General features: G+C 47.3%; 4 protein-coding genes across 4 annotated transcripts; 3 read left to right on the plus strand and 1 right to left on the minus strand.

Moving 5' to 3' along the window:
* The first annotated feature begins 4,889 nt into the window (after positions 1 to 4,889).
* On the plus strand, positions 4,890 to 6,038 carry LOC125758873 (plexin-A4-like). The gene has a single exon (XM_049416575.1). The coding sequence runs from the start codon at positions 4,890 to 4,892 to the stop codon at positions 6,036 to 6,038; it is 1,149 nt and encodes a 382-aa protein (XP_049272532.1).
* A 1,964-nt stretch (positions 6,039 to 8,002) lies between these two features.
* On the plus strand, positions 8,003 to 45,843 carry LOC119397461 (hepatocyte growth factor receptor). The gene is made up of 21 exons (XM_049416576.1): positions 8,003 to 8,062; positions 9,291 to 9,419; positions 10,690 to 10,863; positions 13,432 to 13,580; positions 15,588 to 15,726; positions 16,243 to 16,379; positions 24,144 to 24,332; positions 25,639 to 25,750; positions 26,724 to 26,983; positions 31,086 to 31,280; positions 31,575 to 31,686; positions 32,786 to 33,055; positions 33,610 to 33,765; positions 36,928 to 37,183; positions 40,789 to 40,935; positions 42,236 to 42,322; positions 43,253 to 43,437; positions 44,015 to 44,124; positions 44,457 to 44,619; positions 44,711 to 44,847; positions 45,371 to 45,843. The coding sequence occupies exons 1-21, from the start codon at positions 8,003 to 8,005 to the stop codon at positions 45,576 to 45,578; spliced, it is 3,375 nt and encodes a 1,124-aa protein (XP_049272533.1). The 3' UTR covers positions 45,579 to 45,843.
* Positions 45,844 to 50,599: 4,756 nt separating this feature from the next.
* LOC119398002 (uncharacterized) lies at positions 50,600 to 69,170 on the minus strand. The gene is made up of 5 exons (XM_037665276.2): positions 69,112 to 69,170; positions 57,762 to 57,829; positions 55,565 to 55,794; positions 54,006 to 54,074; positions 50,600 to 50,846 (listed from the first exon to the last, which is right to left on the minus strand). The coding sequence occupies exons 2-5, from the start codon at positions 57,820 to 57,822 to the stop codon at positions 50,754 to 50,756; spliced, it is 453 nt and encodes a 150-aa protein (XP_037521204.1). The 5' UTR covers positions 57,823 to 57,829; positions 69,112 to 69,170; the 3' UTR covers positions 50,600 to 50,753.
* A 14,813-nt stretch (positions 69,171 to 83,983) lies between these two features.
* On the plus strand, positions 83,984 to 109,611 carry LOC119396117 (acetyl-CoA acetyltransferase A, mitochondrial-like). Its single transcript, XM_037663209.2, has 12 exons — positions 83,984 to 84,049; positions 84,658 to 84,775; positions 84,933 to 85,028; positions 88,160 to 88,260; positions 96,313 to 96,405; positions 96,893 to 96,943; positions 97,515 to 97,616; positions 101,307 to 101,451; positions 102,255 to 102,371; positions 103,167 to 103,231; positions 104,607 to 104,764; positions 109,397 to 109,611. Exons 1-12 carry the CDS (start codon positions 84,014 to 84,016, stop codon positions 109,515 to 109,517), a joined length of 1,203 nt encoding a protein of 400 aa, XP_037519137.1. The 5' UTR covers positions 83,984 to 84,013; the 3' UTR covers positions 109,518 to 109,611.
* Positions 109,612 to 124,465: the final 14,854 nt, after the last annotated feature.

A 124,465-nucleotide genomic window follows, 5' to 3' on the forward strand; every position in this document is an offset into this window, starting at 1 on the left:
ACAGAGTAGAAGCTGAGTAAACCCGCGTGCGGAATCCTATAGAAGACATCGTTCTTTATGATAAGTTGAACACGCACGCGGAGTTTCTTGAGGAGTACGAATATGGAACTGCTTGTACTGATGATACGGGATTATGTTTCGTTCTGTAGGGCCCTTCGCCCCTCATTTACCTGTCAAAACTATATAGCATAGTCAGACACACGTGCAGCATGCGAATGCTGCACGTGCCGGATCACAGCGGCATGTCTCACTCGTGTGGTTTTCGGTTTTCTTCAACAAAGAAGCCAGCCACGGGAGTTCGCGCACGCAATGTCCAGATATGTGGTGATAATAATAATTCTTCCGGTATTGCGTCCCAAAACCCCGATATGATTATGAGGGATGCCGTAGTGGAGGGCTCCGGAAATTTTGACCGTTTGGTGTTCTTTAGCGTGCACCTAAACGTAAGTACACGCGCCTCTAGCATCTCGCCTCCATCGAAATGCCGGCGCCGTGGCCGGGATTCGATCCGACGACCTTCGGGTAAGCAGTCGAACAACATGACCCCTACACCACCACGGCGTTTGCTATCTGGCGAGTCGATGGAGTTATGACGATAATATATAGATGAAAAAAGAAGCGCTTAATAAAATCGCGCTATACGAACGACACAGTATAGGATCTGTTCGGGCCATTGTTTTCTTTATATTTCGAAATTTTCTGCTGTCAAGAATGTTCGTGAGATAGTGTCGATTTCGCCCGATATACTTTGTGTAGATACCCGTGCTGTCGTCTTGTTTTCTTTCTATGTCTTTCCTGTCTTCGTTTCTTTTTTCTGCACTGCAACAAATCATGTATTTGTCTGTCGTGGACGAATATGGATAGTCCATGCTGGCTTCGTGCTTTCGACAGGATGCAACGACACTTAGAGCTTCCGAGGAAAGTTCCTCAGACCGAGGCGATAAGAACTGTCCGCTTTCTAGTGAGACGCCGCCGGTCCGCATCCTGTCACTTATGTCTGGAAAGGCGGAACTGACACGACGTGACGAATCTTTAGCATCCAGATGCGCCGCCTTGCTTATTTCATAGCCGTTGGCAATACGCTTATCGCCCCCTCAAGTCGGTCGCTCGATTTGTTTGATGTTTGTGCAAGCGCGTGCTGCACGCATGTATGCGTGCCGTCTAACCTTTCGTGTTTATTTGACGCGGTGTGGGCGTCCTAACGTTCTAATGTTCAAAACCTGAAAACATGATGGAATGTGTGATTCCGATGGGGTCGCAAACTTGCAACACAAAAGAAGGCCGTATCGCAGGTCTCGAACCTCTTTGAAGGGAATCAATGTTGCCCAGTACATTGGTTTAATCTGAGAATTAATTCTTTGACAACACTATTATCCGGACACGTAGGTTTCACATTTGCAGAGGGGATCAGGGAACTAGACTGCGTCGCCGCGGGGGACAGCTCAAGAAATTGTTCTTGCTGAGCAAAATAATAGCAATATAGCAAAATCAATCAATCAATCAATCAATCAATCAATCAATCAATCAATCAATCAATCAGTCAATCAATCATTTATTTATTTAACGTGCCCAGGAACAACCGTGAGGTCTTTGTGCAGGCGCACGCAAAAAAAAACAATAAAAATAAACAATACAATACAGACAGTCTTCAGAAATAAAAAGAGCAAAAACACGAAGACAAAGAGAAATGAACACAAAAGGGGAGGAGTAAAATAAGACAATATGAGAAATATTGAAGGGGAATAAAAAAATTAGATTGCACATATACAACTATGCGGAAAGACGGAGAAGGGAAGACTGTACATTGTGCCATACTATGTCAAAACAGTGCAAAGCTCGGATAAAAACAATAATTGTGGACTATGAAAAACGTCAAGATCAAGAAAATTAATATTATAAAGACTTTGTATTCTGTGAACGGTAGAGTGTTGGAAGAAGCAGGCGGGTACATGAAACGGTCTGTTCTCTCTGGTTAACTTACGCGGAATTGAAAAAATAATAATAATAATAATAATAATAATAATAATAATAATAATAATAATAATAATAATAATAATAATAATAATAATAATAATAATAATAATAACAATAATAAATATCTTTGTTGTGACCTACATTTGGAAGTGTATATCTGCGCATGGTTCATACCAGTAGTGTAATTACATGTCTGGAACAAAATCCATCTTTCAATATGTGACATGAGTGCACGCAATACCCATCCCCAAGAACATATATAGAAGGGGGGGCACCCTTTTAACTACAGTTTCTTCTTTGATCGTTATATTCTGTAATTATATAATGCCTCACGAGACCCTTAGAGCATTCAACTGAACAAAACCAACAAATACGACTCGCCGTATCACATGTTCATTATTACAAGGGAAAATAAAGTTCGAATACCCATTGTTTTCAATTACGCACCGAAACTTTAGCCCCTGAATGTGAGTGACATTACGGACTTCAAACACTTTAATCGTATTTTGCGCACAATGCATGAACCAAATTTTCCGAAACGTATGATGTTCAATCTCTCGCCCCCCTAGCTACGACACAATGTTATTCATTTTTACCAATGAGGAATTATGCAGGCAGGAACAGATGCTGTCAAGACCTATGGCACCATGGCGAGATTGTACGGGAACATCACTGTGGCGTCGCCGCCTGTTTTTTCTGTTTGCCTGCTTTCGCGCTTTTCAAGCAATTTCTTGCGGCAAGATCTGTGCTTTTTTTTCGCAATACGAAATGCTAATTTACTAATGCGATGTAAATAGTTTTTCTTTGTGGTGTCGTCCCGGCAAAACATGACTCAAGTTACCCAGACCACCTCCAATAGAGTGTTACCCAAATACGAGGTCTATCTTTGGTACTGAAATCTTAATGAATTATGATTACTATTCATCTTGCATATTCTGGACAGCAGTCCTTAGGCTCCGCAGTAACATGCATCCTTCACTTTTATGTCACCCCCTTCGCGCATGTGCTTCTTCCGACTTGATCACGCGTGAAAATAAAATTACCGGAATGAAAATCGATTACTACCATCGGTACCTTCTCTCGCTGTACCGATGTCGAGTGCGCGAACGAACAACTAAAGTGTCGTCTTTACTAAAAACGAAAGCTCGCGCTATCGGTTTATTATCTCGCACGAAGGAAGTAAGGGGTATGTTATCTGCCTGCTAAAAAAAGTTCTTCTCCGATAAAATAGGATATATCATGCCTCTTCGGGGCGACAGCCACTCGACAAGCAGACGTGCGTCGAATGCACCGCTATTTCAATGGAGGCGACAACGTTTGAGGCCCGTGTAGTTAGATTTAGGTGAACGTTAAGTGGCCCCAGGTTGTTGAAGTTTCCAGAGCCCTCCACTACGGCGTCCCTCATAGTCACATCGTGGGACGTTAGACCCCAACAATTATTATTAGTGCACCGCTCGATGAGACGATCGCTGAGCATGTACTAAACGTGCAGATGGTCGAAAAATGGCGTACGTTGGAGTAAGATGTAGTATGCCGCTGAAAGATGGCACCCGCAGGTGTCATACTCCCGACAAATTTCGGTGTGCTAACCGAGCGGTTTCCTCTGCGACGCGGTTATTATTGTGCATTCGAGGATATATGATGCTTTCAACAAATCTTGCACTGTGAGTAACAATTCATTTTACTTTATTCAAAGCGCCGACATTGTGTTTTGTGAAATGGCGGCAATCGCTGCGCCAAGATAACAGGGCTTCTGTGTTACCTCTGCTTCTGCGTAATTTCCGTTATTCATGCGCTAGCGCAGTCACCATATGCGCGTGTTGGCTATGTTTATCCTGAACATAGGCGTGTACAGTGGGGAAACCAGTTGGCCTTTGTAAGCCGGGAGTGGATGGAAGTGAGGGGAGGGACGTGCACGAACGTTTAGGTGTTGGGCAAGTTTTGTCTTGTAACCGGTGCTTTGCAAGGAGCGCATAAAATTCAGCTGAAATGACGTCGAAGAACTCTGAAGACGTTTTGAATAAACAGCACAAATGACACTGTTGGAGGAAAACCTAGGTACTACATGCTGTGTCCTTTAGTAAAACTATTTAACTGCTCTCTACGCCAACCAGCTTAGTAAATCACTTGGCGGTAGCTTCTGTGTACAACGGTGTACAAAGTCATGCGTCACTGGAAGTAAATAGCGCAGTTTCTGATAGAAAGTCCTTGTGTGTGTGTGTGTGTGTGTGTGTGTGTGTGTGTGTGTGTGTGTGGTGTGTGTGTGTGTGTGTGGTGTGTGTGTGTGTGGGTGTGTGTGTGTGTGTGTGGTGTGTGTGTGTGTGTGGTGTGTGTGTGTGTGTGTGTGTGTGTGTGTGTGTGTGTGGTGTGTGTGTGTGTGTGTGTTGTGTGTGTGTGTGTGGTGTGTGTGTGTGTGTGGTGTGTGTGTGTGTGTGTGTGTGTGTGTGTGTGTGTGTGTGTGTGTGTGTGTGTGTGTGTGTGTGTGTGTGTGTGTGTGTGTGTGTGACGGCCACCAAAGGCAGAAGGGGCGGGGGCCATCAGATTGTGGTGCGCACCCTGATGATCTATGGCATTCAATTTCATTAGCCGCTTGTCCAACCGTCGCAACAGTGAAGTGGCAGCTTAATTCTTCAAGGTTGTGGCCAAGGTGGTTCATCTTTAGAGGACAGCTAACTGTCCCTTGTATGGTGTTCTTTCACTGTCCCTTGTTTTGGCAGAGTACAACACTGCCAGAACGAAAGGGAAAGAAAGGAAGGGTGTAAAACTGTGTCGGTTTTGTTCTTGTATTTCACACCATTCTAACTTTCGATGTTGTTGTTGCCTTCTCCAGGATCGCCTGATTCAAATGTAATATGTTCGCTGCGACCGGCCACAACCAGGGCAGACGTGGGACGCACGATAATCGAAAGAGGTCAATGGAGCGAAGAAGGAACGGTGGACAGCTCTTGGCTGTAACGTTGCTGGCGCTGACTCTTCATACCGTGTTGGCTGTCAAAGCTGGTATTTCCATCAAGGCGTTTCAATCTCTCCTAGGACCCGCACAAAATGTCCTGTACCTCAAGCTTTCAAGACACGACGGTGTCGTCGTCGTAAGCGTCCGAAACGCCCTCTACGCGCTGTCACCCGACGACCTGTCGGTCCGGGCGGTTTATAGGACGGGCCCCGAAAACGACAGCTTGCTGTGTCCACCCTATCCTCTATCCTGCATCCACAGCCGTAACGTGACGGACAACTACAACCGCATCCTGCTGCAAGTCGGCAACGAGCCACTCGTTCTGGCCTGCGGGGCCACGTCTCAGGGCATGTGCTCGATTCACGACCCTCTACGCGGCCTGAACGTCACGGCGTCCATGGACAAGAACCTGACGGACAACTACGTCGCTTCGAAGCGGAGCACCGTGGCCTTTTTCAGAACCAGAAGCGACGGAAGGCACGTCCTTTTTTCCGCAACAGTTTCGGACGAACGCCCTCCGGAGTACCGTCTCTTCCCCTTGTCTTCAAGAGGGCTCGACCCGACGAGCTCCTTCACACTGTTGTCTCACGCACGTGCGGCTCCTGCGGACGTCGTCAACAGGCTAAGGGCATCTGAAACACTTCGCTTCGTTTATGGGTTCAGTCACAACGGCTTAGCTTACTTCGTCGAGGTGCGGAAAGTGCAAGTGCAGTACCGATACTCCTTGGAAACGCGGCTGGTGCGAGTGTGCGAGAACGACGAGTCTTCCTTCCGCACGTACGTGGACGTACCCATCAGGTGCCCCATGCGAGAGGGCGTGCTTTCAGCGGCCACCAGCGCCCATCTAGGGCCGTCGAGGACTGCTGGCGGCGGTGGAAGTGTTCTTGCAGTGGCTTTTGGAAAGCCTACCTTCATCAGGGCGAAATATTTCGCATTTAGTTCGTCCATTTCGGTGGTCTGCTTTTTCGACATGAACCGCGTCGAGGATACATTCAGGGAGACCGTCGAAAACTGCGACAAGGGCTTGTCCAGTGCGAGACTGTCGCCCCTGTACCACGACGAGGGCGATGACCTCAAATGTTCTCCTTACGTGAGTATAGGTCTTTGGTGACTGATTCTCTATCTATCCAGCATACTTTTATGAATAACTCCCACTGCTGTCCAGTTTAACTGGCAGGAAAATCACGCAATTTCTCATCTACATTTCGATATGCATAATGACTTTAAAATGTGCCAGTGTCCTGAATACATCTCGATCGTGTTATGAATACCAGGCATAGCATTAGATGAAAAATTAGGGTTGATCCCTCTTTCACGGGAACTGTTCATAACATGAAGGTGAAGCGTGTTTTCATAGAAGCAGTTGCAGCCTGGTTTGGCGTTAAAAAATACAATTTTCGCAACGTGTATTGCTGCTCAGCTGGCATCGCTGCCTGCGATGTGAAAACATCCATGATGACAATGACACCCACCGCCGCAGCACTCTGGCATGGTGCGATGCGCTTAAATTCACGAATGCAATAGCTCGAGTTTTATAATATGAACCTGGAATGAGCAAAAGCATAGTGCTTCTTGTTGGCGTGTCTCATTGGTCAAACGCACTCATGACGTAGCCCCCCCCCCCCACCCAAAAGTTTGCGGAACGCGAAATTTTTCGAAAAAGCGATATTCCCGCTTTGTCTGAGAACATAGCCTCCAAATAGATGTTCCAGCCGGTAGTAGTCCTTGCGACCTAAGCAACTAACTGCTAGGTTAGAAGCGCCGTGCACTAACAGAGCAGGAATTCGCATTTAAAGTGGAGCTCACGTTTCGAAAACTTTTGTGGGCGGGTGTACTGCTCCGCTATGCGCCGAGACCCCGCAGCACTTCGGCGAACTTCGCTGCACAGCTCCTAGATCGCGGCACCGTACCTGCCAAGAGCAGGTGGCATTTATAACGCCTTTGCGGCGATAAACCTGTTCGTGTTCGTGGCGCAGTGGCCATTGCGTCCGGCATCTGTGATCGAAAACCGTGGAGTCGGGGATTCGAATCCTCAGTCGGGTAGCATATGCTATGTCAAGAATCAAGAATCAAGAAAATTTATTTCCAACATAAAGTTGGGGGTCACCCCAGGCGAAAGGCGGCGAAATGCAGCTTGAAGGTGCCTGCGGACCCACACACAAGGTAGCGTACACATACATTTCTAGGCAACATAGGGTACTGTCGAAATTATACGCAGTAACATTAAGGGAGCTCAGCCAACGTAAAGCATTGCATAGCAGTGTATAGAATGGTATAACAAAGGGGTTAAAGGGAAGGGAGGGTGAGGAGGAGAGTAAGGAGAAGAGGGACAGTAGGAGGGTAGAGGGCACCATTGCATCACGAATAAAGGTTCCCATGGACGCCGCTCAGGCTGCGCGTTTGGAACGCCAGCTCCCGCTTGCCCGTTAACGCTAACGTCGCCGCATGGCAGGCGAATCAATGCTTCGCACTTCCTACAGTTCTCACGTTCAGTGCAACTGCGTACATTTTAAGGCGAAAGCCTCAGATGCCTCAGGAAACGCGAAAATTGAGCGGCATCTCGCGGCGCCGGCGTTAACACGAGTGATGCAAAAAATCATCATCACGTGAAAACGTCACTATATGACGTCATCATGACGTCACAGATCGCCAGAATTCGTGACGTGACTGTTACGTCACATCAAGTCACGTCAAATGGTGACGTCATCACACGATATCGCCGCTTGGTCAAAGGTACGCCGATCACGGAGGCAGTGCAAAACTAGGTGAAGTGCAGAAAGCTTGCGACGCCTCTGATCACGGAGACAGTGCAAAACCACGTGAGGTGCGGAAAGATTTCGGTGGGTGGCGGGCAGGATCAATATATCGACTGAGAGGAAATAGAAGAGGGCTTTCGCCTTCGAGACGTCTTAGTTGAATCCATAAGCGAACCTGTGATGTTTATTTCTTTTTTAGGCGACAGAACGCCGGGACATTTGCACACCAGGACGAAATCAGTACGTGGAAGGTATGATTCCGCTCATTGGGCGGGCGACTGTAACGTTGACAAAAAGGCTCGCCACTTCCGTCACCGTTATGAGCCAAAACGGTTCCACTGTCGCGTGGATCGGCGACAGCCAAGGGATTCTGCAAAAGGTGCGTACCGAGAAGAAGAAAAAGCAAAAAGAAAAAGGACTCGCAGTATTTATTTTTTTTTTTACGCAGCAAGGCATGTGCATAATGCAAACTGTTGTGGGCCACTGCTTGGATATGTTTACGAACCCCTCGCCACCCAAAAGCGGCATTTACTCTAATATACCGAGTGACAAATGCACATACATTGTATATCTGATTACCGCGGAACTTTACCAATACTTGACTGCACAGTAGCCGAATTTTTCAGACTAGCATTTAATGGACAATGACATAAGTGAACACTGGGGCACCTAATCATATGATGTGTACGTACGAGAGCATTACGTTTAGCTGCGTGCAGATATGGCATGAAGCTCGCCGCGCTCGCTTTGCCTTTCCCGGCGGACGTTGAATCGCTACAACAGCTCCCTTCGCCCGTCTCGCTGTGTTTTATTTCCGTGTTAAGGCTTGGAGGACGCGTCAGCTTAACCTTCAGAGATGAACCCGATAGCGTTATCGGGCCCCGTTCGCATCGCCTTCTCATTCGCTTCTCATGCTTCGCATTTGCCTGGGCTCCTACGCTGTGCCGCGAAGAAAGGAACCTCTGTACGCGTTGTAAACACTCCTAGGGTGCCCTCTGCAAGTAGAGTTGCGAAGTACCCACTACGCCATCATCTGCCATTTTGCGAAGTAGCGAGGTACTCATCACTCTTGTGTAAGGCAATATGCGCGTACAATTTGGTTTGGGCTCGTGCTCCTCCACCGTGACTCTTCGTCCGCATGGCGCTTCTAAAGTTAAAATTTTCCGAAGCAGTTTCAAGTACCAGTAGGGGCGTGGCTCTGCGGCAACACTTGATTGCCACGCAGAAAGCCTGGATTCAATCTCCAGTCTGGCAACGCGGTAAAGTTTTTCTTTTGTTTTTTTTTCTTTTGTTTCTTTTACGATGGCGTTTCTTTGCGCGCGCACACACCACGACACCGATTTCACAGACGGGGCATACACGCTCGCGCGTAAACGCAACGTTTGCGCGGCGGTTAGCGCACTCGGGGGCGGAGAGGCAGCAGTGCGGTGGAGCAGGTGACCTAATCCTTACCGTGGCCGCCCTTTTTTTAGTTTTTATTTGCGTTCCGTTTTTCTGCCATGGCTTTGTGATGACGACGGGGTCAAACAGTGACATTAATTTTGTCTTCCGACACTCGCGAACGTGACCATGCCTTGACTGCGGGCGTTATTGCCCGTGTGTCGCAGGTTTTGTTGCAGGGCGACCAACCACGGTTGCTGGCACCATTGGATGTGTCGAAGTTCGGACGCGAGATTTCCAGAAGCAGTGCCCTGGACAGCGACGGCGCGTACGGTTATTTCCTCATCGGCCACAAGGTGCGACGCATTTACCCGTTACGTCTTGGGGCACGCGTACAGTCGCGTGCAAAAGTTTAGAGACCACGGCACCAACAAAAAATAAGAATTTTTTCTTAGCACAGCTCCGCATCGTGAGATTGCTGTAATGAGTTGCATGTAGGCAAAACTGCGCTACTCCATTTCAACCAACACACTCAAGCTGCAGAGAAGGAAAAATATTTGTGGAATATGCTGGTCTCTAAACTTTTGCTCGCGACCGTACATAGTTCAGCTGGGGGAAGACGAGCTGAACTTCGTGAGAGTAAAAGGGATGCGTGAAAGCATGACAGGGACTGGTCATTAGTCATGTCTTTTCCCCCAAATTTAAGCATCAGCTTGGAAAGCCCTTCGCATTTTTGTTGTTGCTATGCAACCATTCGCCATCACTGATGTTTATTCATTCTTGCGAAATTTATCTGATCGCTGACCCTCCTAAAACAACTATTGTAAACGGAGCCGAAAATCGTAAATTGCGTGATTTCTTTGATCAAGGGCTGCGCAGTTAAACGTGTTTCTGATACCGCGCATGCGCTGTCGGCTTCTTTAAAGCCTCGTACTCTTTTTCTTGTCTTCCTTTATTTTAATATGTGCCCTTCCTTTTCCCTTGCCCCGGTGCATGACAGTAAACTGCATATAGCGATGACGTCAACCATCGAACGTGTCCGTTCATTTTTTTTCTCTCTCTCGTAATCCCAAATATGGAGATACTTGTAAGTTTTAAACACCTTGCATGCATATTGCAGTAGAAACTCTGCTCGTTTTAAGTGCACGTCGACATTATTCGTGCAAGGTGGCTTTTTGAACAGAACGGCATGGCCAAAAACCTTTCATATCTTTTAGAGTGAATTGTAAAATGTAGCCTAGAGGGGAGGTGGAGAGGCGGAGGGGAGAGGGGATGTAGAGAGGGGAAAGGGGGAGAGGGGCAATGGAGAGGGGGAGGGGAGGAGGTGTGTGGAGAGGGCGTATGTGGAGAGGGTTTGTGCATGCGCAGTAAGGGTGGTCACGCCGCACACCACCACCGGTTTGAGCTCCGCTAAAGATGCTTCGCATCTAAAAGATGGTTTTCGCCTTCATCAGTCATCTTACGCGAATGCATAAGGGTCCCTGTGAGTCTTCATTGACCGTTCTCATACTGCGCCGCACATATAGAGGTCAGCACTTTGTTTTCCAGGTGGTGATGTTAAAGGGAGCTACAGCAAGAAAATAAATCACAGGTTTTAAATTGCACGTTTCGCATTTGTGTGTTCAGGTTGCACGGATTCCGGTTGGCTCGTGCAAAATATACGAAACCTGCTCTCAGTGCATAAAGAACCAGGAAGACCCGCTGCGGTGTGGATGGTGCGGAGACCGCTGTGCCCACTTCGCCGAATGTCCCGATCGAGAAAAGTTTACCGTTGAACGCTGCCCAATGGAGCTGGAGCGGGTATGTGAAAGATTATCAATATTTTTTTTTCGGAACTGCTAGACACAACTGGCGCGTTTGTACACTTAGAGATGCTTAGTAAGCTTATAGAAATTTGCCGTTATTTCGGAGCAATGTGTATTCCGATGCCAGTGTGTTTCCGATGATGACATCATCAGATCTCATAACACGACGTCATGACGAAGTCATCACTATCAAAAAGGGCAGAAATTTTTAAAATAAAAATTAAAAAGTGAACCACCTTTGTTCAAATTTCATGGAAATCTGTTAGGGACCTTTTGTGGCCACAATATGCAACACTGTTTGCAAATATTTAGCGTGTTACGTGACACAACAACAGTTCTTGACGGCGTGGTCGCAAAGTCAAAGTTGGCACTTCCGAATACAATTTATAGGGTACAAATAGGGTCTCAGTGTAATCTTAAAGATTTTGTTTATTACCTCGTTCGGGCGTCAGAAAAATCGACGCCAAGCCATTCCGTTATCTGTGATCGTGACAAATTGAAGCAACAAATTGAAGGGCGCAAATGAATTGGCATCCGAATGGTATATCGCCAAGAAACGTATAGTTAATATCTGCAGCTTGATTAGCATGTGAAAACTACCTATTTCTGAAATCCTTTGCCGAATTTCAGCTATGTCGTAATGAAATTATAATTCCTAATGCATTTTATTCATTTTAATTCTTTGCGAAATGACGCAGTTTACAACCCAAGAACGTATAGTATCATAAACAAATTGCTAAAATTTGTCTGATGTGCTCTGAAATAGGTCAATATCATACAATAATCTACTAAGGTTGAGCGTTGGGCTAGTTGGTGCAGAATAATCCAAAGGTTTCACATCGCATACAACAAGGACAAGCAAAGAAGAGAAAACTCAGCGCTGTGTGTGTCTCTTCTTTGCTCGTCCTCGTTGTATGCCCTGTGAAACCTTTGGATACAATAATCGCACTCCCAATAAAATCGCTTTTATTAAAACTTCGACGACGATTCAGTTACTCATCGCTGAGCATGACGCGCGATCGAGGAGGCCACACGTTTGATGTCTCGCAGCCATATTCGGCAACACATGTAGACGTGCATTCTATTCGGAATAACTAGAGAAGGAGAGAAAGCATGACAGAACCATATTAAGGCTTTCAGAATGTTCGTGAACATCAACGGCCGTTTCCCTCGTCTCAAAACATGAGCGATGAAGATGTTAGAAAATGAAGGGGCGCAGTCACTCGTACGTTCAGTGCCCGGGTCCTTCTGCGTTCTTTCATAGTAAGTCGCCTTAGGCTAGTGTAATTTGCAATAACACACATATGCGATGTTGCATTATAAAATACGGCATAAGAGCATTGAGGATTAATACTATGGCCTCCCTTTGCAGTGGTCTTAAACTGGTTGTACCTAGGGCTGATAGCTATTGGGGTTTTACGTCCCAAAACCACAATATAATTATTAGGGACGCTGTAGGGGAGGGCTCCGAAAATTTCGACCGTCTGTTGTTCAAGTACACCTAAATTTAGGTACACGGGCCTCGAGCATTTCATCTACATCGAAATGCGGCCGCCATTGCCGGGATTTGATCCCGCGACCTTCGGGTCAGCAGTCGAGCGTTTTTAGTTCGAGGGGTACGTTTATATATCTTCTTTAGTTTTAACGTTCAGCTGCATGAGAATCGTTCAGCTTGGTTCATAGTTAAAAATTATGCTCGCATTACCAGTATTACTTCGACAAGAATTCGTCTAGATCTCCCTTTTCTAACCTTTCTAACAGTAATAATCAGGCCCACCTTTGTCTCTTTCATAATATCCTCGAGAATTCTGAAATGAGGCGCACATTGTTCTCGTCATTTAGTTACATTTCACCCCGCGTCGATCATAACTTCAAAGTTCAAGTGACGTTCTGCCAGACCAACAAGTGATTCCACTCCTGCGTGCTAAAGACATCATCCGAATGAAATCACCTCGCTGCCTCCATTACGCAACCCTGATCATGCATTATACAAGACTGCCATCTTGAACTTGTAACAGAGATCATCTCCGTACGGCTGTGAATCCATTGACAGCTTTTAAATAAATAAACTAGTCTGCGTAATATATTACGCAGACAAGCTTAGAACTATAGTTCTAAGCTTCTTAACGTGGTGGTATCGTCATGACCCTGAATAATTACTTCAGTCATTTGACATACCATTGCAACAATGAGTAGTGAAAACCAGTTCATCTCTTCTCCAGGCAAATATGAACAGCTTTCTTCTAGAGCATTTTAATATTAACATTAAGTTCTTCCGTTCTGCATGTGAACGCCACGATGTGATTATGAGACGCTGTAGTGTGGGACCCCGGATTGACCTTGACTACCTGATGTTCCTGAACGTGCACCTAAACCTAAGTACACGGCCAGATGTTCTTGTATTTCGCCGCCATAGAAACATGACCTCGCTGCGGCCGGGAATCGAACCCGAAGCCGTGAGCTCAGCAGCGGTTCACCTTAGCCTGTAATCTATATACCATGGCTGGTTGCATAGCACGTTGGTAGCTATGAAATATTGCACGCATATTCTTTGCCATTTCAGGTATATCCGCTGAACGGACCTGTGTCCGGTGGAACTGTCATCACGATACTGGGTGACAACTTGGGCTCGCCTGAGCGCAAGCCTTACAGCAGTATCGAGATATTAATCGGCAACCGCACCTGTGACATCGTCTTCTGGGTTTCGAAACAGTGAGTAAACATTTTCGCAACATACTTTAGACTTGCGCCACTATGCAACGGCTATGAAAGGTTCGACAGCTGAAGTAAACTGTCATGGATTTCAAAGGTGCGAGTTTCTCGCAAACAAGATTTCACTAAAGAGCATGGAGAAACACCCGTGACAGTGTGTAGTCCTCGATTTCACCTCGCGCAAAGTTGGCATAATCGGTGTTGTAAATGTAATCGAAATCAGACTGTTCTTAAACAAAGGAAAACTCGAAACCGTTCCACTCTGTGAAGGCTGGTGGCCAGCGGAGCTGACGGGCTCACTCCCGTCTCTTCTCTCGTCGCCGTTCTTCATGTGCGTGGCTGCCCCATACTTCCTACGTAGGACCGTGCCAGCGCAGCGCAGCGCCTCGACTCGACTGAGAGAGAGCTCTTTATTGAAAGGCAGAGAATTTAGCCGGCGTGTATAAATTCGCTGACTTGATACTCTGCGTGAGAAAGGGAATTGGCGACTGAAAGACACAAAGAGAGAGAGAGATATATATATAGAAGAAAAATGTAAAAAGTTAAAATAGAATAAAAGAAGAGGTAAAACACAAACTGACTTTTTTGTCTCTTGGGCGGCGACGTATGCTGACGGTGACTTATTACGTGCTTTAAAGGTGCCATTAAAATTTGTCGAGTTATTCTGAATATCTGAATAGTAGTTTCATCGCTTGCCTCTGCTGCGTGGCGCAGGGTAAAGGGCCCAAGACACAGTCAATTGATAAAGTTCTTTTGGTCAGCATATGCATGCAATGTTCATAGAGCGCACGCTCTTCGGCATACGCTCGGCACTCAAACAAAATATGCTCGACAGTTTCTATGGAGCCACAGTTATTACAGTACGGATTTTCGGTTTGACCGAAGCGGTACCGTAAACTGTTTCCATAAGCACTGTTTAGTCGAAGACGATGTTACAAAGTTTCCAGATGTCGAGGAATTGTGTATGGGAGTCTTGTTCTTAGATGTGGGTCGATAGAGTAGAGGAAAGCATAATGATGAGTCGAAAGGTTCCAGAGCCTCTTGTTTTCTTTGGAAGCAAGTCTCTTAGCCAGCTCGGAAGCATCAGATTTATTGGCGAAACATGTACCGACTGGTTTTTATCGCGTTAATGCGTTAGTTATTTCACCACTCCGTAGAGGGCACCAGGGAGGTTATCAGTTTAATGCTCCAAATACACATTTGAAGCATTAAACTGATAACACCTTTATGCATTTTTGAAATGGGTAGCGCGAAAATGAGGACACTGGTTGAACCTTTTGCAACCCTTTCTAATCTTTGCAGAAGCACTGCTGTCAGTGATGTAAAAGCACGGTGTACGTTGCCATGGTTTAAATAGCGAGTGTTCTTTCTAATAAAGTTAGTTGTGAGAAGGCGCTGTGGTATGTGTTGTACTTGTTCTCGTGTCCTCCTTTTGGCGCTGCCCATTTCAAAAACGCGTAACCAATTCCAACTTGCCCAAGTGTCAATTCTTATGATAACACCCTTGTTGCCCTTTGGGGAGCGGTGAAAAAACTAACCCAGTAAAATTAGTTCTTCCACTGCTCTCACGAGGGCACTAGGGGTTTCCGAGCACACATTCTTGAATTTACGGCCGTCCCTATGCTCCTATTTTGGCTGCGTAGCGCTGGCGCTGGGCTGCAGCACCCCGTCGCTTCGTCTCTTCCACCTCAGCTGCGGACGTAGGGTTCATTTCGAGCGGATCAAACGCGTGCTTTCTCGCTGTTATGACCCGAGTTATGACCCGAGTGTAGCGGGCTCGCCTGCTAATGGCGCAGTGCTGAGATATAGTAAACGCTAACAGCGCCCCCCGGGCCGTGTTATCAAACCTCATAGGGGAGAGGTTTCTCACCTTCGAAATCCGGTTGTCTCGTTTAAACTTATTTAGTCGGCAGATATAAACCTAATCAAGTCAAAGTGGGTAGAGCCATCGCCAGAAAATGCTGTTGCATGAAGGAATATTTACGCCATGCTGCATGTGTCTTTCAGAGTGAAATGCCGAACGCCCCCCGTGCAGCGCACCTCAAAAGTAGACATTGTGATAAGCGTAAATGACATTTTCAGCAACGCCGGCAAAAGTTACCATGTTTCGCAAAATCACACGGTTCCTTCTGGCTTCGAATACAAGGTACGTATGAATAATAAAAAAACGAATGATCGATTTTCACTGATGGAGGGAATTATAGCTCTGACTCATATCACTGGGTCTTACGTGAGGCGCAGTAGCTGCAGTCATTCTTAGCGCTAACATCACCTTGTTTTTATCTTTTATTCTCCTACCCTCTTTCTTCAACACAAGGCGGCCAGGCGTATTTATCCATATATCAATAATAAACATCTCTCATTGATCTGTGCTTTGAACATTTTGCGGCGTAATGATTTTTTTCACGCGAATATTCAGGAGTGCGCGAGCCGGATGCGTCAGGCCATTTCTTTCACATAAGTAAAGGAGGGGGGGTGGAAACGTTTAACGCCTTTTGATATTTAGGGATTCACATGGCGGCACAATGTAGCTTTAGGTGTTCGTGCCATTCTATAAAGTAAATATACACTCCTGTACCACGTTACACTTAAATCGCCTTCTTGACTTCACTGTAGGCATTTAACAGTTGCACTGTGGGCGTGTTTTGTTGAACATTTCCAGGTTGTGTCGTTCGATGGAGTGGCACCTACTTATGGACCAGTAGCTGGAGGAACTAACATTTCTTTGAGCGGAGTTAACCTAGACATTGGCTTAGAGCAGGTAGTGAAAATCGGCAGAAGCTTATGCGGAATAAGAAGGTAAGTGATGAACACAGATTTCATACCTAGACGTGTATACTACTACTACTACTACTACTACTACTACTACTACTACTAAATAATAATCAATCAATCAATCAATCAATCAAACGTTTATTTAATGTGCCCAGGAACAACCGTAAGGTCTTTGTACTGGCGCACACACAAAAAAACAACAAAAAAACAAAAAAAAAAACAAAGGAAACATCATAATAAAATATCAGGGATAAAAAACGTTACAAAATTGCACATATACAACTATGCGCAGGCAGAAAAAAAATATCAACAGTGTACAAGGCTATGTAAGTACAGTGCAAAGCTCGGAGCAGAACAACGACTGGGAGCTGTGAAAAACATCGAGCTCCAAAAAGTAAGCATTGTAAAGACGTTGTATCCTGCCAATGGTCGAATGTTCACAGAGGCAGGCGGTTACATGAAAAGGTCTATTGTCTCTGGTCAGCTTACGTGGAATTCGGAAATTAAGACAGTTGAGCAGTACAGGGCAAGATATGATACCATGCACAAGCTTGTAAAGAAATAACAGATCAGCGCGATTTCGTCGGCAGCAAAGTGATGGCAATGATAATAATCCAGCAGCGTTAGAACGAGATCCAGAGTCATTTCTAGCGAAACGATGGTTGTAAATGCTTAGGAATTTTTTCTGGACTCGCTCAATGGCGTTGCTGCTGGAATTAGGAATGCCATTCCAGATCACAGATGCATACTCTAGTTGAGGAAGACATAGCGCGGTGTACAATTTTCGGAAGGGCACAGGAGAACGGAATTCTCTAGACATTCTGCAAACAGAGCCTAGGGTGCGAAGACCCCGCAAAGCAACACGCTTAGCGTGAGCAGAAAAGTGTAAGGTGCTATCAAAAAGAACACCTAGATCATTGATCTCACATACCTTACACAACGACACAGAATTGACAGAATATAAAAATGGCACACTAGATGTTTTTCGAGTGAAACTCATTACCTTGGTTTTTGAAATATTTAGCGAGAGGTTATTGCTCTTGCACCATTCAGAAAAAGAACACAAATCAGATTGCAGCAAGCGACAATCGATAACTGAATGAATTTCCTTAAATATCTTTATGTCATCGGCATACAAAAGGAAAGAAGAATTCCGAATGACAGAAGAAACATCATTAACATAAATTAAAAAGAGGAGTGGGCCCAGTACCGACCCTTGAGGAACCCCACTAGTAGCTTTATACAAAGAGGACGTTTGGCCATTAACGGCAACGTAACATAATCTATCAAGAAGATAGCTATGGAGGAGATTCACAATTGAAGAATCAACATCAAAGTGTGCAAGTTTATCCACAAGCAGCGAATGGCCGACAACATCAAAAGCTTTGCTAAGGTCACAGTAAATAGCGTCAACCTGTCCTCTCTGCGAAATAGGCGTGGAGACTTGCATCATGAAACTGGCAAGATTAGTGACAGTTGAGCGGCCAGCGAGAAACCCATGCTGATTCACAATCAATGAATTTTTTACATCAAAAGACAATATTTTGTGAAGAGCAAGCTCAAAGATTTTGGATGCGGCACAAAGAAGGGAAATAGGGCGGTAGTTCGAGACGTCACTTTTACAGCCAGACTTAAACACTGGGAAAACACGAGCAGTTTTCCACATACTAGGAAACGTTGAAGCATGCAGACACATTAAATATGGTAGTCAATACTGGGACAAGTATACTGCCATAGGCTTTAGTATGGCAGAGGGGATGCCATCTGGGCCAGCTGAAAAGGATGGTTTCAAGCGCTTAATGCATTCTGAAATGGAATCTTCATCTAGCGACACAGCATCAGCTGCGCCAACTGTCGACCGTTACTAGCTACAGAGGCTGGAGACTTATAGACAGATGAAAAATGCATGGCAAAACAGTCAGCAACGGCTTGAACTTCTACTCCATTTGGGTCCAGTATCCTGAAGGACTCGCCACTTTTGCTCGACCGTTTGCGCACATACTTCCAAAACTCAGCCGGCCTGTCAGACGCGCTTTTTTCTAAAAATGAAATATATAGACTGTGATCCCGTTTATAAAGGCGTTTACAAAGAGTACGAAAACGACAGAATTCTTCCTTCAAATGAGTTGATGCAGAACGTTTATACTTCCTGTGTGCACGATCTTTATGTTTCAGTGCACTTATAAGTTCTGATGAGAACCAGGAGGGATATTTACAATGATGAGGTGTATACTGGGGAATGAACTTGCGCATGCTGGTCAAGATAAGCTCCCTAAACTGATCGACTTGATCATCAACATTGGGTTTGTCAGTTACCAGTGACCAATCTGTGGTGGAAAAGTCACGGTACAAGCCAACGTAGTCACCTCGCTTGAAGGCAAATCTGGGCGTAATAATCAATCAATCAATCAATCAATCATTTATTTAACGTGCCCAGGAACAACCGTGAGGTCTTTGTGCAGGCGCACGCAAAAATAAAATCAATAAAAATAAACAATACAATACAGACAGTCTTCAGAAATAAAAAGAGCAAAAACACGTAGACAAAGAGAAATGAACACAAAAGGGGAGGAGTAAAATAAGACAATATGAGAAATATTGATAATCATTATAATAATAATAATAATAATAATAAATAATATATTATTATTATTATTATTATATTATTATTATTATTATTATATTATTATTATTATTATTATTATATTATTATTATTATTATTATAGGCGAGGTCACCCCTACGGGTGGTGACCTCGCCGGGCTGCGCCGCCTCCTCCTCGACGCGTTGGAGGGAATCTCGTTCCTCAGCGACGAGGTATCCCAACTACGCGAAGAAAACGAGCGCCTCCGCAAGGATCATTCCCGCGGTGTTGAACAACAAGCCCGTGTGGTCGCCTCCCTTCGTGCAGAGGTCCGCTTCCTGCGTGAGGAGCTGACGCGCCGCACGGCCGCCGTGTCAGTGAAGGCACCTGTGATCCCTCCAGAGCAGGTGACCGTTGGCCGATCTGTGACCTCCAAGCAACCTGGGTACTCTGAACAACCTCTGTCCAAAATTCTTTCATCTTCGAATTCGCCGCCATGTGACGTAGACACGTCCGAGCGTGTCAGTGTGATGCCTGCGACAGCCTCTTCTGCAGCGGTAACTGAGGGTGTAAGAAAGAAGAAACCCGCCTCGTTTGGAGCATTGAAGACATCCACTATATCTGTAGCTCAGCGGCCACAACGGCCACAACGGCCACAACGGCCACAACGGCCAAAGGCCATTTTTGTTACGAAGCTGAGCCCGGACACCACTGCTGCTGACATCAAAAAACATATTGCTTCATTCGATATGTCTCCCATTTCCTGCCGGCGACTTCAAACAAGATTCCAGTCATATTCTTCATTCTATATCGAAGTTGACGAGGAAACGCTACAACGCCTGAATGACCCTTCGATGTGGCCCCTCGGATGCCTCTTCAAGCCATTTCGTGGGGAGCTGCGCGATGACATGCTTCATCCCTCTGAGCAAGTGACTGGAAACGAAAGTGCCGTGTAACGTAGACATATTCTACCAAAATGCTCGGGGTCTGCGTACCAAGACACTGGAGTTTTTCTCTAATGTTCTTTCGTCTTGTTTTCCTATTATCGCTATTTCTGAAACCTGGCTCGGCACTGAAATTCTCTCATCGGACTTTTTTCCCCCGACTTACACCACCTTCCGCCGTGACCGAGATTTCAGTGAAACCAAACAGAAAGGCGGTGGCGTGCTGATTGCCATTGACAATTCACTGAAATCCGTTAGACGGAAAGACCTAGAAACTATCGAAGAGTCGATCTGGCTAGAAATCAACCTTGAGCGCCGTGAAAAATTGTTGATTGGATGCTTCTATTTACCGCCCAGCATTTCCCCTGCCTCGTTTCACGATGTCATGTCTTCTATTGAACTTGTGATATCTTCTCATAGTGGGCACAGAATTATTGTTCTTGGGGATTTCAATGCACCTGGAATTGACTGGAGCACGCTTACTTTTTCTCATTACAATCATTTCACAGAGAAAAAGTGCAGCCTGCTCTTGGACTTTCTGGCGTTTAATTCCCTACTGCAACATAACTCAGTCGTCAATTCCAGTGGCAACGTCTTAGACCTGTGTGTGTCAAACGATCAACCCCTTGAAGTTTCCCGCTCCGACATCTCTCTTGTACGTCCGGACAAATTCCACCCACCACTTAACGTAAGATTATCTGCATCAGCCGAAACAACGAGCTACAGCAGTTACGTAAACAAATCTCCAAGATTTCGTTCAAGCGAGGTGATTACACGGGCCTCTATCATCACTTGTCCACCGTTGAGTGGTCACAGGTTACTGACAAACCTAATGTTGATGACCAGGTTGATCGGTTTACGGAGCTTGTACTGAGCAGCATGCTTAATTTTATTCCCCAGTATACACCTAAACAACGTAAATATCCCCACTGGTTCTCATCTGAACTTATCAGTGCACTGAAGCATAAAGATCACGCACACAGGAAATCTAAATGTTCTCCATCCAGCGAGTGGAAGGAGGAGTTCAGCTTTTTTCGAACTCTCTCTAAACGCCTATATAAACGGGATCATAGTTCGTACATTCAATTCTTAGAAAAAAGCGCCTCTGACAGGCCGGCTGAGTTTTGGAAGTATGTGCGTAAACGGTCTAGCAAAAGCGGAGAGTCCTTCAGACTACTAGACTCAAATGGGGTAGAAGTGCATGCCGTCGCTGACTGTTTTGCCACACATTTCTCATCCGTTTATAAGGCCTCAGACTCCAGCACTGATATCAGACAACAGTCCAAGGCGGTTAGCTCATCCAGTGCTTTGTCGCTGGATGAAAATCTTATCAGCGAATGCATTAAGCGCTTAAAACCATCCTTATCATGTGACCCAGATGGCATCCCCTCCGCCATACTAAAAGCATATGGTACTATATTTGTCCCAGTACTGACTACGATATTTAATAACTGCCTGGACACTTCCACATTTCCTAGCATGTGGAAAACTGCTCGTGTTTTCCCAGTATTTAAGTCGGGCTCTAAGACAGATGTTTCTAATTATCGCCCGATTTCTCTACTATGTGCCACATCAAAGATCTTCGAACTGGCTCTTCACAAAATATTGTCTTTTAGTGTGAAAAACTCACTGATTCCAAATCAACATGGTTTTCTTGCTGGCCGCTCAACTACCACAAATCTTGCTAGTTTCATGACGCAGATCTCCACACCTATTTCTCAGAGAGGACAGGTTGACGTAATCTACTGTGACCTGAGCAAGGCTTTTGACGTAGTCAGCCACACACTGATTATGGTTAAACTTGCGAACTTTGACGTTGACTTGTCGATTGTGAATCTCTTGCACAGCTATCTGCTCAATAGATCTTGTTATGTTGCTGTAAATGGCCAAACCTCTTCTTTGTATAAAGTGACTAGTGGGGTCCCTCAAGGGTCGGTATTAGGCCCACTCCTATTTTTAATTTACGCTAATGATGTTTCTTTTGCCATTCGTAATTCTTCTTTCCTCTTGTATGCCGATGACATCAAGATATTTAAAGAAATTCATTCAGTTAACGACTGTCGCTTGTTGCAGTCAGATTTGTGTTCTTTTTCCGAATGGTGCAACGGCAATAACCTTTCTCTAAATACCTCAAAGACAAAATTCATGTCTATCACTCGCAAAACATCTAGCGTGTCATTTCAATACTTTGTCAATTCTGTGCCGTTATGCAAGGTTTATGAAATCAGTGATCTTGGTGTTGTTGTTGACAGCGCGTTAAACTTTTCTTCTCACCTTAAGCGTGCTGCTATGCGGGGCCTTCGTTCTCTCGGATGTGTTTGTAGAATATCTCGAGAATTCAGGTCTCCCATGGCCCTACACAAATTGTACACGGCAATATGCCTTCCGCAACTTGAGTATGCGTCCGTGATATGAAATGGCATTGCTCAATCCAGCGGTAACACCATTGAACGAGTCCAGAAAAAATTCCTCAGCATATATAACCATCGCTTTGCTAAAAATGACTCTGGATCTCGTTCAAATACTGCTAAGTCATTATCACTGCCATCACTTCACTGCCGACGAAATCGTTCTGATCTCTTATTTCTCTACAAGCTAGTCCACGGTTTCATATCCTGCCCTGTACTTCTCAATTGTGTTAATTTTCGAATTCCGCGTAAGTTAACCAGAAAGAACAGACCGTTTCATGTACCCGCCTGCTTCTTCCAACACTCTACCGTTCACAGAATACAAAGTCTTTATATTATAATTTTCTTGATCTTGACGTTTTTCATAGTCCACAATCACTGTTTTTATGCGAGCTTTGCACTGTTTTGACATAGTATGGCACAGTGTACAAAGTCTTCCCTTCTCCGTCTTTCCGCATAGTTGTATATGTGCAATCTAATTTTTTATTCCCCTTCAATATTTCTCATATTGTCTTATTTTACTCCTCCCCTTTAGTGTTCATTTCTCTTTGTCTACGTGTTTTTGCTCTTTTTATTTCTGAAGACTGTCTGTATTGTATTGTTTATTTTTATTGATTTTATTTTTGCGTGCGCCTGCACAAAGACCTCACAGTTGTTCCTGGGCACGTAATAATATAATGATTGATTGATTGATTATTATTATTATTAATCTTATTTGTGTGTGTGCACTGCATAACGAAGGCTTCTCGCGAAGACCTGCAATTACCTGTGCAATCAGCGAGTTGATTTTACCTTAGGCCTGCAAACGCATGACTATAATTCAGTAAAGTAACCGATTTTATTAAACAGATAACAGCGAAACGCAAGAGAGATTAGCGGTATAATATTTCTCTAGTCACAAGATAACGCAGGAACAATAGTGATGTGCCCAAATGGTCGGAACGTGGGATCTGCCGAATTTTTTTTAGCTCATTATTTAGGCTCAGTGGCCCGTCGGCGAAACGATGCATTAAATATCTGTGCAAATGCGTTACTACCGCTATAGTGTTCTGTCGTTTCCTTGTTCCTAATGTGTAATAATTCACAATAGGTGTAACCTCGCTAACTGGGAACGGGAGTTTTATGCAGACAAGGAAGATGATGTTTGCTCTGACAGTCTCGCTAAGCGAGACTCTGACCGAAAAAGAAGACGTGTTTTTTCATGCTCTCCAGCAACGTAATTAGGATCTTATCGTTAAATATGCGTCTGAAGTTCTTTTGAATTGAACTGACGTTTATTCGTCCTGTAATCTTACGGGATCGGGATCGGAGGCTAAACGCTATAGAGCCTCAAAGAAAACCTGTGCTCCTTATTACATATTGGCACGCAGACCATTGAACAACATAATTCAATAAAATATCATAAAATATCGTTATTTAATGACACAATTAACAAGACCTTGTTACACAATGCGAATAATACATTAACAGTTTCGTCGCGTAATGCAAACTGGCAAATAAAATTTTAAAGATGAAATACAGGAAATTTATTATGCATACTCAATATCATGGTTCGTCAGGATGGACTTGATCATGGTATTAGAAGGTATCTTATTTCAATCTATAGAGACCGTGCAAGTGATTTCGCGATGTAGGTATTTGGTGTTCGATGTGCTACTTACTATGATTCTGTTGCGGTAAATATATTTTCGTAGTATCTTTCTATATACAACGCTATTTTGACGGCACTGAGTATTATTGGCAATGAATGAATGAATGAATGAATGAATGAATGAATGAATGAATGAATGAATGAATGAATGAATGAATGAATGAATGACAGCTGAGTCCTCTTTTTCGGTCTGTTACTACAGAGTGGAAAATAAGTTTCTTCATTGTTCAACGAGCTCCGTAAGCCCTAGATCGCTTCAAAAGATGCAAGTCAGGCTGGTTATAGATGGCGCTGAGGTTCCTTTCACTACGTCGGATGGCCGACGCCCAACATTCACTTACATGCCGAACCCAGTGATCGACAACATCTCTCCATCCAATGCAACTTTCAGGTATGTAACCGTCAAGAATTGTGACTACGAACTGTTTCGTGGCTATACCAGGGTTGCCGTTGGGTAGATTTGAAAAGAAGCCAGAACTCAAGTTAAAGGTAGCCAAAAGAAACCACGCCATTGAATTTTATCCCAACATTTGTAGCCATACAGAACAGAAGTGTCATTATGAAAAGTTTTTATTAGTGAACAATAACTAATACTCTTAAAAAGAAAAAAAGGCATAAAAATAAGAGAAAGCTTTTTTTTCCCCTCTCGCTTAGTGTTCAAGCCACAAGTAAGTTGCGAATAAATCAATAAATGAGAATAAGTTTAGCGCGCTTGCATGTAGTTAATGTAGAATATGTGGAGTCCTTGTCTGAGACAGAGTAACTTCGGAACATTCAAGCGAACTTCTCATAGGAACATCAAATGCTGTAGCAGTTTTTCGTTGAAGCTGCAGATCAAAATTAATTAGCATAGTTACCATATTGAAAGTCCAGTTTTAAGTAGTGAAATATGGTTGAAGATGGACAGTCCAGTTTATTTTGTTGGGGATCTCTATTTTGTATCAAGTCGACACAAGAACACGCGCTGCGCCTCACCATTAGACTCTGGCTGGAGTAGCGTGCTAGCTATGTGTTTTCCAACATTCATACAACCTCGTCACTGAGTTTTTGCAGTGCATCGGTTGGTGGAGGCTGGTGCTCATCAGGCTGGTTTGCAGAACATAGGTTGCTGCAGACTGGCTGCGATGCGCCCGCAGGCTGGTGCGCATCAAGTCCGTCACCATAGTGATGGTGACGGGCTTGACTCTCTTGATCTGATCATACAGTAAGTATTGAGGGAGTCAAATCCGTAACAATCACTACGGTGATGCGTAAATGTTGCGCAAGCCTTCGTTGTGTCTGTCCTCCCAGTAAAATTTGCTGTGATGTGAGTCCGGAATTCTCGGTCCAGCACAAGTGTGATGCCGCTTCGGTATAACGTTGCTGAAAGTAAGCGCTCTTGTTGCCGGCATGTTCCAGTGATTGTGCGGGCTTTAAGTATACGTCATTTTGCTGCATGGTTCGTTTCTTTCCTTTTAGACAAGTTATTTCTGCGCACTGAGCTATGATCTCACAAAACTGGCGACGTGGGAAGTGACAACATTTGGTATTTATAGCGCCAAAACCCTTTTCGATAATTACAAAGAAATGGGCTTGTAATAATGGACTTATCTCTGTGAAAAGATGAGAAATCGGTGCTTATTGAGACGGTTATAGAGACAAGATCATGTGAAAATTTAGTAACAGTTTTGGTCACAGCAACAACTTACCATTTCCAGCGAGAACTTCACCCTTGTGGCGAACGGTGTCTTTCTGGACAGCGCCGCAGCTCCAAAGATAGTAGTTCGAGTGGATTCTCTCAACTTCAAGAAAAGACAGATCTTAGTGAAGGTAAGAATCCGTGCTTATTGTAAGTCGCGCGAAACGTTTAAATGCTATTCCACAAGGAAGATATGTAACCACTCCATAAATAGTCAGCCGTAAGTGCGCAAGAAATTTTGAAATCTAATGTGGCACTTAAAGGAGTCATGAACCACTTCTCTGGCTTGGTGAGAAAACACATCCTGCGGATAGCACGCACTGCTATGATTCTTGGGCAGCAAGGACGTTTACAAGCGGAGCACGCAGTTGTCATTTTCTCAGGCGCCCGTACAGGATCATGTGCTCACTCTCTGCGAAGCTGCCGGCCCCTGCTGTTTGACATCGAACAGCAGATAGCATGCTATTGGACTATAGCCGACATAAATCAAGAGCGGCATTTGTATCAGGTAGACTTCTTGCCACGGGGTTCCGCCACGTGCCGGCGCCGCACTCCGTAGTGTGCTAACATTACGCAGTGAGGCACACTCGCGAACAAGAATCACGAGAGAGAGAGAGTGTGTGTGTGATCGCGTTTCATCACGCGCGCTCAAGGTGACGAGGCACCCTGACTTAACTTCTTTCCCCCTTGCCACCACTCCGTGTGTAGCTTCCAGCGCGCTCGTCGGAACGAGAGAATAGAGAAAGCCCTTAAAGCACACGACCAACCACTGTAACTCTACTCGTTCTTGATGGATTCGAGAAATTTTTCCGGTAATGGATTCGTGGGGTAATACACTCCGACACTGAGGTCATTCGATGATTACTTGGAAAATTGGTTCATGGCCTCTTTAAAAGACTTCGAATAACATTCCAATATGTTGCTATCGCATTCATTGCTTCGTCCTTGCGGCGAAGCTGTGACTATTTTTTTTTTCGCGTTGTAGAAGGGTAAATTGCTTTGTGGCCGCCATTTTTTGCACAACTATTTGATGTGGCCTCGAGCTGTCTAGTGAATGTATAGTGACAGTGATTATTGTGTCTTATACAACTTTTTGTCTCGTAGGACTGTCGCGTGTTGATGGGAGGCCGCAAGATGCTGTGTCCCGGACCGTCTCTGCTGCAGTTCTCAGTGATCACCGGAGACGAACTGCGGAATCACCGGTTTCGCGTGCCGGCGTTGATTAGCTTCCACATGGACGGCCTACGTCTGCCACCTGACCGCCTCGGCAAAGCGGGCTACTTCAGTTTCTACTACTTGCCGACGCCCGAAATGGACAGCTACATAGAGCCGGAAGTCACGACCAGCATCTCGCTTACCACTGCGCAAACAGTTGTGCGTATTTTTTACTGTCCTTCCTCGCTTCCTGTGGCATCCGCTTGGCTGTTTGAATGAGGGGCGGTCACCTGTCATATCATAGTGGAGTGTTCAGTATTTGGGCTATCTTTGATGTGGATATGTTGTACTCCAAACTTCTATATAATAGCAAACGCACGTCATGGCCGCGGAAAATAACGAAGGGCACCGATACAATGGATAACTGAGAAAATGCTGTTGAGTGTGTTGGCACTAACTGTTCATTTCTCCTTTTTTTTTTATTACTGTTCTTTTTTCTCTATCTTATCTATTATTCCCCCTTCCTCCACCCCACGAGTAGGGTAGCCAATCGATCCAAAGCTTGGTTAACCTCCCTACCTTTACCCTTCGTTTCTCTCTCTCTTTCTCTTGTATAAAAGACAAAGTTAGGAAATCAATCACGTGTGCTAATCTACATAAGTTTTCACTTCAGCCTAATAACCGTTGTCGGTACATACACGCAAAAGAACGCATTATTATTCGATATCGACGACACAAGAGGGAATCAATTTGTTCGTACTTAACATTTGCATTCTGCGGCATTCCCATAAGCCTGGGCAGACGTCTGCTTTTTACCGTTGCTAATTGCTCATCATTAATTGAGAAGCTAAGAAGCGCTAAAGCGGTGTTCATTTTATTTAGCGATTTTGTCAAAACAATATTCTCAACTGTCTGTACTTAGATTTAGGTGCACGTTAAAGAAACCCAGGTGGTCGAAATTTCCGGAGCCCTCTACTACGGCGTCCCTCATAATGATATCGTGGTTTTGAGACGTTAAACACCAGATATTATTATTATTATTATTATTCACAATTGTCTGCTTGACTGTCACCGTCAGACCACCCATAGTAATTCCAATATAAACACATTTTAACACGAAAGTGTTTTATGCCGGGGTCCACCAAGACTCCGGTGACGTATTTCCGTCACGGAAATGACGTCGAAAAAGTGTACACGATCAGATGGCAAAGAAAAAAAAAGTCACAGTTTCGCCGCAAGGGCGAAGCAATGAATGCGATAGCAAGAAACTAATGCTATACGCAGTGAGGCTCGCCAATGGATACTCTCAGTTTGAACAGCGCTCCTGTTGCAAAGACGGCCGAAGCAGCGGAGGAAACTAGCGTGCTTCAAATGTCGAGCTGTGACACTTGATAGTTCGCGCGCATCTTCTGTTTGTTCGTTTAGCGGCGTCCCTTGAGCTCGAGTGACTTTCGTGCGCTCCGTAACATGAGCGCGGACACGATGAAAGCGTGAAACATCCCTCTTCCCCTCAGCACGAGAAAACCGTGCGAGCAGACAGCGGAAGGGCGAGGCTCTCCCTACGCAAACATAAGAAGAAGCGAGCGAGCGAGCTCGCCGACGCGCTCCTCGCGCCATCTCGCTGGTAATGAAGAAACGATTATAAGCGCCTGCCGTCTCCGAGTCCGTCCAGCGCTAAGGGGTGTGTATAAAACGCTCACCGTTAGCTACGTAGAGGATCTGCGTTACGTGGCGTAGTGGCTAGCGCCACTCGCTGCGGAGCAAGAGGTCCCTGGTTCGATTCCGCGCTTCGGAAACATTTTTCTGAATTATTTTTCTTTGGGGCTTTTATATATATATATATATGCATACTTATACATATACGGTGCATGACGACGGCGACGGCAAAATTCAGCCGAGACTGTCCATGTAATTGCTATCGCAATAAAAAGTTCCGTCAACGGGCATCGAACCCACGACCACTCGGTCCGCAACAACAGATGCCGGGCGCGCTATCCACTGCGCCACGGTCACAGACTCTGGAGGCTTTACAAACGCGCCTTTTATATCTACCACTCTCCCGGTCGGTGGGGTGGTGTTGCCCTCTGAGAGCGGCAAAGTAGAATAATTCGTCATTAATGTGGCTTTCGCGATTAGTACCTGCAACGCGTTACACGTTCGTCCCATTCGGCGCGTTTTCAATAGAAGTGCAATTTTGTCAATGCCTTAACACACCGCGAGGTGGAGACCTTAACGCAAGCGTCGTAAAAGCGTCGGCCTCGCTCATAGCATCACGCTAATCAAATCAAAAATAGCTCTGCGACGCGCGCCTGGCTCACCTGCCTGTAACACCGCGTTCCCGGCCTACGCGCTCGCCCCGAGAAAAATTGCGGCCGGGCTACCGCGGCGGCACGACGCGCTTTGCGTTTCCCTCTAGTGCGGCCGTGGTATTCAATCACAATTTAACATGCCGCAGGATGGCAACCAAGTTCTGCGTCAAATATGCGACGCTCTTCTGGCTATCACAACTCGTTCTCTGATTACGCTTTCACCGTTAACTACTACAGCTACCACAAGGGTTTGTTTAATCATTGAACATGGACGTTAAGGGCGAGACAGACGGCACGATTTTCCATGCGATGCGACGTCCGACACGGCGGTGGGGAAACCGGAATGGTGACCTTTCATAGCATCGGACAGCCACCATTCCCTCTCCCCCACCGCCGCGTCGGCCGTCGCATCGCATGGAAAATCGTACCGTCTGTCTCGCGCTTTAATCGTCGGCATGGAGATGTACCACCAAGCATCAATGTGGGTGCATCCATGTTAAACGGCGCTATAGCTGCCAGACATCAATATACATTGTGCAAACTCTCTTATATCAATGTACAGTAAACATTCAGTTACTTCTAGGGCACGTTTTACTTTCGTGTTATTCCGATTCATATGACGGAGGGATCAACCATGTTTTTTAACACGAAAGTGTTTTATGCCGGGGTCCACCAAGTACATCCGTCACGGATATGACGTTGATAAAATGGACACCAACGGGTGAAAAAGAAAAAAACAAGAAAAAGATACCCCGCTGGGAATCGAACCCACGACGTTGCGGCCGCGACGGCAAGCGCCCGACGCCCTAACCACTAAGCCATCTCGAGAGATGCTAGGCACGGCGCGAACGCGCTTTATATCTTTCACACATTCTCTTTCGCGGCGGGCGGAGCGGTGCAGTGCCGCCGTCTGTGAGAGGTGAAAAGAAGCAATGCTTCACGATCGACACTTACTAGCGCTTACTCCGAGATTGCACGCGATATCTGAGGTCATGGTTAAAGCGGTTGAAGCGTCTCGATAACAGAGAGGTAGAGTGGCCGCGCTGGCGTCGCCGAGGCACCCTCGACGCAGTTAGCCTTTGGCTTCGTGTTAGCGTGCGTGGGCTCATCGGAGTAGTGCAGCTTCCACGTGCTCCAACGGGATTTCTCCGCCGCCGACTGCTTCCATTGCGAGAGCACCGACTAACAAAACTGCTGCAATATGCGTTGCAGAAAGGACGCGATTTCGACGGGCGAATGTCGTGCCTTTGTGGAGCGAGAGCAGCGCCTGCGAGACAGAGGCCAGCGGGACGCACGCGTTTGCGGCTCAGGCTACGAACCTCTACCTCCCGTGTTGCTGAAGCGCAGTGTGTGTTATGTATGCATGAGCACAGGCGTCGGCTACCCATTACTAGAAAGCGCACACCTTTGAAGAAGTGCATACCGGGTGCCAGTGTTGATTGTGAGCTTGTTGATATCATCCTTACGCGGGATTCACGATTCGCTGTGTTCAAATATATGTTCACACCGTCAGCTACCACAACGGTTTAATCATGATCATGGGCGTTAGTCGTCGCGATAGAGACATGATGTCAACATGGGTGCATCCACGTCAAACGGTGCTATAGCTGCCAAACACGAATAGACGTTGTACAAGCTCTCGTATATCATTACACAATAAGCACTACTTCTGTGAAGACACGTTTCACTTTCGTGTTATACCGATTCCTATGACGGAGGGATAAGCCATGTTTTTTCCTTGTGTTCCTGTTAGCGGAGTGCAATATTCACCGGTCTTAAGCCACGGTATGGCCCAGCGGCTGGAGGAACGAACATCACTCTCTTTGGATCAAACCTCCACCGTGGAAGAGAACGCGGCGTGACAATGGGAGGAGGTGGATGCACTATCTACAGGTATGCACTTAAGATACGAGCCGTGTGTGAGCCAGTTTCTGAACGAACTTCAGTACCCGCTTATATTACACCTATACGAGAAGCAACTAATATATGTACATTGTGACAGGGTAAGCTCGACGTTCCTGGAGTGCTCGACGCCTGCCGTCGACAACAGAAGCATGGTGGGCCAGGAGATGCAAGTCATCCTAACTATAGACGGCAAGGAAGTTCCTTTCATTCCATCCGCCATTCCGAGCTCCAATTTCATGTACAAGCCGGATCCCGTCATCGATGACATAAAACCCAAGAGGGCTACTTTCAGGCAAGTGGCAATCATGAATTTTGGGGTGCTACAGCTAAAAATGTTCTTGGTAGTACGTACTGATGTTCGCTGACGTTCGCACGTTGAGGTTCATCTAGCCTAAAGGCAACTAAAATTATATTGTGCCAAACGAATGCAGTAGTTCAAATTCTATGCTCACAGTAATTAGATTGTTCGTTAAAATCGTCTGGCCAGACGTCACTAATGAATCTATGCAGACCAATTTGTTTTCACGGGAGCGTAATTAGTTGTGCTGATCATGATGGTTACGATCGGTACAATAACGATTTACAGTCGGAACTTCTCCGTTGAAGTGACAGGCTCACATCTGGACAGCGTTGCTCTGCCAGTCATCATCACTCAAGTGACCTCTCTGAGCCAAGAGCAGACAGAGTACATAAGAAAGGTGAGAGGCTGTTTAAGCATGTGACATTCTTCTTCGCATATAAGAAAGGCTGTTCGTGCGTATTCAAGTTGCAAGACTATATCATTAGAAGAGAGCATACAGAAGCTCACAGGCGATAGCTGATATGGCCAATAACAATTTTTTTACAGGAATTTCACATCTGTAGTTTATGAACCCGTTCTTCGAATATGCTTTGCACAGTAGCGAGGAGGCAGTGAAAAAGCATGTCACAACTAGTGATTTTTTTATTAGGCCGAGACCCTTAATTAAATGCCGCGACAGACGCTGGCCTTGGAAAACGCGGCATGCGGCACGAAAACCCCATGTGGCTTTCAGCCGATAAAGAACCCAGGTATTCTGCGTGGCGGTCAGGTATTGTACCTCATTGCCGCGCCAGTTCTTGAAACCACTTTGGGAAAAGGCCCTGTACATTCATCATGTTGGGCAATAAGTCATGTTAACAGATGTAATACTGCGTGGTAGAAGAGTAGAGTTGCATCAAGTGTCACACCATCTTAACTGCTGAACAAGTGGGGGGTTCAAAGCTGCCAACCCGTTACAAAGGGCTGAGCTTATCTTCACCATCTCATCTTCACCACCGTCAGTCATCAACAAAGACGCTGGCGGCCTAAAAAAGGTGGCGTGCGGTGCAATAGCTCACGTGGCCACTCAAGCTCCGATGATGATGGTGGTGGTGGTGGTGGTGGCTTTCGCATTCGTGACGTCTTAGGCGAATGCATTAGGGACATTGTGAGGCTTTCGTTTTCCTTTTTTTTTTTTTCCTTCAGATTTCCGAGCGAGGACACATTGAATAAAAGGGCGCGACAATATACACTGCTGAGCAGCATTCACCTCACCCGCTTTAGACGTTCTGTTTACACTGAGGCCACCTTACAGAAAAAATGTGTCCGCGCGCACTCTACGTCTTACTGAAATCTCTCGGGTACAAGCTTTGGAGGCTAAGCGAAACGTCTTCATGCAGACGTACTTTCAGGTTAAATGAGACGCATCGCGTCGATTATCGTGGCACGCGCCAAGTAGTTGCAGCCTCTGAAACTGTCAATGAAATGTTTTTTTGAACGAATGCTATGCACTGCAGGAATGTCGCGTTCTGGAGGGAGGCTCCAAGATGCTGTGCCCTGGCACTTCCCTTATGGATTCATCTGTTATGAACCCGAGTGATTTGAAAGCATTGAACGACTCTGTTCCTGTGCGGATCAGCTTCCAAATGGATGGACTGACTCTTCCACTGGCCGCAAGTGGCGACAATGGACATTTCACGTTTACCTACCAACCGGAGCCACAGTTCGAGCGATTTCCTGAAGTGGAACGTGCCATCGACCCCAGCGAACCTACAATTAGGATCACGGTGAGGGATTATAGTTCTTTTAACGCAATTTTGAAGCCAATGGTATTCTCGCAAATGTGTGCCATTAACTTGAGTTATCGTACATGAGCTGGTATTGAGTATGTCTACCGGCATCAATGCGTCGCCTTATAATCTTGCATTTGCTGTACTTCTGGTCGCTGTCATTGAATACATGCGGTCTTCGTGAATGCTCGATATCGCACTGTCGCCTTGGTAACTAAACCGACATAACCTACCGGCTAACACCGACTTGTAGCAATCTTTTTAATGGTGTTCTAAAGGGATTTTGGAGGATGAAGGGTTACCCGTCTTAGACCACTTGCTTGCGTCATTATCGATGAACACATGCTCGCTAACGTATCAGCAAACTACGGACCGTATTCCGTGATTCAATGCCTCACCTGAAGTTTTGCCCCACTTAATTATGATTACGCCTTATGACAATTAATGATATTAGTGTTTCATGAGGGCTTTTCAACTGGGGATGCTGTCAGATCGGTGATAACTTACTGGTTACCATGTGTGTATTGACAACGTGTTTTTATGTGTTTTAGGGACACCACTTCGAACTTTTTATGGACCATGAGGTGGTATTGGTCCGTGTCAATGGCTTGGACGACGCCTGCAATCTCACCAATGTGAGCTCTCGCTCAATTGTTTGTAAGGTGAAGCCTGGCATTCTGGAACAAGGTTCATCTTTGGCGTTAGAGGTGAGTAAGCACCTTTCGAATAGCTCCTCCATCATGAAACAACGACGATCTTGTTATCTAGCGATAGTGGCTTTCGTTATTGGTGTAAGTGTGATATTTGATGTGTATCTATGACACCGTATTCTGCTGTATGCCTCAGAGGAATCTTCTGAAACTAAAAAAAAAAGAAGTTAGGTATGCATTAAAGGAGCCCTGCAACACTTTTTCAGCATGGTCAGAAAACACTGCCGATCGGTAGTCGAGGCTCCTGAGAACATGTGAGCCAAACATTTTAGCGCAGCACGCGTCCTGGAATTTACGATTAAATCTCAAAGTCAGCTAGAAATGGCTCGCTCTTCTCTCAAAAATAATACCCAAATCCCCAAATGACGATGCCATAAACACAAAGTCCGCGGCCATTGGCTAATTTGATTGATTATTTGATTGATTGAAAACTTTATTGGAACATATACAATGTGCTCTCGCTTGTTGACTTCAGCACCGTGGTATAAAAAAGGGAAAGAAAAAAGAAAAAAAAGAATAAATTTTGAGCATCGTGTGCTGCACAGTTCCCGCGGCCGCCGCGGGATGGCGCAAATAAAGTGCTCAAGGTCATGACGCGCGCTAACCAACGGACGTAGTTTCTTGCCCCGTTGTCGTCCCCCTCCCTACCCTGTGTAGTTTTCAGCGCGCTCGCTTGTACGAAAGGAGAGAAAAAGCGCTTAAACCGTGCGACAAATCGCTGTAACTCAGCTCGTACTTGATGGATTCTAAATATTTTTTGCGACAGTCGATTCGTGAGTCAATAAACTCATTTGATGTACTTATTCGATGATTACTTAGGAAGAGAGAGAAAGATAAGAGGAATTCAGGGAGGTTAGCCAGAAAATAGTATCCGGTATGCTACCCTGCACTGGAGTTGGGGAATACGAGGTTGAAAGAGAGAAAGAGAGAAAATAAATAATAAGCAAAAAAACAATCACAACCACACGCGCACACGAGAGCGTTCCACTCAGAGTCGTTCTAACAGGCCAGCAGATCGCAGGAAGCCTACTAGCGCTTGTAAGGCCTTCTTCTGCGACGTTAAGTCTGAAAGTCTTGCAGGGCCCCTTTAAAGGACCCCGCAAACGAAAACTTTCAGTTGTTTTTTTTTTTTGCGTCAAATGAAAGGCCAAGCCCTCCAGAGCCTAGAAACTTGTAGGGCTAAGCGCGAGTGCACCCTGAAAAAGTAATTACAGTATGCTTTTAAAAGCTAGTTTCGGTTCCTACTGTACCCTGACGTCACGACACAGTATGAGCTTCTCGCCGCGTGCTCGCACAATATAATAGTTACATTTCCACGGCCGCTCCGCACCGAGGCTCCGTTGGTGACGCACAAGCGGCCATCTTAGAAGTTTTGGTACCTGACGTCATCACAACTAGCCAGGCTGCTGCGTGAAGTAGCCTGACGTCAAGCTAGTGTCGATGTCGGTAGGTGCGCCATGGAAAAATTGACTTTAATATCAAAATAAAATAATTTATCAGCATTTGCAGAGTTTCACACTTGCACAGAGCCATCTCTGCATACAGGAGATTTGTGTGGGAGAGTAAACTCGCCTTCGAAAAAAGGTGTGAGTACTCCTTTAAGCTAACGTTCCTAACTTGTGTTTATCAAAAAGTTCATTATATGTCTGTGGTTTCAGTGTTTGTTTGTTATCGGGTCGTTCGATCGGTAGGTGGGTAGGTCGGTTACAATGGGGGGAACTGTTGTACCTGTTGAAGCGGTGCTGGTGGGAACAAAACAGGGGTGTTGATTCATTCATGCGGTCCCTGTAGCCCCTGCAATTTTATTGCGATAGCAGTTATATGGACACACTCGGCGGATTTTCGCCGTCGCCGTCATGTCCCTGATATTTATGTTTGTATATATATGAAAATTCACAAAGAAAAATAAAGCAGAAGAAAAAATTCCGAAGCACCCGGACCGGGGATTCGAACCTTTGACCCCTCGCACACCAGCGCAGCGTTAGACAACTCAACCACGCGCTATTTTTTCTTTATTGAACTCAACCACACGCCATGCATGTGCCGGCTAAATAACGGCGAGCTCTTTATATACGCCATTTAGCGCTCGTTGTACTCAGATCTCGGAGGAGCTTAAAGGGACACTAAGGAGCAAAACTATTTTTGTCACATTAGTAAAGTACTCTTTCACGATACCAAAAACACCCCGCTTGCTGCAAGAAGAAGCTTAGTAAGCGAGAAAACGCGCAAAAACAGAATGTGGGTGGCGACGCCACCTTGAAGTTTCCGCACCATTCGCCTTGACGTCACATGTTTTGACGGCGCCTACTAGGGACTACGTAGTTCCTAATCGGTAAAAATGAAGTACATTGTCCTCTGAGGGGGCCAGAGACTTAACGTACCAAATGTGGGGTAATTTTGTTGTGCCAATGGTGCCAAAATACGATAAATACACTTTGAAATCCGTGACGTCAGGCGGGGAGATTTCGGCTCGAAATTTAAAAATGAAACTTTGAACTTAATTTTCTCCTCTATTAATAAATCTGTGATGGCGAAATTAACGACATTGGAGTTCTCAGAGCACAATTTATCGATCTAAACCGATTCATTGTTTCTCTTTAGTGTCCCTTTAAGTGTGTTTTCGATCACGCAACGCTCCGACATTTTCTTCCAATTTGAAAACTGCCCTTGAGACGCGCACGAAAAAGTGGCCCCTTTCTGTACCCAGTCGGGATGTGGAACGAAAAAAAAAAAAAAACACCGTGCACACCTTGCGTCAGACGCTCCCGTGTGGCAGGAGGCGCAGAAGGGTCACTCCACGTGCCGCAGTTTAAAAGAAAAAGAAATATCTAAGAACGTCTGATCCTCCATCGTCGACACTTGCAGCGCGTTGCTCAAGCACAAACACGGAACAACTACGACACTTCTTAGTTCATGCATGTTCTGTGTATACCTGTGCGTTCTTTTCGGACGTCCTTCTTTGTACTTCAGCGGCGCGCTGCAAGTATCGAGCTGCTTTTCGTTCTTCGTGTGAGATTCCGATTTCTTGCTCTCGCATTCACTGCTGCGCCCTTGCGGCGAAACTGTGACTTTTATTTAAAAAATCTTCTCAGTGATAACATCAAAAGTAGCTCAGAGCACAGGCTCTCCGAATGCTCAATGTGGGTTTCGTTTGAACAGGTGGTGTATGCGGGACAGAGCTACCCGGTTGGTGCCGTTAAGCTGGTGGCAGCTGAGCAGCCAGATCCTCACGTTGAGGTCATCGCTGGCTCAGCGGTGGCCGCCGTGCTCGCAGTGGTGCTTGCAGGCGTGGTGGTGTTCTTGTGCGGTCGCCGCCGCCGTCGTCAACGAGGCAAAGGCACTTGGCACACCGACTGCGTCGTTAGCCTCGAGAAGCGTCACAATAAGAGTGACTCTTCGGTCAACACATCAAATCGTGAGGGCACTTAAGCCTCTCGTACTTATGTGCTAAAAGAAGATTTTCAAGTGAGCTAGGTGTCTCACATACTTTTAAATGCGAAGCATTTCTTAGCGAACTTCTACGACTTTGAGCGTATCTATCTATCTATCTATCTATCTATCTATCTATCTATCTATCTATCTATCTATCTATCTATCTATCTATCTATCTATCTATCTATCTATCTATCTATCTATCTATCTATCTAGCCGCCTACGACTTTGTGCTCTCCTGGCCGTTTCGTTAATCGGATGTATACCAAAATTGGTGTGTCATAACATGGCCTTATTACGAACATAAATGATAAGTCATATCATGAAAATCATGACACGCATGTCATGAACGGCATGATTTACATTCCACGGCCTTTGGGCTCCCTGGCCGTTCCGTTAATCGGATGTGTACCAAAATTGGTGCGCCATACCACGGCCTTATCAAGAACATAAATGACAGGTCCTAACATGCAAAGCATGACGCGCATGTCATGTGCAGCATGATTTACATGACATGGTCTCGGGGCGCTCGCGGCCGTTTAAATGACGGGATACATACTAAAACTGGTATGACGAGACATTCTGTATGACGAACATAAATGACACGTGGTAACGTGAAAATCATGATATGCATGTCATGTATGGCATGATTTACATGCCACGCTCATGGCGCACTCGCGGCCGTTTCGCTAGATTGATATACACCAAAATTGGTACTGTGCGATGTGACTTTATGAAGAACACGAATAACAGGTGGTAGCATGAAAACCATGATATCCATGACATTATGTCATGATTTACATGCCACGCTCATGGTGCATTCGCGTCCGTTTCGCTTGAGTGATATACACCAAAATCGGTGTTACGCGACACGACAGTATGACGAACGTAAGTGAGACGTGGTAGCATGAAAATCATGACATGCAAGTCATGTACGACCTGATTTACATGCCACGCTCATGATGCGTTAGCGGCAGTTTCAGTAGATTGATATACACCAAAATTGGTATTGCGCGTTGTGACTGTATGAAGAACATGAGTGACAGTTGGTAAGATGAAAACCATGACATGCATGTCATGTATGTCTTGACTTACATTCCACGCTCATGGTGCATTCGCGGCCATTTCGCTCCTTTGATATACACCAAAATTGGTATTGCGCGATGTGACTGTATGACGAACATAAATGAGAGGTCTTAACATGCGAATCATGTTATGCATGTCATGTACGGTATGATTTACATGCCACTGCCATGGTGCGCTTCCGGCCGTTTTGTTAACGTGATATATACCAAAATTGGTATGGCATGACACGAGTGCGTGATTAACATAAACGACAGGTCATGCATTTATATACCAGAATATGCGTTTCATTGGCACGGTGTACACTAGATTGTGCATGCATGCGTGCATGGCAAACATGCGATATATGGTGGACTAGATGCCATGGCATGAATGATTTCATTTGGCTCAAAGACAAACAAGGCGATGTATGCAGCTCTTTGCTGGCTGCTTCGCATTACATCGATTCCCACAGTGCGTGGGATCTGCCGAATTTTTTTTTGTACGCGTTCCCACACCATATTATTTGTTTGGAGTTCTCTAAGGGTTACCGCCTCTTCCCTAGCCAGGCTAGTGTGAGGCGGCGGGTGAGGTCTTCTTTCAAGCCGTAGACAGAAAAAATTGGCCGCGTATCTGCGTGCTTCGCTGCAAATGTCGTCTAAAGACGATAGAAGAGACGCTGCGTGAGATATGGACGGCATCTGGCAATACGTCGGGAAGCATGAGTGCTGTGTTGCGGGCTGGTAGTCCCGGCGCAGCGGCAGGCGAGGACCGGCGGTGACCAACGCGACCGGCGGGGACGCCGGCCAGCCCGAACACGCGGTTTGGCGCGACGCGCCGAAGGAGAAGATACGTCCGAACTCATCGAGTACTCTCCACAATCTCTCTTATTTACACGTCGCCTGAGTAAAACAGGAATGCCAGAGCGGCGCCCCCTGTCATTCGTACAATGCAATACTGAACCGAAACCGAAACACAACATGAGCTTGATCACAACATGAACCGAAACACAACACAAGTTTCAGCGTAGTCGCATTTTCAGCGCAGCTTAAGAAACTAGGGTCTTTAAAATTGCGTTTCTATGTATTTTATATTAAAGGAACACACCACCTAATGTTTACCTAATGATGCTGCGCCTCAGATATGCGTAATATTAACTATTTGATCGACAACGTTCACAAGTATGAACAGCCGTACCAGTTCAAGATGGGTGGGCGGTAAGCAAGTGGTTCAACTTTGGCCGGGTGGCTGAATCGAGTGACGTGCCGACAAACAGAAAGACAGACAGACCAAAATTTCTGCGTTTAAGTTCGCCAAGAAAGACTATCGTCTTTAAAATGAAAATAAAAGCGGAGCTGTTAATCGCATGCACGAACGAGAACTTGTCTTTTAGGGGCGAAGTTCCTTATGCCGTGGGTCTGTCCTTCCTCCGTTTGTAGCGTTGTAGTAGCCACCTCTAGATCGTGAGAAGCGCGCGTTCTGGTATGCAGTAGAAGAAGAAGACGACATTGACGAGTGAGACTCTCGTGCGTGTTCGCCTGTGTGGTATTCTTTCTTCTTTACTGCACGCGTTCTGGTATGCAGTAGAAGAAGACGACGTTGACGAGTGACACTCTCGTTTTTTTTTTTGCGTGTTCGCTTGTGTGGCGTTCTTTCTTCTTTACTACGTCTCGTGTTTTCAACGACACCCGAAGACAACATTTCAGAAGTAACGCGCCATGAGGCTCCCTCTTGGCACCCTTTCTCTTTAGCTCGGAGTCGCCAGATGGAAGACAAGGCTGCGGAACGGAGGGCGCGGAAGGCGGCGGCAGCGCGCGCTCGCAAACAGAATCCTGAGGTGAGAGCCCGCGAGGCCGAAGCTGCACGTCGACGCCGCGAAGCAGATTCCGCCGTTCGAGCCCGCGAAGCCAAAGCTGCTAGACAAGCTGCACGGCTACGGCGAGAAGACCCCGCCGTTCGAGCCCGCGAGGGTGAAGCTGCTAGACAAGCTGCAGGGCTGCGGCGAGAAGACCCCGCCGTTCGAGCCCGCGAGGCCGAAGCTGCTCGACAAGCTGCACGGCTGCGGCGCGAAGACCCCGCCGTTCGAGCCCGCGAGGCCGAAGCTGCACGGCTGCGGCGTGAATCGGATCTTCAAAATGTGAAGGACCGTGAAGCGGCGAGAAAGCGTGCGTACCGGTAGGCAGAGCCCGAGGCTGTTCGAGCACGTGAAGTGGCTGCAAAACGCATCAGGCGGGCTCTGCCCGAAGGCGCCGACGCGCGCTTCCAGCAGGACTTCCTTGATAACAGTTTCGGCCATTGTTGCGGTGTGTGCAACAGATTGTGGTTCTCAAACAATCTAGTCACAATATCTCCCATCAAGAAGGACCACGCTCGCGCCAATGCCATCGCCGTGCTGCAGCGTGAGTTCGCTTCGCCCCACCCATCATCATTAACCACGTGGATATGCTGATTTTTTTTTCGTCATATTCAGTCTAAACGCCGACTATTTTACTCGTTTTTCTATTTATCATTCTTTGTTATACGCAGGCTACGTTCGAGAGGGAAACGCTGACGTCCAACAAGCACTCATGGAAGTCCCACTTGACATCGACGAAGCAACCATAGCTATGCTTGAAAGAGATAACTTACTGATTCATCGAGGCCTGCTTCATCTGGGCCCTGTTATCGGTCAAGGTATTTCATTGTGATCGTATATAGGCAGAGAGCGTCGTCTCTTATTTTCGAAGCACAAGACCGTTTCTATAAGCCATTGAGTGTAACTTATTGAATTAGGCGGGAGAAACAAAAATAATCAGGTTAGAATGGATATGCAGAAGCCTACAGACAGGAAAAAAGCGCCGTAGAATAGCCAAGTATAAACCAATAAGGTTATGCGTCCAATGCAGATTGAATTATTGCTTATGCAGGCGGGCTCATCATTGTCAAACATTGGTGGTCCTATCGAAACGTCATTCTTTCCTATTTTATTTATTTATTTATTTATTTATTTATTTACAAATACTGCAGGCCCTGTTCGGGCCCAAGCAGGAGTGGGTAACAAATGTCAGTGACAAAATCAGAATAAAAAACATAATGAAAATACAATACAAGATACGAAATTCTGAAAATTCTCAACATCAGGCAAAAATATAATTAATACATAGCAATAATGGCATTCATACAGAAATACAAAAAATCTCAGCACTTATGAGGAACATAATATATTGCAATATATTTCTTCACAATGGCTCAATATTTTATATAGTCGCAAAGCAGCACGCAACGATACAATTCGAGAATGCGTGCCGATAGACACCGTTCAGTATGTGTCTCATGGTTTTGCGAAAGTTCGCCTAAATGTTATTCGTTCACGCTTAGGCAGAGGCGTGTCATGCAGTAAGGCCAACTAACAAAAGATTTATGTTGTAGAAGACTATAGTTAGCCCACGCTGGCAAAACATTTACACTTCATTCGGGGTTGCTATCTATAAATACACGACTGATTGTCATTACACGGCTAAATGAGACTCCGTAATGTGCTATACGCACGGAGTTATGCCGATATATAAAAGTACATGTAATCTTTCGTGCTCTGTGTAATTACGCTAAGCCATGCACATAGTCTCCAAATGATTATGTGTTGATTAGTTGTCGATGTGTATAAATACATAGATTACTTCAATTTGGAACTCGTTTATTTTCCACTGTTGTTGAAGTCGTAAACAACGGACACTGACTTCACTAAAGAAAGTACTTCATTGTTTTACGTTAACAGGAAATGATATAATTAAAGAAAAACATGATACTGGGCAAGATGGTGCATAGATTTTGGAAAACCTAGGCGCAGAACAGACACTCACAAAGTCGAGAAACGCGGGACAGGCGCTAATTTTGAAATTTCACTGAAATAATTCTGACTGAGATTATTTTGAACATTCTGTGAAGCCTTGGAAGTTTGTTTTTAAAAGCACATATATTTTCTCTTCTCCGAAAGGTCACTTCGGTTGCGTCTACCTTGGTACTATGAAGCTGGAAGGCAAAGGTCAAGTTCAACCAGTAGCCGTGAAAACTCTGCATAACAGTACGTAAACCTCTCCCATTCTAAATATTATAATACATCTTGGTGGCATTTCACGTGGGCACAAGGTTCAAACACACTTGAAATACCACTGTTACATGCTGTAGCCGATAAGTTACCTTCGATATATAATATCTTTCGGCATGTCTTGCGGCTAAGGAGCCTCAGGTAAAAAACTGCATACAAACTACCTTTATAACTTCCATTCGTGTATTGATTGATATGCGAGTCAGCGCGCGCATAATCTGCCTGTGGAAACGAAGAAGCGTATCATCAATGCATACCCAGTTAATGAACATCTTCAACTGTAGAAGTACTTTGACATGATGATTTCGAGGTGTAACCCTATAAGCAGGACAAACGTGTGCAGCTAACTTTGCAATAGCGAATCCATGTCATTCTTGTGTAGATATTTTATTTTATCGCCCTCGGTTCTCGCTGGCAAAGACTGAGTGAAACATATTAAAATTCTGCTAAATGCGTGTTAACTTAATTCTGGCAGGCTTAGACTCAGTTTTTCGCTTAAGAGTAAATGTTTAATTACATTTAACCATTTTGTTTATACTCATTAGCTTCTCTTTACAGGTTTTAGTGTGTAAATTCCTTTACCGAGTATGTGTTTTTCACAGTCATTTGACTCTTTTCTTGACTGTCAAATACAGAACTTGACAGTTTTTTCCGAAACAGATCGCGATTGGCTAACTCAGCTTCCATTTCCGCTTCATAATTATGCAGCGCCATTCAGTTGCAGTTCTCACAACGCCGGTAGCGTGTTGAGTAGAGAAAGCAAGTGCGAATATGGCCCATAATTTTCCACTTCGGCTCACAGAAGTTCCTTCGATAATGGATTCATGTTTTTCTGGATCAATGAAAGAAGAGAGTACAGTCGTTTCATTTCGGCTGAACGTAATACTGTCTGGCGCGGCGCTGTAGGTTCTCGCGGTGGCGAGGTTGACTGCATGGCGTTCTTGGAGGAAGCACTCATCATGAAAGACTTTCACCATGTGAATGTTCTACCGCTCATTGGGCTGAGCATCGACAAGGCTGATGGTCTCATGGTCATCATACCCTACATGAAATACGGCGACCTGCTGTCCTACATACGGGACGAGAGAAATGTAAGGCTGTTGCAATGTTTGTTAACCCCCGTGCGGAAATGCATGCCCGTCAAAACGACGGGATTCCTCGCAGCTGCTTTTATAGGATATGATTTCATACAATTTCCTGACTACAACAAACCCTGACGTTTCCCAACGTTCCCGTTCCGGTGGAATGACTTATAATGGATGGAATTGAGTAGTGTTTGTGACATCTCAGTAGAACGCAAATTGGGCTAATTGGATGACACTGATCATGACCTTAAGTAGCGTGACTGAACGGAGCGCCAGTTCCAAGGGGGACACTTCTTGTGCCTGCGTTCTTCATTCTTGTGTGTTTCTTCAATCTTGTGTTTCGCTCAGTCAGAATACCTGAGACCATGCTTTCTGACGCGAAACATTCTTGTGGGTTTGTTAGTATACACCGTCTCGCAAGCATCCAAGCTTTCATAGCTTCAGACACACAGCGATGCAATGAGTGTTCGATTGTATGCATAATCGTTGCTTGTAGAGATTTCTTGTGATGACGTGCAGCTTACAGTGACGAATTATACATGGAACATACCTGGAGCCCTTGCATTTGTTTTTGCAATTCTAGACGCCAACAGTAAAGCAACTGATAACATTCGGAGTCCACGTGGCCCAAGGCATGAAGTACCTGGCCGACACAAAGTTCGTGCATAGGGACCTCGCGGCTCGGAACTGCATGTGAGTACGAATATTTGACGGCGCCGCGTGAGAACACAATGGTAATTTGACCTAGGCTGCAAAGAAAAGAAAACCAGCAAGCACTAACGTCGTAGAGGCAAAGGAATCGTTTTTCTACCCATCTCGTTTTCCTGCTTGTTTGTTCTTCGAACTTTTACTCTGTACAACACCCGAGTTTAAATTGGTTTGGTATGGTATATTCAAGACAAATTCAATACAAGACTGCCTTGGGGGACACGACTAAAGCCTGAGTAATTGAGTTCAGCTTTAATTATCACGCTTTACCTGCAATGGTGAAAGTCACTAGCTTTTGATTGATGTCTTGATTACAGGCTGAGTGAAGATTTTATTGTCCGTGTCGCCGACTTCGGCCTCTCTCGCGACGTTTACGAGAAGGACTACTACAGCGGGGATAACAAGAAGACTAAGCTGCCTGTCAAGTGGATGGCGCCAGAAAGCTTGGAGAAGGGAATCTACAATCACAAGACTGACGTAGTAAGTGCGGAGTATCGTAAAGGTGCAACGTACGCCGAAATCAATACTTGACAAATTTACAGACATGCCCTGCGGTCTTTCTGTTGCGCAGTGGTCATACGGCGTGCTCTTATGGGAGCTGATAACTCGAGGTGTGACGCCGTATCCTGAAGTGGACAACTGGGACATCGTAGACTTTCTCAAGCAAGGACGTCGGATGAAACAGCCAAGCTTCTGCCCTGACGAGATGTAAACGCCTTCACTTGCCTTTCAATGCATAGTTTGACAATTAGACAACTGATATAAAGCACAAAAAATGGAGACTTCTTGCTTTCCGCCTATTGCGCTGTTTAATTGGGATTAGGTTGGTACCTCGATACCACCGCCACCGCTGCCAGGTGCCTCGATGGTAGGCACTTCGATGCTGTGAAATTACGTTTTCCAACGGTCCACAACATAACGGCCAATGTGTGAAGAGAATGCGCTGCGAGATACCGATTGAATAAGTATTTCGACGTCTAATTTCTGTCGTGAGGAGTAACACTGCTTACAGAGCTGGCTCAGCTGAGCCACAACAAATATGGCGGCGCGTTTGGGGCTGGTACCGCCCCGGAATGCGGCGCTGGAATCGAGGCACTCTATAAGTGAAACGGTACCCTACTCTAGCGACACTCAGTCAGTTTTGTGTATGACATTTTGAATCGAGGCATTTTGTTCGGAAATTGTCGTCGTGCTTATCTGTAAATGTGCTGTTATTTTTGTTTTTACCCAGGTACGCCATTATGCTCAGGTGCTGGCAGGACGACCATAAAAAGAGACCTTCGTTCGCGAAGCTAGTCACGGACATCACCAATATCCTCGCTAGCCTCGAGAAGAAAAAGAGGAATAAGCGGCTTGGTTTGAATGTCACCTACATTAACTGTCCGCGCCCTGATCCGACCGACGAGGCCGGACCATCTACAGAATCTCACCCTGTATAGGCCTCGTCACACAAACATCCGTCGCGGTTGTCTAGTGGTTATGGTGCTTGACTGCTGACCCGATGGTCGCGGGATCGAATCCCGGCCATGACGGCCGCATTTAGATGGAGGCGGAATGCTGGAGGTCCGTGTACTTAGATGTAGGTGCACGTTAAAGCACCCCAGATGGTAGGAATTCCCGGAGCCCTCCACTAAGGCGTCCCTCATAATCACATCGTATTTTTCGGACGTAAACCTTAACAAGTATTATTATTATAGTCGTGATGTTCCTTCCGACATGCGTCTATGTACAAAACAGCGTTCATTTTCAACGCAGAAAGCTGTCGTCGCATATGGCCAGATAGAAAAATAACGGTGAGACAATGCGAAGTACTCTGCTGGTTTTCGGTCAGAAGAATGCGAAAGGGCTTTTCTTCAACGTGTGAACATATTTTCAGTATTTTTCTCATTGTATATTCTTCAGGGTTAATTATATGACATAGTAATAAATCATTCCTTTTGAAAAATATTCTCACACTCTTCACGCTATTTATAGCACTAACCATTAATCTGAAAAAGAATGCCAGTCGATTATGCAAATCAATCACTTTGATGGAAATTCTAAGGGTTATAATTACCTGCGCCATTGATCCCGATCTGCTGTTTCCTGTTTAAGCTGCCCCACAGCCTGCCATGAACTCTTTAGTTGAATGACACAATTGGAAGTTGCACATGCAGGAAGCTTGCTTTGCCGGATGCTTAGCCATGACATTTTTGCATTTGACTATTGTCACTGTTTCTGTGTTAATATTTCGATATTTTACCGTTTTAACATATTACCCTCTTACTATTGCTGATATTTCATGGTGTTCCATGGTGTCCTCTCACGCACTTCATTGTCTTGCTAAAATATTCATATATCTTTTTTGCAGTATGTAGGCTTTCATTTTGCACTTTATTTCCGCATCCATCGTCCAGTTTCTCACAGCTTGCCTACATTTGTGACGTATATTTTAATTTCTCGAGATCTTTCTTTTTTTTTCTTTCTTTTTCTTTTTTTTCTGCGTATTTATGTGCATGTTATACAAAGTGCATTGTTGCCCTCATTACATTGCTCGTAGGTTCAAGCCGGTCAACGCTAAACTCTAGCCATCGTGTACACGTGTGTGCGCGTGGCCTTGTTCATTTGCCAGTTTCGTTCATTTGCCAGTTTCCGTTTGTTCATTTTACAAGCGAATATTGTGGAAAGCTCGCCGTCGAAATTAGCAAAAGTTTTACAACATCATCAAATAACTCAGTCGGCCCGTCGTTTCATATGATCAGATCAGGTGCAAACATTTTTTTTTCTTTCTAAACTGCAGTTTGCAAGGGCAATTCAGAGTGTGCTCTCAGTTAGTTTCGTTAATTCGAATTGATCACAACATTGAATCCTATGGGTGCCTGACGGGGAATGGAAATTTTTTCGTTATATCGGGAACTTCGTAAAATCGGGTTTCGACAGATCGAGTTATAACTGTAGTACCTTCGTAAGCGATGGCCATTGCAGGATGCGAACGGGCTATGCCGCACACTACGTGGCTCTGCGACGCACTTATAGTCGGTTACCACTTTAGAAGACCACGGTATTTTCTCCTCAAAGGCGGATGCACGCTAGCCTGCACCAATGGGCGCGCACTCGAGATTGACGTCATGAGCAGGACGGCCGGTGACCCCGCCTTCGGAGAATATTGCCGAGTGAATGAACGGGACTACTTCTCTAGTCGCGCAGGCGATCGGCTGCCGCGCTTTGGTCGTCGGGTTCGGGGTATCTCCTGACTAAGTTGCATCCGACTATAGATACCACAAACGTGCCTTCCTCATCGGAATGGCTGTCTATGAGGAACTTGTAGGTGCAGTGAGACACTCGCACTGCTTATCTGCAGCGCTTCTTCCCGATGCAGTGTAATGGAGAAATAGTGCAAATAAACAAATTTCTTGGACGCGTGTAGTATCTTTATCTGTAGTATTGATGTCTGCTGGTCTGTATCTTGGTTCGCGCTTTGAGGATGTCGGCGCCTTGTCTGTTGGTTGGCGTATGCCTTTTTTTTTGCCTATTTATAAAGCACAGCGCTCTTGTTTTGTCGTCTTTCCTTAATACTTCAGTTTTTTTCGCGTTCAGCTAGTAAATGCGCACCTGCACCGACTTACCCAACTGGACATATCCGCTGGTTTTTTGTAGCTCAGAGAGGCGACATATGGACACATTACTGAATACGCTCAACAATCGTCCGCTTTCAGAACAAGAGAGTTTATGCTTGTGCTTCCAGAGCAGCACTGCTCGTGGCGCTGTATTTGCGCTGCTCATATTCCTTAGATCTACGAGCCGGTCACTGGCCGCAGTATTGGCCGCGAGATCGAGCGGAGTCGCCGCCTGGCGGCAACCGACTAAATCGCGCCTAGTTTGTATGGGTCCCTGCGCGGCCTGCATGCTAGCCCCGGTGTGTTTGCATGCGCGCGTTCGTTATGCACGTCCTCAAAGGGCGGTTTGTCCGTTGTGTTAGCACAATCTCAAAGAGACACTAAAGAGGAAAACGATTTTTTTTTTCGTACTAGTAGATTACTTTTTCACAATACCAAAATCGCCACGTTTACCGCGAGAAGACGCTTGGTAAGCGCGCAAAACGCGCGAAAAGAAAATGCGGGTGGGGACACTACGTTGAAATCCCTGCACCAATCGCCATGACGTCGTAGATTTTGACATCGTCTACTAGGGCCTACGTAGTTCCTAATCGGCAAAAATGAAGCAGACTGTCCTCTGAGGGGGCCAGAGACTTGACATACCAAGTTTCAGGAAATTTCGTTGAGCCGATGTAGTCAAAATACGAAAAATACACTTTGAAATCTGTTTGAAAAAGAAGTGTGGGTGATGAGGATGGAAATGAGGAGGGGGAGATGGTAATGCATCATGGCATAGCCTTGTATAGTATAGTTTATGCGCCACAGGCAGTGGGTATGCGCCAAGAAGCTCCTAGCATAGTATTGGCCGCGAGATCGAGCGGAGTCGCCGCCTAGCGGCTTCTGGCTGAACCGCGCCTAGTGTGGATTGCTCCGTGCGTCGTCTGCTAGCCCCGTTGTGTTTGCATGTGCACGTACGTCATGCAGATCCTCAAAAGGCGGTTTGTTCCGTTGCGTTAGTACAACTTTAACCGCTCGTACGTATGCCTAACACGATGTAAAGAAGCACCTGGCCTTGATCGGCTGTATATGTACTGTAATAAGATCAGAGAGTGCATTTGTCGAGAGTGCTGTGTGTGGTCGTCGTACCCTCCGTTCACGAGAGTCATATCAGTGTAGGTGCCGCTCGGTGGTTCAAGCGCATTGCAAAGTGCACTTGGCGTTGCCCTAAAGATGAGAAGTATTAAATCTCATGTGAATATAGCCTTTTAGCGGCGCGGTGGTAAAAAAGGCTCGCATGTACTTGAGCGTTGTGGTTTGGTGTTGTTTATACAATTACGCGACGAGCTTTAGTTGTGTACGGTCCTGGTCTCACTAGAGAGAAATACTTCTGTTAAGTCACGTCTGACACTTCGGTACTTGAATTGTCCCCTAAAAAGAGGAGAACATGAAATGCCACGGAAATCGCAAAACTAAGTTGCCTTGCGCAATGTTAACTTGTGGCGAAATTTATACAAAAGCACCCGTGTACTTAGATTAAGGTGCGCGTTAAAGAGCGCTGATGGTCAAAATTATTCCAAACGGCGTAGTTTACATTTATGTCGTAGTAATTTCACGCGAAGCCACATCTTTTTCTCTTTACATTATCCTGAGCGTTTGTGTTGCGTTGTTTAGATTGACAGAAGGCAGCGGTCATTAGTCGTATGGAAAAGCGTACTTCGCTCCCGTGAAATAACCGGATCTTTGTTCCATTACTGTCGTGTAAGTAATCAATCGAAGAAGTTTCCGTGCTGTACAGTTACCTTTGTGTACTGTTACTGGAACAAAAACAAGCGTGTGCGTGTTAAACGTCTCCGTAGCGCTAAAGCGCTGTCAGCCACGTAGCTTTCCTCAGTAAACCTATAAACTGTCCTACATTTCATGGAGAACTGAATAAGAAATGCGAATGAATATTCGAGCACGAAGTGCACAAAGTGCTATTTCAACTCATCGTGCAGGAATACGGGCTTTCTTTTTGTTGAGGAGCATCCAAATGAACAAGAAGTAAATAGTTAATTCAGTCGCGCGATACAGCAGTGCGTAGTAGGTGGAACACAAGCTAAACATGCATAAATAAAACAACAAGAAAACGTCACCCATTGCGAAAACGCCGACTGTTGCCGAAGGCGAGCAACCCATTCGTTGGCAGAATGCGCTTCTCTCACAAGTAATTGTCACGTTCGGCGCGCTTCGTGCATTAATTCGGGAATCAAGAGCGCACATATTACCACAAAGCTGCAGTCAACGCATTTTGATTGCCGGAAATCGGGTCACATCGCTCACAACGAAGCGCTGTTGTGCACGTTTTTGTATACGCGCCGACAACCGCCTATCCACACTAGCGCGGCGACGGTGCTGCCACCTGTAGCCCGATCTCGCGGCGAATAGCCACGCATAGTATAGCATCGCAGGGGGCTGGGGAAGGGAAGTGAGGGGAAGACAAGGAGGAGGGGAGAGGAGAAAGTATGGCATAGCCTTGCATAGTACAGTTAGGCAAGGGAATGGGAAATGGAAGAGAGGATGAGGAGGACTGATGTAAGGGCGGGGAGGAGGGAAAGAAGGAGGTGAAAGGGTGAACCATAGCATGACCATGTACAAGCAAGGGGCGGGAACGATAAGTTAGGGTGAGGAGAAGTGATGTTAGGGCTTGGAGGAGGGAAAGGAGGAGAGAGGGCAACATAGAAAGAGATAAAAAAATATGAAAGAAGAAGACGAAAATATGATGAAAGAACTCAATCTACGTTCGCCAGATGGTGGCGCTTGCTTGCTAGCTCCGCTGTATACGCAGGTTTCACATGCGTGGAACTGGCTTTAATTTCTTTTCTATCGCTATCCCGGCGCTCTCTTTTCTCTGTCCAGAGTAGGCAACTATGTCATCTACTTGCATGTATTTGTGTGCGTCATTTCTACGCCTACAACACCTAGCTCAGTGCATTTATTTACACACGGTCGTCTTCTCGTCAGTCTGGAAGTTGCCGTTGAACACAATCGGTATGTTTCCCATTAAGCTTCTTCACCAGTCAGAATTCTGTGCATGAAAATTTTGAAGGTCAGTGGCCCCATGTTCTTGAGAAACTGGACAATCCCAATGGCGAGCTAGAAAAGGGCAAAGAACATAATTTTTTCATTGCGACAGCAACCAGAAAAGACAGAAAAAGAAAGCTATTTCCGCGTGAGTCAAACAGAAATGAAGCTAACACGTTTTCGTTATTACCAGGCAGGTTAAGTTCACAGAGTCGAAATGCACGTCGTATTAAACATGTGGTATGCGCTTCGAGCTGCGTGGTTTATATATCACATTAATCAACTGTGCATGTGTAAACGTGTAAACGTCCCGATAGCCATAGCTCGAACACTTTCAATGAATACATGAGGAAGTACAGTACATAAAGAAAACTGACATAAATAAAAGAAACAACAGAAGCATGCCGTGGTAGGCATTGAACTGAAAACAGTTTACCATGCGACCGTAGTATTGACCACTGACGTAGCCAGGAGGGGGAGGGTTCAAGCTCCCCCGAAATTCTTCAGTTTTGCATGCGTATATATACACGCACACATACAAATACCGGCACGAACGTACATAATGTATAATTGATCTCCCCCCCCCCCCAACTCCGAAAAAAAATTCTGGCTACGCTACTGATAGTGACATTCAACCGAACTGAAAATTTTAGACTTTCATGTGTCATATATAGCAAGTGGTGCCCGTAGTGCATCACGACTAATGTGCACCACTTAAAGGTTATCTATTTGATGTAGGCCATTCATAACTTTAATAGAGTTGTGAAATTTTATATACTTGTCTGACAAGTATATGAAATAGTAGTGGCAAGTATATAAAAGGGAGTGGGGGGTTCAAACCTCCCCCCGAAATATTTCAATTTTGCTTGCGCATATATACACGCACACATACAAACGCACGCACGAACATACATGAAGTATGGTTACCGCCCCCCCCCCCCCCCCCCGAAAAGAATTTCTGGCTACGCCCCCTGGTGTCAGCGCATTCAGCGTTCAAAAGTGTCAGTGGTCGATGTCTGAAACGTTCTTGCTGGTATCCATTATAGTCTAGATAGAGAGAGATAATCAAGGAAATGAAGGGAGGTTAACCAGACTCAGGTACGGTTTGATACCCTGCAAGTTATTCTGCACGCCGCTGTGAATAATACATGGCGTCACGGCTTAATTCTGACTGGGCGAGGCATATAGGAGCACTCGGATTCTATAGACGTTCCCATGTTCCTTCATTCACGATCGTATGTGTACATCAAAAGAAGATGAACCGTATTATTCCTTTCTTGTTCAGTGAGTCTTGTCGAAATAGTAATGGCAAGGAATATCTGGCACAGCGAAAAAAGAAAACGAAAACCGGAACCATCTGAAGAAATCTCCGTTGCAAATCGAGAATCGGAATGAAAAAATTCGGCAGATCCCACGTACCGTGGAAGTCGATAATATGCGAAGCAGGCGGCGGGAAGGTGACTGTGGCGTATTTTTTTTACTGAGCGAAACGTTACGAAATGATGCTAAAGATTGGTATAAATTTTATACGTACATATATATGCTGAAGAGCCGCATATGTGTTATATGACCAGTTGTTTAAAGTTGGGTAACGCTGCCAACGGCAACGTGGGTATTACCAACACCAGAAGCGGTAAGCTGATATATAGTGCTTATACTTGTCCGTTATCGTGGAGAAAGCACGCACGTTTCACGAACCCGTGTGCATGTGTGGAACTGGTTCCTAACAGTTCTTGAACAAGGTCATCATCACCGTGATTACTGAGCACTAGACGCTGGTCATGACTTGTTATCGGATCCGGTCGCGATCGCGGTGGCGAGGGGTCCATGTGTAGTGAAGTATGAGGTATTGTACAGCTGTTAGAAATCGTGGATGCCTCGGTCATTTCGTCGACAAATTGTCTGTATATAGAGCCGGCGACATGTCGGAATCTGAAGTCACCTATCGCGTTGGTGAGGTTTAGACCGTTGAGGCTTGTAGGCCTGGATAGGGCTACGTAGAACAACATCAGTGGATGGCGCTTGCCGTAATCGTAGACTACCTGGGCGTATGTGACCTACGCAGCCTAGTCTACAAAGCGGCTGTCAATCAATCTGTCATCCTCGGTCAGCATGAGGCCATCACCCAACCTCGTAAGAAATGAAGAGGACACTGCGTCGTTCTGGCGGAAAAAGTGCACTTTACGCTGCGATGATGTGAATATCATATGTAACTTTTGTTAGTGTATTCCTCCGGGGTCGTGCAATGCTTCAATATAGCTTGCTGAATCATAGTAATACAAATGCAATGCTTATTAGACTGCTATAAATGCGGAGTCAACACTGGAACCACAGACGTTAATCTGATATGACGCCTGTGTCGTAGGAGTACATATGTAATGTTTATTGCTTTCTTGTATAATTATATACCCAGCACCACAACCACAATTGACGTTGCACCGACATTACGCCTGCATAGGCTGTTTTTCCAAACCAGTTTGTAGACCTGGCGTGGCTTTGTGGTAGAATACCTGATTGCCACGCAGAATGCTTGGGTTCGATTCCTGCTTGGATCCTGATTTTTATTCTTTCCATTCGTCGGGTCAACGCTGCCGATGTCGGTTTTTCTTAACGCTCTCGCATTTAAATTACTAATATCTGTTCTCGCTGTTCCTGGGTAGATATAAACTGTCAATCACCTGTGGCGCATACCCGTACACCGCGGCCGGTGGTAAACGGGTATGTGCCACACGTGTCTGGAGGAAAGGGTTTGACGACGCACGCGACAGGATTTTCACGTTATTCATGTCATGACCACACAGTCATATTCCTCAAGTCGTCTTACCCTCCCATGCTAATTTTGGTCTACACCAAGTTAAGGAGGCGATCACGACAGCACCCCGACGTAGGCGGCTAGATAGATAGATAGATAAATAGATAGATACGTAGATAGAAACGCTCAAAGTGCCAGAGGTTCGCTAAGAAATGCTTCGCATTTAAAACTGGGCACTAAAACAATAACCTCATTTTCGTACTTTCCGTCTACTTGCGTGTTCCCGCACTTTTATTCAGCGCTATTATTTACAAGAGCCTGGATTCTGCAGCACGCTGAAATTGGGCTTTGAAGCTACAACTGTGTCACGGACCATTCCAGACGTTGGACGAGCTCTCTGCTTCTGAGTGAGTGTTTTTGTGTTCGCGCTACTCTGTTCCTGAAACAACTCTATGATCGATGTAGAAAGGACTGCTTACCGATGATGCCTCTCCGAGAACTTCGTTAGTTTTCGCGATTATGTGGGCAGGCGTGATTTCTCCGGTGATCTGTAAGGCGAACAGAAAGAAACAAACACAGGTTAACTACAAGTATACATCTTCGCCAAGTGCATTTGCGCTTCCCTTTCACTCACGCACATTGACGAATTTCGTAGGCAAGCTACCGAAGGTGTGCGATGACTGCGCTTGCACTTACGGCCATGAGTCACAATGCGTATTACGTTAGCACACAGAGACATTACGGAATTTGGCCAAGCTGCTGCAATCTACTGGTTGTACTAATGATTGCCCGAAGGGCAGGCTGTCGTTCATTGAATATGACATTTTCGTGGACTTGTACATAAAGGACACGCCAGGCGACTGTCACCCCTTGATTGCAGCACTTGGCAACTGTCAGCCCTTGATTGCGGCTCGCCAGGCCTGGTCAAGGGTCGCCAATTGGCTTCCAAAGTCTAGTTTGGAGAGTCGTGCCTCCCACGACCAATTTACGAGTCTGTGTTTACTCAGCGGCGAGACGGCGCCCGCCTGATGCTGTTTGCACTGGTAGGTTATGTATTCGCATGTAGGATCTCAGGTTGACACTCACAACCATTTACTGTTTCCTTTGGTATCGATGTTTCTTTTTTTCCTAAAAAACCTTTCCTCTCCGATGCTATAAGGGATTAAATGGAGTGTAAGACTGCACAGGTATTGTTGAATGGTTTTCATCTTTAATATAAGCGTCATTAAAAAGCAGCTCGGAATAGCGTAGTGATTAATCTCTGGATAATAACGCAAGGTGAAAGAACTAGATTCGAGTGGCAACAAACGGCACTCGTTGCTGAGGTCTAGAACTCGATCGTGCTCAAGGCTTTGTAATGAGGAATTGAACGCATAAGTGTGGGTGCTTGCCAGGTAGGGTGCGAAAATCACTTGATGTAAATCCTTAAATAAAATAAGGTGAACGACACAGACCTTTTAGCCACGACAAAGATAGATAGATAGATAGATAGATAGATAGATAGATAGATAGATAGATAGATAGATAGATAGATAGATAGATAGATAGATAGATAGATAGATAGATAGATAGATAGATAGATAGATAGATAGATAGATAGATAGATAGATAGATAGATAGATAGATAGATAGATAGATAGATAGATAGATAGATAGATGTAAATCCTTAAATAAAATAAGGTGAACGACACAGACCTTTTAGCCACGACAAAGATAGATAGATAGATAGATAGATAGATAGATAGATAGATAGATAGATAGATAGATAGATAGATAGATAGATAGATAGATAGATAGATAGATAGATAGATAGATAGATAGATAGATAGATAGATAGATAGATAGATAGATAGATAGATAGATAGATAGATAGATAGATAGATAGATAGATAGATAGATAGATAGATAGATAGCAATCTTTAATGTAGCCTGCTGTGTTGCCTGGCTTGCTACTCCAGGTGTCGGGTGATGACTGTGGTCCTTTTCGTCATCATGAGCGCGCACTGAGAGGCATGCATGGTACAAACGGCGCGCGTACCGTATCGCGCATGGCGCCGACGATGGTCCGTACGTTGAGCGCGTACACGAACTTCTCGAGGAGCCTGCGGAAACGGTGCTCCTCGGTGTCGTCGCCCAGGTGGTCGGCCGACAGCTCGAGCAGCTCCTGCTGCCGACGAATCTCGTCCACCAGGCGCTCGCGGCGTGCCGCCTCTGCCACCCGTGCGTCGGCCGAGGACTTGGCGGTGCGCGGACCGTCCTTCAGCACGGCTGCAGCAGACCGAATTAGGGTCGGTATTCAAAAAATGTCACAGTTTGGCCGAAATGGCGAAGCGATGAGTGCGATTGCAGCAAATGGCAATGTTATACGAAGTAGGGCGGTCATTAAGAGTAATAAATAGACTGGATTCCAAGAGAAGGCAAATGTGCGAGATGGAGACAGATAATTAGGTGGGCAGATGAGATTAAGTTTGCGGGTGTAACGTGACCGCAGTAAGCACATGACCGGGTTGATTGGCGGTACGTGGGAGAGGCCTTTGCACTGCAGTGGGCGCAGTAAGGCTGATGATGATGATAATGACGACGACCACAGTGAAGTAAGGCTAGCAGCTCACTCCTTTAGGAAACGCGGCCGCTGCAGCGAGCGAAAAGACCTTCGTGCTGTCTAGGAATTCAACGCAAACTTTGCGATGTGAGCACGACACGTACAACGCTATGAGCCTTCTGCTGATCCTCTCGAAATATACGGGATAAGACGCGCTCGACCGCGGGCGACCACGCCTGGTCGGTAAAAGTGTACATTTCCTGTCGGACCCGAGAAACCCCCCTCTGGCTCCTATCCCTATGCATCTTTCGCGTGACTGAGAGGGCCGGCTCGTTTCATCTCTGCTTAAGCAGCGTTCGTCGGCAGCTCTCGCGTGCTTTCACTCGCACATCGAACACACGACGCGTGGGCCGATGTTATGGATTTAGAATATATACGGAACATGACGGCCACGGCAAAAATGTGCCTGGAGCGTCCATGTAATTGCTATCGCGATGAGACGCTGAAACGACAATGATAGCATGACGACGAGCACATGTGACGATGATGCAGCGTCGACGACGGATGACAGCTACGTCATGGAGGTGTATACGATGACGGCGATGTAGCTACAGCGCTGTGACTACAGAGTGTGGACGGTTGAAAGATGACGACGAAATGTCAAAGGAACGATCACAGTGACGCGAAGGCGATAATGGCAATCACATGGTGACCATGAGAATGGTGCTAGCGCTCACGTCCGCACCATGCTTGCATTTTCCTGTCGCCCCTGAACACCGCTGTTTACACTGTTTCCGGGTCGCAGTTTGCAAAGTGTTTGGTACAGTGTAATCGGACATGCCAGTCAGCGGCCAGCGCAGAAGAAATGGGTGAAGAGGCAAAGAAAGCTTCGCTTTAGAAAGATAATAGTAAAGTACAAGTGGTGGTCGAACCCACAACCTCGTCAAAGCGTGTACGGGGCTCAACTGCTTGCGCTAGGACGGTAGTTGTTATAATGATGATTGATCTGTCCGCATGAGAACACATTGAATGACATTATAGAAGAAATGTACATTTTCAAAGCTAAACGGGCTTGACACCTCACCACGCAATCACTAATCGTTTTTGTGCGTCCTGTACGAGTTAAACTGGATTTGCTGCTATCAAAATCGAGAGAAGGAGAAGAAAAGGAAATACAATAACGTTAACCAGATCGGAATATATAGTTCGCTACCCTGCGATAAGGACAGGAAAGGAGGTTAAAGCCAAAGAAGGAGAGTGCACAGGACCGGTTGGGGCTTTCAGAACAGCGCGACCGGCCAGTCTCCCCCTCTTTATCTTTAATTTATATAAGAGTGTTGTTTGATGGTACCTGCTTTCTTGATCATGTATAGTGATTGATTATGTCGATCCTAAAGGATCAGGGCACCGCCTCTCAGTGTAGTTCAGTTTTCGTTGTCCTTGCCCTGCGCATCCCGCAATCTAACGGAGTCGAGAGGAACACCACTCAGGGACGGAACCACATTCGTACCCGTTAGCTCGTGCGGCGAAGAGCTCAAGAACAATGAAGGTTAAGTATGAGTCATTGCTCTGCCAAGTGTTACTTCTGCTTATATTCGGGTTAACTCTACACTCATCTACAACTGTCACGACGCGTTGGTAGGTTAATTATCTTGCTCTGTTTCGTTTTAAACGCGACAGTCACACTACGTACCTGCCTGCACGGCCAGGACGGCGACGAAAACCGTGAGAACGAAGAGCACTGCTCGAGCCATGGTGCACCTGCACACAGCATTCGAATCTCTGTTTACTAAAGACGATAGGATTATTTTGCTATTGAACACGCAATCGTTACAGTTTGAAACTTTCGCGAATTTCCATTCGTCGACGTATATTCTTCGGCACAAAAGTGCCTGAATTTCTGGATCGTAGATCTCGGAAAATCTCGAGGGCAAAGCCATGGGGACTGCAGGAATAGCAACGTAATGACTTTTCTGACGAGAATCTTTTTTTTTTTCTAAACAAATGTTTGGGAAGCTTGCCGAGCTTTCGCGGGCATGTATCTACGTTCAAATCCAGTAGGAACAATATAGCACGGACGTTGATGAACGAATCTCGCGACTTCGAATTTCTCGTAGCACAGAGATCAGTGTATGCCATCGTCTCTTGCAAGCAATGACGGTTTTGGTGAGGAATCGGAGAGTAAGGGTTACGCATAAAACAGCTGGAAAATGGCCTCAAGGCTGATGTTATAGCCGTATATCTTCACCGCTTGTTTAGTGGACAACACGCAAAAGCTCTGAAACAGTACCTTGCGAAGACAAACGTATACGTCTTTACGAAACCGAGTTCTTGCGTCGAAACTTTGGTTCCTGGATGAGGCTTTCCGTGTTGACCTGTCGTCGATCGTGTCTCTTTCTTTCTGCGACCTTTTGGTCTTGTTTGTACGGAAGGAAACGCTGTGTGTACCTGCCAGTTATCTCGATGACAAGGGCTTCGTTTGTTTACTTGCTTGCTTTCACGTTGTTGGCTTGCCGCGAGGGAGGGTTTCCGTCTGTATGTGCATTCTGTAACGTGGCGCTTATGTGGATCCAGGAGTGCCTTCCTCCGTTTGGAACGATGTATACAGCGATCGCAACGGGCTACAGTAGCGATCGCTTGTTTGTCAGAGAAACGATAAAGGCCCGAGCAGGGGGTACTCCGTTTTTTTCTGGCCTACTTACAGGAACACAAAAACAGGGAGCACGTGGACGGGGGAAGAAATGCTGGTTAGTAGTGAAAGCTTTTTCTTAATCTTATATCAATGTGAATGTGCTTAATACGCTTGCGTTTTTTAGTGTACCTGTGCAAGATTGTCGATGAAACCGCAGTGTACTGCTGGACAAGTCCATATTAAGTGGCGAGCATCTGTTTCCTCTACTTCAGCTGTGTTGATGCGACAACAGCCATCCTAAGAACTACACAAGTCTGCACTTACTTTTTACAAAGCATCTTACGCGTAAAAATGGGATGCACGGGGAACAGATGTGTACTGGTATATATGAGAATGTGTTTCCTAGGGATGTTAACTTTTGCAGCCGCCATGTACAGTTTGAGTAGTCCAGCAGAGAATAAAGCGTAGGGATGATAGTTTGCAGTATGTGCGCATTCATTTTTTGAGTAGGAATGCTGTAGGCCTCGGTGCAGATACGTGAGCTGTGACTAAAGGTACTGATATCCGATGCTTTTTAGGGACCTTTTCAACTCACTTCGCTGTGATTTCCTGGCGGCTTCCTAAGTGGTTTTCTTACATAACTTCTTGAACACGGAGTGCACGGAGTGCAAAAGCTGCAAAGGCTGAAGAAGACAAGTCCGCTTGTCGAAACGTCGGCCACAGTGACACCCCGTGTTCAAGAATTTTAATCTCTCCAGGTTTTCATCTTCCATTGAACTTGTGCTTTTCTTACATAACATTACATTTGCTGCACTAAACGTTATATATTAAAAGGTTAGGTCGTGGCAAGGTGGCGTCGTTTGTGCATTTGACTCGTAAAACGTATGGCTCGTAGAGTAGTGAAAATTGAGTCCTGGGGCGCTACAGTTGCCTTGTGCAACGTTAAAGCGTTCCTTGGCTAGGTTTGCTCCCAACTGGCGTCCGCAAAAGCCTCGTCCGGAAAGCACGTGGCCTCTCCTACTAGAACTGCCGCCGGCGCGAACAAAGGCCGCAGCTATCATCTGCAGCCGCGGCATAGGAGAGGGTCATCTGCACAGCATAAAGGGAAGCCCCAATTCGAATGGCAGAAGGAAAGCGCACAGGAATAGTCTGCGCCCTTCGTAAGAAACGCATATCAAAAAGAATGTGCTTAAGGATCCTCTGCAAAAATTTTTAGTCGGCATCTGGTAATGGAGGCAGGGTGAACACCATGCAACAATTTGCATTACGCAACAGCCCGTTATGGTTATTTTTACAAAACAAAAACCTGAAGAAGCCAAAGCCTTATGAGAACATAACTATAGGGACAGAGGAACCAGCGGTACTGCATAAGACAGCAAGCCATGTCTTCTTTGTAATGTACCGGGCTACTTTGTAGAGAATGTACGCGCCAGAGATATGCGAAGGTAGGATACCCGTCTCCTGGAGTGGTTAGCGTATCACCTGGCGTGACTGCATTGTGCCTTGATATACCGGGCGTCCCAACTATCACGCAGCATGATTTTAAAAAAGAGGAATGGCGTTACGCGAAGCAAACCTAGCACATATAGTTCCCAGTAGACTGCAGTAGCCGTCACAAATTTTTAACACGAAAGTGTTTTATGCCGGGGTCCACCAAGTACATCCGTCACGGATATGACGTTGATAAAATGGACGCCAACGAGTGAGAAAGAAAAAAAAAACCAAGAAAGAGATACCCCGCTGGGAATCGAACCCACGACGTTGCGGCCGCGACAGCAAGCGCCCGACGCGCTACCGACTAAGCTAACTCGGGAGATGCTAGGCTCGGCGCGAACGCGCCTTATATCTTTCACACATTCTCTTTCGCGGCGGGCGGAGCGGGGCGGTGCTGCCGTCTGTGAGATGTGAAAAGAAGTAATGCTTCATGATCGACACTTACTAGCGCTTGCTCCGAGATTGCACGCGATATCGGAGGTCATGGTTAAAGCGTCTCGATACCAGAGAGGTAGACTGGCCGCGCTGCCGTCGCCGAGGCACCCTTGACGCAGTTACGTTCTTTGCCTTTGGCTTCGTGTTAGCGTGCGTCGGCTGATCAGAGTAGCGCAGCTTCCACGTGCACCAACGGGATTTCTCCGCCGCCGACTGCTTCAATTGCGAGAGCACCGACTAACAAAACGGCTGCAATATGCGTTGCAGAAAGGACGCGATTTCGACGGGCGAATGTCGTGCCTTGGTGGAGCGAGAGCAGCGTCTGCAAGACAGAGGCCAGCGGGACGCACGCGTTTGCGGCTCAGGCTACGAACCTCTACCTCCCGTGTTGCTGAAGCGCAGTGTGTGTTAGTATGCATGAGCACAGGCGTCGGCTACCCATTACTAGAAAGCGCACACCGTGCCGTTTCTCTCCTTAATTGACGACGCTTTGAAGAAGTGCATACCGGGTACCAGTGTTGATTATGAGCTTGTTGATATCATCCTTACGCGGGATTCACGATTCGCTGTGTCCACATATATGTTCACACCGTCAGCTACCACAACGGTTTAATCATGATCATGGGTGTTAGTCGTCGCGATAGAGACATGCCGTCAACATGGGTGCATCCACGTGAAAACGGTGCTGTAGCTGCCAAACACGAATAGACATTGTACAAGCTCTCATATATCACTACACAGTAAGCACTACTTCTGTGAAGACACGTTTCACTTTCGTGTTATACCGATTCCTATGACGGAGGGATCAGCCATGTTTTCGTTGATTATGTTTAATTAATAAGTCATAATTATATTTATAACTCGACAAGTACTCACGTAATCCTCAAAATGTCAGTGAGGCATATGTAGGTATGTTCAAATTACATCTAACTGCGCTATCTTCAATAACGTACAATTCCGTGTTCATTTTTTTCTGTTGCCAGACAAAGAGTGCGAAATATGAAAAATAACGCGTGACTAAAAGAAAGCAGCGCCCTCAAATAAGCTTAACGCAAGCAACCGCTTTGCCTAGCTGTTTTCCGTTGCCAGAGACAGCGTTTAGCACTTTGGCAAGGTTACAGGTCGGGCTTTTCAGATTTCGCGGGCTTGCTTTATCAACCGGAAGAAAAAAATGAGCACGCAATTAGTACGTTGTTGAAAATCGCACAGTTGTCAATTGAACATGCCTACATGTGCCTCATTGACATTTTGATAATTAGTTGAGTGCCTGTAGAGTTACAAATATAATTATGCTTAATTATTTAAACCTCATAAGCGAAAAAAAATAGTAGTGGTCGCTCCAGTGTACTAGGAACAATAGAAAGTAGGTTCGCTTTACGTAACACCGTTCCTCTTTTTTTTTTTTTTTAAATCGAGCTGCGTGATAGTTGGGACGCCCTATATATAAGCATTAAGCGTATGTGTTTGTTTCTTACGTTTCCTCTCCGTCACACCGCTAGGCGTAACTGGCAGCTCTTCAAATAAGACCCCGTCTCATCGGCTGCAAGCGTGCTTAAATCGAGTGAAAGCCGCTCCGTACAAGCGCAGGTGGTGTTATTGATGTGATGCGGTATTGTGTACCTTGGAAGCGGCGATTAATGTTGACGTATTCGTGGTTATTCTATCCTTCTCTTACACTGAAGAACCTGCCAACATGAATGCGCACGCAGAGATACCAACCACGATAGCACGACGTAGAAGGCACAGAAGCGATAAGAACGCACTCAAGACCGAAAGGAAACGCCTGTGGTCGCGCGACAGTATGGCGTCATTTATGAGACATCGCATGTTCATTCATTCATGGAGGGTGCGCGGGGCGTTCACGTTCAACCGGTATCGGTGCGTCAGTCTCAAGTTTTTCTCCGTTAGTCACAAAGATTTACAGCATATAGCAGCGACCACTTTGCCAAAGAGTGCTTCAGCAGTTGCCGAAGAATATACTCGCAGTTACTACGCACGTCACAAAACTCCTCAGGTATAACAAGCATGGCTGTCGTTCTTGACAGGCTCTTCTGATGCGTCAGAAAAATAAACTTGAATTGGGATATGCCAGGACTTTAACATTCGCAACAGGGCAAGAAGACTTATTTTGCGGTGAAATTTCCGCTTCGAGAAATCACCTCTCTCGGAGCGACCGCAGTGTTAGTATGCAAGGGCAGGCTATTGTCTTGAAATTGATATCATCTGACTAGGTGCTGCTTTGGCGAACTCTTGCTCATTCCTTGTTAGGATGGAGGACAGGGCCAAACGCAAGGTTCATGATGCGTGAAAAAAGAAATTATAAAACACGTCCTTTGTTACTGTACCGTATACAAACATAAGGGGCATTCCCTTCGAGCAGCATCGTGTCAGTTGGATGACAGGCCTTTTGTGGATCTTTGATTGTGACCATAGTCTGGCGCATTTGCAGTGTACTGTGCTACGAAAGCCTTGCTGAGCTTCTTGAGATGTGCTGGCCTGTATTACCGCCTGTAATAAACTGTACCTTGGACACTGCTTCATGTTCGTGCGTCCGCGCAAAGTGCGGACTTCTCTCTTCCTCCTCATCTCTCAGTTCTAATCAGTCTTCATCCCAGTGCAGAGTAGCCAACCGGGGCTCAGCCCGCATAACCTCCCTACCTTTTTCTTGTGATTTTTTTTTGTCTCTCTTGACACTTCACTGTACCCAAAGAATATGCCTCTACTGTGCTAGAGGGCTACTTGTTGAAATCCACTTGTCTAAGGCCGCATGTTTTGAGGACGAAATGTGATCACGCCAGTGCCTGTCACTCATTTACGATGCACCTTGTGGGTCTTTATTGTAGTAGCTGGTGCCTAACCAAACATTTCTGAATAGCATTCTCTTTATCTGGCCGTCAACCCGCCGTGGTAGCTAATCAGCTAAGGCGTTGCGCTTCAAAACTTGAGGACGCGGGTTCGATTACCCGCCTCGGCGGCCGTATTTCCCCGGGAACGAAGAAAGAGAGAGATGCGAAGAGGAAAGGCAGGGAGGTTAACCAAGCTTTGGCTCTGTTGGCTACCCTGCACTTGGGGTGGGGGAAAGGGAAATAATAGAAAGGAAAGGGTAGAGAAGAAAGAAATGGATGAACAGTTAGCTTAAAACTACACAACACGAACTCGCGCTGTTAATATCACGCGTCTACAGTGGAATACGCAGGGTTTTTCCAACGCGCGCCTGTATTCGATTGACCCAAATTTGCAACTTCGTTTGCTATCCGGCCTCTCACGACGCGATGCAACTTTGCTGTGTCGCATGTGGTTGGGTGTGGCATTTACGAATGCGTATTCGTGTCAGTAACCTGCGATTGGCTGATGACATTGCATTGATGAGTAACGCGAGAGACGAATTACAGCTCATGATTACTGGACTAAATACGGAAAGTAGAAGAGTAGGTCTGAAAATTAATATGCATAAAACTAAAGTAATGTGGAACAATCTTGGCAGAGAACAGCGCTTTGCGATAGGTGGCGAGACACTGGAAGTTGTAAAGGAGTACGTCTACTTAGGACAGGTAGTAACGGCGGAGCCGAACCATGAGAGTGAAATAACTATAGAAGACTAAGGATGGGATGGGGCTCATTCGGCAAGCATTATCAAATCATGAATGGTAGTCTACCACTATCCCTCAAGAGGAAGGTATATAACAGCTGCATCTTACCGGTACTTACCTACGGAGCAGAAACCTGGAGACTTACAAAGAGGGTTCAACTTAAATTGAGGACGACGCAGCGAGCGGTGGATAGGAAAATTATAGGTGTAACCTTAAGAGACAGGAAGAGAGTAGAGTGGGTCAGGGAACAAACGGGGGTTAAGGATATGATAGTTGAAATCAAGAAGAAGAAATGGATATGGACCGGGCGTGTAGCACGTCGGCAGGATAACCGGTGGTCATTAAGGGTAACTGGCTGTATTCCAAGAGATGGCAAACGCATGAGGGCGAGACAGAAAATTAGGTGGGTAGATGAGATTAAGAAGTTTGTAGGTATAATGTGGCAGCAGAAAGCACAGGACCGCATTGATTGGCGGAACATGGGAGTGGCCTTTGCCCTGCAGTGGGCGTAGACAGGCTGATGATGCTGATGATAATGATGATGATGATGATGATGATGATGATGATGATTCGTGTCTCATTGGAATGGCCAGCAGTGCGGCATGCAACATTTGCGCCTGCGAAGAGACGCTTGAACGCATTCTATGCCACTTCCCATCATACCAGGCTCAACGACGTAGTATGGAAGCCAAGCTCCGTCACCTCGATTTAAGACCACTGACAGAAAAGAAGATCCTGGGACCTTGGCCTACGGTCTCGCATATGCGCAAGGCCACGAAAGCTGTCTTGTGCTCCTTGAGGACCACCGGACTTCACGGGAACGAAGTGCAGAAACAACCTTGTGCTTATGTTCAGAACCACGTCAAAAAAAAAACCGATGATCAAAATTAATCAGGAGTCCTCCGCTACGGCATGCTTCATAATCATGTTGTGGTTTTGGCAAGTAAAACTGCAGTATCAATTTTCTTTTGATCTGGCCGTCGATACTTGAGGTCCTTGTTGTGTGCAGATCTGTAGCATCGGAGTAACCTGTCTGTTAACATGGTTAGTCGCGGAGAAAGACCTTCCAAATTATTATTACGTGAAGACATAATGAGGACATATCAGCGTTTGCGCTCCTCGCTTGCCCAACGCAAAGACCCAAACTTGATCAAGTGGACGTACTTAGGTTGCATGTACAGTCGCCAGCAAGCTTAACTCGAGAGCTCCAGAGTGTGTCCTGAAACACCGCGTAGCTTTGTGTTCTGTTGCCGTGATGTTGCCACTGAATGCCAACATGCTATCCAAGCATACCGAGGTATTATCTCCGCAACAGCAGCCAGCGCTTCGCGGCTGGCATCAGTCAAACCAGTCCCGAACGCTCTGCAGAGCGTTCGAGTTAAGCTTGTTGACGACTGTACAGTAAACGTACACGCTGCAGAAATTTTCTTACGTGATTTCGTAAGTACCTTCTAAGAATTACAAATTAACTCTAACCACATAAAGACGTCAATAACCAGACTGAGATGTCTGTGAATTTGTCCAGACATGGTCATCTGCTCGCCTCCTCGTTAGTTCTGATGTTGGAATCATCGCTCAGGTGAAGCTCACGTTTTGAGTCCCCGGAAAAGAACAGCTCATTCTGTTCAATTGCGGTGTATCTCGAGGTTCTTCTAGTTTTCAATTAATTTCCATCGCCTGACGACCTGCTATAGCCTTCTGGTTTTGTTCGATCGTAGAGCGACCACCCCGGAATGAAGTTTGATCCTCGTACCAAGGCAAAATTTTGTTCGATTTCGAGACTCTTTCTGAAAAGTTCGCATGCATTTTTTTCTCTAGCTTCGTACTACAGACGGGTAAATGAAAGTTGCCTTTTTCACAAAGCTTTCTTTTTTTCAAGACTTCCAGCTACAGTCTAGTCAAGTGTATTGCCGTTATCGTATGCATGGAAATGGGCTTAGGTATCATATTAGATATCAGGTATTCTTTACATATTAACTACTATGTACCGCGTAATGTGTTGCTCTATAGAGTATTACGTATTGTATATACAGCAGCATATTACATAGAAACAGCTCATTTACAAGACTGTGAAGCTAAACATGCCTATAGAATCACTGCATCATTAATTACATCACTGAATGCTATAGAAGGAGTCGAAGGTCTGTGAAATGGATCTGGAGCTTTGGCCATCGGTGAAGCGGTCGCCTTTCCTATAGACCCGCTAGAAATTCATTGTTAAGTATGTCGAAATGCATATAAAGCATGTATAGTCTTGTAATATGTCAGCAACGTCGTTAAGAGATGGGACTGTTCTGATGTTTACGAACACCAAAAAGTTAGAACAGTAGCAATATCCGACGGAGTGAAAAGAAAAGCTTACCTCTTTGATGTCTAGCACTCACGTTGGCTCGATCCACGGATATTTTTTCGGTGGGTATAGCAGAATGCAACATAATCCGGCTCATATATAGCTAGCTCTCTCTGGTCGTCAGCAGCGCTCCCTCGGAGGATTCGTCGATAAGCACGTTCCTGCTCCCCGTCACCAAAAATATCGCTTCGACTCCCCACCCGTTAAATCCCCCCGCTCCTCCCCGTGCCCAGTGTCCGCGACGCAGTTGGAAAAAAACAGCCCACGTAGGTTCCGATTCGCAGGGTCAGAGGGTGTGCAGAAACAGCACCAGTCAAAGCCCATTCATTCCAACATGTTGACTGTGGTTATGCAGCGTTTTTGTTTTCTTGGTGTTCTTTCGGCACTTATCGGATCGTGATAGGTAACCTTTTGTGGGGTTTCCCTTGTTTGGCAATCGCCGTTGTCATTATGTGCACTCGCAGACACAGACAGGCGCAAAGTGAAACACCTAGCAACTTCGCTGACCGTTTGCATTGTTTTCCAGGTTAATAATCTATACTCAGAGGACTCAAAGCTCGAGGGTTCAATGAAACTTCTGAGCGGTCACGAAACGCCTGCTTCGTGAGCGCTGCAACCGTTAAAACGAGCAAAAACGCAAAACAAATATGGAACTATATATTTGACCACGCAGTTATGAAATTTCTTACGATCATATACCACCTTATCTCGATAAAAGAAACGCGAGTAATGTTCGAGTAATGCGAGTAATGCTCGAGTAATGTGAGTGAGTACTGTTCACTGCGCACACCATTTTTGTTTCTTGGGTTCTTGATCTTGTGTGTGGCCGACTTGCCCATTGCAAAATACAAAGCGAGGAACACAGTCATCTGGTCATTTGCACGCGAAAGACGTACAACTGCGCCGTGCTCGTATCTCTTTAATGCTCGCCACATTGTAACGATGTTACGCTCGGAAGTTGCCAGGTATGGGCATTAGAAGTTGTGTGTGCTTTCTATAAGCTGTAATAATAATATCTGGGGTTTAACTTCCCAGTTTTTATAAGCTGTGCGAATAGTGCATTGAAATAAGCTGATAGAAACGCGTAATGTGGTCTATTCCTCGCGTTCTTGTCCAACATAAAGAACTGTGTGCTATGTTTTGCCGAGAAATGTCTCATTAGTTCTGTTGCCGTGCATGTCCCAAACTTTACTAGACGCGTGTTAAGCGGATTTTACGTTATAAATGTAAACCCTATTGTTTAGGAAGGCATGCACTGGCCAAGATATCCAATTACGGGAATTAGAGCCCCCACGACATTGCCGCCCGCACCGCTTCGAGCCATAGCCGTAAGTCAATGAACCATAACATAGTGTAACTTCAGCTGAATGTACGAAGCAATAACGCTATATTGTGCATTATCTCAATCAGTATTTTGCAAAGAGCATTTCTCTCTACAGATATTCCCAACAGATGGCGCGTTCTGAAGACATACACTGTGTAGTGACTGTTGCTGATCGTAACTTAAGTTATCATAAAAAATAGCGGCTTTAGTTTTTTTGTTTATGTCTGTGTTTAATTCCCCAAACAGGTCGCTTAAAAGAAAATCCATAAAGTTGAATTACAGATATGCGCATTGAAAGGTTATAGAGGCATGAAGATTCCCGAGTGCACAAGTAGGATTGCACTGAAGCGCAATCCCAGTAAACATACCACTATTGCAAACATAACAACAGTTGTAACAAGAATTACTACTATATACACAAATTAGATAAAGTCGGAGGTGGGGGAGTTGCAGAGAGAGAGAGAGAGCTCGGCACGAGATGTTCACAGCAGCAACTAGTGTTATACAGTGATTGTTGGAGGAAGATTAAGGCACTTATTTCTGTCTCCCAGTTGGGGACACGGCTCAGTGCCGACTAGTGTTCCGATATTTAAAAGAACTGCACGCCGCATAGAAGAGAGAGAGAGAAAGAGCAGAGGAAGGCAGGGAGGTTAACCAGAAGTTTGTATCCGGTATGCTACCCTGCATATTTTCTCATGACGGAGTAGCGTTTGATGGCATGGAATGGACGTAAAGTCATATTGTTTACTGCATATTTCCGCGAGCTTCATTCAAGCCTTTGAAGAAGTCCTCTTCACGTATTCTCCTAGCGTCATTTTCTCGGGTGATAGGGCTCTCGACGAAATGGTAGGCGTGTTTTCCCGCAAAAGAAACTGCTAACAGTTACAACTCAGCAGCTCACCAGCCTTTCCCGGTTCTCGTTATCGGTGGGCCTTGACGAAAATATCTCCCGCAAGTGACGGGAGAGGCCGACACGAGTTGGCTGAGGCCTATTTTCGTCTCTTGAAGGAAGGTCATAATACTGTGCAGGGACGCACCGATCTCCATATTACGTGTCATGCGATCGTTGTTATTTCAATACATAACAAGATACGTTCGGGAAGGAAGAACGCAACAAGAACGTTCGGAGTGCGTTCGGAATGTTTTTCTCAATGTGAACATCGAAAAAGCGAGCTCCGTGATAGGCAAGTAAACGTCTTGTTGTCGTCACTTGCTTACCTGTCCGGTAGAGCGCCACTGGGACGAATCTGCGATTAAGCGTCGGTTGGTTTCTCCTCCTTGGCGGTGAATATCAGCCAAGTCGACGCAAGGTCGAATCCTCCCTCCCTTTGATACTCGCCGATATCGACCTTCGTACGGACGCCGCTCGATTTCTTATCTTCAAGCATGGCTCACAAGTATGGCGTAAGACTCGATAAGGATACGCACTTCCCAGAAGCTCAATATAAGATTGCGATTGCATTGGTAACGCTCGCTACGCTGCGCCAGAGGCCCCGCAGTACGTAGATAAAAAAAAAACAGTGCGTCGACAAGTGTTCTCGGATATCTTCGCACATGGCCCATATTTTGAAGCACCTGCCCCTGTTTTGATTGAGGCACACTGACGGCGCCTTGGCCTTGTACGCTGCGGGCAGAGAGGCGCAATGACGTTTGCATGGATTACTGTTGAGTTCTCCAGAAGCGTCGCCGCAACGTATGCATGTCCGTGGGTTCAATCGCACAAACTCGTGTTAGGCGTGATCAACAGATACTGCAGCTCCATGGAACTAAATAATCACTTTCGTGTCCGAGATGGGAAAGGTACGGTGTGAAGGATAAATAAATTCGAGAAGACCTTAGGTGTCAACTACGGGGTCAAGAAACGTAAATTGTTTATCGCTGAGCGGTATAGTGTTAATTAACGTGTTATTTCAAGATTTGCATTTGGTTTTTGGTCCTGCTTGCTTTGTTACACATGCGCGATCACCCCTTTCTATTTGTACGTTTATGTTTCTGCTCCCAGTCCATAAATCTTTCGGTTGTGAGATATCGCCTTAAGCACTCATTTCCGTTTGTGCATCGCCCGTAGTTGCGCTAAAAAAAAAAAGTTGCCAAGATGCAACGCAACCAACAAGATTACATTGATATTTAGAATTGTTGGCTTATGATAAAGAGCGCTTAAAGCAAAACATTTCTTGTTTACATATTCGTTCGCAACGCTCGATTCTTGCGAGCAGTCGCCGCGACTGTGTTCGCTGAATCTTGAGGAAAACGCAAGAAACATATCACCTGCACCGTTTTCCTTTCCGCTTTTTTTTACGACTGCGGGTGCCGCAGTATCAGCACCGGCGCATCAACGCGTACTGTGGACAAAGCTGGCGTAGCGCACCTCATTATTCGAGCTAAAACGTAAAAAGTCGAGCGACGCTTTCCTAACACGTTACCTGAAAGTCAAGCAGTGACGACGCCACCTTATCATTGCCACTGGAGGTCAAAGCGTTTTAACAAGCAACGTTTAACTTGACGATTTCTCTACATTCTTATTTCAGATGCCGTACTTACTATATTCACGCACTAGTCGGCAGTGCATAGCGAATTCTGACACCAGGACAAAGTTAACCTATAGGATAGCAAAACCCATCCGTAAACAGAGTGAAACCTCACACATTTGCATTTTTGGATGAAGCATCAGTGCCTGGCTTCGCAAGGTGCCACAAAGATTGCCACTAAAAAAGGTTCTTTAAAACTAGCTTGAGCGTGTTTCGTTCACTAATTTATTGTTAAAGAAACGGTGTATACCTACTCTTCTGAGCACGGATGTGGGAAGGTTCAGAACTTTAATCTAACGAGTTGGTTATTGCTATTGCTGTTGGTTTTTGGACTCCGCATTGCTATAATTTGTAAACGTGAATTTTCGTCAAACAGTTTTCGTACCCTTCATCCGTGCTGAGGGGTAAACACATTGTGAGGAGTCTTATCGGCGGTGCGCCGCTTCGAGGACGCTGCGAGTATAACGAGGAGAAAGCATGCGGTAACGTCCGGAAAGGCTCCAGCGATCAGCAGTACGAGCAGGATCGACGCTGCGCCGGGCTCCCTGATGGGCTGCAGAAATAAGCGCCGTTTTGCCCTCTAAATCGTTACCACTACTACAAGTATAGAGCGAGCCGTGTGAGATGCACCCTTCGGCATTCCCTCCTCGCTGCCCATGGAGCTAAAGCTAACCTGCATCCCATCACATAGGCATGTCAGGCCATTACAGTCTTACCCCCCAATACAACTACCTAAAGCGCAGCAATGGGAGGAGCCGCTGGCCCATGAGAGCCTAGATGGTCTGCTGAGTCTGATTGACCCCGGGCCCGCAGAGTCGCAGCCGCAAGCGGAGCCCTGGACTGTGCCCCTCCCCCTCAACCTTTCTTCACCGCTAGGCAAGAATCTCAGACTTGCCGGAGCTTCTCCGCAGCAACATCAATGCAAATAAATAAGTTTCCACCACCAGTGCCACCGAGCGTTGGCAATGCGGCTGGACGGAGCCGCGACATCTTCATCAAAGCCTAAACTGTAAGAACTTACACGTATGATAGCAGCAGCCTGCATCTCACAGGGAACTAAACTTCGCCCAATCATATGGGTGGTCCAAGGAGTCCTCCTCCGTATATGTAAAAAGAAAGCACTCCTTTCCTTCTATGAGGTTTTAAGAACAGCGCATCTTAGTGAACAATACAATTCCATGCAGAAACCTCTCAAGGCTCTGAATAATGACGGAAGGTTGTGTTACAGTGACCGCGAGAACAGCTTTTTAATGTTATAAAGCTATCCGGAAAGTATTCGTTACTTGATGGGCTGCCCATTATGGTATCATTGCACGAAGAGTCAGGGCTTGATTATAGCGCCGTGTGCAGACAATAGCGCAAGCTTACTTATCTCTTTTATGTCAGACTACAAGTTAATGGGTCAGCTTTCAATGCAACGTGTTAATTTGTTTTACACTCGATCTCTGCACGTCTAGAGCCCTCTATTGGCAATATGCAGGCATCTTCGATCTGGCTGCACTTTGGAGTGTAGCTCATCCGTCCCGATTTGATAGCGCAGTTCGTATTCTCTGTACCGAGCTCTTCGATTCGAGCTCTTGCAAGACAGTTTCAGCGCTAGTGCACTATTCTTTTACCCTCGTTTCTTTGTAATTGCAGGAGTATAGTGTGCAAGGCTCTCTAGAACAGAAGACGTAACAAAGGCACTCGTTGAATCAAGGCCCCAAAACATACCACGCGCATTGGTTACAGTTCAGTTACACTAACTTAGTTACTCTATATTGCGTAAGAATGTGAGGTTCTAAGTTCCTATGCTGGATTGTTGTGTGTTTTCGTTTTACGGCGAGGTTCCCTAATGTAGTTATCTCAGCGAATTATTCGCCCCGTCCTGTTACGTGCTTTCAGAAGCCAAACTGTACATGACGTGCTCGATGTGTGTGTGTGTTTATTTTTTTTTTTCGAAGCCAAACGACATCGATCAGTTTCCGACCCAACTATGCGTTGTACAGATACTGCTGCTAAAACGGTGTCATATGACAGTGGAAAGCCGTGAAGAGCGCTTGCACGCCACTTCGGTTGCCCGCGGTCAGCTCTGTCACGCAATGTGCAGCGCTGTTGGTATGGCTACCGTACCCATGGCGACGGCTGTTCATAAACAGAAATTTCCACTTCCAGATATTCAAATTGGTGCAAGTCATACGGCTACCAGAAGTAATAGAGCGCGGCAAACTCGCTCTACTTATCCTTTAGACATGTAGACAAGCAAACACTTTTTGGCTAGAGGTGTCTGCATATGTGCTCGCAGCCTTCCAATAGGAGTCTTCTTGCGAAGTCCACATAGGCGTCCTCCGTTGCAAGGCGACTGACATTCATCGGCACAGTTCGCGCCATCGTCGTGATTTCTGTCGTTGCTGAAGAATCGCATTCCGAGAAAATTAGGTGATTCCTGCTTTTAGATTATCAAGATGAGCGACTCTGAGCTGATGAGACCAGAAGCCCCCAAAGAACTTTCACAACCATTCTCTGTGATCGGTGATGATTCCCTCAAAGCGCCAGAACCGAATGCGAATGAAGGAGAGAAAAATGAAGAAAATGACGTCTTGGCTACCTTCGTCCCGATATTAATCAGCATGAAGATCCTCGGGATCGGACTGTCGCTGTCAGATGGCAAAGCAAAGAGCGGCTCATGTCAGCTGACACTGGGCTGCGCCTGGAAGCTTCTAATCGCTGCTGTTATGCTCACTTACGTGGGTTACTCAGCTGTCATGGGAGTAGCGTCGTCAAGCATGGACCTAGCTAGCAACGTGATCACCACCTCGTCGGCGCTCGTTGTGTACGTCTCAATGCACAAGAGCGCGAAAAGTTTGGGCAGCACGCTTCGCAAGCTAACCGAAGACACCGAGCGCGCTCCTCCGGAGAGAGGAATCTTCATCGTCACTTTCGGGGCGTGGGCGATACAAGGTCTCACGGTTGTCTCCAAACTGGCTCGATGCTACACCGAGGCAAGCGACTCGGCGGCTGCGGACTGCCTCCGTGGGAACGACACCCTGTGCGCACACCCCGCAGTTGTCGTCAACCTGATGGAGGTCTCAGTCCGTTACGGACTCCTTCGAGGAAGCGTCTGGATGAGCATGCTGCTGGCCTATTTCATGCTTGTTCACATCGAGTCAAAACTTAAAGCCCTCAACATGGCCTTGTTTCAGCTTCACACGCCTAAATTGAGCAACGAGTCGCTTTGTACTTTCCGGCGAACGCACAATGTGCTCTGCCGGACAGTAAAAGTCGTCGATGCCTCTTTCAGCGTCTGCAGCATTGCGTGGTACACGCATTCGATCGCCGAGACACTGGCGAGCGTCGACCAGTTCATTTCTTTCGTCTCCGGAGACATCTGGTGCGTGCCGTTCCGCGTATGCGTAGCCTTCAACGCAGTCTGCCTCCTGTCGCTGATGCTGTTCACGTCCGAAGCGGCGCACTGTGCCAGCAAGCAGGCTCGGAACGCGGTCGTGCTCCTCGCACAGCGATCTGCCGAGATTCAACAGCCGGACATGTACGAACAGATCAATGCGACACTCAACTCATTCCGTCGCGGCGCCGCTACCGTGCACTGCTGTCGCGTGTGGCCGCTCTGCAGGGCCTCCGGTCTTCTGGCATTCTTCGTCGCGGTGGTCGGCGTCGGCGTTCTCGCGTTGTGCCGCCCGGTGAGCAGAGCCTTCTTGCGGCCCTACTTCACACTGTGAATTCGCTGCATGCACCTCGAACCACCACGTCTTCTCTTGCTTCGGTTTGCGACGCAATAGTCCTGCAATAATGCGTGCATGAGGAACGCTGACATTAGTGACATCATTAGGTTGACACTAAAGCAACCGACAGCAAGGGCTCGCTGACTGATTTAGTTGTCCTCATCGTTGTCGACGACGGCAACGACAAACGTTCTTGAAACGCCTGACCTCGCGTCATTTTTGAAGCACTAGCAACAGCAAAATACATTTTCTTGTGATCCTGCGACACAAAACAAGGAAAGCAAGAAGGTTCTGACGCCATTACGACAGCACCTGCATGGCCTGCGGTATAGAACCTGCTACACTCAAACACATGATCTGAAGACGTGAAGCAAATACTGAAGGCATTAATCCCGATGTTCTCTCGGCGAGGTGGGTCGATGCCCTGTACAGGTCAGAGCTCGCCGACCAAATCTGGTCGTCCAGCATGCCCGCGAAGCGGCGACTAGGCAAGGCCTTGTCGTCCCGACGTGGGAGACCTGAGACCGGGTCATGAAACTGAAGAACATTCAATAAAAGCTTTCTTTTTTTCCAACCAACCAATACGGTAATCAGGAGAAGTATAAAGACGTTTATCATTGAAAATGAGCAAGAGTAGTGCCGCGAGGATTTTTTTGGACTACTCCGCCGTCTCTATGACTGCCGAAGCAACCTCAAGTGAGAAGCGATTCGATGTTTTATTTCGTCATGGCGGATTCGCCTGCAACGTACTGAAACGCAAGGTGGTTCGTAGAAACATGTATTACACTAAATGTTGCGTTTGTTTCGACTTTTGCTATTAACTTTAAGTTAGGTAGTCAAGACCTTCATACGGCTGAAAAAAAAAAGCTACGAATAGAAAATGTCACGTAAATAGTTCTTAAAGGGGCACTTATAAGCTTAGCTTTTTCACAACTATTCTTCGAAAACTCTGCAGTCATTATTTCGCGGTCACAGGCTCATTATAGAAAGAGCAACATGAAGATCAGAGTTCAATATATATATATATTTTTATTTAGCTCCGAAACCTCTTCGCCGGGATGCGAGTATAACGCGGCGGATTCCGAAGCATTGTTTCTTTCTTCCGTGTTTTGGCAACATTGGCACAATAAAAGCTCCTGAAGCCTGCCACGTGAAGTCTGTAGCTTCCTCAGAACGCAATGCGAACCATTTTTGCCGCTAAAGATTTATGTAGGCTTTCGCAGAAACCGTCATAATCAATGACGTCACGGTGAGTTGCCGCAGGTATTTCAACACGGCGTCGCCGACCTCTCTTTTCTTATTGTGCCCTTTCTGGCTTACCAAGCGCTTTCTCAAAGCAATAGTGGTGTTTCTGGTATTGAGAAAAGGTAACTGACAAGTGCGAGTGAAATCAATTTTCTCCTCACTATCCCTTTAGGTATAATAATGACGTCGCAAGTCAACGACCTGACGATCACTTTAGTATGAAAGAGTGATTGGCCGATGTGTCTGTATAGGCATTGCTTGCACTGGCGTCAGTGAAGCTGCCATGCTGTTGCAACAGCGTGGAACAGCGTGGTAGTTATCTAGGTTCAGTGACTTCATTTGAATGTCATGAGCACAGCGCACGCGAGTCCTATCGTTATTCAGGCCCAGCTAGAGGCCAGTAGCATACTTGCCCAGTTTTTATGACAACGAAGCAAATATTTCGTGCAGCGGTTAATATACAGCCTTTACTTCATCCTAGCCGCCATCTTGTACAGTACCAGTGCGTTGAGAAGGCGGTGTCTGTAACATCACGTGAAGGCTATGTTACGCCGCCATCGCTCCACTAAATCAAGGTTACACAGTTTCGCAACGGAAGTCTGTGCCGGCTGGTCTCGTATAAGCGCACTCGCGTGTGTGTTTGTGCTGCGCTGCGTTTTTTGAACCAGTGCTGAACAGATATAGAAGACTGTTAATAGCTGATGCTCCGGATGTTCTGCACTTGCGGCGATTCCGCTGCGAGGGAATATCGGAGCGAACTTCGACAGCACACGTCCACACAAACGAGAGAAGCTCAGATTGCCGAAGCATTGTCTGTACTTGTGAAGCGTCAACCAAGAAGCTATACGAATTTTTACTGCCAGTTGCCTCCATCCAACGTGCGTTTCATTGTTTTTGTGCATGCTTCTTCGCGACGTTTTAGAGCAGATATGAAACAATTATATTCCATGACTTTCGCATGTCGCAAAACTATGGTATAATTATGGTGCGCATCGTAGTTTCGAGACTCCGGAATAATCCTTTGACTCCTGGGGTTTTTAATGGCCTGATTATTTGAAGTACGCTTTTTTTCTGTCTTTTTTTTGCATTTCCCCTTTTTCGGAATGCAGCTGCCATGTTCGGTGAACGAACCGGCGTGCTTCAGCTTATAAGATAGTGCTTGAATGCAGCTGTACAATCTTTTGTGCCGGTTGTAATTAATTGCCCGTGATTGCTGTATATCTTATAGTGCAGATTAGCCGCTCTTTATTGCTGTATCATTCTGTGCGCATAATTCTTCAAACTTTTACACGAGCACGCATATTGTCATTTGTAGAACAGGCATGTGGGCGAGTTGTTTAGGACTAATCTTAAAACAGTGCAGCAACACAATGACAAAGCGAGACACAATGGGATAGCGCCTGTATACCGTTGAGTCTCCTTTTGTCCTTGTGTAGCCGCGCTGTTTTTAAAATGATATCGGCATTATTTCACCGCAAGAGACAGCACCGCGTTCCACCATAGCGCCAGCTCGTTTTGCGCAGTGCTTTATTGTTTTTCGTTATCTAATCGGCGCCGCAAATATCCGGCTCGTATCGGAGATAATCACGTGAAAATGAAGATGGCGTCGGAAAGCCCCTGCGTGTTCCGCAGTGAACCCTGATTACTGTGAAACCACGAGGAATGATATGATACCGCATTCTTGATAATTACAGAAAGGGAACATGGCCACTCAAACAAACATTTTTGCACCAGGATGTCGGGATCAAATAATATCATCGCAGTTTATCACAAAGGAGCGGCGCATCACGAGGAGAAGCTCGAAATAATCCCGCTTTTATCTTGCAAACATCGTGTTCATTCGCATCTTCCATATATATATATACTTTATCAGCACTAGATAGCGCTGGCTAATGTAGGAAAGTTCTGGCTTGTTTTCGCTTACGCTGGTTACAGACGGTTAAAGTATTGCTAATATTAGCCAATTCTGGCTATCCGCTCTTATGGCCTCAACAGTCTTTTCATTCGATCTCAACCCAGCGATTGCGTTGTCTGCCAATTTGTTCCAGTCCTCCGGACTGATTCCCTCGCTCGACAGTTTATATTTTAGTTGCATCACTTGTCTGCTACATATACTGAGAGAAGGTGTCGTGATATGGCCCGCGAAGGGGGCATGCCGCAGGCCTGGCGGGATGTGGGTTCTTATATATTAATTAGCCCGGGCTCGCTAAAAGGCACGCAGTTTATTAGTAGGTGCGTGGCTCTTCACGCAAACATACACCTTATATATGCCACGCCATGTCCAGGGAGCTCTAGTGTGGCTTGAGTGAATCTGTGGGCGCGTGAATGGTCTTAATTCCGTACACCTAGTCTATAACATGCACTTCATATTTAAGCACCCACCCGCCACGGTAGGTCTAGTGGTTACGATGCTCGACAGCAGACCATAAGGTCGCGGGATCGAGTACCGGCCGTGGCGGACGCATTTCGATGGGGGCGAAATGCTTGAGGCCCATATACTTAGATTTAGGTGCACGTCAAAGAATACCCGATGGTCGAAATTTCCGGAGCCCTCCAGTACGGCGTCCCTCATAATCATATCGTAGTTTTGGGACGTTAAACCCCAGCAATTATTGTTATAGATTTAGGTACTCGGAGTACACCGGTTGACCAGTGTCCTCGCATTCCGCTCTCATCTGTATACGGCCGCCACGGTCGGAAGTCGAACCCGAAACCTTTTGCCCGGCAGAACTACACTGCAGCCTCTGAGTGCTTTATGCTATCGTTATCCGCTTGTAGAGCAATGTACGAGGGACCTATAACATCAAGAAACAATAACAAAACGCAGTGTTGCATTTATACTTTCTTGTACAATGTCACGCGATGGCAATGCTCGATATATTAATCCACTGCGTAGGACTTACTGGTTTTCACTTATGCAATACCAATGGTAAAGAACAGGGACATAGCCGGTGGACACAACACGACGCCTAACGTACGTCGCGTCGTGCAAAGTACCAACAATCTCCGAATGTTAAATACACGTTAGATATGCGCATAAAGATACTGTTACGGATGATATGGGTTTATTTACAATGAGGTCAATGAAGCGGCAGGCAAAAGACAAGGGACGATCCGATGATGCCGAGCACCAAATCCCTCGCGCCCGTTCTTCTTCTTCGTTCTTCTTTCGCGCTCTTCCAGCGCCGCGTTACATTTTCCTCGGGGCCAGACGAAGCTCACCGAGCAAGTCAGAGGGCTCGCTGAGTGCAGGGCTTCAGTCGTGCAACATGGACAAGTTGCGTCTTGCGTGAACGGCGGTTGCCAGCTGTCACTTTTGCGATGACGTAGGTGACGTCGCTCAAACCTTTAACGACGACGAATGGACCGGTGTACTTAGAAAGAAACTTTTGGCAAAGTCCTTGCTTTCTTAGTGGTGTCCACAACCATACGAGATCACCTGTTGCAAAGGTGACTGGCAAATGTCTTGCGTCGTAACGGGCCTTAGCACAGGAATGGGACGAGAGAGTTCTGAGCCGGGCCAGTCGACGTGCTTCTTCAGCGCGACACAATGTCTGCGCGACACCTGCGTTTTCGTTGGTCGAGAAAGGAAGCACGGTGTCTAGGAAACTTTGAGGAAGGCGAGCGTAGAGCAGAAAGAAAGGTGTATAACCTGTTACTTCGTGTTTGGCGGTGTTAAAGGCATACGTTATGAAAGGTAGTACGGCATCCCAGTTCTTATGATCCGCTGAGGCATACATTGAAAGCATGTTTATGATGGTACGATTGGTACGCTCAGTTAGCCCGTTGGTTTGCGGGTGGTAAGGCGTGGAATGCCGACAGTGGCACCCACAGAGCCGTAGTAGTTCTTCGACAACGTCAGCGGTGAACTGCCGGCCACGATCACTTATTACCACACGGGGAGCTCCGTGACGGAGGATAATCGAATGCAGTAGGAACTAGGACACACCAGATGACGTGGCTGAAGCAAGTGCCATCGTCTCAGTGTAACGTGTTAGATAATCCACGCAGACGATAATCCAGCGGCGTCCGGTGGAAGACTTCGGGAAAGGGCCGAGCAAATCTATGCCGACTTTTTCGAAAGGCGAAGTCGGTGGCGTAACTTGTTGCAGTGTACCTGCAGGAAGAGCAGTCGGTTGCTTGTGGCGTTGGCATACATCACAACTGGCGACGTAGTGCTTCGTCGTCTTCCACAGTCGAGGCCAGTAGAACCGCTGTCGGATGCGATGAAGCGTCCGAGCAAATCCAAGGTGCCCAGACGTAATGTCGTCGTGCATTGCTCGGAACACCGCAAGGCGCAAGCGTTCTGGGACGACTAGAAGCAGTGGGGCACCATTGCTTGAGTAATTCTTGCGGTACAAAACACCGTCACGAATCACAAATTGCGTTGAGTGTCGAGATCTGTTGGTGGCATCAATAATTGGTCTCAGTGATGGGTCGCGCAGCTGCTCCTGACTGAAGATGTCCATACTCGGAAAGTCCAAGGAGACCGTCGCAAGGTAATTGTCGAAATCGTCGTCATCGGTGCTTGTAGTTGGAGACGGTAGACGAGATAAACAATCGGCGTCGGCGTGGCATCGCCCACTCTTGTAGGCAACAGAAAAGTTATATTCCTGAAGCCGCAAAGACCAACGAGCCAACCGGCCCGCTGGTCACGTAATCCGACAAGCCAACATAGGGAATGATGGTCGGTTACGATCTTGAAATGTCGGCCGTACAAATAAGGTCTGAACTTGTGTATGGCGAAAACAACTGCGAGGCACTCCAGTTCTGTTACAGTATAATTGCTTTCAGCCTTTGTCAGAGCACGACTTGCATACGCAACGACGTGTTGGCGTCCGTCATGAAACTGGACGAGGACGGCACCAACGCCCACGCCACTTGCATCGGTATGCAGTTCTGTGAGTGCCTCCGGGTCGAAATGATGCAGAAGGGGCCCAGAAGTGAGCAAAAACTTCAACTGTTCGAAAGCAGCCTCGTGCTCAGCGGTCCACCGGTAGGGGGTGTCCTTTCGAAGCAAGTCTGTCGGTGGATGAGCTAGCTGGGCGAAGTTTCTAATAAACCGGCGAAAATAAGAACAAAGGCCCAGGAAGCTACGAAGGTCCTTCACCGTCTTTGGTGGCTTGAAGTTGCGGACTGCAGTGATCTTGTTGGGATCTGGTCGTATGCCGTCCTGGTCGACTAGATATCCAAGAACAACGGCTTGGCGCTCACCGAAGTGGCACTTCTTGGAGTTTAAAATAAGACCAGCTTGTTTGATACAACTGAGAACAACGCTGAGCCGCTGGTTATGCTCGTGGAAAGTCCTGCCGAAAATAATGACGTTATCGAGATAACACATACAAATCTCCCATTTGAGACCGCGAAGTATGGAGTCCATGAATCGCTCGAAGGTTGCCGGAGCGTTACATAAGCCAAACGGCATAACGTTAAACTCAAATAAGCCGTCGGGCGTAACGAAAGCAGTCTTTTCTCTGTCAGACAGATGCATTGGTATCTGCCAGTACCCAGACCTGAGGTCGACGGATGAAAAGTACGAGGCGGAGTGCAGGCAATCAACAGCATTGTCGATGCGTGGTAAAGGATACACGTCTTTCTTCGTGACGGCGTTAAGGCGGCGGTAGTCGACACAAAATCTCCATGAGTCGTCTTTCTTTTTGACAAGTATAACAGGAGCTGCCCAGGGGCTGCATGACTCCTGAATAACGCCCTTCTGCAGCATGTCGTTGACCTGTTCGGCGATCACTTTCCTTTCCGAAGGGGATACGCGGTAAGGCTTCTGGCGCATCGGTGTAGCATCTCCCGTGTTGATACGGTGGTGCATACGGGAGTTTGGCAGCGTAAAACAATGATCGCTTTGCGCAAAATCAAAGACTGGCGCGTACCTTGCGAGTACCTCTTGAAGAACATCCAGCTCATTAGAAGACAGCGACTTGTTTATCATGCGCCGCAAGTCGGCTGAGTAGTCAGGAGTAGGTGGACGGATGTCTCGGGACCCTTCAACCGTCCGGACGTTAATTGTGGTCATCTCCCTCAAACGTTCCCAATTTGAATCCGGCTGGCAGACAGACAGACTCTGCAGAAGCGTTGACTGTCCACAAGAGAGCACGTCCGTCGATAACTTGAATAAACGACCGAGGGACCAGCACATTCTTCTTAAGGGCGTTGGTATGATCTGGTTCCACTAGGCCGCTGCAGGATCCCAACAGGACACGAGAAGAGCACACGGGAATAAACATGGCTGAATGACCAGGGATCAACGCATCTTCTGACAACGAAAGAACGTCGGCGGGTTGAGCCCGAAAATCGTCAATTACGGCAGTTGGCAACGTGCTTTGGAGAATAATTTCCCCAGTCCCACAGTCAAGTGTAGCGCCACATTCTCGCAGGAGGTCTATCCCTAAGATAACACTATGAGTTGCTTGCGCCAACACAATGAATTGTGCTCTAAAACTTTGTCCTCCAATCGTTACTAAAGCCGAACAAACACCAACGGGGCGCAACATTTCTCCTCCAACTCCATGAAAAGTTTCATTGCGATCCCACACAAACATAACCTTATGTCCTAAAAAGTGATTTTTAAAATGAAGACTCATCACCGAAATAGTCGCACCAGTATCTACAAGAGCTACAGTGTTTACACCGTCTATACAGACACGCGCTTTGTTCTTCAACATCACAGCAGAAGGAGGAACTGGCGAGTGGACCGTCCCGCGACCGCACCTCCATCGGTCGCACCAGCTAGTTTCCCAGCTGGAGAGCAGAAGGCGACTGACGACCCGGGGACGGCGAACGGCGTGGTCGTCTCGAAGGCGGCGTAAGGCTTCGCTCGGATGCTGGGGACTCGTCACGCAATCTGTTAGGCCACTGCTGTCGTAGAGGGCTAACGATAGATGGAGATGTCGAGGTTTCGTGTACACGAGCCGGGTATGCCGAGAAACGTGGCGCTCGCGGCTGGCGGCGACAGAAGCGCGAGATATGCCCTCGGAGGCCGCACGTGTAGCATATTGGCACGTCACGGTTCAAATTAGTGGTAGCAGAGGCTCGCGGAGTTGGGTGGTACTCCGCAGGCGCACGTCGTGACGTCTCGTAGTAGTCTGCAGGAGGACGTTGTGGTGTCGGGGGATATTCCGCAGCAGCACGACGGGGTGGTGACATCCGGCGGCGACCGTGACTTGTCGGGAGCGATCGGAAGCTCGTGCTGGAGTGCGCTTCTTCAGATTGTGGTCGATACTCGATGCGACGCTCTCGCTTCCAGAAGGATGGTGGTTCGGGAAACTCGTCGAATGCGCATTGATAGCCAGCCTCTGCTCCCTGAAGCCGTGCTAGCTCTTCTTGAACTACTCGACGCACGATCAGAGGGAGGTCTTCGCAGGCGGCGACGTCCATACTTGCAACCGTAGGGACGTTGTCCAAGCGCCCGAACTTCGGCAAAATTCGTCGGGTCTTCAGCGCCTCGAATGCCCGACATTGCTGCCTAAACTCGGAAGGTGTGTGCAGGTTTTCCCTTGTAATTAAAAAGCTATAAACATCTTCAGTGATGCCCTTTAACAGATGTCCGACCTTGTCTTCGTCGGACATGTTCGTGTTCACAATGCCACAAAGCTTCAGTACTTCCTCAATGTACGTCGTACACGTTTCGCCGGGCAATTGTGCTCTACGTGCGAGTGTCTGTTCAGCCTTCTTTTTCTTGGAACTTGTGTCCCCAAAGCAGGCCTTCAGTTCCTCAACAAAGGTCGGCCAAGTGGTCAGCACGTGTTCATGGTTCTCAAACCAAAGCAGGGCGGTCCCGGCGAGAAAGAATGCCACGTTCACGAGCTTCGCCGACGTACTCCATTCGTGATAGCGGCTCACTCTTTCGTAGTGCTTTAACCAATCGTCCACGTCTTCATCGGTCCTACCTGAGAATATGCGTGGCTCAGGTGCCCAGTAGCTAGGTTGTCTCGGTCGGTGGCTGCCTTGCTCCGTGACACCGGTTGGTGCGTGGGCGTAGCCGGCCGACGTGCCTTCGCGGGCGTCGGTCATGTCGGTGTGTTCCGGAGGTAGTCCAGCTAGGCGTCGGCTTCTTCGAAGGTCGTCTGCGACAGTGTTCTCCAGGGCGTCGGTTACCCCGCACCAGTCCACCAAAACTGTTACGGATGATATGGGTTTATTTACAATGAGGTCAATGAAGCGGCAGGCAAAAGACAAGGGACGATCCGATGATGCCGAGCACCAAATCTCTCGCGCCCGTTCTTCTTCAATACATTCAATACATTCGCTTCAATACATTCAGTGTGTTCAGCAATTCCGCTTAGTATAGCACTGAACTTGTGTGAAACTGAAAAAACGTCTCTCAACTGTAAAAAATTTACCGGTAAATGTGACTGGATCATGTACCAGAATTTGTCCGAACCCCACGGATGTCCAAAAAACAACCGATCTTCTGGAGTGGATGCTGGCGTTAACTGTTACTCGGCGTTTAACGTGATTTATACCGTTTCACATGCGGCGCGTATTTAGTACACCAAATAGGGTTTAATTGTCAGTGAATGGTAAATGTACAATTTATGTTAACATTATATATGCTTATCAATCGTATTCGGTCGTTGTAGACGTTACAGACAACCTACAGTCATCTTGTACAGGATGGAGTCCAAAGAAAGCAGTCGTCCCGGTCTGAATGTAAGTATACCTATCGTAAAAACGTTCGTTGCCGTAAACTACAGCCCTAGCGCGAAGACTCACTGTCGTATAGGCAGGGATGTTGCCCCGTAGATTGTGCTGAGTAGACTGTTCATATGCCTGAATCCGTGTACGTTCTCTAGCTTTTAGAGCGATAGCTCTACTTCTGCAGCTACAAACCGAGAAAATGCCTAGTAGCGCGAATATGACCTTCAAGCTCAGCCGAGGTCAAGGCCTGCCCGAGAGCTTCAGTGAACACTAGTGCGGCGCGTTCGCGAAAATGAACACTGGGTCAAGGTCACTCTTTCATGACGCCACATCCAGAGGCACTGGATGCATCCAAGTTCACTGCGCGTTTGCGCCGTGCAGCATATGTGTGTTGTGCTGCAGCACGTTGGCTTCCATGTCGCGGCGTGCGGTCGAAGCGTTTACACTTCTCGTGCCACTCGCCTAAACCAAGACCTGCAATAAAGCTAAATCTATGCAAACCAATCGTCTCTTCCTCTCCAAAAGTAATCAAAAGCTAGCTATCGCTCGACAAATTTGGTTTAACCCTGTTCGACCACTGCAATCTTTCTAAAATTTCATTTTTCCTTTCTTTTGACTAGGAGGTCGTGATTGCATCGTTCGCAAGGACACCTATCGGCTCCTTTCGGAGTTCTCTGGCCTCTGTGCCGGTGACGGAACTTGGCTCAATCGCTATAAAGGCAGCTGTCAAGAGAGCGGGTGAGAAATGCATCCGAGTGTGATTATGGTGATTTTGATGACGGTAGCAGTGGCAGCGATAATAGCTTGATGCACTACTAGCGAAACGAACGTGATTTCTGCTCTACCGCAAATATGTCATGATCCTGCGTGTTCTGATGGCTTTCAATGTTTGCAGGCATATCGTGTGAACGCGTGCAGGAAGTGTTCATGGGCAACGTTCTCTCCGCTGGAGTCGGCATGAATCCCGCACGGCAGGCAACTCTGGGCGCTGGTATGACTTATGTTACATATTCAGGTTGCTTGGTTCATCCAGCCATGTCATGATGACTCTCGCCCCACCCTTTTTTTTTCTTGTTTCAGCGGGGTAACGAAAGCTCCTAGCAACATCTTTTATTTCTTTGCCCCGTCATTACCTCCCATTAAAGGCATTTGGCGGCTATTAGAGCGATAGCTCTATAGTCCTTCAAGTACAAGCCCAAAAAACGCCTGGTTCTGTGAATCTGACCTTCAAGCTCAACCAAGGCCACGCCAGCGTCTCAAAGCTGGGTTAGCGTCGCTGAAAATCGTTTACACAGTGCACGCGAGAAGGCGCGAAATTCTCTTGGATGAGTTCGCGCTGACGATTCTCCAGGGTATCAGTGCATTGATCACGCCCTTCGTTCCACGCACATCGCATGTCGTCACAACGCCAGTCAAAGAGCTTCAGCGAAACGCTAGTCGTTCTAAAGAAGAAACGCGTTCGCATGCGTGTCCGCAAGCAGGAACACCGTGCAGCTGCGCGTGAGGTATGCTGCACTCAACGCCGGAGACTTGTCGACAGGATCCCGCCGTTCATGAGTACAAAGCCGAAGCACATCGACTCTAAAGCTGCTAGTCTTACTTCGTAAAGTATTCAGGTGCGTTGCTATCGCATTAAAATGTTTTGCCTTTCCGGCGAAACTGCAGATTTCTTTCTTGGTTTATTTTTAATATGAGTTATTGCGCCAAAACTATAATCGCCAAGTTAATGTTTGACCATCTGAGTTTTAAATGCGAAGCATTTCTTAGCGGACCTCAGGCACTTTAGGCGTTTCTATCTACGTATCTATCTATCTATCTAGCCGCCTACGTCTGGGCGCTCTCCCGGTCGTCTCCATAGGTTGTAATATACCAAACTTTGCATAGCATATATGATAAGTGTATGATGAACACGATTCACTGGTGATGACATGAATAACCCAAAATACCTGTCGCGCACGTCATGAAACCCTTTCCCTCAGTCACGCGTGGCACATACCCGCATACCAGAGTTCACGTTATGCGGGTATGTGCCACAGGTGATAGCAGTCTCTAAATCAACGCAGTAACCGGGAACAGACACATTGACACGGAAGGAAAGTGATAATAATAGTAATTGTTGGGCCTCTAGCATTTCGCCTCCATCGAAATGCGACCGCCACGGCTGGGATCGAACCCGCGACCTTCGTGTCAGCAGCCGAGCACCGTAACCACTATACCACACCGGCCGATGCAAGGAAAGTTAGCGAGGTGACGAAAGCGCACCCCTGAAAGACGCTGGGCTACCATCCACACGTCCACGTTGTCTGCAACGTCGACCACGTGAATTAAGTAAAAACCGGGGTCAATGCTTCCTACAATAACTCTGCCGAAAGGACCATGTCCTTCATGATTACCGGTGACTTCAGCATAGATTTATCAAAACCCAACAACGCCTGGTTCTTAGACGGCATGAAAGACGGCTTCGATGTGGGCAGGGCATCGCAAGACCTCGGTACACGTCCAGGACAGGTGGCATCATAGATCATTTCTTCGTAAGAGCCATCCGCGGTTTCCACCAGCTCTACTATACCTCGCACTTCACTACACTTAGACCGTTCGTAGCCGCGATCACGAACGGATCCAATAACAAGTCCTGTCCAGCTGCTGGTGCTCACTGATCACAGTGATGATGACGTTATTCAAGAACTGCCAAGAACCCCTTCCACACATGCACACGGGTTCGTGAAACGTGCGTGTGTACTCCGTCATAACCGATAAGTATAAGCATAACAACTGTAACGCAACTCTAACAACTGCAACTGTGACTGTAACGTACGTGCAGTGCGCCTGCGCGTGCCACTCGGCTTTGTATATATATCGATTGAAAATTTTCTTAATAAAGCTTAGTTCGCGAGTAGCGCCTGTCCTCTGCGTCTGTGTTCCTTCATTGTCCTATTCGAATTCGCGCTATTCAGTGTTGAAGAATATAAGCACTACATATCAGCTTACTGCGTCTGGTGTTGGTAACACCTATGTTGCTGTTGGCATCATTAAGCAACTGCAAACTGGTTATATAACAGATGTGCGACTCTTGAAAACATATGTGTGCGTATGCCATTTGCACATTTCTGTAGCTTCATTCCGTAACGTTTCGCGCAATGTGAAAAATAGCGACACAGTCACGTTCCTGCGCATGCTTTGCATAACGTCGTTTCCCACGGTACGTGGGATCTGCCGAAATTTTTTTTTCTAACGTGCTCCTAAACTGAGTACACTCGTGTTTTAGCGCTCGTCCCCTGTCAGAATGCGCCCGCCGCAGCCGGGTAAGATTTATTAAGTATTTAAATATTTCTTTTTTGCGTACAAGACTGAATAAAATATTTAACTTTCTTGAACCCTGCCGCTTTATTCCGCCAAATTTAAAACACTTTTCCACCCGCGCTTAGCTGATATCTTCTATAGCCGTATCTTTACGCTGTATATGAGAACTAACAGACAATAATAGCATTATTGTCTCATAGCATTATTGTCTGTTAGTTCTCATTATTATTGTGTCTAACAAAGAAAAACGAGCCCTTAAGGGTAATCTTCTTTCCTGCGCTGTATATATAGTTTAAAAAACCAAGCTATACCAGGCAGCATTAGGTGCCGCACCGTGGCATCATCTCCCTAACATGACGTGTCTGGGGTGGAGGAAGAGTGTGAGAGTAGAGACAGCTGCAAAGCATCTCTTATGTTGCAATAAATGGCCATAGGAATAGCAAGTTTGTGTATTCAAGCCAGTTAGCGATGCAAGCTTTAACCACGGACAAGTGTACAGACGAACTTGCGTACTGAACGTTGTGTGTCTGCCAGGAGCCAGGGCGCCTTCGGGGCAAATGAAAAAAGAAGTAACACGGTTTATTTTCTTTATTTATTATTTTTTCGCTAATCAGCTGGAGTAGCATGCCAGGCACATGAATAGATATAGGTGCAAGCTTAAGAAGCAAGCAAACAATTCGTCCTGCAGCGTGTGTTACGTAATCATTTCAGAGTTGCAGCAAGACCGAGAATTTTTAACACGCCACTTCATTTGCCATTTTGCACAAATGAGAAACGTAATCTGTTACGAAAGGACCTACTCTCTTTACAAACTTTCTTCAGGTCTCCTGGAGTCGGTGCCTTGCACCACCATCAATAAGCTCTGTGCTTCAGGCATGAAGGCCATCATGATGGCCGCCCAAAGCCTCATGTGTGGCTCTCAGGTGAGGCCTGTTACAAGTTTAATTTGGAGAGTAGTGCGCTATAACTGACATTCACTCGATAAAGCCAGGGGATGATGAAGCCAAGCGAAGCGTAGAGGAATTAAATGTCTTTTTTTCCTTTTCAATTTAATAGTGGTAACAAAAACGAGGGAACGTACTATCACGGTCGCTCGATCTCCCTCCTTTGCACTATGGTAGACAAGCCAGTATATTATCCGATGGGATTCGAACCCAGACCTTCCGATTACGCGTGCGATGCTTTACCGTATACCTACCGCGGCTGCCGTTGGCGTCTAAATTTTTGGGGGTATCTTACGATGCGTACAAAGTAAGCCCTTTAAGGGCATCAAATATCAGAAATACCATGGCAACGGAAGAAAAAAGTTTCAGCTCCTTTGTTCCCTTTATATTTTTTGCTATTCGCCGTGCCTGAGTGGTACATATGCGGCACCGATAAAAAAACAGAGGAGGAAACTACATAAGACATTAAGTGTCTTTAATAATTCAGTGGTTGAAAATTCGAATTAAGATGTTTGGATCCCGGTACTCTAAACAAGTACTGGAATTCGGAAATTCGTGGCTCGCTAATTACGATAGATAGATAGATAGATAGATAGATAGATAGATAGATAGATAGATAGATAGATAGATAGATAGATAGATAGATAGATAGATAGATAGATAGATAGATAGATAGATAGATAGATAGATAGATAGATAGATAGATAGATAGATAGATAGATAGATAGATAGATAGATAGATAGATAGATAGATTGCATTTCATCCATCCATCCATCCATCCATACACAGACAGACAGACAGACAGACAGACAGACAGACAGACAGACAGACAGACAGACAGACAGACAGATAGATAGATAGATAGATAGATAGATAGATAGATAGATAGATAGATAGATAGATAGATAGATAGATAGATAGATAGATAGATAGATGGATGGATGGATGGATGGATGGATGGATGGATGGATGGATGGATGGATGGATGGATAGATAGATAGATAGATAGATAGATAGATAGATAGATAGATAGATAGATAGATAGATAGATAGATAGATAGATAGATAGATAGATAGATAGATAGATAGATAGATAGATAGCCTTAGTGCGAGCGTTAGGGGTTCGGTCCTCACTGGCGGCGAGGTGTTCTTTCGCCTACTTTAATTAGTTTTCCTTACGCGCGCGCGCGCGCGCGCGCGCGCGCGCGTGTGTGTGTGTGTGTGTGTGTGTGTGTGTGTGTGTGTGTGTGTGTGTGGTGTGTGTGTGTGTGTGTGTGTGTGTGTGTGTGTGTGTGTGTGTGTGTGTGTGTGTGTGTGTGTGTGTGTAGCATGTCAGGCGAATAGCCAATTAACATCTCCAGCATTTCATTAAAGCATTTCTCTTTCTCTCTCTCTTTCTACAAATAACACCTCTCGATACGTTCCTCGTTCGCAAAAACTACTTCGCGGAAGCTGGGTCCTGTGACCCTTGTCCACTCAGGTCGGTCACGTTTTCGCGGAGCTCCGTCGTGGGACCAGCTACTCGTAGCAGCGTAAATATCTCTCCTTTTCCCCAGTCATTTTTGTTTATGCAGAGTTATTTAACGCGCGCCTGAGCGTTTGTTATTTTATTTTTTCTTGAACCGCGCCCAGTGCGCAGCCCTTCTTAGGGCTTCAAGGCCATCAAATGTAGATCCCCCACCATAGCCTATCTTCTATCCATCTTTCATGATGGCAGACGACCTTCCACCGGGATTTCCCCCGTGCTACTCACTGAGTGGTGATTTAAACCACTCGAAAACGTACGAGCTCCTCATGAAAGAAGCTGCCAACCTCGTACGCGAGCAAGCAACTCAGGAGCCATGGCGTCTCAGCCCTCCCCGCATCTCTCCAGTCCGCACCAACCGCACTCGCGCGCGGCAACTAAAAGATGCGGCGAGCTTCCTACGCAAGGACACCATGCCTGTGTCCCGCACACGCACCCGAAAGGCCTCCAGGACTCCGGCCGCCCCGAAGAAAGCACCACAGCCAGGCAAAGCCAGGAAGGGTGAGGCGAGCGCCATGACAGCACCCCCCACTACCCCTTCATCCCTGTCAGGAAAGTCAGCCCAGCAGACAACCGCGGCCATTTTCTCGCCGCCAGCCTCGTCGCAAACGCACCCAGAGAGTAAGCAACGCTCTCCCCAAAACCCGCTTCTGGAGCCAACAGGCAGCAGCAACCGGGAGGAATGCTGTACACAGCATGACAAGATCACGTTCGCACCCTCACAGCAGGAGAGCGAGACAAACAGCCGCGGGTCACCCCCGCCACAGACTTCCCCTTCTTGGAAGCACACCGCGCCCCCTTCCTGCTACCCCGCCGATCCTCCCGCGGACAGCAGCTCAGAGGAAACCCGCCTGGCCGGTTCGCCTCTTCCCTCCTTTCCCGCAGCCGCTGATGTCACGAGGCCCCCTCAGAAAAAGGCAGCCTCCTCTCTCGGCACAGCCAAGACAGCGGTGGCCACCCTCGTCCCCATCCCAGCCACCACTGACACCATGGAATCAACTGTAGCAGACGAACAGGTGATCCCTCCTGACGCGGCCGACGCGGCGGCCAAACAGGCGACGGAGAGCGCTAGGAAAGGGAAGCAGCCCCCCTCCCAGCACGCCGCTGGAGGAGGCAGCATTCCGAGTTGCGTCATGGGCACGCTGGCTGTAAGCGACGAGGATGATGCGTTCCCCTCGCTTCCCTCCACCGGCGCCCCTCCTGGCACACCCCTCTGCGCTCCGCTTGTACCCGCACCACCACGTGGCCCACCACAAGCGAAAGCGAAACCAAACGGTCCCCCACAGCCTCCGGCCACCAACACGGCTGAGCCACGCCCCTCGCCGAAGAGGGCCCGTCCCACGTCCAGCACCAAAGGCCCTGTGGAAACGGCTCTATTCCGCCCAAGGAGCAGAAGGATGAACTTTCGAACCTCCACACAGGAGGCCATCTCTTCACTCCTTGCCGCGGTGGACGGTGTCGTGCGCGTTCGCGTAAACTTTCGCCGGAACGTTGTGGCCGCTGATGTCCCCATCGGGAGCCCGCTCGAGCCCCTCCTCGCGATCACAGACATCTGTGGTATTAGTGTCCGCGCCAGGAGGGCCTCTAACAACAACACCTGTAGCGGCATGATTTTCGGCGTCGACACAGCTCTCGGGGAGGACGATATACGCAAAAACATTGCGTCCGATCTCCCTGTAACAGCGTGTTCGCGCTCAGGGAAGAACCTCATCGTTCGCTTTGAGGGCACCAAACCGCCCGCGGAGGTCTCCCTGTACAAACAGCGCCGAACCGTCAAAGCACGACGCCCGCGACCTGTTCAGTGCGATTCCTGCGGTCGGTACGGACACGTCCAGACCACCTGCACGTTCGACCGGCGCTGTCTTCGCTGTGGGGCAGACCACGAACAGTCGAAATGCACAGCACCGGTGGCCAAATGCCTCTTTTGTGGTGGCAAGCACATTGCCACGGAACCGCGCTGCCCTCGCTGGCAAAAGGAACGGCAGCTCGCAGAGGCTCGCGCTCAGGCCAGGAGAGATACCGCTAGCCAGGTGGCGCAGACACACGGCGCCGCGAAGAACTCCTCCGAACAGGCCCGTGTTTTCCAGCCAACTAGGCAGGGGCTGCTGTACTCCTCCATCGCTGGAGGCAGCTCAGACAACGAGCTACCAGCATCCACTCCCGCCGACCCCTCTGCGAGCGCTCGGCGCGATTCGGCGATCGCCGTGCTCGCAGCAGCAGTCAGAACAGCGCTGGAGTTTCTCCCGCCGAACTCTCCTGCCCACTCGCTGTGCGTCGCGGCTCTCGCCACACAACAAGCCCTAAACCAACATGGCTAGGGACCCCAGCAATCGTTCCAGGCCGCGCATCCTGCAATGGAATTGTCGCTCGCTGCGCCGCCGACACGCCGAACTTGCGGAGCACAAAGCTCTGCATGAATTCGACATTCTCGCCCTGCAGGAGACGCACGCGCGCGCCGAGGACCTGACGCTTCACAACTTCATCGGCTACAGCGGACCGACGACGTGCGCGCTGAGCAACTGCTCTGATGCGCCCTGCACCGACCCCGGTCATCCCCCTGGCTCGCCCCGAACTGCCCTGTATGTGCGCGCCGCCCTCGCGCACACCTGCATTCCCTGTGAACGTTTCTGTGATGACGCAGTGGAGTGCCTCGCAGTGACAGTGCGTGTGGGTGGTGTGGACACTTCGGTTGCGTGTGTCTACGTCCGCCCGAACCTCCGTTGTGATTACGCGTTTGTCCCCCGCCTCGCCGCGGCGCTGACAGTTGACTGCATCGTGTGTGGGGACTTCAACGCTCATCACAACAGCTGGGGTTGCGGACTGACTGACCTTCGCGGCCGGTGCCTGTCGGACGCGATCGCCACCACAGGTCTCTCCATTCTGAACACTGGTGAGCCAACGTTTGTGCGCCGCAACACACGCCCCTCCACGATCGATCTGGCACTGGTGTCTCAGTCCTGCTCGTACATCTGGACACGAGCCCCAGACACTGCCGGATCGGACCATTACCCCATCGCCCTCTCGCCCAGCCACCCGAGTCGCGGGGCGAAGCGCGTGTACAGTGTCGTGAGGTGGCGTGTTTTTCGTGAACTTTGCGCGAAACCAACGCTCGCCAGTGACTTTTTCACTCACATAGCGGAGTGCGCGCGTTCAGCCACAACGCGCTGTGTTGTGCCTGCCGGCTCCCCGTGCCCTGACGTGAAGCTGCTGAATTTGCGCGCCGCTCGCCGACGTGCACAGCGCATTGCGACCCGCACGGACCGTGTCGAACATTGGACGGTGCACAATCGCATAGATGCGGTCTGCAGACGACAGGCACGGCGACTCAGGCGCAACAGCTGGTCCGGCGTCTGCTCGTCTCTCAGCGATCCACGTCGCCGTAATCGCGCCTGGCCCATCATGAGAGGACTTCTCAACCCAAGGGCCCCTCGCCACCCTGTGCTCGCGATTGCGGTGGCCCGCGGCATCACGGAGCTGGAACTTTCAGAGCTCTTAGCAGACGCTTTTACCCCAGCCCTCCCTGCGCCTCCAAGCGTGAGTGCCGGCACTCTCGGAGGCCACCGTCCGACCTTATCGCCCTCTGCGCCGACAGACGCGGCCGTCTCGCAGCAACTCGCTTGCCTGTGCGACGCCGAGTTCACTGAGCACGAACTCGCTCGTGTGCTCAACCGCAGACGTCACCGCAGCGCGCCGGGGCCGGACGGCATAACACACAGCATGCTGCGGAACCTCAACGACGACCAGCGCCAACTCTTGCTCGTCGCCTTCAACGAGGTCTTCAACAGCGGCTCCCTCCCGGATACCTGGCGTACAGCGTTGGTCGTGCCGGTTTTGAAGCGCGGGAAGCCACCGCGCAGCCTCGCCTCATACCGGCCGATATCCCTGACATCGGTGCCGGGGAAAACCATGGAGGCAATGGCGCTTCATCGCCTCCAATGGATAGCCACTGCGAGCGGCACCTTCCCTCCACAACAGTGCGGCTTTCGCGCCCTTCGCGCCACGGCTGACGCGATTGCCGCGGTTGTTGGCACCCTGGAACAAGCGCTACACGACCGGGAGACAGCCCTGCTACTTCTGCTCGACGTGCAGTCAGCTTTTGACTGTCTCCCCCACACGACGATCATCCAGGCGGTCTGTGCGCTTGGTGTGCAGGGCAAACTCCTGCGCTACATTGAAGCCTTCCTCGCGGACCGCTCACTGACTGTCCGTGTGGGGAAGGCGAACAGTACGCGCCGCCCTGTCACCACCGGAGTGCCACAAGGAAGCGTGCTGAGCCCGTTTCTTTTTAACTTGGTTCTAGCACCGCTCACCGAGTGCCTTCCCAAACAAGACGCTTTCACTGTGCACGCGGTCACCTACGCGGACGACATCGCCCTGTATGTGCGCGGCCCCACCCGATGCCTCGCCAGGGTGCGTAAGTGCCTCCAGAACGCCCTAGAGGCCGTCGCCGGGTTCCTGGACAGCATAGGACTGCGCATCTCGGCCGCCAAAACAGAGGCACTCCTCGTCCACCCGCGTGCCAGTGAACGGCGTACAACCCGCCCCATAACACTCCACGGTGTTCCGCTGCCCTGGAAAACCCACGTCCGCTATCTTGGTATCACCATAGACCATAGACTAAAGTGGAACTTGGAGGTGAGCCGTGTGAGACGTGAAGCACGCCGTGTCGAGGGTGCGGTCCGACGGATTCTCGCGCGAGGAGCCGGATGCCCGGCCTCCTTCGCGATGAACATCTACGAGGCCATGGCAATGTCCAAAGTGCATTACGCGCTTCCTCTGTGCAGCCTTCGCCCCATACAGTGGAGTGCCATCGACGCTGACCATCGCCGAGTTCTCCGCATGTGTCACGGACTCCCGCGCGGTTCGAGAGTGGCTGCCACGCTCGCGGAGACAGGCGCCTGGCCGGCGTCACTCACAGGCGAACTGCGCGCGCTCTACCACCTCGAGCGCCTCCAACGTGCACCGGATGGGGCCGCCATCCTGTCCCAGTTGCGGGCACTGCCCAACTCGCGTGTCGGAACACTATTCGACACGTTCGACTCTATCGTCGTGGACTCCGCACCCGAGATTCCCCCGTGGCCCCCCCCTCACCAAAGAGTGCCGCTCCCCATCGGCTTCGAGCTCTCAGGCGTGCGCTCGAAGCGCAACACACCGGCCTGTGCTATCGCGCAGGAAGCCGCAGCCAGAATGGACCAGGACCTTGATGGAAGGACACAGTTTTTCACTGATGCCTCCGTGCTTCGGGACCACTCTGCGGCCGCTGCCTGCGCGGCACCACAGCTGGCATTGAAGCGCCAATGCCGGCTCGCCTACCGCGCCTCCTCCACGACGGCTGAGCTGGTAGGAATACACCTTGCTGCCGACCTCATCCGCGAAACGCCGCAAGTCACACGCGCGACAATCTACACTGACTCGAGGTCAGCCCTCCGCCAGCTCGCCAAAGAGGAACGCGCCCCCCCACTCGCACAACGTGTGGCGTGGTCACTCCACAGTCTGCGCGAACACGGATGCGACGTGGCTCTCCAGTGGATACCGTCGCACGTTGGCATCGCAGGGAACGAGGCTGCCGATGACCTGGCAAAGACAGCACACGACCCAGCTGTTCCACTGACAACGTGCGCGGACTCCGTGGACTCAGCGCGCCGAAACCTTTGGCGAGAGCTCGTGCGAAACCACCCCGACAAGCGCACGGCCGCCGGCTCTCCACCACGCATTCTATCGGAAAACGTGCTGACCAGGAAAGAGCGGTCCCTCCTCCTCGCACTGCGGACAGGTTCCGTCTGGCCTGCTGAGCGCCGGCACCGCCTCCGCGGTGCGCCCTCGCCCCTCTGCAGTGACTGCGGAGAGAGGGAAACCGTGGCGCATCTCTTCCTTTCCTGCTCCGCCCTCTCCACCCACCGCGAAGCGCTCGCTCGTGCCTTCAAGCAGCTGGGACTTCCGTCTGCCACGGTAGATGACATTCTGCACCCGGTAGGATCAGCCCATCGCGTGCGCCCTGCCCTGCGCGCGGTCCTCAACTACATCGAAGCCGCGCAACTGGCCGACCGTCTTCTCTGAACCACGCCGACCAAGCCCCCAACAAACGGAACTTCCGTGTTTTTTTTTTTCCGAGTCATGCGTTTATCGCGTGTGTCCCCCCCCCTTTTTTTTTCTTTTTCCCCCTCTCCCCCCAGTGACGTGTTTAACTCCCCCAGGCCTCCTCCTCCACTATAACTCTAACTTCTCCTATACTTTTCTCCCCTTTCCCCCAGGTGTCGCGGTTGTGGTGTCCTCGCCTGAGAGACAGTTACTGCGTCACTTACCCCCACTATTCACCTAATTTTCCCAAATAAAGAATCTCTTTCTCGATACGTTCCCCTTCTTTCGTTCATTTCTGTCGCATACTCAGTGAATTGGTGGCTCCGTACTCGGGTGTGGATTTTTATTACTATTTTTGCAAGCAAGCATTGTGTTGCGGACGCATGGCGCTGTCGGCTTCTTAAACTTCTACCGTGCTTGTGTGCAGGATATTGTGATTGCCGGAGGAATGGAAAGCATGTCAAACGTCCCTTACTACATGCAACGAGGCGAAACACCCTACGGTGGAGTTCAGCTACAGGCGAGTAAATGTTTCCACGGCTCGCAGAGCAGCTGAGGCACAGATTCATATAGCGAATCAATCGACTCAGCTGCCTTAGCCATGCGTGCTCCTTTGTAAGAGCGCTGCAGCAGGTAGGGAGGACGAAAGCAGTGATAGTTTACTTTCTCGTCTTTCCATTTCCCTTTCCCATTCCCCCAGCATCGGTAAGCCAAATGGACATGTTTCTGGTTAACTTCTCTGCATTTTGCTTTTCTATTCATTTCGGTCCTTGTCCGATTGTCGGTGTGAGTTATTGTAGTAGCCCAATGCTCCTCTTCATTGTTTTATTAAATGTGTTTAACGAGAGGTTGGTGCCTAAGTGTTGCTCTGGCTGCTCCTCTTCTCCTACATAATGGTTTGCATCGTGAAGTTGTCAATCACCGTAAAGCAATGCAAAATTTACATGAAAATGTCCATTCGCAGCAACAATGTTCTTCTTTACGCTATAACGTATTATCGTTTTCAGGATGGCCTGTTGACTGATGGCCTGACCGACGTCTACCACAAGATCCACGTGGTATGTGCCTCCTTTCACACTATTGTTCGACGTGGTGACAATGTCGCGCAACTACATTCACGTGTTGTTCGATAGGACTAACGCGAAATCGCTGCAGTCGAAAATGCGATGATTGATAAATGACATTCTAGATGTCGCTAATTAAGGGAGGGAAAGAATATTGCTGTGGTTGCCGAGAGATCTACGGAGAACGCCTTGAGTGTCTTGCTATTGGCTATTCAGCGAGAAAGAAAGCGCCACAGTACACTACGACGCTGTGCGAATGCGAAACGCTTTAGTACACTCACTGACCACGTGTGGAAAGACTAAAGCAAAGAAAGTCAGTACTTAAATAAGTTAAGTTCGTCGCTACACCCCACAACACGTTATAGCTACAAAACACAAATAGTTAAGTCTGTAGAAGGAAGGTAAAAGATGATGACAAAAAAAATGGTTTCAACGTCAAAGTAAATTATTTATTTGATAACCACTGAGAAGTACACCGCAACGGTAACTTGCAAAAGCCTGAGTACCTTTACAGTTGTTCTGCGAGTTAATACACGGTAGAAATGGAGTCATCTCGAATTTTCAGGGCGCCTGCACAGAGCACACGGCTAAGAAGTATGAAGTTTCCAGGAAAGACCAGGACGAGTTCGCCATTGAAAGCTACAAGAGAAGCGCCAAAGCAGTGAAGGTAAAATGGCGCAAAGTGAGCCTTGTCGACCGCGCGATGTGTTCATGTGACGTCACAGATGTTGGCAACGTCTACCTGGGGATAACGTATACCGTTCGTTGACAAAGACTGATCATATTGCAGCGTGTAAGAACGGCTGAAGACACAGCCTAGCATTGTTGCGGAAATGTGTTTGCATCAAAAACAACCAATACACGCTGAACTTATAATGAAATTCCGAGTTACTGCCTCGCACACAGTGTGCAGGGTCAGTGGCGTAGCCAGGAGGAGGGGGGCACACCGGGCCCGTGACTTCCCTCCCCCCTCCCGGAATTTTTTAAATGCGAAGCATTTCTTAGCGAACCTCTGGCACTTTGAGCGTTTCTATCTACGTATCTATCTATCTATCTATCTATCTATCTATCTATCTATCTATCTAGCCGCCTACGTCTGGGTGCTCTCATGATCGCCTCCCTAACTTGGTGTAGACCAAAATTTGCATGGGAGGGTAAGAGGATTTGACGAATATGATTGCCGGGTCATGACATGAATAAGGTTAAAATCCTGTCGCGTACGTCGTCAAACCCTTTCCTCCAGACACGTGTGGCACATACCCGTTTACCACGGGCCGCGGTGTACGGGTATGCGCCACAGGTGATTGACAGTTTATATCTACCCAGGAACGGCGAGAACAGAGACTGGTAACTTAAATGCTAGAGCGTTATGGAAAACCAACATCGGCAGCGTTGACTCAACGAATGGAAAGAATGAAAATTAGGATCCCAGCAGGAATCGAACCCAAGCATTCTGCGTGGCAATCAGGTATTCTACCACTGAGCCGCGCCAGATGTATAAAATGGTTTGGAAAAACAGCCTACGCAGGCGTAATATCAGTGCAACGTCAATTATGGTTGTGGTGCTGGCTGTCTAATTTTACAAGAAAGCAATAAACACTACATGATACTTCTACAATGTGTACTCCTACGATACAGGCGTCATATCAGATTAACGTCTGTAGTTCCAGTGTTGGCTCCGTTTTTATAGCAGTCTAATAAACATTACGTTTGTATTCCTATGATTAAGCAAGCTATATTGAGGCATTGCTCGACCCCGGAGGAATACATTAACGAAAGTTACATATGATATCCACATCACCTCACCGTAAAGTGCACTTCGTCCACCAGAATAACGCAGTGTCCTCTTCATTTCTTACAAGGCTGGGCGATGGCCTCATGCTGACCGAGGATGATGCCAGATTGATTGACAGCCGCTTTGTAGACTAGGCTACGTAGGCCACAAACGCCCAGGTAGTCTAGGAATACGACAGACACCATCCACTGATGTTGGTCTACGTAGTGCTATCCAGGCCTACAGTCTCAACGGCCTATACCTCACCGACGCGAATGGTGGTTTCAGGTTCCGACATGTCGCCGGCTCTGTTGACAGACAATTTGTCGACGAAATGACCGACGCATCCACGAATTCCAACAGCTCTACTATACCACATACTTCACTACACATGGACCCCTCGTCACCACGATCACGACCGGATCCTATAACAAGTCATGACCAGCTGCTGGTGCTCACTGATCACGGTGATGATGCCTTTGTTCAAGAACTGTCAAGAACTTCTTGCACACATGCACACGGGTTCGTGAAACGTGCATGCGTTCTCGGGACACGTATAAGCACTACATATCAGCTTACCGCTTCTGGTGTTGGTAATACCCACGTTGCCATTGGCAGCGTTACCAACCGTAAACAACTGGTTATATAACACATATGCAGCTCTTCAACATATATATGTGTGCGTATAAAATATATACAAATCTTTAGCGTCATTTTGTAACGTGTCGCTCAGTAAAAAAAAGTTACGCCACAGTCACCTACCCGCCGCATGCTTCGCATAACATTGACTCCCAAGGTACGTGAGATCTGCCGAATTTTTTTTCCTATGGGATACAGAGCAGACTTCAATGTCGGATCAAGGAGGTGCCCCCCCCCCCCCCGAAGAATATTTCTGCCTACGCCACTGTGCAGGGTAGTAAGTGTGCAGGGTAGTTTGTCGCGGTTTTAGGTCGAATCAGAGAGGCTGAATCGTCCACGTTAGCCATTCAAAGTCTAGAACATGATAGCAAATGGAGGTGACGGAGGCTGTCAATCTCTAAATATCACTGTGTGACTTCAGCGCCCGAAACAGAAGAAACGTTTGGGTTGTTTGTATTGCTTTTCGCCATTGTAATGAGCCTTGACATCCATAAATTAGAGAGAATAGAGTTTTGTATGAAAGCTCTACTCATCGGAACTATCGATCGATCGCTATTATTTCTTATGAAACAAGGGCAGTTAAAGCTGTCTTAATAGTACATTGCATTAATGGAGGGAGGAATAAACTATGGAGGAGGGGTACGCAACACGTTAAAATTGAAGCCAGAAAGGGTCGGTCGATGGCGGGATCATGGTCACAACTGTTTTACGGAAGCAAAACTGTTGAGTTTTGTTTCTATTTCGCATCCCCCAATATCGCTCAGGGATTGGTCAATATCTTCCAGATTCATGTGCTCTGCTATTGTATGTCACGGGTTGCATTGCAAGCAGTGAAAACGCCCCATCGCATTAATATATGTTCAACGCGATTAATCATTTTCGGAATAGCTGTAGAGTAGTCCGTTCCGGACAAAACAGATGATGACCCATCCATTGTTCTAGCTTTCGGTAGGCGGGTTGGTCAGCGTGAATACATTTGCTTTTTAATTATTTTAACAGCGGATCGGTTTATGCCAACTGTTGATTGTAATCCGTGAACTGAAAACTATCATCATCATCGTGATCCGGTGCGCGCAATATTCGTCCTTTTCCTCTTCCGCTTCGCTCTCAGAACACGTGAGCCGATCTGTCCGGCGTGAATAACCCTGATGGGTGAGAGAACGAATACAGAAATAGAGAAAGAAAGAGATAGAGAGAAATTCGTGGCGAAAGAAATTTCCTGGCGAGGCGGGATTCGAACCTGCGTACCCACGATCCGACGGCGAGCATCGTAACCACTCGGCTATCCAGGCACGCTAGCAAAGCATAACATAATCTTTTATAATCGTATACCAAGGGGCTGGGAAAGAGAAATGAGGGGGAGGAGGATAGATGTGAGGAGAGGATGAGAAGGAAGGAAAGGAGGAAGGAAGAGAGTAAAGCATAGCATAGAAATAAAGTGAAAGGGGGAACTAGAGAGAACGAATGAAATGGAAGAAAAGGAAAGAAAGATAGAAGGAGCGAGAAATAGAAATATATATAGAGGGAAAGAAAAAAATATAAATAAAAACAGACAAACAAGGCATTGAAAAAATAGGGAGAGAAAGGAAGAAAGTGATGAAGAAAGAAATAAAGAATAAGAAAACGAATGAAAGCCACCCAGGTCCGGACTTTCTTCAGGCGTGGCGCCAATCGCGCGTAGCTGTATGACTTAATTTTTTTATTTTTTCGTATTACGGTCGGCAAGACGTTTCTTTTATTTGAGAAAGAAATTCGCCGACATTTTCTCTATTTCTTTTCGGGACGGGGGCACTCGCCGGCTATACCGCATGCTTTTCAGGGTTGTTTGATATAATTTAGCGCACTTCTCATTTTTGCGTCCTGGGTTGTCTGTTCCCTTCATGAATGGACATGCAACAACCTCTGTATGCCGCCGCTTGACACCGCTCTTCCCCCGGCGATCAGGACGGTGTGCTGGCCTCCGAGATCGTTCCCGTAACCATACCTGGGAAACGTGACGAGCCAGCTGTGGTGGTGGCAGAGGACGAAGAATACAAGCGTGTCGACTTCGAGAAACTGAGGAAGGTTCCACCAGCATTTGACAATGAAGGTGGAGCTTGGTCATTTAATTCCTTATTCAAACTTCCTCTTTTGATTCGTCCTCGGTTCGAACTCTCACAGTATTCGCTCGGCTCATTTTATGAGTGCGCACAGCTCGAGAACGACAGAAAGTTGCGATAATTGGCATGAATTCATTTTGAAAGAACGTAAGGCACGCAGACAAGGACACGTGAGAAGAAAACCAGGCAACACAACTGCGTCTGTGTTGTCTTCTCTTGTCCATGTTTTCAAGCCTTGCCTACTTTTATGATGTACAGCTTTATTTGTTTATACTTCATGTCTCAGTAATGCTAACTCATATTACATACGCTATGTATTTGATTCAGCATGGGCTTCTATTTCTATTATTTTCATTTATTACTCCATGTATGTATGTATGTTTGTATGTATGTATGTATGTATGTATGTATGTATGTATGTATGTATGTATGTATGTATGTATGTATGTATGTATGTATGTATGTATGTATGTATGTATGTATGTATGTATGTATGTATGTATGTATGTATGTATGTATGTATGTATGTATGTATGTGCGTTTTTCAAAGAGGGATGTGTGTACGGACGTACTGCTGACCACCAGTCCAAGGGTGTTGTCTCCATTTGACTTTAAGCCCCGGTAAGACTTCCACATCTCCAAGCACGTCACATGCTTAGAGCTTAGAGAGATGCCGTGGTGAATACTTCCGGATTAGCTTAGGCCATCGATGTGTGATGTATGGAGAGGGTGGTGTGTTTTAGCCGGTGTTTCTAACTGGCATTCATTGCTGTTTTTTTCTTTTTTCTTCTAGCGGGCACAATAACGGCGGCCAACGCAAGCACGCTGAATGACGGAGCGGCTGCTTGTGTGCTCATGACTCGGCAAGCGGCGGACAGGCTCGGAGTGAAACCGCTGGCACGAGTTGTTGGTGAGCGAGTCACCATTTGCAGATCGACTCTAGTAGCTCTATACATGCAGATAAAGCACTCTTATTTTTCAATTACATCACAGGTTGTCGTTTATGGTTTCTCGTATAGCTACTGCAGCTGGCAACATTTAAACGAAGTATGTATGCTGCTATGTGCATGACAAAGCTCAACAGAGTTGCTACGTTTCGTTTTGTGTTCTTTCTCTGTGAACAAGAAATGGGTAAAAACTACCAAATAGTAGTGTTTTTGTTTTATCGAGATGACCTTGTGAAAGCGTTAGCTGTACGGGGGGAGGGGGTGAAAGGGTAAGAAAAGGGGGGGGGGGTGTCACTATACTATACTAGACGATGAGGGCAAGCGCCGAATCAGCACTCGTCCTTGTCGTCTTGTTCATTCCCTTCCATTTTTTGCACTTTAGTATTAAAAATCGCAATTAGGACTATTACGAACGCGTCCAACTCGCCACCTTGATCAAGTGACAAGCGCCTTTGGTCAACGTTTTTTTTTATTTTCACTTTCATCAGGGTTTTAGGACCAAAGCCGCCGGTAACACACACAAAAAACAAACAGCTGTGGCATAATGGTAAAGCGTCAGCCTTAAATGCAAGAAGTACACTACATGACCCCACCGCTCCGCTCCCCTAGTAATCACGCCTACGGATGCCGTTACAGTCTGAACTCGCGTAAAGATGCAGTGACTGCGAACATATAAATGCGTTGTGCCCGTAGGTTCTTGTCCAGTTGTTGTTACTGTACAAAACGTAAGTATTACCCTGTCTTTGTTTCGCCTCCAGGCTTCGCCGATGCTGCTGTCGAGCCCTTGCATTTTTGTATTTCCCCGGCATACGCAATGCCTAAGGTACGTCAGCGCATTTTCTTTTTTTTTTTTACGCAGAAGCATTTTTACCGTAAGATTACTGGCTGCCAGAAGCAAAATTTTGTCAAACAATCGACTTATACTGCAGCTCTAGTTCGAACATGAACAAGGCGAAAGGAATGAGGCTTCATGTATGCGTTTGCTGCTTCGCGTGCATTTTGAATCTGCACACTGTGCAGTTGAACCCGCATGCCTGAAAACTGACTGTGGAAGGATTGCAGAAACCACGCACCCCTTTTGTGTTGCAAAAAAAAAAAACGGGTTTAAATTAGTCTTTCTTTTTTTCTCTCGCGTTTCAGTTCGTGCTGGTATTTCGTCGTCTTATGCTTGCATGCAGTTGTTCCTGTCAAGAATTTTCAAATGACACGATGTCGTAAGGCTGCCGGGGTGCCTTGTATGAAGCGGAGCGTCAGAAATACGACGTCAGGCCCAAAAGAATACCGCCAGATGTACTCTGGCTACTCAGTGTTGGGACTCTATCGTACGATGGTTGAGAAAGGGAAACCCTCGCGTGATTGCCCACGTTCATGCTTGTATCACACGACAATCACGCGAGTGCAGGAGAACGGTCCGCTTACCGAACCGTTATAAAATAGTGCCCCATGCAACACCGGCGCAGCCCCTAGCTATAACCTGCGCGTCTATGCTGGCAAGAATGGCGATTCCTTAATCATGGTAACACTGCTACACTGTATTTGCACGCCGCGCCAGTATCTGTGCCAATAATCTCATACATGCACATTCTCACGTTTCGCTCATTTTTTGCAGAGAAGGACACGCGGGTCACATTCGAACACTTAATTGGCCTCGAGAATTTAGACCCAGCTGGACATGTCGAACAAGTCGTGGACAGTATAAGCGTCCGCTTGCTTTCTGCAGGATCACGTGCTTAAAAAAAAACTCGCATACGTAGGAAATGCGTTTCAAAGGAAAGCCGCAAATGCGAAGAGATGCAAAAGAAGCACGACTATCCACACTGTTCAACTTCGTATTCATAGATTTTTCACGTGAATTTCAGAGGGAACGAGATTAAGCTTGACATATCTGGCTACAAGCTGTAACATCGGGCAAGGACGCATGGGCAATCTTTACTGTCTCGTGTTCACTCACGTGCAGTCAAAGCAGAGTATACCCTTGCGTTTCTGCAGTTACCCCGTGTTAGGCAGCAAGGTGCCGTAGCTATGAACGCTCCTGGCTGGTGGTACATGCAACGCTATAGTGTCTGCGCATCCATAGCGTGGCTGACGTAGTGGCGCAGCCAATTAAAATGCTAGCACTTTGTATCTTATTTACCTCAAATTAAAATTGAAGTTGTTTCTCATCCCCGCCTTCTTCCTTTCTTTGCGTCACTTCATAGGCACTGAGTCAAGCAGGCTTGAAATTAGAAGACATGTCCATGATAGAGATAAACGAAGCGTTCAGTGCAGCAGTGCTCTGTAACATGAAACACCTCGGCCTGGACCACTCAAAGGTCAATATCCACGGAGGCGCAGTCAGTCTTGGACATCCACTCGGGTAAGTAGACAATCGCTTTCTTTTTCTTTTGTTCACGCTCCTCCCTTTCCATAGCGAAGCGGTTCTCGGCTATAAACACCGTAGAAAATGTTCATTCGAAAACTTTCACTGCAAGTGCTAAGAATGTATTCGTTGGGTGTAATGCTTAACCAGGAAGCGACCTTGTGTATGCAGTGTGCCATTGTATGTCTCAGTAAGACACTTACAATATGCATGACTGCATGTGGTGCATCCACAGACGTTGTGACAGTTTCCTACCTGCACTATAAGAAGTAAAGGAGGAAGAGGGGTATCGAGGTTGCTCTTTTAGAGGAGTAACTGACCTGCCACTCCCATTCCTCCATTTTTAGGGTAACTGCGATGGGACTAACTTTTTTTTTAATAGCTAAGCTGTTTAAGCTATAGAGTTTCCTCAAATTAACTAGAGGGGACTCTGGCGCTGCGATCGTTCAGCTACCATGGGAATGATGGGTAGTACACAAATTTGCCTAGTCTTCGTGCTTGCGGCTTCAAGCGTACTTGTGGCTTCGTTTATTGCTGTGTTTTGGCGTTCGTTTCGGATAAAAGAATAAACCGTTGTGAACTTCGTGACCAGGTTTGATTTGGTGAGCCTAAAAAAGTTAAAGTGGTGAAGTGGAACTGCTGACTGTTGCTGAATTTAGTTTTGCGACAAAGCGGATGCAGGCCACGCGCAGCCAAACGGAGCCGAAAGAACGAAGTTTAGACAAATCCGTGTACTACCCATCATTCCCATGCTGGCTGAAGCGTCATGCGTTGCAGCTCCCATAGACACTAGCGCCAGAGTTCCCTCTAGTAAGTATTGTAGAAAAACTCTATGGTTTAAGCTAACCGTAATTTGTGCGGCCTATCGGAAAACTATCATCATCATGAACGGGCATGTGCCACAGAAATTGGGCAAATCCCCACTACTCACCACTGGTTCACCAAGAGGGAGAGACAAAGAAAGATATAGAAAGAAAGATAAAGATAGAGAAACACAGAAAGAGAGAGAGAGAAGCAGATAGAGGAAGAGATAGAAAAAATACAAAGATCAAGAGATTAACAAAGAGAAAGAAAGAGGCAGAAAAGGGCAGAGACAAAGAGAGGGTCGTTCTATGAGAAGTGCGAATGCTCTGCTCTGGAGTTTGGGCATTCGTGTCGTGACTAACCTAGCTAGAGCCTAGCATCAACCTATAGAAGCAACCAGATTAGGCTTTACAGTCGTCTAGTTTCGCTGTTTCAAGCATTGCGCGACTTAGTGCAAGCTTCGTCATTTTTTTTTTTTTGTTCATGTTCACGGCGCTTCCTGCACATCTCCGTGCACCGCTCTTCACTTTCTAAAAGTTGAATAGAAATTCTGCATAATCAGTTTTCTGAGAATTATTCGTTGTTATCAAAAATATTATTAGTGATTAGGGTGCGCGTGTTGAGAGCGACTGCTCATTCCGTTTGCGTAGAGCTTTCTCCGTTATCGTCGTCGTCATCCTTGTTATTATTAAGGCGAAAGCTTTATATGTATTCCTCATGAAACGCGAAAAATGACCGGCGTCCCCCATCGGTAGCGTCAACACGAGTGATGCGAAAAACCACTATCACATGATGACGTCACCACATGACAGCGTCATGACGTCACGGGTTACAAAAATTTGTGACGTCATCATGACATCGCATCGTGACGTCATCACACGACACCATTGCTTGATCAAAGGTGGGTCATTCTCGGAGGCTGTGCAAAACAATGTGAGGTGCAGAAAGCTTACCATGCCTCCGATCCTGGAGGCACTGCAAAGCCACGTTAGTTGCAGAAAGCTTTCGGACGAGGTGCGGGAGAATACATCGGCTTAGAAAAAAAAGAAGAAGATGGCTTTCGCCTTGAGTCGACTGAGGCAGATGCATAAGGGACTCTGTGGGCTTTTGTTTTTGTTGTTGTTGTACATATGTAAGCGGTTATGGGCTGTTTGTAGGAAAAGAAAATTAGCTGCCTGTGCCACGGCAGTGTCCGAGGCGCCGAATTTAAATCAATATAAATAAAAGTGACTATACCTGGCGACAACTTTCTGTGGCAGCATAGCCAAGGCTACGCAACCGAACCACGCACTTTTCTACTACGCTTCTGTAGGTAGTCCGCGAACGCTAGCTTTTGTTGAATACGTAGCATAAAAGAAAAATAAAAAGAAAAGAAATAGGAATTACGTTAAAGATTGCTTGCATTGAAAGCAAGAATGATTATCCCGTAAGGGATTTGCGACTTTTGCTCTTTTGAGTTTTCAGCCTTTCTGGTGTCCATTTCACGTTTTCCGTCCCCACTAAACAACGATGGCGTCGCTCGGCTGCAACAGGTGCACGTCGAAGCTTGCAAGTGAGCATAAGCGCGTGTTCGTTAGGTGATCTGTGTCCATCGACCAGAAAGACAGCGTTGCGTTGTGAATCATTTTGTTGATTTGCCCATACTTTCACCAAGAAAGACGTGTGCAAGTGATACCACCATCGCAAGTGGATCTCTCATCGCGATAGCTTCCTTGACACTGACGACGGCTACCTGCAAGTCTTCAGCAAGAAGAGCCGCTTGAAAGCAAAGCTGCGATTGGAAACAGTACGCAAAATAAGTGGCCCATTTCATAAATTGCGTTGCATACATGGTCGGTATTTCGGTTGCCTACTATTACTGATACAATCGATTATCGAGCCGAAGATTGCGTCTAACACCGTACCCGTCGGCGTGTACGGTGGGAGGCGTTTTGGCGCTTTGCAATGAGAGAGATTTACGGCGACAAAATCAGCCGTGCACAGCTTTGCCTCGGCAACAGGCGCGTTCATGTCTATTATGCGACTGACAGCGTGATTTTCAATGTGCAAAAAAAGCATTGTTGACCACGGGAGTAAGGAGCGCGTTTCACCCGTTTGTAATCGCAAACGTGAGACGCCCGCTCCTGACCGGTCGTGGCCAAGATATCTGCTGCCGTTCGATGCCTTCGCGTCCCCTGACAGAATAACGTGAGCGTCTCCAGAAAGTTATTGCGTCTCCAAACGTAGGAAATCGACGATGTCGACCCTGTGTGCACCGAATTTCAGAAAATGGCCTGTTACCTTTGCGTAAGATTTCCAATTGCGCAGTTACTGCTGGGCCGTGGCTTTTTCTTTTTTTCTTTGAAAAGTAAGACCGACCGCTTTAATAAAGCTGATGCCTGCGTTCCTTCGCAATACAATATATTCTAACGCTTTCCCAAAAAATAAATGTAAACAACACTAAATAGTGCTCGCTTTGCACGTGGACTGAACCGCTAGCACAGCGTTACATTATTTGATTTGCAGAAGAGCTCAGCAATGATTCCAGCTATTTGTGCTGCATCCTTAAGTATATCAAGTCATGTGGTAGATTTCGATTAAACTGTGAATAAACTATCTGCATAAATTCCCAAATAGCATCACGAGCCATGAATACTCGTATAAAAACGCACATGTTCTATGCGCTCGCGAAACCAAAACCGAAATCGCCCGCGAACGGACTACTTGGCGTAGTAACACATGTGCAGAAGCTCCGCCCACGTAGCTTTGGCTGTGCTGCCACAGAAAGTTGTCGCCAGGTATATAGTCGGATACAACTTTAGAAGTCCGCGGCATTTCCTCCTCAAAGGCGGATGCACACAATGCCTGCACCAATAGGCGCGCACTCCAGGCTGGCGTCATGAGCCGGTCGGTCGATGACCGCGCCTTCGAAGAACTTTGCCAAGTGCATGAGCGGGACTATTTCTCTAGTCGCGGAGGTGATCGGCTGCCACGCTTCGGTCGTCTGGGCGGGGCCTCTTTCTCCGGATTTCTTAAGTTGTATCCGACTATAGATCAAACTTTAATTTCGCAAGAAGAGGCATGAGTAAAAAGAAATGCAAGACAAAAAGACTGGTGTGTTTGAGTACCACAAACCAAAACCAAGTTAACGGTTCATCAGGATTTCGTTATATAATATAAAGACAATTATAATTACTCAAACATTGAATCGTGACTGACAAACTAGTGAATGAAATGTTCCCTGTTGTGCTCATTCCTGTCGCGAGGAAGGCGTCCCGTATTTTTTTTTTTTTTTAGTTTGTCCTCGTTCTCTTGCGGCCTTGTCGCGGTTACTTCGACAAATTCTTCAAGAAATCCACGGTTACAACTTTGTTGTTCTTTATTATTGCGTTTTACTAATGATGAATTGCGTGCTGGTGCTATTTTGTTTGTTCTCTGAGAGAAGCGCCCTCTCTCAGAGAACTAAATCCTACAGGGCAGTGGCTTACCCGGTATTCAACGCGAGCCGCTCCAAGGGCGTTGTTGCGGTTTCTTCGAGAAACCGGACTGAACGACTAAATGTAACTTGTGCAGACACAATTTTGGTGTGAAGTACTTGGGCGGTGCCATAGTCATGGCTTTGTAGTGTCGTCACAGATTCATCTTCTTCTCTTTTATTTTTTTACACTCCCTTTCCTCTTCCCAAGTACATGGTAGCAAACCGGAGACTTCCTCTGGTTAATCTCGCTGTCTTTCTTTTATCTTTCTCTCTCACTCTCTCACAGTGTTGCGTATACCACGGGCTCGTCGTAACGTTAGACAGTTGATACTGCTGGAAATTGTGCACGGAAACATTTTGACGTGCAGGATGTCCGGGGCTCGAATTGTGGGAAGGCTCGCTCTCCATCTCCAGCCGGGGCAGTACGGACTGGCCGGCATCTGCAACGGAGGAGGCGGCGGTTCTGCAATCGTCATTGAGAAGCTCTAGAACAACCGCGCAGCAGGAAATTGGGCCCCGTATGTGTGCCTGATAGATACCACGTCAAAAATAAAGGAGTTAAGCGTTATCCTGTCCAGGCGTAGAGTGATAGATGGGTTGCTCCTGTGACTGCAGCTGTTAAGAGTGGGCTCATGATTAGCTAGGCAGGAAATTCACAAAACTATCCCTTGCCTTAAACTTTAAACTTAAGCTACACTTTGCCAGTGGAGTCCCAATGTTGATTTCTTTTTTATACAACAGACGTCCACAAGCGGCCGCAGACTAATCGTGTTTATGGAGACTGACGAGTGATGCCGAATACCGCGTAAAAATCAAATACTGCGACGTTGTGTATGTACTATCTGTCTCGAACTCTCTGTTCACCTTTATCTTTCAAAGTACCCTGTCCCCAGCAAGGTATAGCATAATCACTGCCGCTGGAACCGCGGCGTGACGGTAATTCTGGATTGGCTAACCTCCCGGCCTTTTCCTCCTCTCCTATTTGCTTTGGCTGGTGGACTGCTGTTATTGTTTTCTTTTTTTTCTATTTTTTTTATTTTAATCACGATTCAGCGTTATGTTTGCGTACTATGTATGTGCGCGTGCATCGTAAGTCGAGTGTGTATAAATGCAGGTGTTGTGTGTGATTGTGTAATCCGCCATGTAAGCAGTGCTTATAACTACTCATAATGGTGTAAGTGGGCGCGAACTTGCAGCGGAAGACCGGAGCGCTCCGTTTAGAAGCCTGGACAATACCACATATAAATTTCTTGCTACACCAGTAGCGTAGCCAGAATTTTTTTTTTTCGGGGGGTTAAGCCATACTTTATGTATGTTCGAGTGTGCGTTTGTAGCACAGGCTAGGCTTTAGCCCCCCCCCCTTTTCTGTCACTTGAAAGGGGCATTTGGGAATGAAAGTACAAGTCCAAGTGGGCGCTTGATCATATATATATGAGGGGCAAACAAATGTCTGGAAACTGTACTCAGCACACTGTAATAAAATGTCGTCATGTTCACCCAAAGAAGCCCGTGGGAACGCGTCTATGCTTTCAGAGGCTGTGGGTTTCAAATCATATTGAAATATGCATTTTCAGCGGTTGAGAGCAGTGAGAAAAACACAACATGGGCCTGCTGTGGCCATGTTTTGTAACGATTCTGCTCAATTTCCAGCTTTTATCTCTAGCCGCTTCGCGAAATGGCTGATGCCGACAGCAACGACGTGGCGGCTTGATCTGAGAGAAACTTCACGATACCAGCACACGTCAACGAACCCCGAATTGTCAAAACTATTCGGAGCCCTGCACTACGGCGTGTCTCATGACCTGAGTCACTTCAGGACGTCAAACCACCATAAACCAATCATGTGAACAAACGAAAAAAAGAAAGGAACATGAAACGAATTGCCTTTGGAATACAAGGCAAGTGGATTCCGTCAAGGTGAATGACAAAAAATAGCTGTCTGTGCTTTCGACAGCTGTCTTGATGGTATGCTGAATGCCAGAATCACACATGTGCTATTTTCCCATTTAAAACGAACGCAAGTGGTGCGGGCTGCCTTCTCGAACGCTTTATTTGCCTTTTTTTAGTGTTTAAAGTACATCGCGATGTTTGCTTTGTCTTCTTCGCATGTTTGCTGAAAAGCCTGCACAATCGCTCGCACTTTATGTACGGAGGTGTGTCTACATTGCCACCGACGCTCGTTTCGCACTGCGTACACATTTGCAAACGCACGCAAGAGTGGGCGTCTGTGGTGCTCATATATTTGCGCACGACGAGGCACTTCTGAGCGTTTTGGCGGCAAGGCGTGCGCTTTTTTCCTCGTGGCCAGCCTGATTTAACTTGGCTCGTAAGGTCGTAAATCTTGAGGTCTTCAGGGAACGACGAGCAGAGATGGCGTAGCGAAGAGGAAACGAAGGCAGATGGACACTGACAGCGCGAAAAAATAGTGTTCCGGGAAAGGCGCGCAAGAAATGCGACGGCTCAGCACACGTCACGAACAGTGACATTCAAATTGTGCTGATAGGTGCAGTTCAATAAGCCCACCTCGTTTCCTTTTAAGGCGAAAGCCTTAGATGCCTCATCAAACGCGAAAATTGACCGTCGGCGTCCCGGGGCGTCGGGGACAACACGAGTGATGCAAAAAATAATTTGATTACGTCACCATGACGTCACTGCGTTGTCATGTGACGTAATTCCACGTGATGACGTCATCGCATGCCATCATAGCTTGGCCAAAGGTGAGCCGATCGCGGAGGCAGTGCAAAACCATGCCAGGTGTCTCCGATCCTGGAGGCAGTGCAAAACCACGTTAGGGGCATGAAGTTTTCGGAGGTAGGCGGGGCTGGATTAATACATCGACTGTGAAGAAAAGGAAAATGGCTTTCGCCTTGTAGTCGTCTTAGGTGAATGCATGTTTTCTTTTTTTTTTCATCTCCCCCAAAACTCCAATAATATATGTCCTTTCTCATATTCTAAAGGACCAAATATTCTCTGATTTCAAATAGATAATTTTCTTATCAGCGAGAAATCGAACAGCTTGTTATTTTTTTCTTATTCGGATGTTAAAATATTCGCACACCTCGACTGCTGACCCGCAAGTCGCGGGACCGAATCCCGGCCGCGGCAGCTGCATTTTGGATGGAGGAGAAAATGCTTGAGGCCCGTGTATACTTAGATTTAGGTGCATGTTAAAGAACACCAGATGGTCAAAATTTCCGGAGTCCTCCACTGCGGCGTCTCTCATAATGAAATCGTGGTTTTGGGACTTTAAACGCCAACAATTATTATTAATATAAATATTCGCACAACACTACATTTTAGAATAGCCCTAACTGTCTATGTTATAATTACGGCTACGCAATACTTTGCATGCGCGCTTTGTGACACTTTTGACAAAAGGGCAGAAAACTTTAATGAATATGATTCATAGCTGGGCTTGTTGCTAAGGACGCATGGGAACATATTGTGCCGCACAAGGCGGGACGCAAAGTAATAATATAATTGTTGGGGTTTAACGTCCCAAAACCACGATGTGATTATGAGGGACGCCGTATAGTGGAAGGCTCCGGAAATTTTGACCACCTGGGGTTCCTTAACGTGCACCTAAATCTAAGCACAAGGGCCTCAAGCATTTTCTCCTCCATCGAAAATGCGGTCGCCGCGGCCGGGATTCGATCCCGCGACCTTCGGGTCGGGACACAATGTAAGGATAACAACAGGCGATCACTGAACATTCCTGCTATTACACCTTGCGTCCCTACCTGACATGTAATTTGTTTCGGAGCTTTAATTAGCCGAAGAAACCACCTGTGCCTGTTGCAGTAAAGGAGAGAGCGAGAGAGAGAATACAGCTCGCGGACATGATATACGTGGCTTTTTTAATCGGTGTCATACGCGATCGTTTCGTTCAGGACGGACGAAGCTGTCAGAAAATGAAATTGAATGTGACGAAGTTTTATCAGAGAGCGCCTGCAGGAGGCACACGTCTCGTAAATCTGACGGACGCCATGGTTTCATGTCACAGGTCTTAAATGTCCGGTCGTCGGTGGCGTCTGTATGTAATCGATGTTCTCAAAAGAAGATACGGTTACGTTGTTGTTTTTGTAGCTGCCTCAATGACCGGCTCGTACCCGCGACCGGGTTGATGCACCTGTTTGGCTTTAGCTCGGGCAGTGATGTCGTGGTGGTGGTTTCATTCGTTGAACTGATTTATTCTGAATTCACCGTCCTGTTGTATCGGTATAGATGACCGTTTGGCCTCGTCCGAGCGTTGATGGCGGTATGGTTATTGACATCAATGAGCAGGTTTCTTGTAAAATTCTGTGTGCAAGTGGTCGATAATGCCCGTTTGGCATTGGTCTGAGGGTTTATTTCAGTGCGGTCGTATTGTCCTTTCAACAAATTTTTCCTAAAAGCGCTTTTTTTTTGTCACGGGAAAGGGTTTGGTACGTATACTCAGTTCACGTACATACGCGCCGATTCTTCAACGCAGAAATTTGGGCTAGGTGGCAGTAACTGAACTTACACACCTAAACAATAAGCGCAAAGCAACAATGACACAAGAAATTTGAGACACGTACCGCCCGTCCTTTTTACGTGTATCTATCGTTGTGTAGTTGTTGCCTTGCGCTTGTTAAGATGTATAAGCTCGCTGATAGCTTTCGTAAAGCCCTTTGTTATAATGGCAAATCGTGATGACTATCTGCGTAATGTTGCCATATTTTTTGTGCCGGGCATGGCGGGGGTATGACGCCCAGATTAATCGCTTTCAGTTGACATCCGCTTCGGAATCAGTTAGCGCACTTTATTTCGCTTCAACCTTTGGTTTTATCTCCAAGTGGTCATTGTTTCACCCATTGAACAGATTTGTTGCAAAATCAGTTTCCTGTTGGAGAGTGCTGAAGTGCCTGTTTAGCGTTGCCCGTGGGTTATTCTCGGAGTGGCTTCATTCATGCCAACATTTTCTTGTCAGGCAGAATGATTCCATACCTGGTCTCGATTTCTTTTCGTGCCGTTCATCACCAATTTAGTAAATCAACATTCCGCGACGAAACCGCACGACGTGAATAAATGGGAAGAGGGTCGGTCTTTTCCCTTGCCAACAAACTTTCTGACGACGGCAAAAACTTTCTGACGATGGCAAAGACTTTTGCAGTGAAGTTGTACGTGACTATAGGCCAGTCGTATAACGGCGCGAACTGTAACTCTGCGAACATAAAATCCCTAGCGCAGCCATGTGCCACAGAAGTTGGGCAAAGCCCACTACTAAAAATGAAGGTCTACTAAAACGAAGGGAATGCGCGGGCGGGAAACAACAACGTACGCGCCCCAAAAGTTTGGCAGACCCCTGTACTCGTCATCGTTCCACTAAAATGTCGCGAAACGGAGAATGTGGCAAAACGGCCCTTGCTGCTCAAATGGCCCCTCAAGATCGCGCACGAAGCGACAAGCACATGAGGCAAGCCAGACAATATGAGGCATGTCGCGGACAAAAGACGCATGCTGCTCAAGTGGCAAAACTTTAAAGCAGCATACGCTAGACTCAAAAGGGAACTTCCTGTGCCTATGCAGAGCTCAAGCGGCTACCTGGAGACGGCTGCAAACTAACACTTACCCTAATCCACTGCTATATCACCGAGTATACCCCGAGATCTATAACACCAGCATCGGTAAAGTCTGCCAGACAGACACAGCTACGCTTAAGCATATGCTCTGGGAATGCGAGGCTAAAGCCAAACGTATTAATCCCGATGCTCTTTCGGCGAGGTGGGAGGCCGCTCTGTGCAGCTCCAAGCTCGCCGACCAACTCTGGGCAGTCCAGCAGGCCCATGAAGCGGCGGAGAGGCAAGGCCTTGACGTCCCGACGTGGGAGACCTGAGCCCGGGCCGTTAATCTGCCGGACAAACAATAAAATTCTTCCATCCATTCTGCACCTTTCATAAAAATTCTGTACTTTTCATCAAAATTGTGTCACTTCTGTGTCGTGTGCTACGCAGCTTCACTGGTCAATCACCTTCACAGTGGGGAATGACTCATGAGTTTTGTTTCAGCTGTTCGTATACATCGTTAAGTATCTCCGATGAGGCCGCTTCTTAATCGTCCACAATGCATCAAGGACGTAGGTTTGCGACAATGGGCGGGGGGGGGGGGGGGGGGAGGCACAGCTACAGGAACATTTGCTTAGCCGTATGCAAATTTCTTATGGAGACGAGAATTATTCCTTGTTAATTATTCCCAATCAAAGGTTGGTACATCGGACCTCCTCTCGCTGATCGATTGCTTGTATTCATATTAATGGTATATTCCTATTTTTATTGGTACATAAACGAATAATTCTTCAATTTTTCTATATTCCCTAGACGACAGATTAGTTCCTTTTCCTTCGTCTAAATTCTAAATTTCCCCACTTATATTAACCGTCCGTTTCATCGCCAATCCCCCGCAGTGGGTAAGAGCCAAGAATCAAGGGTCAAGCAAGCAAGCAAGCGTCCGCATAGACACTGTAGACATTAATAAGCGCTATCGTCCTTCCTTTGGCGAGAACAGCACTAACAGCACAACGCCGCGTAAGTTGCACACGCGTGCTGGTTTGACAGTGCAGTATGTTGCCGCCAGCGTCGATGCTGTCGTCCAGTGGTGAGTATTCAGAAGAGCAGTGTCAGACAGCCTCAAGCACGACATCCGGTGATGCGTGGGGGGCCGTCGTTGAAAACGAAGTGGAACAAGGGAGCCAGGTAAGCTAAATTGTGGTTTACCTGCATTTCTGCGCCTACATTCGTATGTGACTGCGATCACGCCTCTTGTTTGTTTATGTTTATTCGCAACCTACAAAATAAACAAAAAGCATTCGGTTCCTAACGATTGCGACAGCGTCTCACCTGTGAGACAGAGCAGTGCAAAGACCTCGTCTCTCCACTGCGTCGTGATCGGCAAGGGCCTCCGTTGGAGGGGGAGGGGGCTGCGCTGAAACATCGCCCCCTCTCCCTCCTCCTGGATGGGAGAACTTCAGAAGAGAGTGGCTTGCTGGGCGAATTGGTTCTGCCTCATCGTAGAAATCAGCATAAAAAAAACGAAGACAATGAAAGGAGCAAGCGTACACAGCACTGTGTGCGCTGAATTATATGAGGAGGGTTAACCTTGCGCACGCCTGTGCTGGGATGTATGTGCCGCGAATCGCTGATGGTGTCGCCGTCGCGTGGTTCTCGGTATTTAAACTAAAACAGCATGACGCGAAAATGAAAAGAAAGTTTAAATCTTCAGGCCAAAACCGAGTACCCGTGCAGGTCATGTTAGGATTATAATAATACGCACACATCATAATAATACTCAGAATTAGTAGGCCGTGCTGCGCAGCTGTGATCCTCACCTGTAGGCCTAGGGGCTTGCAGCCTTCTAACGACGAAGCTACCTACCTTAATAATAAAGTTGCTTCTCTCTCTCTCTCTCTCTACCTACCTTAAAAGGATACTAAAATGAAACAGTGAACCCGTTTAGGCTGATAATTAAAAAAAGACACTGCCGTTAAATGCACCGTCACGTGTTTATTAATAGAAGAGAAAATGGAGGTCAAATAACGTCAGCATGACGTCACAGATTTCAAAGTGTCTTTTCAAATTTTGGCCATATTGGCCCCCAAAAATTTTCTAAAACTTGGTATGTTAAGTCTCTGGCCTCCTCGAAAAACAATGCACTGTTGTGATCGACCTCCCTGACATGGCGCCGCTTAGACGTGAGACGGTTGCTGGACAGCGCTCCCAGAGGTGAACCCAAAAGCGACAACAAAGCAAGCCGTACTTGGAATTTTGCGGCGCAGCCGCCTCTCCTCGTAGAACCCTTGGAACTTGCCCGACCGACTGGCGACCTATGAAAGGCTGTTTAAAGTCAAAACGGCTTAAAAAGGGTGGTTATCTCGGTACGTCTCTGTTCGTCGGAGTGCCGCGGACAATGAGCCAAGCGACTGAGAACAGTCTGGGGATGCATTTCCCACGTTCTCAGTGGTGCCTAATACCGCTGTTTCTACAAGTCGTGGTCTGCGTGGCGCCGTTGACTCCTCATTGCAACGGATTACGGAATTGATTTCTACGTAGAACCCAACATCTTCGTGCGGCTTCCAAATCCTCTGACACGCTTCACATGTTTCAACATGATTCTTAACGTCCCGGAAGCACCCGGGCCAGTAAAATTCCCTTAGTAGCCTATCTTTAGTCTTCTTTACTCCCAAATGGCAGGCCCAGCCTTTGCCGTGGGACAAGTTGAGAATTTGGTCTCTATACTTCGAGGGAAGAACTAGCTGGTCATACTGAACCCCTTTCTTATCTTTGTACTGACGGTACAACACCCCTCTACGTCGTTGGAAGCTAACGTTTTTCTTCGCCACCCCTAGAGTCACTGTATATGCTACCTTTAGGTAGCAGAGTTGCGCATAGGTCTGGCTAGCAACCACAGCTATGCTAGAGTGTACTAGAAGCTATGCGGTGAAGTCGCACTTCGTTTTTGCAGGCGACATGCCTACCATGTCGCCGATTAACATGTCTGGCGTGTCGAAGACCGGCGATAAACATTGGCTCTCGATGGCTAGTGGTTATTCAGTTCGCTGCAGCGGCGGCGGCGAGAAATAAAAAAAATGGCCCAAGCGGCAGCTTCTCCGCAATGCATGGTTGCTAGCGGCGTTGGAAGACAGATGCGCAACTCTGCTACCTAAAGGTAGCATATACAGTAACTCTAGCCACCCCCTTCTCGAGTAGTTCACTTAAGCTCCGAAGCGAGGAGTCACTTTCCTGTTCCGCAACTATTTGGGCTCTATCCACTTTTAAGAGATCTAAAAAACCTTCCGAATGCGGCAATACCAAGGCACTTTCTTGTTGCTCTGCAATCATTGTTTCCCGAGACTCTAAGACTTCGTCACCCTCACACTGATCGCGACATTCAACTTGCGCATCACTTGAGCTTTCTTCTCCCTGAATCTCGTTGCGCTTCATCTCAGCGGCGATCTCCCGAGCTTTAGAACGCGTCAGAGCTAGTACTGTATGGTCACTGAAACAGAGGCCCTTTTTTCTCAAAAGCATATCAGACCGATTTGAAAAAAGGTAGGGATAATGCTTCGGTAGGTTCTGTGACACGGCGGCCTCCGTCACGAGCAGTCCGAAGGGTCCCTCAACCTCGACGCGTGCTATCGGCAGGCATACACTGTTTTCCTCGACTACTTGCCGGATCCACGCGCACTCGCCAGTGAAATTTTCAGGTTTTACATAGGAGGGATGTACAATGTCCATAGTTGCGGCAGAGTCGCGCAGTACCTGACACGGCTTTCCGTTGACCGTTAGCTCGTAAAGGTAGGGCTTTAATAGCTCTAAGCTATCATCGCTGCTGTCCGAGAAAGAGAAAACAGCTTTGGGCTTTCGGCAGCCTGTTGAGACGTGACCAGGCTCATTGCACCTGTAACAAACGATTGGCCTTTTAGCTTCAAACGCCCTCTCCTTCTTTTTGTCGTTTTTCAAGCCACTTGCGGCGGTTTCAGTCTCGGCAGCTGCCCCTTTCTGTCGCTCTCCCTTCACGGTTTCGGTGCCCCTATTTTGAAAGGGTTGCTTCCTGTCGTCTCTGCGAAATTGTGACAAAGGCTTACTGCGCGCTCTTTCGGACTCACGACGTGCAGTGAACTCATCCGCTAACTCTGCAGCCCGTTCCATGTCCCCATCGCCTATTCTGTCCTGTACCCACAGGCGCATTTCGGGGCTTAGTGAACTGTAGAACTGTTCCAGGCATATAACCTCAACTACCCTGTCGTGGTTTCCAAAAGCGTTCTCCCCCTTCAGCCACTGAACTAAGTCAGCATTGAGTTTGTAGCTGAATTCCTGAAACGACTCATTCGATCTCTTAGCTGCTTCCCGAAAACGGCGGCGGAAGGCGTCGGCGGAAAGACGGTATTTCTTCAACAAGGCGGTTTTTACTTTATCGTAATCACCGGCATCCTCTTTCTTTAGCCTCGCAATTATTGCGGCCGCTTCGCAAGGGAGAACACTCAGAAGCCTCTGCGGCCAACTGTCACGTAGAAATTCATGGCTTTCACAGAGCCTTTCAAAATTTACTAGAAACAGGCCCATGTCGTCATTGACCTTATAAGGTTCCATGAGATCTTTCATTTTTTCGGCTGCAGGTGTCCCGTTATTCGAGTTATTGGTTGCCTGTGACTCTTGCAAAGCTAAACGCCTTGATTCATTTTTCCTGTCTTCGTCGGCCCTTCTCTGGTTTTCCTCGGCCTCTCTTTGCCTTTTTTCAATAACTTCCCAGCACTCCCCGATTTCGTCATCCTCCGCACCACATTGCTGAATTGCCCTGATCAGCTGCGGCTTTCTCTCTCCTCTCTCCACCTCGATTCCCAGCTCTTCACACAGTAGCAAGAGGACTGGTTTCTTTAGCTTCTTTACCAATTCCATGGTCTCCACGAGTTAGGACTTTCTTTCTTGTCGTAATGTTAGGTTGCGAATCAGCGAAGCCTACACATACGTTAAAGTTACTGCCGGTTTAGAATATGAAAGCTAAAATTTGGTGAAGAGCTGTGACGTATGGTAGCGGTACAACGAACCCTATACGCACAGAAGATTACACACTGTTTTAGAAAACTTCAAAAGCTAAAACCTGGCAAAACTCAAAGAAAGTCAAGCACTCACCATATCGTTGAGGCCCGAGTCAAGCATGGGACATCCCGTCGCTGCCAACCAGTTGATGTAGTCGGGGGTCTGCCCATAAGACCGGAGCCAGCCAAAGTCCCGGGGAGATGTCGAGGAGAGGAGCCGGTGCGGTTAACAGGAAAGTGACTCCTCGCTTCGGAGCTTAACTGAACTACTCGAGAAGGGGGTGGCGAAGAAAAACGTTAGCTTCCAACGACGTAGAGGGGTGTTGTACCGTCAGTACAAAGATAAGAAAGGGGTTCAGTATGACCAGCTAGTTCTTCCCTCGAAGTATAGAGACCAAATTCTCAACTTGTCCCACGGCAAAGGCTGGGCCTGCCATTTGGGAGTAAAGAAGACTAAAGATAGGCTACTAAGGGAATTTTACTGGCCCGGGTGCTTCCGGGACGTTAAGAATCATGTTGAAACATGTGAAGCGTGTCAGAGGATTGGGAAGCCGCACGAAACTCGAAAAGCCCCTATGAAACTGGTGCCTGTAATAACCGAACCATTCAGGCGCTTGGTGGTTGATGTAGTAGGACCCCTTCCCACAACTAGTTCAGGCTACAAGTATATATTAACGATGCTCTGTCCTGCCACAAAGTTTCCAGAGGCCATACCGCTGAAAGAGGTAAATTCAGTCGAAGTAGTCGAGGCTTTGCTCTCAGTGTTTTCCCGAATAGGCTTCCCAGCCGAGTTGCAAAGTGACCAGGGAAGTGTTTTTACAAGTGCTCTTACGACTACTTTCCTAGAGAGATGTGGCATTAACATCATACACAGTTCCGTAAGGCATCCGCAGAGCAATAGTGTTGAAGCATGGCATGCCGTCTTAAAAAGAGTGTTGCGAGCACTGTGCTACGAACAAAAGAAGGATTGGGAGGCCTGTTTGCCAGCCACTATGTTTGCCTTGAGGTCAGTACCTCATGAAACCACAGGGTTCAGCCCTGCGGAACTTGTCTACGGGAGGTCGCTTCGTTCACCCCTTCAGATGGTGCGTGAGGCATGGGAAGGGCGTGAAGAGAACCCAACAGTCCAGTACGTACTGGAACTACTGCAGCGTCGGCAATCCTGTCAAGAACTGGTGGAGGCAAACATGAAAGCCGCGCAGAGCAAAGCAAAGTTGTACTATGACAGAAATGCGAGAAAACGGGTCTTTCGTGAGGGCGACAAGGTACTTCTATTAACAGCTTCACGAAAGAACAAACTAGACGTTCTGTGGGAAGGACCAGCTGAAGTTGTAACAAAGCTGTCAGACACAAACTATGTGGTTAGGCTACCTGGCAGGCGCAAGGAGTTGAGAATATATCACACGAACTTGATGAAGCCTTATAGAAGGCGCGAAGCTATAGTTCAGCTCGTTCTAAACGTGCCCGAGGAAGTGGAAACTGAGTTTGGCTACCCGAGTCCCCCTTCTGCAGTTCCTCTTGACAAGGTCTTAGAAAAGATAACGCAGGACTCTGATCTTAACGCAGATCAGCAGAGTCAGCTTAAAGAGCTTCTATGGGAATTTGAGGAATGTTTCGCCGACCGGCCGGGAAAGACTAGCTTGATCGAGCACGATATTGAGCTGACGTCGAATGAGCCAGTACAATGCAGACCGTACCGAGTTTCCCCTAGACAAAGAGAAATTTTAGAAAGCGGGCTGCAACGCATGTTAGAATTGGGATTGATTGTTCCGTCAGACAGTGAGTATGCGTCGCCGCTCATACTGGTAGAGGCTCAAGGGAAAAACCCCAGACCTTGCATTGACTATCGCCGTCTAAACGCCATTACGCGCGATCAGAATTACCCAATCCCTAATCTGGAGGAACGAGTGGAAACAATTAGCAGTGCGGAATATGTTTCTACCCTGGACTTGACTAGGGGCTACTGGCAGGTGCCGTTGACCGAGCGAGCTAGTCGATATGCCGCGTTTACCTCACCCATGGGTACGTTTCGACCCCTTGTCCTTACATTCGGCTTGAAGAACGCACCGTTCTGTTTCTCCCGACTAATGGATCGCGTCTTGAAAGGCACGCAAGCTTATGCGCTTCCCTATTTAGACGATATCGCTGTCTTTTCTCGCACCTGGGAAGAACACTTGGGTCACCTCAGGGATGTTCTCGGACGATTGCGCGCTGCCGGCTTAACACTTAAAGGCGAGAAATGCCAACTAGGTAAAGCTGAGGTCAGTTACTTGGGCCACGTTGTTGGCCGCGGATACAGGCGTCCCCCTGAGATAAAAGTAGCAGCGATTTCAGAGTATCCAAGGCCCCTAACTAAGACTGACGTTCGTTCGTTCTTAGGGTTAACTGGCTATTACCAGCACTACATCCGCAACTTTTCCGAGATCGCTAGCCCTCTCACCGACAGTCTGCGAAAGAATGAGCCGGTGAGGGTGGCGTGGAATGAGGAAAAAGAAAAGTCGTTCGTCACGCTCAAACAAGCGCTGATCGACAAACCGCTCTTAAGAGCTCCAGTCTACGAACGCCCGTTCATTCTGCAGTGTGACGCAAGTGACCGGGGGATGGGTGCAGTGCTCAGTCAGAAGAGCGATAATGATGAAGAGCATCCGGTATTATTCGTGAGCCGAAAGCTAACGGAGCGTGAGCGAGCGTACAGCACATCGGAGAAAGAATGCGCCTGTTTAGTATGGGCTGTGCAAAAACTGCAGTGCTATTTGGCAGGGTCGCGGTTCCTCATAGAAACTGACCATTGCCCATTGACCTGGCTGCGTAACATGTCTGCAAAGAACGGCAGGTTGCTTCGCTGGAGCCTTGCACTGCAGGAACACGCCTTTGATGTACGGTACAAAAAAGGGCGCGATAATGGCAACGCTGATGGGCTCAGCCGTGGCTTTCCAGTGTAATGCCAAATCAGTTTTACGCCCCTTGCACCCTGTGTCCTTCTTTTATATATCTTGCATCTATTACTATTTTCATAAATCCCTCCTTTTCGTTTTCGTGTCGTCCGTAGCAGCTGAGTGCTTTAAAGGCTGTGACTTTCTCCGAGAAATTATACCAAACGTTAGGCAGTTGATTTTCTTCGCACATAGTAGGTCTGTGTTTCTTGGCTTTATCATCTGATTCATGATTTTCACGAAAAAAGGTACGATGGTAAATTTTGAGGGAATTTTTATCTGAGAATATAACCTGGCATTGCTCGAGGTAAGTTGAGTGCTCTCCGTTTGTTGTTCCTCGCGTTTTGCTTGGTTCATTTCCGGCGCTTGCAAGCCTTTGTCCAGGTCCAAAGATGGGGTTCCGCCTACGTCAACGAATTCAAAGGAGGAAGCCTACGGTCTCTGCGGAGTGCTTTGGTGCTGCATTCCCTTCGAGACCTCTTGTGGCGGTGGACGGGCTGTTGTGATCGACCTCCCTGACATGGCGCCGCTTAGACGTGAGACGGTTGCTGGACAGCGCTCCCAGAGGTGAACCCAAAAGCGACAACAAAGCAAGCCGTACTTGTAATTTTGCGGCGCAGCCGCCTCTCCTCGTAGAACCCTTGGAACTTGCCCGACCGACTGGCGACCTATGAAAGGTTGTTTAAAGTCAAAACGGCTTAAAAAGGGTGGTTATCTCGGTACGTCTCTGTTCGTCGGAGTGCCGCGGACAATGAGCCAAGCGACTGAGAACAGTCTGGGGATGCATTTCCCACGTTCTCAGTGGTGCCTAATACCGCTGTTTCTACAAGTCGTGGTCTGCGTGGCGCCGTTGACTCCTCATTGCAACGGATTACGGAATTGATTTCTACGTAGAACCCAACATCTTCGCGCGGCGCTGTGTCATGCGCCTGGTGCAGTGTTTGTGCAGTGTTTTCTCCCTCGCCATGGTACGAACTGGGCGTGCCTCTCCCGCTTTCCCTGGGTTGGGAAGAAGGCGGTGTTTCACCCTCCCATATCGAGGGCGGAGGTGAAGAGCACATTTTGATTGGACAATCCTGGGTTCCATTGTTTCCCCGGCAAGGGATCCTGGGAAGACGTGGACTTTAAAACACGAGCGCAGAGACGCTCGAGGGATGCTACCAGAAACAGTGAAGTAGCACGCTACCTTGAACCTGTATAAAATGTAAATAAACACTCCTGTCTACCGCACCGGCTCCTCTCCTCGACATCTCCCCGGGACTTTGGCTGGCTCCGGTCCTCTGGGCAGACCCCCGACTACATCAGTACTTCATTTCTGCCAGTTAGTAACTATATGTGGGCCATAGTAGGGGCTGTCAAAATCTATGACGTCATGGTGACTGGGGCGGAAACTTCATGGTAGCGTCGCCACCTGCACTTTCATTCTGCGCGTTTTCTAGCTTGCCAAGCGTTTTCTCGGGGCAAGAGTGGCGCCCTTGCCATGGTGTCATGAAACTGTAATTATAATTATTGCGAGAAAAGAAACAAGTTTTCTTAAACAACGATGGTTTAGCTTTGATGAGGACGTACGGGTATCACTCGTAGCTTCCGGCTATACTCTCATGGGGGAGTTTTTTTTTTTTTTTTCTCAAAAACTATTCTTGTGTAAGAGGCAGGGGCGTAGCCAAAACAATTTTTCTGGGAGGGCGGTAGGGATTTGAACCGCCCTGGCTACTCCAGCGGTATGTGTCTGAGAAACGTTATCAGGAACTGCGAGTCAGATTTCAAGCACCCGCAAGTTCCACAGTTATTCCACCAACTCGCACGAGCACAAGCTTCGGGATTTCTGCGAGGCATTCGTTATAAAGGGTGTCATCCAGGGGCGCGTGGCCAGAAACTTTTTCGGGGTGGGTTCAGCCCCCGCCATGTGCGTGCGTGTATGTGTGCGCGTATGTATGCTTATAATACACATA

Source organism: Rhipicephalus sanguineus, chromosome 6 (genome assembly GCF_013339695.2).
Source record: "Rhipicephalus sanguineus isolate Rsan-2018 chromosome 6, BIME_Rsan_1.4, whole genome shotgun sequence".
Classification (NCBI taxonomy): domain Eukaryota; kingdom Metazoa; phylum Arthropoda; class Arachnida; order Ixodida; family Ixodidae; genus Rhipicephalus; species Rhipicephalus sanguineus.

Excerpts from the sequence above, each read along its gene's own strand:
- LOC119396117 (XM_037663209.2), top strand. The coding sequence starts at position 84,014 with ATGGAGTCCAAAGAAAGCAGTCGTCCCGGTCTGAAT. Across the intron at positions 85,029-88,159 it reads GCAGGCAACTCTGGGCGCTG|GTCTCCTGGAGTCGGTGCCT; the intron begins GTATGACTTATG and ends AACTTTCTTCAG. Across the intron at positions 97,617-101,306 it reads GAAGCGCCAAAGCAGTGAAG|GACGGTGTGCTGGCCTCCGA; the intron begins GTAAAATGGCGC and ends CCCGGCGATCAG.
- LOC125758873 (XM_049416575.1), top strand. The coding sequence starts at position 4,890 with ATGGAGCGAAGAAGGAACGGTGGACAGCTCTTGGCTGTAACGTTGCTG.
- LOC119397461 (XM_049416576.1), top strand. The coding sequence starts at position 8,003 with ATGAGCCAAAACGGTTCCACTGTCGCGTGGATCGGCGACAGCCAAGGG. Across the intron at positions 13,581-15,587 it reads GTCTTCTGGGTTTCGAAACA|AGTGAAATGCCGAACGCCCC; the intron begins GTGAGTAAACAT and ends TGTGTCTTTCAG. Across the intron at positions 40,936-42,235 it reads GGGCCCTGTTATCGGTCAAG|GTCACTTCGGTTGCGTCTAC; the intron begins GTATTTCATTGT and ends CTTCTCCGAAAG.
- LOC119398002 (XM_037665276.2), bottom strand. The coding sequence starts at position 57,822 with ATGGCTCGAGCAGTGCTCTTCGTTCTCACGGTTTTCGTCGCCGTCCTG. Across the intron at positions 54,075-55,564 it reads TCGGCGCCATGCGCGATACG|ATCACCGGAGAAATCACGCC; the intron begins GTACGCGCGCCG and ends TTCGCCTTACAG. Across the intron at positions 50,847-54,005 it reads TTCTCGGAGAGGCATCATCG|CTCGCCATTGGGATTGTCCA; the intron begins GTAAGCAGTCCT and ends GCCCTTTTCTAG.